At 46.5% G+C, this 121,896-nt stretch overlaps 5 protein-coding genes and 2 long non-coding RNA genes across 8 annotated transcripts; 3 read left to right on the top strand and 4 right to left on the bottom strand.

Moving 5' to 3' along the window:
- Positions 1-1,152: 1,152 nt before the first annotated feature.
- On the bottom strand, positions 1,153-9,389 carry LOC128334361 (uncharacterized). The gene is made up of 2 exons (XR_008311267.1): positions 2,623-9,389; positions 1,153-1,631 (listed from the first exon to the last, which is right to left on the bottom strand). It is a non-coding gene; the product is annotated as an uncharacterized LOC128334361 (long non-coding RNA).
- A 213-nt stretch (positions 9,390-9,602) lies between these two features.
- C9H16orf87 (chromosome 9 C16orf87 homolog) lies at positions 9,603-21,816 on the top strand. The gene is made up of 4 exons (XM_053271110.1): positions 9,603-9,888; positions 18,928-19,024; positions 19,777-19,953; positions 21,241-21,816. The coding sequence occupies exons 1-4, from the start codon at positions 9,823-9,825 to the stop codon at positions 21,357-21,359; spliced, it is 459 nt and encodes a 152-aa protein (XP_053127085.1). The 5' UTR covers positions 9,603-9,822; the 3' UTR covers positions 21,360-21,816.
- Positions 21,817-23,825: 2,009 nt separating this feature from the next.
- Positions 23,826-33,129, bottom strand: LOC128334362 (uncharacterized). Its single transcript, XR_008311268.1, has 3 exons — positions 33,013-33,129; positions 24,469-24,566; positions 23,826-24,087 (listed from the first exon to the last, which is right to left on the bottom strand). It is a non-coding gene; the product is annotated as an uncharacterized LOC128334362 (long non-coding RNA).
- A 203-nt stretch (positions 33,130-33,332) lies between these two features.
- MYLK3 (myosin light chain kinase 3) lies at positions 33,333-60,156 on the top strand. The gene is made up of 13 exons (XM_053271107.1): positions 33,333-33,485; positions 39,596-39,686; positions 41,501-41,912; positions 43,065-43,597; positions 44,305-44,410; positions 46,041-46,134; positions 48,955-49,064; positions 50,671-50,812; positions 52,150-52,220; positions 54,355-54,483; positions 55,749-55,901; positions 56,992-57,124; positions 59,504-60,156. Exons 1-13 carry the CDS (start codon positions 33,393-33,395, stop codon positions 59,573-59,575), a joined length of 2,139 nt encoding a protein of 712 aa, XP_053127082.1. The 5' UTR covers positions 33,333-33,392; the 3' UTR covers positions 59,576-60,156.
- On the bottom strand, positions 60,130-69,888 carry ORC6 (origin recognition complex subunit 6). Of its 2 annotated transcripts, none has more exons than XM_053271109.1 (7): positions 69,657-69,888; positions 68,395-68,524; positions 67,979-68,142; positions 65,995-66,084; positions 62,999-63,111; positions 62,070-62,144; positions 60,130-61,054 (listed from the first exon to the last, which is right to left on the bottom strand). In XM_053271109.1, exons 2-7 carry the CDS (start codon positions 68,464-68,466, stop codon positions 60,927-60,929), a joined length of 642 nt encoding a protein of 213 aa, XP_053127084.1. In that variant the 5' UTR covers positions 68,467-68,524; positions 69,657-69,888; the 3' UTR covers positions 60,130-60,926. The 2 variants fall into 2 exon arrangements, with proteins under 2 accessions (XP_053127084.1, XP_053127083.1); XM_053271108.1 differs by lacking the exon at positions 69,657-69,888 and adding an exon at positions 69,489-69,650.
- A 131-nt stretch (positions 69,889-70,019) lies between these two features.
- VPS35 (VPS35 retromer complex component) lies at positions 70,020-105,662 on the top strand. The gene is made up of 17 exons (XM_053271420.1): positions 70,020-70,137; positions 76,016-76,114; positions 78,316-78,412; positions 80,047-80,170; positions 81,424-81,606; positions 83,241-83,454; positions 86,606-86,689; positions 87,177-87,286; positions 89,344-89,440; positions 90,850-90,998; positions 93,619-93,826; positions 95,818-95,973; positions 98,824-98,946; positions 100,705-100,884; positions 102,413-102,652; positions 102,960-103,103; positions 104,612-105,662. The coding sequence occupies exons 1-17, from the start codon at positions 70,135-70,137 to the stop codon at positions 104,789-104,791; spliced, it is 2,391 nt and encodes a 796-aa protein (XP_053127395.1). The 5' UTR covers positions 70,020-70,134; the 3' UTR covers positions 104,792-105,662.
- Positions 105,663-106,581: 919 nt separating this feature from the next.
- On the bottom strand, positions 106,582-116,075 carry LOC128334481 (histamine H3 receptor-like). Its single transcript, XM_053271346.1, has 3 exons — positions 115,799-116,075; positions 112,418-112,584; positions 106,582-110,008 (listed from the first exon to the last, which is right to left on the bottom strand). Exons 1-3 carry the CDS (start codon positions 116,073-116,075, stop codon positions 109,121-109,123), a joined length of 1,332 nt encoding a protein of 443 aa, XP_053127321.1. The 3' UTR covers positions 106,582-109,120.
- Between the last annotated feature and the right edge of the window lie 5,821 nt (positions 116,076-121,896).

Below are 121,896 nucleotides of genomic sequence, written 5' to 3'. Positions count from 1 at the left end.
GATTTAAACAAGGAATTACAAAAGGAGCGGGGGGATATAAACAAACAAATAAACAAACTGTTCATATCTGCTGAGCATGGGGCACCATTTGTGTTTCGAGGCGGGCTTACTACCAATGATCCCAGAGCAGTGCTGAAGGGTTTGCACAATTATCTGGGCCTGTCAGTATTTTTCCACTGAACTTGCTCATCTTTTTTGCAGTGGAAAATAACTGTGCAGGTCTGTCTAATCAACTTAGGTACAGCTCGAGAGACTGTGTTTTGTGTGTGATCAAGAAAATCGTGACAGTTATTCTGTGTATACTGAACTATGGCACATGGTGTATATATACAAGGCATGATATGGAGAATCACCAAGGCTAGCACATGATTTCATATGACAGCCCTCGAGGATATTGTTAAGAGACATTTCATACATAATTCAGTGCATGTGCTTGAGATGCAGATGTAACGAATTTGGCTATGGTATATACATAGGGTAGCACCCACAGTATCTGGTTTCAGAGCTATCAGTGTTACTTGTTTGTATTTAAATACATTTACAAGGAAACTGATTGTTTTCTCAGTCACTGATTAAAACTGAGCCCAGTTCATTTTGTTACAAACCACAGTAGTAGCTACAGCTTGATCCACAAGCCATTTAAACTGGAGACACTGGATTTAAATGAATATCCAAATATTTCCATTCATAATTTTTGGTAGATTGCAGCCAGCCTTGGCACTGTTGTGGCATTGACTACAAACCTATCGCAGTCTTTAACACCATCTTATTAACACGCCACTGTCTGATTTTTATTTTCCTAGTGTACGTGGGTGATCTCCAGTGTTTCATCAGAACTATTTGCAGACCTGTGCTGTAACCTTTGCAAAATGCTGATGTCAATCATTTGTCTTCCCCAGTTTTGAAACTTGCTTAATTGCTGAACATTGCACAGAGCCTGCTTGTCTCAAGTTGGCAAAGTAAAGGGACAAAAGGCAACTTTTAAATATCCTTGGCAGACTTGCAGCAGTCAATAAGGCGATTCCAACTGGTCCCCCTTATGTCCACATTCAGTGTGTAGTGCAAAATGCCATTCTGGCCATGGAAGGAAACATTAGAAGGGAAGCCAGCCTGTTTGGCAAGGCTGGAGATAGCTCCAACCAAACCAGTAAGTAAAGAGAGTGTATTTCTTTTAATGAACTATAACATAAGAGCTTATCTCTTAAAAAAAAAAATCTTTGTTGATATAGCCGCAGACCAGCAAACAATCAATACAAGTCGGAAAAAACAAAGTAACTAAGCAAAACACAGTAGCACAATTGATACTGCATCCGACGATGTCCACCTATGCAGAGTAAATTCGAGCCTCTTTAATTGTGCGGAGCTAATGTTTGTTGTCGGATATTGCTAGCAGTCCAACAAAACTTGGCGACATAAGAGCTTGCCCTGATGGATCAGGTGTGGCCGGGTGCAGCCTTTTATGGGAAGCGAAGTTCTAGTCATCTTGCTTATTCTGAACCTGCATCTTATCTCTTGCCCTCACTGGTTCCATGATTCTAGATTGGAGCAGAAGGTAAGAAGTCCTTAGCGAGGAGAGAGCAATCGACAGTCTGGATGCTTCATTGTAGAAACGAGATCCTTCACGGATGGATCTACAGTTACAAAAAACATTACTAAAAAAAAAAGCTTTCCTTGTTCGTAGCTGTAGAGCTTCATCAGAGACAACTGAATTATACCGACATCACATTAGAAAATGTTCTGCAAAATAGTCAATGTATTCACACTAGTCTGCAATTACATTTGCATCTCACCCTTTGGCCAAAAGCTCAGGGGGCAATGTACTGTCCATACATCTCTTCCGTTGTCCCCCACACCTTTTAGCCTCTCAGCAAACCTTGGCCCAAGACTCCCCTCGTGAGCTTCAAGCTGAGCGAGGATTTGAACCCAGGTCCTCACCTGATACTAACTCCTGCTATATTCGTTGGGCTGCTGTGAAAGGCACAGGAGCAAGGAAAGTAAGCACTGGCACCCCAAGGGAAGAGAAAGACCAGAAAGACCGTTGTACCCACTCAAATAGTACCGGAGTTCCAGCGTGGTGTAGTGGCTAGAGTGCTGGACTAGGACTGGGGAGACCCGAGTTCAAATCCCCCATTCAGCCATGATGCTAGCTGGGTGACTCTGGGCCAGTCACTCCTCTCTCAGCCTAGCCTACTTCACAGGGTTGTTGTGAAAGAGAAACTCAAGTATGTAGTACACCACCCTGGGCTCCTTGGAGGAAGAGCAGGATATAAATGCAACAACAACAACAACAAAAATAATAACCTACCTCAGTGGGTTGTTGCAAGGATAAACTTTACCATGTATACTGCTCTGAGCTTCTTGGAGGGAAAAGTGGGATATAAATGTCAACAACAACAAAACCCCCAAATTCTCCTCCTAAGTCTGTCCTGGGTGGCCTGCTGGCCATCATGATGGCCTGCGCTTTGCCAGGTGGTCAAGCATGACTGTGACCTGCACCAAGTGGCCGGGTGTGACCTCTGCTTTAGAGACAGAAGTGGGAGTGGGGAAAGAAATATGTGGGATGGGAATATGTTAAGTTGCATGTTGAAATGTTTCTGCCAGTGCATATTTGCATAAATATACCTGTTTTATAGTCTTGCATTCTTGTGGGTTCAGTTGCTGTTTGTGTCCTCAAGAACCCACGGGTTAAAAATACTGCGGGCGGGTGGGCAGATATTCAACAGGGTGAGCTGGGGACAGAAGCCAGCACTCTTAACAAGTAGTTCAAGCCAGGGCTTCGGAGTGCTGGGACAAAGAGGAAAGCTTTCTACTGTTCAACCTGCTGCTGCTACATGAAGGGAGAAAGGCCTTTGGTTATCCAGTCACAGAAGTTGGTCTTCACCTTGCCTGGTCCTAGTTCAAAAGCACACTTTCCCCTTGCGTTAAAACTGCCAGTTCAAAACATCCCTTCATATTTGCTGTGTGTATGTCTATGGAACAGCTGGCCAGATGCTCTATGAGGTCTTAGTGTTCATGTGCACATGTTTATTTGCATGTGTGTTAGAGACTAGAAGCATTCACCCACTCTCCAGTGATTTAACATCTAGAGAAACCCCGGGGAGGGATGCAAACCCTCAAGGAAGACAATTTTAGCAACTTACCCCCTTTACAAGACTTTAACAAGGCATCCCCTGAGGCACAGCTCCTCAAAGCTGACCCCACAGAAGGTGTTGGATTATAACACACATCATCCCCCAGCCCTTTAGCCCTTGTGACTGAAGAAGATGGGAGTTGTGGTTGAACAAGAGCGAGGCCCCCACCTATCAACCCCTTCCTTCAAGGTAAAAGCAAGGACCAGCATATCAACTGGAAGTACCAGAAAACAGGGACTGCAGCTAGTCGGTCGAAGTCTCTGTCCCTGTGCAGAGATGTAGCTGCAAATGAAGGAAAGTTGTGCTGTCGTGTCCAGTGGCATAGCTGGGGGGGAGGGGGCCGTGTTCATCCCTCTCTCTGGCGGTCCCCAGAGTGAGGGAGATAATGAAGACAATTAGGAGGGAGGGAACTGGAGGGCCCTCAGGAGCTGGGGGCCCATGTTCTTGGAACCTTTTTGCTCAATTGCAGCTATGCCCCTGGTCATGTCGAATCTTGGCGGCCACAGAGTCATGTGATTCTCTTTGGTAGAATACAGGAGGGGTTTACCATTGCCATCTCCTGCGCACTATGAGATGATGCTTTTCAGCATCTTCCTATACTGCCGCTGCCCAATATAGGTGTTTCCCTAATCTGGGAGAATACCAGCAGTGATTTGATGGAGGCACAATAATCTCTAGGATAAACATGCATACACAGGTAGCATCTCCTGTACAGTTTGGTTCTACATTTTGCAAGACAAGACTCCCTTCCTGCCCCCCAAATAATGCTTCCAGTTGCAGTCATTCTATCGCTGTTGCAGATTTGCACCTTCCAAAGGCTGCAGGGCAGATTTATAGTCCTACTTGGAGATGTTTCTGAAATCTGAACATCCCAGAACAGAAATAACCATCACAACTAGGTATTCCTGTTTAGCATTTATTAAAATTAACAGTGTGCTACACAGTGTACCGATCACAGAACTAATACTGTCCCTGTCTAGGAGTCATACAGTCTGAGGCAGAAAGGCAGACGGGAGACAGCAGGATAAAAGTAGGAGAAAGTTATCTGATAGCAGACAAGATGTAGTAATACTTTAACAACATGCTAAAAAAAATACGCTCTACATTCGATGAAGCTACAGTTATCTAGAAGGGCTTGTGGTCAAAGTGGGTTTTGAAAAGGGGTGTGCAATGCAAGCCTATGCATATTTACTCAGAGGTAAGGTCCTCTGAATCTAATGGCTGGTACATCTACGTTGGCATGGACTACAAACACACAGCATGATCCTAGGTTTGCTTTGTCAGAATGGCTTCAGTCAGTGGGACTTACTCCCTAATAATTGTGGTTAGGATTGTGCCTTTAATAAATAGTTGACTTGGATAGAGAAGGAATAGGGGAGCAACATGGCTAAAAGAAGGAAGGCTAGAGTGCAAGTGGTGTGGGAATAAAAGGAGAAGCACTGTTGTGTTTGAATGCCAGATTAGTTCCAGTCACTACTGCTGAAATATGAGCACAGTATTTACACATCTGAATATCAACCCCCACTTTCTTATACAGAATCTATATACACAAATGTTTCCTTTTGAATGTTAAGGAAATTGGGAGGGGAAACTGAAGGACAGGATTATGAGCAGGAAAAACAATTAGCGACACATTAGTGATGTATTTGCGTTGTTTAGTAGGCCTTAAGAAATAATAATTTAGCTAAAACTGTTTGTTTTCATATATGTTGCAAAACACTTCTTGTACAATGGAAAGCCATTTTAAAGCTGACATTTAACTTCACAAGCCAAATGTTGTTACTTGCTGAAACAAAGTTTGTTAACAATTCAACTATTATTCTTAAGGGGCAAACTCCAATGTACTCTGATCACGGAGTAAGCCATGCAGAACTTGCTGTGACTTGCTTCCGAGCAAATATGCATAGGATCAGGCTGAATGCTTCATTTTTATTCCTGTATTTGTTCTTGGGAGGATATTATGTTGCAGTGTGGAGAATGCACTGCAGTATTCTCTATTAGAAGTCTAGTTCAGTAAAACAGCACTTCAGCGATGGGTGGCTCCCTTCACTGAAAAAACAAATTCCTGGTTCATGAAACTAATGAAAGCCAAAGGGTTTCTCTCCCACTCAGTCTAATTTTAATTCAGGATCCAACTCCTACTTTTCATGTCTGCACAGTTCAGTTCAATGTCTTTGGACACAATCCCAGTTTAGAACAAAGATGTGTTTTTTCTCTTTTAGTTTTTTTTTTTTTTTTTGAAACATTCAATCAGGAAGAATGTTTAAATAACATGCTACTGCCTGCATCCAGCATGCAGAAAGGATTAAAAGTTAATATGGAAGACAATATACCTTAAAAACAAACAAACCCTACAAAGGTGAATTATGTCCGTAACTGCAGTGTACTTATTATATTAAAATCTTTTTTGGAAATTTCTTGCTTGCTTCAGATGTCAGCTCTGCCAGGAACTCTCTATGTGGCCTTAGGCAAGCTGTATCTCTCATTCTGTCTACACTCTTATATGAGGATCGTAATATATCAGCCTACTTTAAAGGAGTGTTCTAAAGATTATTCATGGTGCTTTTGCATTTATGGTCTCCATAACAGCAGTAATTTACTCCAGTGGCCTCACAAAGCTCTTTGTGCACTTATTAATTGCATTGTGCCAATATTAAGCATTATTGTGCTGCAGATGAACACTGTCCTTGGTGGTTTTTCCTTTCCCATCCAAGAGAGGAAGAATTTTCTGCCGAGAACTATACAATAAGACTGTATACAAATTGATTGATTGTTTAAGTGCTAAATACAAATACAAACACCAAAACTGATGAATATTCAGAGACTGCCTATGACTTTGCTAGGTATAGCAGACGGACTTGGATGCACAGTGTTCGAAACAGAGCTGTTGGGATTATATACAATACTTTGCTCTTGTAACAATTTGTGACAAGTTACTATGTTTAGAAAGGAGGAAAAGAAAAGAGCTGCGGATGAGTGCTGGTAGGATTTGATAGACAGAATATAGGAAATGACAGGCTTGTGAGAAAGGAAGTCACCATGAGATTCTGGGATGGAAAAGCCTTGGCCAAGACAGAAAGCCAAAATTTACCTTTATGGTAAATATATAACCACAAACTAAAATGACGACTGTTTACAGTATGCTGCCCCCTAATGGCGCTCAAAATCTGCCATTTGAGGCAGCGACTTCACTCTAATGAAGCCATCTTATTTATTTATTTGTTATTTCTCTGTGTAAACAGCCCTGAGCCATTTTTGGAAGGGTGGTATAGAAATCAAATAAATGATGATGATGATGATGATGATGATGATGATGATGGTAGAGCTGCCTCAGTATGTTACTCTCTGAAACTGGCAAGATTTGACTGATGGATTCAGAGTTAACCGCCCCCCCCAAGGGAAAAAAAAACCATATTAAGCCACTGAACAGAGGTAACTCTTCTCTGGTGGGGGGGGGCAATAAGGAATTCATGCAATTCATAGGACTCATGTAAAAATGCAATTCATAGGACTCATGTAAGTTGGTTAACAAATAACTCAGGCTAATTGGTACAGTGGGTAAAATGCAGGAACTAAACATGACTTAGGTTTATAATTCTCACATAGGAGAGCTTTGCCAATTCAGCACTTCTTCCTCTCCTCCTCTTTTAGGTTTTGGATGAAGGGAGGAGATTCTGAATTATTTGCAGGGAGGTCTTCTTGTTTATGAAAACTCCGATTCTCAGATTTCTGTCAAAAGGAGTCCTTGCTATTCTCCATCATCCTAACACTTCACGTCTGTCAACTTCCTTCATTTTGTGCTCTCACTACTTCTGTTTTTATAGAGCAGTCAGCTGTTAAAAGAGTTAACGTGCACAAGTCATTGTCCTCGAATAACACCCATTCTTGTTTTCACGGAGAGGAATCAGGAAGACAGCCCTGTTGAAAGGACTCCTGAAGAAATCTTCTTCACAAGGCCCTTCAGCAACAAGAGTACCTGACTGCTTGAAGAAGCAATGTGGGAGTTGCACAGAGCAGACAAGATGAAACTTGCTTTAATTTGATAGCTGTTTTATCTGGGCAGGCTTCCCCACCCACCCCAATTTAAGCAAAAGAATTCACATCTCTTGGTGCCACTGATCTGTATACTTTCAGAGCTGATTTCAAATGCTGTGCATTGAAGGAGTGGCAAAGTATGACTGCTATACTTAAGAGTATAGAAGAGTGCCTTTGTGTTTACGTGCATTCATACACAAGAAGATCTGTGCCTGTGGGAAATTTGTTAACATTGACCTATACTTTGGGTTTTGAGCTCAAAGTCTCTTTTTATGCCTTTGTTTGGACAATGTCTGTGCCCTTAGGGACTGTCTTATGTGGAGTGATTATGACATGATTGTGATTGACATGTTAGTGATTATGAGAGCCAGCGTGGTGTAGTGGTTAGAGTGCTGGACTAGGACCAGGGAGACCCGAGTTCAAATCCCCATTCAGCCATAATACTCTGGGCCGGTCACTTCTCTCTCAGCCTAGCCTACTTGACAGGGTTGTTGTGAAAGAGAAACTCAAGTATGTAGTACACCGCTCTGGGCTCCTTGGAGGAAGAGCGGGATATAAATGTAATAATAATAATAATAATAATATTGTGGATACTGTTTTGTAGCAAGGGGATTAATCAGTAAGAAGAGATACCATCCAAGGCTTCTGCATTGAGTGAAACCCTATTTATATATATATAATTTTTACATTTATATCCCGCTCTTCCTCTGAGGAGCTCAGAGCAGTATATATGCTTATTTTTATCCTCACAACAACCCTGTGAGGTAGGTTAGGCTGAGAGATACATGACTGGCCCAGAGTCACCCAGTGAGTTTCATGATTTGAACTTCGGTCTTCCCGGTCCTAGTCCAACACTCTAATCACTACACTGTGGTGGCTTATAATTTATTATTATTTATAATTCCTCACTTGCATTGAGAGTGTGTGTATGCACGCACACACACACACACACACACACACACACACACACACTTCTACCACCCTTATCACACAGCTATTTTTGAACACATAAGCACTATAGGTAGATGTGTTATGCAATTGCTCAGTCATGCTTTTTAAAAAAAGGAATATTTCAATTAGGGCTGTCACTCAATTAAAAAATCTTAATAATGGCAGCTTTAATTAAATCCGCATAGAAATGCGAAAGAAAAAGCCATGATTTGGTTTTAGATGGGGTGCATGTCACAGGAGATACTTCCTTTGCATGAGAGGAAATGATCTTCTAAGTTGCTGTGTCTCACTCCTTAATTTGTACCTATATTAAATATAATTACTAGGTTTTTAAAAAAAAAGTCTACCTCTTCAATGTGTCAACAGATGTTTTATAACTTGATCTAATCTGTTAATCAACTAAATATTGCAGTCCTAGTTTTACATAATTCATTTGTTAATGCAGTGGCTAATTTAGCATGTACACATGGTATTTGGTTATATCCTGGCATATATCACAAGAAATCTGGTTTAAGAGGACTTTTACTATGGTCACATTTATTAAAAATTTGTCAATTACTGTTGTCAATTGCAATGTTCTACAGTGTCAGTTGGCCTTTTCTTCCTCATATGTTTTGCTATGCAAACCACTTTGAAAACAATTTTTTGTTAAAGGGCTATATAAATATTTTGGAGAGCAACAAGTGTTTTGGCTTTTAAAGTATTAGCTTGACATGTTTGGGAAACAAATGAATAACCATTCGTGTAGTGTTTGGGTGTAATAATCTCTCAAAAATGTCTACATTTCTAACAAGGATTATTTCCTGGTTAAATTTTTTTTTTTTAAAGATAAGTCTAAGATAATATTACGAATATAAGGTGTTGCAGGAAGATGACTCTTGAGGAAAATATTGCCTTAGTTGAAGTGGTAAATTAGAAGAACACAAGGGAAGATGATAGGCTTAGGCAAACCTGCCAGGGTGAAGAGTGAGGGATTAAAATAATCTTTTGCTTCTTTGCGATTAAAATACTTTTTTATATATTATGGGCTTTCTTTGCAAACGTGGCTCCTTGTAAATTTGCCTTTTGTGCTGCTGTGCCCTTCAGAAGTGTGAATGATTGTCTGCATTTACCACATATTGAATAAATGTGTTTTTGAATGACAATACTGAGTACAAATGTTAGTGAGAGGGAGAAAGAAAACAGTCCTGGTTCTCCTCCGCTCTTTTCCTTGACCTTTTCCCGCCTTTTCCCTCGGTCGTCTCCCTCCCCCGCTCCCCTTTCAACCGTCAAAGGCACACAACTCCTCCCTCCCCTGCCTTCTCGCCGCCCCCAAATGCGTCCAGCCAATCCCAGGCTTGAAAAGGCGGCCGTCGCTTTAAGCTCCGCCCTAGGCGAGAAACGGGTCCCAGCCCTGTTTCCATTCCGGCTTCGAAGGGCGGTGTGCGCGTGCTCGGGCACGCGCACACGGCCTTCCACGGCGAGCGGTCGGGCAGGCAGGCAGGCTTGCGCGAGCCGCCGGCCGACTCCGGGGGTGGCGCACGCGCACAGGGTTTTGAGAGAGGGCGCGCGGGGCGGCTACTAGTGGCTGTTGGTGGCGCGAGGGCTTCGTTCCATCCGGGTGGGAGGGGCGGCTCGCGGTCTGCTTTTTGCAAGCTGCCAAAAATTAAAAAAAAAAAAAATTAGAGGCAAGCAACCGCCCGCCGCGCGAGCAGCTGAAAGGAGCATGTCTGCAGGCAGGGCCAAGAAAGTGAAGATGGCCACCAAGTCCTGCCCAGAGTGCGACCAGCAGGTGAGACGGGCAGTGCATGCAATGCAAGGGGAGATGGCACAGCACAGATGTACCTGGAGCCCTCCCTGGCTCAGGCTGCCGTGGGTGGCAAGGCGAAGGGGAGGCACCCAGCTGTTCTGCCTCGCCATATCCAGGCTGAGCCGGGAGCTTGCCTCGCGCTTCAGAGAAGTAGCAGCCGGGGGCAGTGGCATTATATGCATGCTGCTCACCTAGGAATGGCACAGCAGAGGGCAGGATGCAACTCTACCGCCCCCCCCTCCCCCAATGCAGATTCTCTGCATGGCTTCCTTGTTGCAGGAAAGGGTAGTCTGAATAGTTCTCAAACCATGGCTTGGTGGGATGCAAAGGTGGCTTGCTGACAGTGCCACTGTTTGAGACTGAATGGCATGAGAACCTGAGGGGTTTGGGGTTGGTGGCTAAAGGTCTGGTGCTTTTGATGTGCATTCTGTAAAGGGTTTTTTTTGGGGGGGGGTATTTTTGCACAGAACTGGGCCACATCCTGATTAAAGGCATTCAGTATATTCCCTTGAAGTGTTTATCTGAAAGAAGGGAGGGATCTAAGATAAAGGGACCACCCAGGTTTGAATGTTAACGTTTCTTGAAGGGTGCAGCCTGCAGCTGAACATGAGAAGCCATGCAACCGTTGGATTGGCTTATTATGGTTTGTTCATTTTAGATGTGACTCCTTTGAACAATCTGCTGTAGTGGCTGCTGCACTCTTACATTATTTTTTTTAAAATGCATGCCTCTGTTTCATGAGCATGATATTGGGCAGCTCAAAATCTGACTGCATCCCTTGCATCAACAAATGTGGCAGGAGTTATTGAGGCATTGAATCTCTGTATTGTAGACCATTGCTGGTCAATTTATCAGGATATAGGATCAGAGTGGAGCATATAATAGAGTTACTATGTTGTAGTCAACAGGTCATAAAGTTGCCTGCATTATTTCAATGAGGTGTGAAATACACATTCACTTTTACTAAGCCACATCTCATTGAAATAATGCAGGCAACTTTATTTGATTATGTTCACTGGTTTTTACTTGCTGCTGTTCATTTTGCCCAGTTTTGCTTGAGAGTTCTTACTAAAAAACAGAAATTTGTATTAAGATGTTGTTATTTGCCCTGGGGGAGGCCAACATAAGTAGAATTTTAAAAACTTGTATGGACATGTAGGGTTGGTGTTATAACCCTGACTTATATTCTGTCATTTTTAATTGGATAAATCACAATGCGTCCTCCTGACTTCAGCGGCTGTGATATAGACAATGATATGCAGATTCAGCAGTACTACTCAGGAGTTACTTTAAAGGATTAGTTAATTTCAGTAGGACTATTCAGGAGTCTTTTAGCCTGGATGCCAGCCAGTATGTTTCAGAGGGTTAGTTACACTGAGGTCAGTTTGGGCCCCCAAAGCCCTCAAGTTGAGATTTGTTAATAGTTCCATGTATTGTGCTGAATGGACATCCGTTGGGTTTGACACCTGAGGATGCTTCCTTACCTGTCTTCAGTGCTTCTGTCTCCACACGTCGGTTACAAGCTTGTGTTCATTTGGTATTTCCTGCAGCAGATGCATAATGTGTGGATGAGACACATGGATTGAAGGACATCTTTGAACACCTGTGTAAACATGTTTCGGGAAACTGGCTTGGTCAGATTTCCCAGATGAATGTAAGATGTGTCATCCATATTTGCTGCATTTATGGCAAGAAATGCACAGAGGACATGTTTGCCATGTAACCTTATCTATCCTAACTCTCTGTTGCTATGTTCCTTCTCACATGAAGGGACTCCATTTTTCCTCCAACTCAAAGAAGTGTGTTTAATCAAACATGGAAAAATTGCTTGGAAGGCAAAGTATTACATGGCTGTGTAGTGTTCTGTGACCCTATAATAGGGCTTGACAAATCATAAAGATTTTGACTCCTGGTGACCACAGAGCCCTGTAGTTTTCTTTGGTAGAATACAGGGGGGGTTTACCATTGCCTTTAAGCATCTTCCTATATCCCTGCTGCCCGATATAGGTGTTTCCCATAGTCTGGGAAACATACCAGCGGGGATTTGAACCAGCAACCTTCTGCTTGTTAGTCAAACATTTCCTTGCTGTGCCACTAAAGCTGGCTGACAAACCGTAGACGTTTAGAAATGTAACTGTGGCACCTAGACTGATTAGATTTCTTTATATGTTTATGTACCTCCCTACAATCATAATGCTCAGGTGATTCATGTAAATAGCATACAGTATTAAAATCAAGGGGAAAGGTGCGATAAAATAATTGCAGTGAAAAACCAGCAGAATAAAAACCCCAGCAGAATAGTACATTAGGTGATTAAAAGACCTTCTTCTGGTACTCAGAAGACATTAACATAGGTGCCAGGTGCCCCTCTCTGAGTGGATAATTCTGCAAATGGGGACTCCCTCTTTCCAAGGACAATCCTCTCAGAATTAGTTCCCCTCAGTACTCCCTCTCACAGTCAATGTGGAAGTTGTCTTGTTTCCCTGTTTTGATTCTTCAACTTCTCAGACCAAGTTGGGTCATTTCCTTTCCCCCTTCAGAGCTGATCTGGAAAGGAGTTGCTCTGTGTAATTTTCTCTTGCACAAGACAAGCCTGATCTGTCTATCTAATTCTCTAAGGCATACCCGTGGCTAATCCCGTGTGTGGCAGCTCTCGCAAGAGTTCGCAAACAGAAGCACCTGATTGGGCAGTGGGGATTCCATATGCAGATAGGGAGAAGGAGCCTGTGAGAGGAGAAGCACCATGGTGATTGGACAGTGGGGATTCCATATGTCCCTGTCTAGGAGGACATATAGAGGAGCAGGAGTGGGGCTCGGGTGGGGAGGTGTCTGGGCATAGGGGACTGCAGCTTTGCCAATAGGCCCCAGCAACGCTTCAGCCACGACCAAGAGGGGTGGGGAGGGTAGAGTGAAGGGATGGAGGAGTGACCAAGTGGGGTGAGGAGGGTGGAAGCAACAGGATGGAGCAGGAGTTCAGCTCAGGTGAGGGTGAGGAGATCTCTGAGGTGAGGAGGGCTGTGGCAGGGGGTGAGGGGAGCAATCAAGGACTAGCATGCAGATCGGTTAAGCTAGTATATGTCATGAATTGACATGCTCTTTGTCATTTTAGATAGGCTGGATTAGCTCTACTACATCAATAAACTTGCCCAGGTGAGTTTCACGTTTTGAGGGTTTGAATGAGCACTCGGGATAGCAGCCACTGCTGGATAGATATGATTGCCTCGGAGAGCTGCCCTGGGAAATCCTCTTTCTCATAAGGCAGCACCGAAGAGTTTGAAACAAAAATAAAAGTTTTTACTTAACAGCTGCTTCTGATCTTCAGTCCTTGAGAGCACCACCCTGACAGCTTCCCATTTAGTGTTTCTCACATGGGCAACTTTGGCTATTGTCTTCTCTGTCCTTTTGTGAGTGGCGTAATAAATGGCCAGAGGCAGGACTTTGGTTTCGAGATGTTGACTATGACCTCATTCAAAATAAAAGTCAAAATAATGGTTGGGAAACATGCCTAATGGTGAAACTCTTGCTTTGACATGTGTGTGGCAGGCAGAGAGCGAAAGGTTTGGTTTTCTTACAGATAATGTTTATGTATCTTTTTGTAAAGATTTCATAGTCATTTGCAAAGCTAAAATAGATGAACCCAAGAAAAATAATACAGTACAAACAAACAACCCAACAATAACAAGAATGGAGACGCACAGCAGAACAACCTAAACATGATTTAAGGTGGGACATGGCAGTAGTTAGTTCTCAACGGCCAACTGAAACAAATAAGTTCTAACCGGCCTTTTAAAAAGCTGCTGGGAGGCAGCAGTACAAACTTGGAAGTGAGTCCTGCAGCATTGGGGCTGCTATCGAAAAGACTCGGGTAGAGGTTAATCTAGGCCCCCCACCCCTGAGATGAAATCTCCGGCAGTTCAGTAGGGATCAGATGGGCATCCCAGTGTGAATCAAACCATGTATCTATCGGCTATGCATGTGAAAGACTACTTTACATACAGAGATCTGTTTTGTTAGGTTGGAACATAGGTATGCCGTCCTCTATATATTGGGGTGGAGAGCCAGTCCTGTGGTAGCGAGTTTGGATTGCCCCCTTTGCTAAGCAGGGTTTGCCTTGGTTTGCATTTGGATGGGTGATGACACGTGAGCACTATCTGTTGTAAGATATTCCCGCTTAGGGGATGGGGGCATAGCTCAGCGGTAGAGCATCTGCCTTGCATGCAGAAGGTCCCGGGTTCGATCTCTGGCAGCATCTCCAGGTAGGGCTGGGAAGGATTCCTGCCTGAAACCCTGGAGAGCTCCTTCCAGTCAGAGTTGACAACACTGAGCTAGATGGATCAGTGGTCTGACTCTGTATAAGGCAGCTTCCTTTGTCACAAATTAAACATGATATATTTGATTTGTTTATACATTTATGTACCTCCTGTTAATCAAAATGCTCAGGTGGTTCATGTAAATAGCATACATTATTAAAATCAAGGGGAAAGGTGCAATACAATAATTACAGTGAAAAACCAGCAGAATCAAAATCCCAGCAGATTAGTACATTAGGTGACGAAAAGATCTTTTTCTGATATCCAGAAGACATTAACAAAGGTGCCAGGTGACCCTCCCCGAGCAGATAATTCTGCAAGTGAGGAGCAACCACTGAAAAGACTCCCTCTTTCTAATTACTGTGAGAGATTGTCCCTATTCTCATAGTCACTCTAGCAAACCAATGCCAGGAATTGAAATAGTGAGCTGCAACGTAATGTGTTCCTGGAAATGGCAGCACACCATATTTACCTGAATAGAAGATGACTCTGAATTGAAGATGACCACTTTTAAAAATACAGGTTAAATATAGTTGTACCTGTATTTACGCAGAAGGAATAAGACTCTGAATTTAAGATGACACCCCCCCCCCCCACCCCCGGCCATTTCTAACATTAAAGAGCTTTGAAAGAAAATCTGGCCTTGGATCCAGCTAAATACGGTAAATGGTGAGAATCAGCATTTCCAATAGAGTGCGCTTTCTTAGATGTAAGCATGAATCTGCACATCATTCTTTTCTGAATAGAAGCTTTGTGTTGCATCAGAAGCTGCTTTTGAAAACATGTTGGTGGGGAGAGGAAACCTCTCTTCCAGCATGTGGAAACTACACAGTATTTGATTCCTAGCTTTTTGCAGCCACATGAAGGTGTGCAGGAAAAGCAGTAATAAATATGGCAGGTCATGCATTCATAAGATGCAGCCCAGAATAATGGATTGCATATGCGCAGTGTTTCAGCCTTTCTAAAACTGGTTTCTTTAAAAAAGAAAAAGTGAATGGGGTTCTCAGTGCGAGCTACTGTAGGCTATCAGCCCTGTCAGTCACCTCCCAGTCCACAGTGAATGGGCTCCATTGTTAATAGCATGTCTTGGCAGATACGCGCTGCATACTTGAAGAGTAATAATCTGCTCTTCAAAGCCAAGCTGCTCATAAACGTGCATCTGTGTGAAGTGTGGCACAGGAAATGGAGCCCTGCCTCTGGCAGGAATAATAACGCAGTGTGGCTCACACAGCTGAATTTTGCTTGTTCAATTTGTCAGATGTGTACACCGCCCCAAACTTTCGTCTCTGGGCGGTTTATAGCAACATATGTATATCAGTTACATCGGATCACAGCAACATTTTGCATTTTGTGTTGGCCTTCTAAAATGGATCAAATGGACGAGCTGTAATTAAGACAGTAGAAATTGTTGCAGCCCACAGTATAAGTTTGTAACATGCTCTTCATCTGGAACATGTAATCCAGGGCTTGGCAAATCCCTGGCGCCAGGGAGCCTTGGTACCTAGAGATCTTTCTTTTTAATCTGTATTGTAAACCGCCCAGAGACCTGAGTTTTTGGGCGGTATACAAATATGCTAATAAATAAAGGTGGCACTTAAAGCAGGACAGGGGTTCCCAACAGGAGGTACTAATATCCCTAGGGGTACCTGAAAGGGCTTCCCGGGGGTACTCGTAGCCCTCCTTCCTCCCCACGCTGCCTGCCTGGTATCTCCAAGATAGGACAAAGAGACTGATGGCTGCTTGTAACCTTGGAGAAGCTGCTGCCAGTCTGTGTAGACAATGCTGAGCAAGATGGACCAATTTTCTGACTCAGTAGAAGGCAGCTTCCTATGTTCTTAAACTTGTGTATGTAGCACATAGACTAAGTCTCGGCTGGATACCTGAGCTGGACTAGGAGCTATTCAGAGGTAGTTATTTAATACTCTTTATTTGCCCCAGGCAGCCCTGGTTCTGTTCAAAGGATGTTACTTATAAAGAGAAGCCCATTTCCCCCAGTGTTCCTTCTAATTGTTTTCATCTGTGTGCGGAGTGAGATTTGTTCTGGGCGGGAGTATCAAGGTAGTCTGTGCGCACATGCATTCAGAATGGGGCTGGAATGGAGTCAACCTGAGCGGGATCTAAAATTAACTGAGCGGACATAAAAAAAAACTTGTGAGCACAGGAACGTGCACACACCTTAGACGGGACACTGATTTACCCTCTCCATCACTAAGTCCACTAATTCTGTCAATTCTCCATTATCTGACTCCTAAATTCTTGGGCTGGCTCCTAGATTTGTCAGGGCCTGGGTTGTAATCAGTAGCTGGGCTATAGAAGTAATGGGCATAATGATCGGGCAGCTAGTACTTCTGCAGTGATCTTGGTGGTTAATGTTGAAAATAACATGGCTTCCTTATTGCTTTATTGATTTCTCAGTAATGTGATGTTATAAATTATGCAAACTGACTGTTTAATCTCCAACGCTCCATATCAGCAAAAGGTAGTCTGGGCAAACCAGCAGATAACACGATAAATTGTTCCTGGACTGAGTCACTGCAGGTGGGTGGCTGAATATTGGCGTGCTTACCCAGACTTCAACAAAACAAAATAACTTGCATTGATAGAAGGAAAATTTCCATCGACAGGGATATAGAAAGCCCATGGGTGCAGGGAGGACTTCTGACTAGTCTTTATTTATTTAACTTTATTTATTTATATTTTACATTTTATGTCCCGCTCTTCCTCTAAGGAGCCCAGAACGGTGCACTACATACTTGAGTTTCTCTTTCACAACAACCCTGTGAAGTAGGTTAGGCTGAGAGAGAAGTGACTGGCCCAGAGTCACCCAGCTAGTTTCATGGTTGAATGGGGATTTGAACTCAGGTCTCCCCGGTCCTAGTCCAGCACTCTAACCACTACACCACTCTGGCATATACATATCTGTATACCGCCCAAAACACGCGTCTCTGGGAGGTTTACAGTGAAAACCGCCAATCTTCTCTTTGACATACTAGTTTTTCTGTGGAGGAATTTTTGTTTTGACCTTGAGAGAACAGATGAAGCTGTCTTATCCCAAATCAGACCATTGGTGCACCTACCTCAGGATTGTCTGCAGTGACTGGAGGCAGCTCTCCAAGGTTTTAGGCAGGGATCTTTCTGAGCCCTCTCTGGAGCAGCCAGGGATTGAACCTGGGACCCTTAGCACACAAAGCAAATGCTGTACCACTGACTGAGCTAAGGCCCATTCCTATAGCGCACATTCAGTGATGTGTTTCTCACAAAGGTGCCTTACTGGAATAGAAAGGGTGCAGGGATGTGATTTTCAGCACCCGCCTCCTTCCTGCTGTGTCCCCGGGACATTAAGGTAGTTCTAGTCAGTGTTCCCTGTAAGAGAGATCCCCAGATGTTGGCTACAACTCCCCTCACCTCCAGCCAAAGACCACTGCAGCCGGGGATGGAGGGCAGGGCTGCAGAAATTTACTAGTCTGTGATGAGTGAAAAAATGATGCCCGACGAGTGGAAAAAGTCTTGATAAGCAATGTACCAATATAGCTTGATGAGTAACATATTTTGTCTGGCTGATAAACCGAGCCAATGTTTCTTCACCGCTGATGATGGAAGTTGTAGGGATCCCTCTTACAGGGAACACGGATCCCAGTGCCAGGATCCACCTGGAAGAGGATGAGCATACCCCAGCCAAGTGCCCGCCCCCCCAGCCCTAAGGAAAGTCCCATAATTCTGACAGGTCCTGAGCAGCCAGAGCCTGTTGCTACTCCTGCCAGACACTCCCTTGGCGTTGCCCTAGACCAGGGATTCTCAAACTTGGGTCCTCAGGTGTTATTGGACTTCAACCCCCATAATCCCCAGCCTCAGTGGCCTTTGGTTGGGGATTATGGGAGTTGAAGTCCAATAACACCTGAGGACCCAAGTTTGAGAATCACTGCCCTAGACCCAGTGCACCCCAGCCTGTCCTGTTTCAGAACCTCCCAAAAGCCCAGTAGTAGAGGGGGCCCTGCCAGAGCTGAACTCCAGCACTGGTGGTGCTTGGAGCCCCTGTCTCAGTGGGCCTAATCGGGAGGAGGGAGGAGCAGGGCTACTGACTCCAACATAACCGTCCATTGGCTGCCAGCATTTGATGGTTGAAGAGCTGCTCCTTGGAGCTCTCTCTCCAGCTGCTACTGTACTGTGCTAGACCCAGATATGGACACCCAGGAGGAAGGGAGCAGAGGATGCTCCATCAAAGCACTAACCTACGAAGCTTTCTGCAGAGCCAGGAGGTTTGTCCATCTCGCTCAGTTTGTCTACATCAGGGATTCTCAAACTTGGGTCCTCAGGTGTTATTGGACTTCAACTTCCATAATCCCCAGCCTCAGTGGCCTTTGGTTGGGGATTATGGGAGTTGAAGTCGAATAACACCTGAGGACCCAAGTTTGAGAATCACTGGTATTGATGGGCTTAAATTGAAGGCTTTAATCGGGGGCGCTCTGCATGTAGATTGTGTGCTTACCACTGAGCAATTCATGCCCCCCCCCCACACACACACTTGCCCTCTGGAGTGCTACAGTCCACAAGTCACTTTATCACATGATCCGATGTTCATATAGACCAGACCAGGCCTAAATTTCTCATTGGGACTTCATTCCAGTCTTGTTTTCTGACCAGAATGCTGTTTTGTTTGTTTACAAACATTGAAATGTCCTTCAAAGCGCTTTTTTGTGTGTTTCTCTTTCAGGTTCCCGTTGCATGCAAATCCTGTCCGTGTGGTTATATATTTATTAGTCGAAAACTCTTGCATGCGAAACGTTCGGAAAGGCTGCCCTCCTCTTCAGGTATTCTGCTTTGTGTGTGTGTGTGTGTGAGTGAGTGTGTTTTATGTTTTGTTTAACTCCCACATTGTTCCTCCAAATGTTCCTGTAAACTGGAGCCTGTCAAACAGCGTTGGAAAGAGCTGCCCTCGGACTTTTGTGCTCGCTGTGGCAACACACCCACTAAAACTGGAACTGTGCAGAGCAGATGAGCGTGGTCCCATGACCTTTGCAAAGCGTTCCATCTTTTTTTGTAACTGGAACAGCTTAATGAAATGTTAATTAAAAAATAAATTAGATAGCCTATTTAAGTCCCTTCACAGTGCTTGGGAGAGCAGGAGAGCAGGTCTTGTGGTAGCAAGCACGAAATTGTCCCCTTTGTTAAGCAGACCTCCCCCTGGTTCCCATTTGGATGGGTGCTGTAAGATATTCCCCTTAGGGCTGAAGTTCTCAAACTTGAGTCACCGGATGATGCTAGATTACAATTCCCATCAGTCCTGGCCACAGTGGTTGGCCGTTGTGGCTGCAGGTGGTGAGGGCTGAAGTCCCAACAATGTCTGGGAAGCCAAGTTGGGGAACCCCTGGTTTAAAAGCATCGACAGCAAAGTGTGTATCATCTCTTCCTAAATTAGGCTGTTGGAATCCTAATATAACTCACATGTCGACTTCTGCTTGTCTGTACAGGTTGCCCCGTTGTGATGGGAGGGGCTAGTAGGCACTTGGTACCTATCAAGCGAAGGTACCTTGATATGTACCTTTTCCAAATCTCAATACAGATAGCAGAAGCGAAGCCAAGAGAAGACGAACAGAGAGAGTCAGAAGAGAGAGGATTAACTCTGTGGTAAATAAAGACTTAGAAAACAGAAGACGGTCCAGATCCAACAGCCAATCAGACCACAGTAGGAGAGGAAGAGGGCGGCCAAAGACTGCCAAAAAGCATGAAGAAGAAAGAGGTATGGCAAGTGGAAGTGTTTTGTGTGATCTTGTTACGCTATGAAAGCTTGTGATGCTTGTGATGTGGCATCAGGCTAGGAATGAGTAGAACTTCCAGTTTAGGGACTATTTTCATGCCCTGAGCAAACCGACTGGGGTTTGCTGTGGGTGGGAAGGCAATCTTGTTTCCTCTGAGAAAACCCGAGTTGTTATGACTGTGCTTTGGGAAAATACCGCGGTATGCAGCTAAGCTGAACTTTGCTGCTTGTGAGCACAACCGCAACATTATTCTTTGTATTTTTGTATTTTCAGTTTGTTTGCTTCCATGACAAAAGTGTTAGACAACTGACATTCATTGGTATCCTTTTAAATAACAATGCGAGCTAGGCAAGCAGGCACCTTTCAAAGTGATGGTTCTCTTAGAAAAGCAATGGGCCCTATTCAGCCTCAGCCCAGCATCTCTCCAGTGGCTGTTGCTGGTGTCTAGGTTGTGTTTCTTTTTAGACTGTAAGCCCTTTGGGGACTGGGGACCATCTCCTCCTCCTGTGGAAGTTGCTTTGAGAACTTTTTAGTTTAAAAACACTATATAAATCATAGTAGTAGTTTTAGTAGTAGAGAAAAGCAAGTGTGTGCCATTGCCAGAAGAAATCTGTCCTTGGTTGCATTGTAAAATATGCTACTTCTATAACTGATCATCCTTTGTTCCTGAATAGAGATCTTAAGAAATTCTTAAAGGAAAGCCGTGTACAGTTCAAAATGCAATAGCAGGCACACTACACACATGGTATCCTCTACTCACTATCCCATTTGCTGTGGGCCAGTAAAAAACAACAACCCTGAGACATGTGGATGCATGGGGCTGCATGTACTCCTCAGCTGGGGACATAAGGGAGAAGGTTTTTGGTGTCCTCTTGTAAGTTCCCAGGGCTATCTGGCTCTCCATTATTCGAAACAGTTGGACTACATGGACCCTTGTTTGATCAAGGAGGGCTACTCTTGTGTTCTTAGGTGTGAGTAATCCAATGGGTTCTCAACCTTTGGTCTCTAGATGTCACTGAACTAGAACTCCCATCATAGGAGTTATATTCCAGCATCTGGGGAACCAAGGTTGTGAACTTGTGCTCAACTTCGGCCCTCCTGCAGCTGTTGGCCTACAACTTGCATAATCCCTAGCTATTGGCCACTGTGGCTGGGGATCATGGGAGTTGTAGTCCAAAAACAGCTGTGGAGGCCCAAGTTGAGCAGGCCTGATTTAAAAGAAGGAGCTGAAATAGTTGTTTAATGCAGTGCCTTTTCTTCTTCCGCAGAGAAACAGGAGAAAGAAGTTGATATGTACGCAAACCTATCTGACGAAAAGGCTTTCGTATTTTCAGTGGCCTTGGCAGAAATAAACAGAAAAATTATCAACCAGAGACTTATTCTTTGATTATCTGGTGAGCACAAATGCATGCAGTGATGTTCAGTCCGAGTAGTGGATCTCGAACATTCGATGGCCTCTTAAGCTGCGCATGCCAACATCTGCATCAGTGAAGGCTGTAGCTTTTTCCTGGCTGAAACTCTGCTACTGCTGCTCTTTGGGGAGCCTACAGACTGTGTTGTTCCAGCTAATTGTCAAGAAGTAAAAAGATCAGTACTCTGCCGGGGTGGGGGTGGGGGGAGAATCAAAAGCAAAGACCCTTTAATTCTACAAAGGCAGCTTCTAGAAGAATGTACAAAGTTCGCTCTTCTGAACATTTGCTCTAAATTTGCTGCCTAAAATGCAATATTTTAATTAACTTAAACTTCCTCTACTACATAGATTCCAGATTTTCAACTGTATTGAAGCTTACATGTATATAGTTATGCTAACCTTTTAATAAATTGGTATTCTGGTATTTTATTGACCTGCTGACTGCACTTTGTAATGGTCTTTATTGCAGGAGGGGAAAAAACTTCTTTAAAACTTGAATCAAGGTTTGGTATATAAGCCAAACCTTGTATACCAAAACTGGTGTATATACGTCTATCTGCAGATGATCAATACGCAAAATACAAGTGTGATAAAGTGAAAATTAAGTAAGCACTAATGCATTCTTGCTGGTTAAAAACAGATCATAACTTTAAAAAGGATTTTGTAACATTACTGGCACACTTAAAAATATCCAGCCCTGCCAGATTGACTATTCCTTTAAAGCTGAGCAGCTCTTTACTTTAACAGTTGTTGAGAATACACCAGCATTACATTGATGTTTTCTAAAATTCAGAGTAAAGCTCCTGAGTTTGTAAAAAACAAGCTGATCCTCCCAAATCTTGCTTCATCCACCAAAATACGGACAACTTATTCTTACAGTCGGAACTACAGAAATCTCACCAGGAAGCCTGCTGAAAATGGATGAGGAAGTCCTGGTTTTGTTTTGAGCACTGTAATTAACCACTGTTTCTCAGAGTGCCTCCTTTACTGCAAGAATTTAGTGGTTTGTTTGGCCTGGAATTCTTATTGAAGGAAATGGTGCCGGGTCTATCTTGAAACATCAAGAAACCCACTGAACCTTTAAAGAAAACATCCTAACTAAACTCTTATGAGTGGTCAGGGTCCATCATAAAGCTTGTACTGTCTAACATGAAGGACTTCATAGTTACGGAGCTCAGGCATAGCATTATTTATTTATATTTATAAAGTGCTCCTCATCCTAAGACCCCAGTGTGGTTCATAACACAATAAAAATAACTGGATAAAAACAGGACAAATGCAGCTAAAAACTTAAAAAGAGCAAGGGGCAGTTCATTGGCCAAAAGCCTGAATAAAAAGGGCAGTTATATGCAAATAATGAATATGTTGAATTAAACTTTCTGGCAGGTGTGAAATCTAACATGTCCAAGTCTGGTTCCTGCCCTTCTCCTGGAATTCTACCAACTTCTGTCACCAACATTTGAAGTTGAGCAGAAGTATGTAGAATCTTGGTAATGCAGTGATCACATATCACAAATGATGGGAGTGTGCACTCTCACCTCCCAATATGGTCCTTCCTTATAGATTGGATGGTGGTTGTATGAACCTGCCCAGTGTGTGGGATCTGTTGGTTCCTTACAGCTGGGAAAACATGTTTCTTTTTCCTGTAAAGAATACTGGGGAAACCATGTACCATATCTTGACTAAAATAAATCCCATATGAACCTGTCCACAACTTAAGATCTGTGTTGAAAGTATTCAGATGCCATCAACCTTGGAGGGTATTAACTAGGGGTAAGACCTTCTTGGTGGTGACACCCTGCCTATGAAATGCCTTCTCCAGGCAGGTTCTGCCAGCACAGTTATCTTGATGACAGTTCAAGAAAGACCTTTTTATTCCACCAGGTATTTAATGAATGATCGGTGAGTGCTTTTTAAAATTGCCTTTCTCTGGTTTTGTATAGTGTTCACTTGTTCTTGCTACAGCACACTTTCCTCCCAAACTGACATTGTATTTACATTGCATTTTGTTGTAAACCACCTTGGATATTTTGATAGCAAAGTAGTAAAGATAATTTATTAGATGAATAAAATATATTTTATGGGGCAGCACAGGCTGAATGCAATTTCTTTGGGGACTGGATTTGGCCCTCAACCACCAGCTGGACATCCCTGGTATAGGCAGTCCATTGAGCTGAAATGCTTTCATGATGGTGTGCCAACACCAAGAACTTGGTCACCTTTTGTGCGTGAAGTGTGTGTTTGTGGGGATGGAGTGTGGAGGAATGGGTCCTTGAAATAGTGTGCACAAAATTAGTGCCTCGAGTTACTTTGAAATAAGGATAAACAAAACTGTCTACCAAAGCAACAGCCGAATGGAAAACATTTTCCAACGTCTTGCAGCATAGAACTGTTTTTTTAAAAACACTATTTTTATTTTCCAAATAAACAAGGAAACGGAGTAGGAAAACAGCAAAATGGGATATATTGCTTACTCTCATAGCAAGATGAGAGTAAACTGTTCCCTCTTTAATGCTGAAAGGGATTAAAAAAACTCTTTGGCTTCACTGGAAAAATATTGAGTTTGCAGTAATCAAAGCCTATAGTTTATAAAGTTGTGGGAAGCTGGGTGTGTGTTCTTTGTGGTTTCTCATTTTCCTTCTAGTTTTCTACCTCTTCAGGCTGGCAGCTATATTCTGTGCTTTTTGAGAGACTGAGAGATTCCCTGAGTAGCGATGATGATGAAGAAAAGAAACAAGTTTATTTGTTAGCTGCCCCATAACAAATTGTTCTCTGGGAGGCTTACAACACAACATTACAGATAAAAACGCACAACACATAATCATAATAGACCAAAAAAGGGAGGGGGGAGAAAATACAAAATACAACATAAAACAACTATACACACACACACACACACACACACACATAAAAATCAGATCAAATTTAAAAGGTTTGAGTGAACAAAAAGGTCTTTGCCAGCTGTCTAAAAGAACAAAGTGATGAAGCCAAACCTCATTGGGGAGGCTATCCCATAAATGGGGTGCAGCCACTGAAATTTTATAACACTTATACAGACGTTATAAATAAATAGACAATACAATACCTTTCTTCTTGCTCTGACCATCTGAAACCACACAGTTGGTGCAGGTTAGGCTTGCCCCGTGCTAGTTTCTGTGAGAGAGATTCTGCCGCTGACACTCCCTTGACAGGGAAAAACAATCACAGCTTGGAAATCTCAATAGGTCTCTGCGGCTTCCACCATGGATTTTCCAAACGCAGCATGGTTGGCAATCGCATTGCTCTTTAAACACTCAACTCACCAAGTTTGCTATTGCCACTTTCTGTGGCTAGATGGCATTGTATTCCTAGGAAAAACTCTCTTCTATCCTGACTTGCTATTAGGGGCAAACTACATAGATGGTACAACGGAGATGTCCAAATGGTCTCTTCTCCGTTTGCAAAGCACATCCATGGGAGTGGGTAGTTGGCACTGGAGAAGGAACCAGGGTGGGGAGTGCTTAACCCTTTCCCTGCCAGTCGCTTCTCCCCCTTGATCTTTCCCTTGGCTGCTTTTATTTTTGGCAGCATTCCAGGGTCATGGGAATAATAATTTATGACACGGCCTAATTTAAGTGTGGGGGCATCTTAGTTGATCAAAATATATTTTTTTAATTAGACTGAACACTGCAGTCCTAGTAAAGACATCTGGAACACCAGCTAGGAAATGCAGAACCGACTGAGACCGGGAGGTCATTCACACAATCCAAAACTGTGTTCTACCTGGGTTGGGGAGCTGTGTGTGCTCCCAATTTTTGGTTGTGTGGAAGCAAGGTAGGAGGAAAACTTGGGCAGAAGTGATTGAGGCTATTCACACGCGCGGAGGAAACCGGGCTAATGAAGCTTAGCCTGGTTTCCTCTGTATGTGTGAACCCCTGGGAGCCATGTGGCTAGCACGCCTAATTGTCCCCCTGTTAAGCAAGGTTAGCGGAGCGAGCACTCCGCTAACCCCGTTTTGGTGATCGTGTGCCACAGCAGCAACACATGAGTAGACCTCCGGCGGGGAGGCTACAAGAAGTCTCCTGGTGTCAGGGGGTCCTCCCAGAATCCTCGGTGCATTCGTGCAGAGCATGCTTGGACTTCCGGGGGCCAGGCGGAAGTCCTTCGGGAGAGAGTGTGTGTGTGTTCACCCCGAGGTCCCTTTGAGATCCTTGGACCCACTATTTCTGGGTTTTTAAAATGCTGCGTTTAAGCTACTTTTTCTGAAAACACTGGCACAAACAGGGAGAGGCGCTGACGTAGAATCATTAGCATGATAAGAAGGATACTTTCTTTACAAATGCAAATATAGCTCTTTAGCAATCTCTCCTTGCCCCATTGGCTAGACGGAAAACACGGACGCCTGCCATGTGAACTTGCATCACAAGCAAACCTGAGAGCAGAGGGGAGGGGCTGCTTCCCTCAATGCCGTGAGGGTAGTTCGAAGTGGCTTTGGTCAACATTTACCCCGCAGCATGAAGCCCATGTTTGAATAACTCCCTGGAAATGCCAGGGACTGAAGCTGAGACTGCTTGCATGTCAAACAGAGGCTCTGCTAGGCCCTCATCCCAATTCAGGAAGCAAAGCTATGACTCCTTCCACTGAGTTGCATCGCCCTCACCGAAAATCTCACAGCATTATGTGTAGGCAGACTTGAGGTTGGTGGGACCGACTTAATTTCCTCCCTAGAACTCCAAAACCCACCAGGTGCAAAATAAGTCCTCAGTCTGAGTGGCATGTGCTGATTTTTTGCAGGCCGACCCCAAGGCCCAATATCCGGTTAGCAAACATCACTCCTCTCTCTCCCGCTCTACCCAGCCACTCCATAATATACCTTTCCTTCTACTGTGCACAGAGAAAAACCTGTTTAAACAGCTCTCTGTGCCTGCAGAGCTGTGGAAATGAACTGCTGTTCTCTCTGCAGTGACATCTAGCGAAGGAAAGTGGACCCCCCCCCAACCTATGAGCCCCCTGGAGAAAGGAAGTAATTGCGTTCTTGTGCTTTTGCCAGAGGCAGCTGTAATGTGATATGGATGCCGGTGGACTTTTCCCATTTGTGTCCCTTGAACTCTTTCGAAAACCTGTTTTCTTATTACCTGGTACTTGGAGGTGCGTCTGTGTCTCCAAATCCCACTTTGAGCTAAAAATGGAGCAGGGCTGGAATAATCGAGCGTTTTCTTTAATACAGCTACAAGTTCGCAAGCTAGAAAACATGCTTACATCCTCATTGCTATATATAGAATGTACGCAGTTCACTGGAGGTCTGACGGGCCGTGGATTGACTCCAGCTCACTGGGCCAAAAGTCACCTTTTAAAAGTGATACTTCTCTTACATGAGGAATATAGGAAGCTGCCTTATACCGAGTCAGACCATCAGTCCAGCTAGCACAGTATTGTCCACACTGACTGGCAGCAGCTCTTCAAGGTTTCAGGCAGGAGTCTCTCCCAGCCCTACCTGGAAGCTTTTCACACGGGGCTTTTGAAGCCCTTTAATTCGCATCTCCTCCGGAATGGAGGGGGTGTGTTCACATATCGGCTAGATTTCCCCCAAAGCCCCTGTGAGTTATCCGGGAGCAGTTCACACACAATTTGGATTTTTCACTACGTGTTAGAGTGTAGCTCGATTTATATCGGGGTTAAAAAAAATTACAATAATTGTGTTGGTTTTTTGGGCCAACTTTGAGTTCACAGTAAAGCATCTTCGTAAACCTGCATTAAAACCTGCTGGGCGTAAAGGTCCTAGGAGATTTCAGGGAGTGAACCTGGGACCTTCTGCATGCAAAAGCAGATGCTCTACTACTGAGATGCCCCCATCCCCTAAGGGGGATATCTTACGGCATTCACATGTTGACTGATTGATTAAGTGCCATGGTCAAGTTAGTGTCAACTCCTAGCGACCACATAGACAGATTCTCTCCAGGATGATCTGTCTTCAACTTGGCCTTTAAGGTCTCTCTGTGGTGCCTTCATTGCTGTTGGAATCGAGTCCATCAAACTTGCTGCTGATCATCCCCTTCTTCTCTTTCCTTCAACTTTCCCCAGCATTATGGACTTCTCAAAGGAGCTGGGTCTTCACATAATGTGTCCAGAGTATGATAGTTTGAGCCTGGTCATTTGTGCCTCGAGTGAAAATTCTGGATTTCTCTCCTGCTCTGGCCGTGCTTGCAAATGCAGTGCTGGCTGGGGTTTTTGCCAACCAATGGGGTTGCCTGGCCCCGTTTGCAAGCAAAGCTAGGGCGTGCAGGGCGTGGCTGGTGGACCAGGTGCAGCCCCTGACTGACAGTGGCTCAAGTTCTTCGAACCCGATCACTCAGTAGTGGCTCTTCCCTGAGTCTGTGGCGTCTTTCTTGACTGCTGGATCCTTTACTGTTGATGGTTGATCCTAAAAGGCAGAAGCTATGCACAACTTCAGTGTCTTCATTATCTATTCTGAGGCTGGTTGCTGTACCCATTGTCATTAGTTTAGTTTTCACATGTAGTCAAATGCAAACCTAAAAGAAATATCTTACAGTGTGCATTGATTGAGGAATGGAAAAGGATAATGCTTGATAAAGGATTTGTTCAGGTTTGTGTATCTGTCTGTGAGGTGTTTTTTTTTTTTTTTAAACTATGTTAGCTGCCACTAGTTAATTGACTTATGGATATTTAAACTCCCAATGGAAAAAAGAGGCATATAACATGTTGGGAACTGATTCTATGTTAATTTTGACTTTTAAATTGTGTGCATTATAAAGAACTTTTAAAAAAGGGAAATGGTTATATCTAAGAATTGGTTCCCAACTTGCTACACAGAATTATTCTTAAAATATTCAATTGCAGGACAAAATGCTCAGGTATTTTGAAAAACAAAATAATTGGGCCAGGTAGTACAAGATGAAATGGAGCAACTGTGGATGATTATCACTGCCTTAGAAGTTTATGTACCCAGTCCAGTTCTGGTGCAAACCCTGCTTCTGCATTCTGTGCCAGAGAAATCTGGCCTGCTTTTTGTTCTCCTCTGCCCTTTCTCATCCTCTCTCTCAAACTAAAACAGCCTGGAATACATGCCAATGTCGCCAATGTCGTCACTGCAGAGTGAAAGAAGTGAGGTGGGTGTTTAAATATGGAACTCTTTTGGCCCTGGGAGATTTCCTCCCTCTGAGTAAGAGATGCAAGAGACTGACAAAATAAATATTAATTAGTGTTGGGGAGGCTTGTGGAACCCTGACCTTTCCCTCTAATCCACTTGGAGTGGAGCACCTCTTGAAATATGTTTGTGTTGAGACCAGGAGATCAGAGAAATACAGGCTGCTCAAGGATGCCTCTTCGGCCGGAGAACCTCACAGATCCCTAAGTATTTGTGCCTTCTTTCTTTTCTCCAATTAGAGCTTTATCATCTGCTCATTGTCTTTTTTATTCAGGACTCCATCCACCCCTCTTTCTTCCCAGGCTTGTGTGGGCTGTTGAATCACCTATATGCTGGTATCCAGTTCTTCTTTGGTGCATGGATGGAAGGCGAATGAAAAGGTAGGTCCCTGTGGAATGAGATTTTTGCTTGCATTTGCGTCATTTTTCAGGTGTATCTTTGGGGGTTATGTGTGAATTGTCCCCTTTGCTAAGCAGGGTCCACCCTGGTTTGCATTTGAATGGGGGACTACATGTTTGAGCACTGTGAGACACTCCCCTCAGAGGATGGGGTCTCTCTGCGAAGAGTATCCGAGGTTCCAAGTTCCCTCCCTGGCAGCATCTCCAAGACAGGGCTGAAAGAGACTCCTGCCTGTAACCTTGAAGAAGCCGCTGCCAGTAGACAATACTAAGCTACATAGACCAATGGTTTGAATCAATATATGGCAGCTTCCTGTGTTCCGGACAGAAATGGTATCTGGGAAATGTCACCCTCTGGTCACTGGGAAATGCAGTGATGGGGCCCTAATGGGAGGTGTAACTAATCCCATATTCCTTGGGCATTGCTTGTGGCGGAAAGCTATTCCAAACTGAATTGGATAAATAGAAAACCTAACATGTCATAAGTAGGAGGTATCGGGTGCTGTGGGCAAATTTTCACTGGTGGCTTCTTGGTTCCATCTCGGGTTCCTCCCTTAGAACATAACCGCCGCACCATCTCCTAATGGAAAAAGTGCTTTCCCCCTTGTGATGTGTCTTGGTATTACTTACTGAAGCCTGTGTGTAATATTGGAACTTTGTTAATGATAGAAGTTTGGCTGACAATACTTTTGGGCTCAGGGTGGATGTAATGCCAAACTGTGACTTGGTGTTACATACAGTAAATACAAGGCCATAGCTCAGTGGAAGAGCATCTGCTTTGCATGCAGAAGGTCCCAGGTTCAATCCCTGGCAGCATCTCCAGGTAGGGCTGGGAGAGACTCCTGCCTGGAACCTTGGAGAAGCCGCTGCCAATCTGTGAAGACAATACTGAGCTAGATGGATCTATGGTTTGATCTGGTATAAGGCAGCTATTCTTATGCACACCTAAAGTAGCTCTTTGGGGTATGGCCCTGTGACATTGTGTGTTAAACAACAAGAGCAACAAAATATAAACAATCATTTACAGTTTTTATCATTCTTAATTTTTAGCTTTTTTAAAAAAACTTTTAATTTGAAACTTAATTCTTATTGTGGTTTTAGCCTGGATTTTTAGCTTGTTTACTTCATTTGATTAATTTAATTCATTTTATTTTACATGGTATCTATTTTATTGTTGTGAGCCGCCCTGAGCAGTAGTGTACTGGAGAGGCGGGCTATAATATTTCTAATAATAGTAATAATTAATAATAACACTTCTTTGCAAATGCAGAAAAGAAAGAATGACTAGTACAACTGTGAGAATGTTGCTTAATTAAATAAAAAGAATGTAAAGAAACTTAATTTACACAGTTAAATTAACTTTAGCTTATTGTTGCTATGCATGGACTGTTATAAAGAATAAGAGGAGAGATCCCTCCCCCAAGAGGCTTGCAATTAGCTGTCTTGAAGACTGAATGGTGGGAAAGCAAGGTAGAAATATGTTTACGTAAATAAAAATCTGGTTGATTTCAGAGATATCTTGATGGCCGTGAATCTTCCCCCTGCCCTCTCTCTCCGACTGGGTTGCCACATGTCCAGGATTAGCTTGGACAGTTCAGGAATTGGGCATCCTTTCCAGGATGTAGGAGAAGTGTTGATGTCCAGGAGTTTGAACGGAAAGATAGCTTTAACCAATTCTACCCATTTTTCTGATGGTTCTCTCCAGGTGTTATAGCTACCTGGTGTCCATTTTTAAAAGCCCCATATTTTTGCCCTTTCTTTGGCATTGGTGCTGCTCACTGGCTAGGTTGGCTCTCTCTCTCGCTCTCTCTAGCTTAGTGAGCCTCCCCTCCTTTCTGGATCCTTTCTAGAATTGGTGAGAGGTGGGGGCCTCTTGGTTTAGCAGAGAAGTTGATGGAGAGCAAGCGAGCGGACCCTGTTTCTTCTAGTGGTCCTGTTGGGATCCTGCCTCTCTCTCTAGGATGCTCCTTGCCTGATGCAGCACCTGCAGTCTTGCGAGGACCCCTCTTCACCAGTGAGAGATCACCTTGTATGTGGAGGACCAGGGAGAAAGGCAAGGAGTAACAGGCCTCAATGCACAACTGTCCTTTATGGTTGCAACATGAAAGATGAAGCTCTGCAGAAGCTCGACCCCCAGCAACCGCTCCCCAAACTCTATGAACTTCTAACTCTCCTGAACAAAATAATTGTATAGGGCAGGGATTCTCAGACGTGGGTCGAGTCCATTGTGGCTGGGGATGATGGGAGTTGTAGTCCCACAACATCTGGGGACCCAAGTCTGACAACCCCTGCTGTAGGGAAAAAGGCACACAACAGCCGCCAAGCTCTGCTGTCCAGCATTCTTTCCAATCCCGGTCAAAAAGGTAGGGCTTTAAAATAATAGGAAGCTGCCATATACCGAGTCAGACCATTGGTTCAACTAGCTCAGTATTGTTTGCACCAACTGGCAGCGGCTTCTCCAAGGCGGAAGATGGGAGTCTCTCTCAGTCCTATCTTGGAGATGCCAAGCAGGGAACATGGAACCTTCTGCATGCCAGCATGCATTGCAGATGCTCTTCCCAGAGCAGCCCCATCCCCTAAGGAGAATATCTTAGTGCTCACACATGTAGTCTCCCATTCAAATGTGAACGAGGGCAGACCCTGCTCAGCAAAGGGGACCATTCATGCTTGCGACCACAACGCCAGCTCTCCTTTGATGGTTGTGTCCAGGAATTCTCTCTAATACATGGGGCATTGATTTCCTTAGAGCGCCAAATGTAACAGCCTTCTCCCCCTCTGATGCGCTCTGCGAAATATCACAAGGAGCCCAAGATTTTTGCTAGCAAATGCCGAAAGGCCTGGGAAGGTGGTTGATCACAGCATGATCGGCATGAATGATGTTTCGGACAATGCTGTGGCAGCAGAGTGTCTCTCCGCTTACACTCCCCTTCTGTATTTAGAGTTGCTAACGGAGGGCGGCGGGCTGAGCATCGATTGTTCCATTTGGGCTGCCAATTTCCGAACGGGGACCCTTGCTGCCGTGCAAGCTTGTCCTTTCCATGTTGGCATTCCCAGACCCTACGTGCATTTGCCGTGGTCTTAATGCCATCCTTTTGCAAAGCACACAATAGCAGTGGCACTCGAAAACAAATGATTGGCTTGTTTCAGGTTACCTCCACTGGAATGTGGGTATGTATCCACCACATTTGTATCCCACCCCTTCCTTCCCAGGATCTCAGGCCGGATTATCTCTGTCCTGGTGTAATGCAACAGCCAAGAGACAGAGCTACAAATTAGAAAGGCCCCAGTTTGAATCTTTCCTCTGCCATGAGCTCACTAGAAGAGGAAAGAACTTCATGTCACTTCTGTGGTGCAGGACTGGCTGCAAAGTTAATGTTCATAGAATTTGGATTGTTGCCCAATTAATTGGCTAAAGTTTCTTTTATCAAATGTTTTAATTGGATTAATTCATTAATATATCAATTTTGCATAAGAGGCACTATTTCCCCCTTCCCTCAGGAGGGAATGCCTTTTCTAGGGTGCCAAGCAGGCACTGCCTTCAAAGAGGCATTCCTCCTTCACTCTCACATTGGGAAATGCCTTTTTTAAGATGGCAAGGAGGGACTGTCTTGGAAGAGATATCCCCCCTTCACATCTGCACAGGAGGAAATGCCTCTTCCAAGATGGCAAGCAAGCATTATCTTGGAAGAGGCATTCCCCTCTTCATACTGGCACAGGAGGGAATGCCTCTTCGAAGATGTCACCTTCTGTGACGTATGAATGCGCCATCTGAAAACTAAGGAATGCACTTTAATCATTCAAAACTCAAGCAATCATTTAATTTAAAGATAATTTCTTGATTTGCATATATATGCTACAGCAGACACCATCTTAGAAGAGGCATTCCTTCCTGCATGGGTGTGAAGGGGGGAATGCATCTCCCAAGATGATGCCTGCCTGCCATCAGCAGTTTTTATTCGTCCTTGTGTTAAAAGCACTGAACTTTTTTTAAAAAAAGAAATGTGTTTCCCAATTAATCAGGGCTGTGTTTTTAGCTGAGATGTTTAATGGTTTGATCAATTAAAAATCAAAGGGGAGAGTGACTTACCCGGAGTCTACCTTTTCTCTGAAACGGTACTGAATCCACCAGGTCAGGTCAACTCCCTTGTCATAGAAACAATGCTCCCACGGCAACTTCTTTTGTCCGTCCAATAACGAAGTTACCAAAAGGAGTCGTACCAGGGGGTGGGAGGGGTGTCTTTTTAGGGACTCCAGTGTGCACTGTGGCTCTTATCAGCCATTCAGGAAGTGAGCTGTAGGAAAGCAGATAGAAGCCGGGACTTGCAGATAAGCAAGTGGCTGAGATGCCTGGGCTAGTGGCAGATAAGGCAGGATTCTGGCAGAAGCAACCAAGACTCTGCTTCTGAATTCAGTCAAAGGCTGCAGGCAGCCCTGGTGGGTTTGACCCCGCAGGCCAAAGGCGGGGATATGGGAACACTCTATCAGGGATCTGCGTTGCATAAGTCGCTTCGGCTGGATATGGGAGGATCCTGTGTCTCTGATTACATAAAGACGTTTGTGGTAAGGGGACTTCTTTTTATTTTATTTTATTTTAAAAAACCCCTACATTTGTGCTATTTCTCATTTACCAGATTGCATCTTGTTTTGAGCACCAAAGACGCAATTTTTAACATGACACAGACAGTATGTGTCTGTAGGTGTGCCAGCAGCCAAAATATGTCTCATTTCAATAGTTCTTGGGCTTAATTTTGTTCTAGTCCTCTTGGAATCCAAAAGGGCCATGTTCCTTCCAGACGTCTCTGTTTAGGCTCAGAAAGCATCACCTTTGGAAAAGGGGGACCAAAATGCTTAGAGGTGGTTGGAGCAACTTCCATGCCAGAAAAAACTGAAGTTTCTGGGATTTTTTTAGTTGGCAAAAAAAAAGTATTTGGGACTTCTTAGTTTGCCCAAAAAAGGCTACTAAAGGGGTGCAGGAGATTCTAGTGGCTTATAAAATTAGGCATGGTATGGTGATAGTGAACAGCAAGAGGTTTTATAACACCTTCGAAATTTTAGAACCGGGGTGGGGAGACCATCCAGTGAAACTAGATTCAGGATTGACAAAATGAAGTTGTTTTTGATACAACACATGACTAATTTATGGCATGAGCTGCCACAAGATGATATTGCCATTTCTTGGTTGTCCCCCTTCTCTGAGCAGTGAAAAGCTGCAGGAGTTTCCAGCATGTATTTTGGTTTCCTTTGGAAAGAAAGTCACTGCAGACTTGAAGGTGTCTTTGTAATGTTTGGTTTATTTACACACACACACGTACGTTGAGCATTGGAAGTTGGAAGGACAACAGCTCATTCCTGGAGATCAGCAGCAGATTATGTTAGAGACAGTGTTGTAGTTATAATAGAACAAGGTGGGAGAAATGGCCCTGAGGTTGGGGCCTGCTGCCCAGGCAACAGCTCACTTTTTGCTCTCCCCTTCCACCTCCCCAGCTCACGGCTACACTAATGACTCCTGATCTAACAGCTGATGTTGGCTTCAAGCTAGATGAGTCCTCGCCAGGAGGGGAAGGGGACAGGGGTGTCAGGCAGCATCCGTCCCTCCTCCTTGCCTTGTGATTGGCTGGCTAGTGCTCAGGTTTGGCTTACTCCTCCCGCACCCTGATTGACAGGCTCAACAGTGAGAGAAGTGTAACTGAGCATCAGCCAGCCAATCATGAAGCGAGGAAGAGGAATGGATGCTGCCTGACACTCCTTCCCTTCTCCCTTCCCTCCTGAAGCTGGAACAGAGCTGAAAAGATCTTTAATTAAAGGAGCTGGGGGGCCCTTTTAGAATCCTGCCCTCATTGAAAATAACAGGGTAAAACCACAAGACTCCTTTTTTTCCACCATGTCCTCACCTGCTGTCTGCAGCAAGGATATGAGGGAGGGGTAAGAGAAGTAGGTAGTGAAGGGAGAGGGCCCGTCTTCATCTTTTGCCCCAGGGCCCACTCCAGCCTTGCTACAAACCTGAGCAGAGAGACCAAATCCTGTGCCCTGAGATGCTATAGCTCTCTTCCTCGGCTGGCCCATTCCAGCCTCTCTCTGACATCCTGCCTTTAGACTGCCCCTAGCGGCTTGCCTGCTCTTTCCACACTGGCGTAAAACACCTTGTAAGGGATGGGGAAAGGGGAAGGAACATAGTGATGCCACCTTCAGCCCCTCTTTTCAGGTAGGCCTCCATGGCTTTTGCCTGACCCGTCATGGTACCACGCCTTTGGAACTGTCAACTAGCCAGATTAACCAACAACAGAACTTCCAGCCAGCTTGACTAACCCTAAATCATGACCAGATTTTGTACAGCAGGGTTTCTCACGCTTTTTGTAGAGCTGGGCAGGGATCCAGTTCCAGTACTCCCTGCCCCCCACCGCCGCCCCCCAGGGTCTCAGTAGGGATGCAAACTCTAAGATCATCAAGTATTACTCATCGACTCCCACCGCATTTATAAATATCATCTTATTTATCTTCATTCATTCATTCATTATTTATACCACCCTTCCTAGAGTGGCTCGGGGGGGGGGGGGTTAACATTAAAAGCAAAAACACACCAAACAATTAAAACGAAGACGAAAAAAAACCCATTTACACCGGATTAAAATTAAAACTAGATACCATTAAATGACAGGCTAAAAAGATGGTCTTTAAGGCTCTTCTGAAAGCCTCCAAGGAAGATGATCCTTATACCCCCAGGGAGCTCATTCGACAACCCAGAGGCGACAACTGAGAAGGCCCGATCCCAGGTTGCCACCAGGTGAACCAGTGGCACCCAAAGACGGGATCTTGTAGACAAAGGCGTTCTCTCCGGTAACCTGGACCTAAGCCAATAAGGGCTTTAAAGGCTTTGCCTGGAAAAATATTGGCCGCCAGTGCCACTGTTTAAGAACAGGCATAATGTGGTCTGTCTGGGATACCCCAGAGACCAATCTGGCTGCTGCATTTTGGACTAACTGAAGTTTTGGAACTACGTACAAAGGCAGCCCTACATAGAGCGCATTGCAGCAGTCCAACCTGAGAGTCACCAGCTGAGGGTACCGCTGTTTTAGGTCATTCTCCTCAAGGAACGGGTGGAGTTCTTGAATCAGTCACAGCTGGTAAAAAACACTCCTGGCCACAGCCTCAACCTTTTTTCATAAGGCTCCAGTAAAAAATAGAGGGGGGGGGGAAATATTGAGGGTAATTTTCAAGGGCCTGATTCTGGCTCAGCAGGAAGCCAACTAAATTCAGGGCAGGCAGTGAAGGTTTTCCATGGACCTATCCCATTGCTTTGGATCCCAGGTTAAGAATCTCTGTTGTAAAGGAAAACACTACATTGAGGATTCTACAGAAATAAATAGTTTGAAGCTAGCTGCACAATTTAATTGGACTGTTGGTTCCTATAGGAACACAAGAAGCTGCTGTCTACTGAGACAGACCCTTCATCCTTCTAGCTCAGTATTGCCTACACTGACTGGCAGCGGCTTCTCCAAGGTTTCAGGCAGGAGTTTCTCTCAGCCCTATCTTGGAGATGCTGCCAGGGAGGGAACGTGGGACCTTCTGCATGCCATGCAGATGCTCTGCTCTCCATTCCCTAAGGGGAATATTCAATCTCTGGCCCTTAGGAACGTGGGAAGCTGCCTTATTCAGAGTTAGACCACTGGTCCATCTAGCTCACTACTATCCACATTGACTGACAGAGGATCTCCAATGTTTCAGGCGGGAGTCTCCCCCAGTCCTGCTTGGAGATGCCGCCAGGAAGTGAACCTGGGACCGTCCCCTCTGCCACTGAGCTTCAATCCCATCCTTTTCGGTGAATATCTTACAGCGCGCGCATGTAGTCTCCCATTCAAATGCAAACCAAGGCAGACCCTGCTTAGCAAAGGGGGCAATTCATGCTTGCTGCCATAAGACCAGCTCTCCTCCCCAGTCTGAATGAGACTTCAGCACAGCTAATTTTTTCAGAATGGGAACCTCGGAGTTTTCTTGGGAAAAGCTCTCTCAGTGGAAGGACACACCTTACACATTTGCTGAGCAGCTTCTGCCAAAAGTGGCTTGGTGGGGGCAAAATGGTTCTCCCGCCCTCTGTAACATTTGAAAGCACTTACTGGATTCCAGGAGGGTGGAATTGTGTGGAAATCCACAGCTCAGAGGCCCTCATTGCACATGACAAGTGCTGCTTAACCTTGCTGTGGAAAGGGAGATCCGCTGGCCATTTTGGGGTGACCAAAATGGGGGCCATTTGGGTGGCATCTTCATGGCCAATGTAATGCAGTGTCAACTGCAATATTTATACACTGCTTTCCCACAGCAACAAAAAGTTCTCAGAGTGGGAGGAGAGCTGGTCTGGTGGTAGCAAGCATGACTTGTCCCCTTAGCTAAGCAGGTTCTGCCCTGGTTACATGTGAAAGGGTGACTAGAAATGTGAGCACTGTAAGATATTCCCCTCAGGAGATGAAGCCGCTCTGGGAAGAGCAGAAGGTTCCAAGTTCCCTCCCTGGCTTCTCCAAGATAGGGCTGAGAGAGATTCCTGCCTGCAACCTTGAAGAAGCCGCTACCAGTCTTGGTAGACAATACTGAGCTAGATAGACCAAAGGTCTGACTCGATAGATGGCAGCTTCCTATGTTCCTATGGTTTACCAAGCAGACTTATATAAGGATATTTGCACAGTACAGAAAGAAAGCAGGTTCTTCTGCAGGTGGTCATGAATTGTTCCCTTTGCTAAACAGGGTCCACCTGGGAAGAACATCTGCATTTGTACTCAGAATGTTCCAGGTTCCCTCCCTGGCATCTCCAAACTGAGCTAGATGGACCAAAGGTCTGACTCGCTAGAAACCAGCTCCCTATGTACAATCCCTACCACTTGTTGCCTCCGCAGACAAAACGGATAAATGCTTCAGTTTCACAGCTAATATGATTAACGCTCGTTGTCTACAGAAAATAATTGCTTGGAAAACCAAAGCGTCTGAACAGCAAATTCTCTTTTTTGAGGTTTAATTATTTTGCTGTTAACTGTGGAAACAATGTTGACATGCCATTGTGTGGGTTTTCTTCTGGTTTGTTTTTTCACACTGGGGGCTTTCTTGGCACCGAAGAAGGAATTTCGTTTGCGTTGTTTCAGTTGACAAAGGCATGTTGGCACCAGATATGTGCTCCGTATCATTACATTCTATTTTTAAATCCCAACTGCCAGCCAACCTCAAGCACACCAGGCATGTCTCGGCCATTGTGGACGCATTTATTTGACAACACCGACTTCTTCTAGGTCTCAATACCCAACTCTATTTTTATACTTATGACAAAAAGAAGCATTTTGTGTGAGGTGTTTTGCACCATCTGCTGAGGAGAATCTCCAGTACCAAATTTCTGTTCTTCTCTTCCCTGCGCTGATGTCCATCTGCTAGACGACCATGGCCAATTGTTGAGATGCTTGGTTATCAACAGCCTCTCAAGAAAAGAATTTTAAATGGTTCTGTGACGTCAAGGAGGCCAATAGGGAGGGAGGAAAAATCCCACTGCCAAGTGGCCACCTCAGTTATAAGCATGACTAAGAAAACAGATAATGGGGGGTGATGGGGAAGTCTCACATAGCAGTTAATCAATGATGTGCGCCTGGAATGTTCTAGAACTTTCCCTTCATTCCTAAGTAACTACAAGAGGTGGTCTTTCAAAAAGAGCTACTCACTGATTTAAACACAAAACTGGGAGTCTACCTAATCTTTGGCCAGAATGTTTGAAAGTAATTTAGAGCCTGAAGAAGGGTTTGTTGATAGGTTGAGGGTTACCTTTCTTATGAGGCAAGGCTACAACACCTGGGGCTTTTTAGTTTAGAAAAAAGACGACATGAGTTCTGAAGCAAGAATCAGGATGGGGCCGTCGCTCAGGGGTTGGGCATCTGCTTTGCATGCAGAAGGACCCAGTTTCAATCCCTGCTAGCATCTCCAGGTAGGGCTGGGAAATATCCCTGCCCGAAACCTTGGAGAGCCATTGCCAGTGAGTGTAGACCAGGGGTTCCCAACCTGTGGTATTCCAGAAGATGTTGGACTACAACTCCCATCATCCTTAGCTATAATTGAATGTGGCTGGGGATGATGGGAGTTGTAGTTCAGCAACATCTGTGGAGTACCATAGTTTGGGAAGTTGAAACACAGTTGAAAAGCAGCATATAAAGGCACCTTCACAGCTTTTCAACTTTCACAGTTGAACACAGTTTGGGAATTTCTGGTGTACACAATACTGAGCTAGATGGACCAATGGTCTGACTTTCTACCTAGGTATAAGGCCACTTCCTATGTTCCTCCCCCGCCCAGTGTTTTCTACTCCAAAGGAAACCATAAACTGATTCACACTGTCTCTGGAACTTCTCATTGCTCAGGGAAGTCAGAACTGTGTGTAACAAGATCATCCTATGAAAGACATATACACAGCACTGTACAGAAAAATGTAAGAATTGCCACTCTAGGTCAAAGAAGAATTTTATTTCGTTGCCAAGTCTGTTTGGCTCAGTGATGTATAGGGTGCAGAATGCTCCAGTAGAAAACTGGAGGTCCCATCAGCAATTTTGTCAATTTCACTTTGCCCTCCTTGGAAAGAAATGGGAAAAGGGAACCTTCAGTCCTTGTAAGTGTAATGATTGCTTTGGATGTTTTTTAAAAATCTTTTTTAGACTAAAGATAAACAAGATGAAAAAGGTGCCAAAGGAAAGCATTCACCTACCCATAAAGGAATCCAGACGGAAGGCAAGAATTTCTTGGAAGGTACATGCAAATGTGTCCCACTGAATGAACAGGCTGGTCCCTGTGTGATGCCAAATCATAGTTTGTGCTAACCATGGTTTAGACTTGAAAGCACGATTTGCTGTTCAGAAAAACTGACAGACCATGGTTTGTGTGGTTCCCTTCTCCCCCTGCCTTCATCGAGAATCTTGGATGCTGTCCCAAACAGTGGCCTCTGGGGACAACTTGGTATCTCAAACAACAGCTTGCTGGTTCAAAGGCAACATCAAATTTGTTCAAACTGTAGGACTGCTCACATGACTGAAAGTGGGTAGGACAAGCATCCTACCCAGCTTCCAGAGTTGTGCACACTCTCAGCGTTTGTGTGTGTGTGAGCAAAAATCTAGGTAGGAGGCAGGGAGCATGATTGTCTGTGAAGTATCAGCTGGGTAGGACAAGCCCACCCTGCCCAGATTCCGTCCCCAGCATTTGAATGAGGTAGGAGGAAACAGTCCTACCCAGCTGTCAATTACCTGCCTCTTACATAGGTTTTTGTGCTCTCTCACTCACACTCACACCCCCCAAAATCAGGACCATGAACAGTTCCCGAAGCATCCTATCCAACTTTCGATGGTGTGAACAGTCCTTGAAGTTCTTCCATGATCACTAGAAAGTGGGCTAAGGGAACCTAGCCCACTTTCTACTGATCGTCGGAACCACTGGGCTCACTAGCCCGCCTAATTCCCCCTCCCCTTAAATGAGGTTAACGGAGCGAGCACTCTGTTAACCTCATTTTTTTTGCTTCGGGGCTGCTGTGGCGCATGGCAACACACGAGTAGACCCCCAATTTGGAGGCTGCAGCCAGCCTCAGGGGTCTCTCCAGAATGCCCCCCGCTCTCGTGCGGGGCATCCTGGAACTTCCAGGGGGCGGGCGGCCCCCAATTCCTGCAGCCTCCACCATGATGGATCTGGCAGTCGTGTGGGCGGCAGATCCGACCGCCAGGGCTTGGTGGCTGCTTGTCTGCGGGGAGAGCGGGCTAAGCCCACTCTCCCCACAGACCCGCCAGAAGCTCTTCTCACTGATCATGAGAACAGTCTCCTTGTGCTTGCAAACCAGGTTCAAACCATGGTTTAGTGATCACCTGGAAACCATGGTTTGTCAAGCTATGTTGGTTCAGACAGTTTGACAAACCATGGTTTGTCTTTGTAGATGCCTATGTAAGTCCAGCATTGTGCTTCTCCCAGTGACCATCCAGATGCCTCTGAGAAACTCACAAGCACAAAGTAAAGGCAAACAGCCCTCTTTTCTTGTTCCTCCCCACCAGCCTGAGTTTCAGAGGCAGAGAGATCTACCAGTAGTTTGTGATCTATTTTCTGCCCACTTCTGTGATTGTCATTGCACTTTGTGTATATCTCAGAGCTTTTGAATCTTGCTGAGAATCCTCTCCCCATGCCTACATGAAATCTGAAATCTCTGGTCCCTGAAAACAATTACGATGATGACAAAGATGTATATGCCACTTTCCAACAAAGCAGTTCTCAAAACAGTTTACATAGAGAAATAAAAATGAATAAAGATAGATCCCTGTCCCCAAAAGACTCACAATCTAAAAAGAAACATAAGGCAGATACCAGCAACAGCCACTGGAGGGATGCTGTGCTGGGGATGGATAGGGCCAGTTGCTCTCCCCCTGCTCAATAAAGAGAATCACCACATTTAAAAGGTGCCTCTTTGCTCAGTTAGCAAGGGGAAAACATGAAGGAATAATACAAGGGAGATAGGTTTACATCCCCACCTTTCTATAACTGATGCTTCCCTCTCACTAATATTTTTCTTATTATCATTTCTGCCTTAGAAAGCAAACGGGAGAAGAAATTGGATGAACGTGAAGGAACATGTGAAAAGGTGAATTTGGCTGGTACAGTCCTTTCCGAAGCTGACTCCGTTCCACATGTGAAAGAGGGGATGCCGCAGCTTGAAACCACAGATGTTTTAGGACAGGCAAATAGCCCCAAGGGATGCCGACAGCAGAAGGATGCTGGCATTGGCAATGTGATACAGAACAATGGCGTCTCCTTCATAAGTAGCGGCAATCCAGTGGGAAGGCAGAATATGGACAACAAAAGCCCAGACTTAGACGAACCTTTAAAAAAGCTTGTCAATCAAAAACCAAAGGAAAGTGAAAGCAAAGCTTCCCGGTTCAGTCCTCCTGGCAAGGAAGTGGTGCCTTCCACCTCTAAGTCTGGTGGTGACGTTATACGGACAAGGTAATGGCCTAACTCAGGGGCCCTAAACTTGGGGTCCCAGGTGATGTCAGACTACAACTCCCACCACTCAATTGGCCTAAAAGTATCTGAAACTAAGAATACACATCCAGGGGTAATTTCTGGGGGGTCCGGGGTGATTTTTGTGGGTTTGAGGGTGATTTTGGGGGGTGGGGGGTCCCTTCTGGCGGTCAAGGGCAATTCTTTCAATTTATTACCTTGTTTTTGGTTATTTTGTGACCACGATTCCCCTAACCGCCCCCTTTCCATTGACTGTAATGCCTCGCCAATCACGAATTTGCCAACCACAAGGTTTTTGTGGAAAGGAACCCTCGCAGTTGGTGTGGGACGACTGTGAGTCAGACCACTGGTCAATCTGAATATTCTCCACTCTGATGGGCAGCAGCTCAAGGTTTCAGCAGGAGTCACCAGGCACTTTCCCAGACAGTGGGCTTTACCGCGAGTTTGAAGTTGCCCCAGAAATCAGATGCAAAAAGTGGATCCCCCCCCCGGATATAAATAGGGCTACATTCTAAAATGCGATAAAAACCCAAATTGTGTGTGAAGTGCTGTTCCCTGATCGCTTGCAGGGACTTTGGGGTAAATTTGGCCGATAAGTGAATGTACATTCGGGAGGAGCTGTGAGCTGAAAGCTGGGTGTGAAAAACTTGCAGGGATTGAACTTGGGAGCTTCTGCATGTCCAACAGATACTCTCCCACTGAACTATACCCCATCCCCAAGAAAGGGCTCTGTGCTCCCAGACAAAGGGTACGTAGGAAGCTGCTGCCTAACTGAGTCAGAACATTGACCCATCTAGCTTGGTCTCCTCTACACTGACTGGCAGCGACTTCTCCAAGGTTTCAGGCAGGAAGCTTTCCCAGATCTACTTGGAGATGCTGCCAGGGATTGAACCTGGGACCTTCTGCATGCTAAGCAGATGTTCTATCACAGAGCGATAGTGCTCCCCCTGGATTTTAGAACCTTGGGTTCTAGGATCCTCCTCCTGGACAAATTATGTACACAGTACAATTGCAGAAGTAGAGAAAGACTGCAGGGGGGGGGGGGAAATTCAAGGATAGGAGTAGGATGATCCCTTCCTTAGGACCGTGTAAGAGGCCATGAAGAAGTATCTAAGATGAAATTTTGCTTTGTAGGATCTCAATCAACTTTCAGATGAGCGATGCCCAGGATCAGACTCTGAAGAGCAGAGGAGGGAATTCTGGAGGCCACGGAGACCAAAGCCCTGGAGGATCAGCTCCTCTCTCTCCTTCCCGGCTAGGCGAAGGAGCAAAATGTTGGCCGGACTCTTGCAAAGCGAAGCAGCCCTCTAAGAGCAGTAGGACTGATCAAGGGAAAAAGGGGGGGACTGTGTCCCATAAGCAAGGTGAGCCGGTGCCTAAGCTCCTCCTTGAAAAGGCTGAAGAGAAAGGAGAGAGAAAATGCAAAGTGGTATTGGGCTTGGGCTCAGGTGCAAAAGACTCTGGGAAGGAACTGGCCGGCCCAGTGAAAAGCCCCAAGGAAACAGCAAAGGTAATGAAAGACTCTATGAAAGATAGCAAAGTGGGGCCTGTGGAACTGGGCAGCACACCTGCAGGGAGGCAAGGGAACGGATCCAGTCCATGTGCAGGAAAACCATCAGAAGATGCTCTGCCGGTAGAAGCTGGTAAAGTGGAGGAGGTGATTGTTGGTAAGTGTCTGTCGTCATTCATGTACAGGGTGCATTAGAAAGGCTGAAAGGACAGGTCCCTGCCCCAAGGGGCTTACAATAGCCTGGTTCACACAATGGTTCAAACCCAGGTTTAATCTGGGTAACTGACATTAGCGTGACTGTGCGAATCCACACCAAATTGGGAATCTCAGATTCATCTTGGGTCATAAACTAACTTGGTTTGGGTCCTTTTGCAATCGTGCTGTCAAATTCCCCGTTCTGAGGATTTCCTTTTATTCCATGTAGGTTTCTAAATGTCATGGAATGTGACTCTAGGCAACAAAGTCAACACAGGTGTGTAGAAAGTGCATCGGAAACGCTACATGCACAAATTAAACTCACATATTATTCCGTTCTGTGTTTTTGTTTGAAAAAAGCCCTGGGAACCATTGTCCCCTTTAAGAGAGATCCCCACCTGTTGTTGACTGGAACTCCCAGAATCCCTAGTTGCGATGGCTTTGGCTTGGGGATTATGGGAGTTGTAGTCAACAACAAGTGGGAATCCCTGTTAGAGAGAACACTGCTGGGAACCGCGGAGAAGCCCATCCCCTGTAGATGTATGTTTGTGTCCCGTGGAAACCTCTCGACAAAGTGACAATGCAGGCGAAATAAACTGTATGATGAAACTGCATCACTCTTTGTTGCAGGGGCAAATCCATGCAATGTTTTTTTCCCCCCTGCTCCAGATGATAGCCCTCCTCCTCCTGCTCCATTTGAACATCGCATTGTGAGCATTAAACAAACCGAGTTAACCGCATGCTACTCAGTATGTCATCACGAGGTCTTGGGAGGGTAAGTCTGGCTATAACTTGCTCATTTGAGCCACTGTACCTTGTTTAAAGACCACCTTAAGTGGCACAGTGGGGAAATGCTTGACTAACAAGCAGAAGGTTGCTGGTACGAATCCCCACTGCTACTGTATCGGGCAGCAGTGATATAGGAAGATGCTGAAAGGCATCATCTCATACTGCGTGGGAGTAAGGCAATGGTAAACCCCTCCTGTATTCTACCAAAGGAAACCACAGGGCTCTGTGGGTGCCAGGAGTTAAAATCGACTTGACTGCACACTTTACCTTGTGTGTGTGTGTGTTGTGTGTTGTGTGTGTGTGTTTAATCTCCTGGATCCAGAAAGAGCACTATTTTTGTATTTGCCTTTCTAATTTTTTTGCAGTGGCTGTTAACATCAGACAAAAGAGGATTAAAACTATGTGCTATGTTATCTTTTTATATACTTAGGTTATTTTAGGTTGTTATTAGAACTGGATCTTATTTGGCTTATTGTGTTATGGGGATATTGACACCTCTGTTGGTGGTGGTGGTTGTGTATTTAAAATGTTATTCGTTATACGACAAATATTTATATACTGCTTTTCAGTAAAAAGTACCCATAAGGTTAGGGTTATACATCATCGATATAAATGAAATGAAATGACTCCCTGTCCCCAAAGGGCTCACAATCTAAAAAAGAAACATCAGATAGACACCAGCAACAGCCACTGAAGGGATGCTGTGCTGGGGATGGATGGGGCCAGCTGCTCCCCGCCGGCTAAATAAATCACCACTTTAAAAAGGTACCTCTTTGCTCAGTTAGAAGGGGTGTTATGAGAGGCAAGAGGACCAGCTGTTCTGCCCAGTGCAAGCTTTGCACACAAGCCCTCGCCTCACCTTCTACCTGAGTTGCTGCTGACCAGTGACAAAAAATCAAGAGCGTGCACAGTTCCCAAACCTGGGTAGGAAGCGTGTCCTACCCCATTAGGGATCGTGCCCACAAGCCTAGCGGTTCTCAGATTTTAGGTTCACTTCCCCCTTGGAGGCTGCAGGTCACTTGCTGGGATGTTTGGGGAAGAGGATCCTGAAACAGATGGGGTCGTCTCCTCACACCAGCTGGCCAGGACTGGGAGAGGTTGAATTCCCCCTTGGCAAAGGATCTTCACTGGTCCATATAGCGGACTGGTCCATATGGCTGCCTCCCTACAAAGCAGGGATTTATCGGGATCTCATTCCTCCAGGCCATCGTTCTTGCAGAAAGGGATGCCTTCTGCCCCCAAATGCCCACGCTAAGACCCACTTTGGGAATGCATCCCTGAAGGACAGCAGTCAAGGAGTGTACAGACAGAGCCAAAGAAAACCCAACCGGTCGCCATGCCATTGTGAAACGGAGGCATACAAATAGGGTGTGTAAATATTTTAACGTAAGCATCGGACAACTGGCTGGAAAGATCACCCTTAATCCTCCCTAAGCTGGGGAAAGAGGAGCTCCCGAGCTCCTGACCTCCCGATTCCGTTCGCTTTGTACTAGGTTATTTTTAATTGACGATAAGAATAGTTGCTTTCCGGAGGCGGCGGGGGCGAGAGGGGCGAGCCGTGCCCTAAGCTGTTTCCCCCGCGGGCTTCATTAGTGGTCTTCTCCATCCATCAACAGGGGGCGTTTCGGTCAAGTGCACAAGTGCACCGAAAAGTCATCTGGACTCTGCCTGGCAGCCAAGATCATCAAAGTGAAAGTTGCAAAAGAACGGGTAATTAGATCTTCTTAAAATAAAGGAAGAGGTCAATTGCGCTTACTATCAGGTTCTCCAAACGCTGGGGTTAATGGAAACTAATCGGGGGAGAAGGAAACGGTAATGGCTTACCAACTTCCCTGAAAGATTATCCATCAAAACGTAGGAAATTTTGCTCGTGGGTCATGCTGGGTAATTATGAGACCCATCAGCAGGGTCCATGGGAACTGGCTGTGCATGCTGGAACTGGTCAGCTTGATGGGTGGTGGGCTCATTTGAGTCTTGCATGGTCTACTTACATAGGGACATAGGAAGCTGCCTTCTACCGAGTCAGACCATTGGTTCACTTAGCTCAGTATTGTCTACACAGATCGGTGGCGGCTTCTTCAAGGTTGCAGGCAGGAGTCTCTCTCAGCCCTGTCTTGGAGATGCCAGAGAGGGAACTTGGAACCTTCTGCATGCAGGTGTTCTTCCTAGAGCGGCCCGATCCCCTGAGGGGAATATCTTACAGGGCTTGCAAGTAGTCTCCCTTTCAAATGCAACCAGGGCGGACCCTGCTTATCAAAGGGAAAAAGTCATGCTTGCTACCACTGGACCAGCTCTCTCTCTTAGGGCTGGCCCAAGGCAGAGGCACTCTCACTCCTGGATTTTGGGGCCGAAGTTCAGGGCCTCCACAGCCTCTGGGCCCCCCAAATCCTCTTTAGTTTGACCTGGGTGGTGTGGTGATGCGGCCAAGCATGTTGATGCTTAATTTGCAGGGGAGGGGGGCCTCCAAAGGCCTTTAGGTCCAGGCTCCAAAATTACCTCGGTGGCCCTCTGGCCCCAAGGTATGCAGCACCGGAGGCAAGGTACTGGAGAGGAGAGCTGGTCTGGTGGTAGCAAGCATGACTGGTCCCCTCAGCTAAGCAGGGTCCGCCCTGGTTGCATATGAATGAGAGACAAGAAGTGTGAGCACTATAAGATATTCCTCTTAGGGGATGGAGCCACTCTGGGAAGAGCAGAAGGCCCCAAGTTCCCTCCCTGGCAGCATCTCCAGGAAAGGGCTGAGAGAGAGATCCCTGCTTGCAACCTTGGAGAAGCTGTTGTCAGTAGACAAGACTGAGCTAGATGGACCAAGAGTCTGACTCAGTATATGGCAGCTTCCTATGTTCCAGTCAGGAGTTGTTCAGTGAGAAGAGAATGACCATGGCTGACAGCCCTGCTGGATCAGGCCCAAGGCCTTTCTAGTCCAGCATCCTTTTTCAGACAATGGGCCACCAGATGCCTCTGAGGAGCCCACAGGCATAAGGTGAAGGCATGCCCTCTCTCCTGCCCTTTCTCCCCTGCACCTGGTATTTGGAGGCATCTTGCCTCTGAGGCTGGAGGTGGCCTATAGCCACCAGACTATTAATGCCATTAATAGACTTGTCCTCCATCAGTTTGTCTAAGCCCCTTTTAAAGCCATCCAAGCTGGTGGCCATCAGCACATCCCATGGCAGAGAATTCCATAGGTTAAATTATGCAAACTCCATAGATTAATTATCCCTGAAAGACCATCCCCTAAAATGCAGGTAGCTGTTGGGTGCACTCTTGGTTCATCCTGGGTAAATATGAAGCCAATAAGCAGCGTTCAGGGAAACTGTGCATCTTAGAATTGGTTGGCCTCACCCGTGCTGTGCTTACTTGAGTTTTGCCTCTTTAAAATAATAATAATAATAATAATAATAATAATAATAATAATAATAATAAACAACTTAGAAGCTCTGTAGCCCTCAAATGTATGTTGATCCATCAGATCATAGAAAACAATGAGGTCATGCACACAACCATCTGAGGGAGGTTTTGGGGAAGGAAGAGACCACACCTGCTTCCCAAAACATAAGCAGAGGCTCTGTGTCTAACTCACACAGAGGTGAACTCATCCTGCAGACGACTAAGGATTCTGGCTCTCTGGGAAGGGAAAACAAAGCAGAGTCTGCCAAGAATATCCCAGTATGCATTGAATTCACAGCCCTCAGTACAGCAGCAGACCTCCTCTGCTTGGCCCCTCTAGTCTTGGGACTCTATGATCAAGATGGCAGCTGTGAGGGGTTTTAAATGGCAAATGCATCCACATGACCAGACTCGGAGGTATGAGGGCTTCTCTTTCCCTCAAACCTTGGTTAAGATCGAGGTATATAGAAGTTGGGCTTTGCAGATGTGGAAGATTTGGGTTGGTGGGCTTCCCATGGGTTCTCACAATCAGCAGTAGCTGGCTTCACTGCCTCCTCCTACCCTCTGACTTCTGATCGTGAGAATGGACTGAATGTATATGGGTAAATATTGTCACAGGGGCATAGGAAGCTGCCTTATACCAAGTCAGATGATTGGTCCATCTAGCTCAGTATCGCTTACATTGGCAGCGGCTCTCCAAGTTTGCAGGCAGGAGTCTCTCCCAGCCCTACCTGGAGATGCTGCCAGGGATTGATCCTGGGACCTTCGGCATGCGAGCAGATGCTCTTCTACTGAGCTACGTAGTCATCCTTCTAAATGCAGACTGGGGCAGACCCTGCTTAGCAAAGGAGGCCATTCATGCTTGCTACCAGAAGACCAGCTCTCCTCCCATCATCATGTTCTGTACGTTAGTATCCCAGCAGCGGATAAATAAAACCCATTTCTCCACAAACATATCTGTTCCCTGATCGCTCACATTTTTGTCATTCAGTTTAACCATAAAGAATATCTTCCATACGTGATTAAGCCAACCTAATCTGGCTAGAAGCTGAGATCAGTTTGTCTGCTGTTCTGAGCTTCCCTGAGGCAGAGAATAACGCAAGCGTCCTAGAGTTACTAATTCTAACCAGACGCCTAATATTTCAGGAGGAAGTGAAGAATGAAATAAACATCATGAACCAACTAAACCACGTCAATTTGATCCAGCTTTACGATGCTTTCGAATGCAAGAACAACCTCACCTTAATCATGGAATAGTAAGTTATTAAAAACCGCCTTTGGCCATGTTCAGATCTTTAGGAATGTCCGGGATAAAAGCAGCGAGAGAGAAGCAACGTTCCATGAGAGGAGATAAATTGGGTTATTGGCAACAATTCAAGTTGGAAAAAAATAAATTTTATTCAGTTCCGGGTCTGATCACAAGGGAGTCCAGATAATCCCTAGTATTAGAAGCTCTTTCTCTGGGCTCTGCTGAATATCCTTACAAATGGTGAACCGGCTTGGTATAGTGGTTAGAGTGTTGGGCTAGGACTGGGAAGACCGAAGTGAATATCCCCACTCAGCCATGAAACTCACTGGTTGATTCTGGGCCAGTAAATTCTCTCTCAGTCTAGTCTACCTCCTCTGAGGAAGAGTGGGATAGAATTGTAAATAAATAAATATAGGGCAGGCTTTAGCAAATGTGCCTTGCTTAGATACTGTATTGGTCTAGGTGCTGTGTCTAGGTAGAGCACCCATGAGAGCAAATTGCTGCTCCTAAGCCACGCTCCTCTCTCCACACATTTAGAGTTTGTCTGCAGAGACAAACTTTGTATCTGGCGACAGATCCTGAGAATTCAGGGAGCTACTCGAATTCAAAGCCACCTAATGGCGCACAGTGGAGAAATGACTTGACTAGCAAGCCAGAGGTTGCTGGTTCGAATCTCTGCTGGTACTATATCGGGCAGCAGCGATAGTGGAAGATGCTGAAAGGCATCATCTCATACTGCACGGAGGAGGCAATGGTAAATGCCTCCTGTATTCTGCCAAAGACAACCACAGGGCTCTGTGGTCACCAAGAGTTGACACTGACTCAATGGCACACTTTCCTTTTACCCCAACTCAAAAGTGTGATGAAACAATTTTAATCGATCATCAGAAGGCTGATAAAGTTGGAGCCCAACAGGTGTCCTGAAGGAAGGAACTTCAAAAGCTGGGTGCTGCTACCCAAACAAAAAAACGCCATCCATAAAGCTCCCTTTCCCAGCTGCTGTTATAGCAACACTCCAAAGTTATTCACTGCTCACAATTTTCTCACACACCTCTCAAAACAAACAGGAAGGCCCTTGATTCCAGCACTGCCAATTAAATTTTCCAGTTGCTGCTTAAAACTGGCCTTTGCCTAATCAACTAAACCACAGTCCAGTGCATACTTATGCTGGGGAGCAAGTCCTGTTTAACTCCGCAAACTTATTTTTGAGTAAACGTACAACTTTGGCCTACAGATGTCAGACTACAACTCCCATCATCCTTGACTACCACTGGCCACTGCGACTGGGGATGATGGGAGTTGTAGTTCAACAACAACTGGAGGGCCCAAGTTGTGCAGCCCTGCTTTAGCCGGATGGTGAAGGGGCTCATGGCCTTGCATCCTCAGATGTTGTTGGCCAGATGTTGTTGGCCTTTGGCCATTGTGGTTGGGGATGATGGGGGTTGTAGTCCAGCAACATCTGGAGGCCCAAGGTTGGGATCCCTTGGCATGATCTGTTGATTTAAAAAAAAGATTTGATTATTTGCTGACTGTGCTCTGATGTACAGAAACCCGTTGTGCTAATAAGAAGGCATCTGTTTCCCCCTCTATTATGTGTCCTTTCACGGTGCCAGTGTCGATGGTGGCGAATTGTTTGACCGGATCACAGATGAAAACTACAGCCTTACTGAATTGGATGCCATCCTTTTTACCAAGCAAATATGTGAAGGAATCCACTATCTGCATCAACAGTACATCCTTCATCTGGATCTAAAGGTGATAGGATATTTCAGTGTATTACCTGTAGGTCATAATCTGGGCAAATGTTTAATGTCAGCGGTACTTCTTTGCACAACAGGGGACCGTAGCTCAGAGGCTTTGAAAGCAGAAGGTCCCGGGTTCAAGTGGCAGCATCTCCAGGTAGGGTGGGGAAAGACACTCTGGAGAACTGCTGCTGATCAGAGTAGACAACATTGGCTTAGATGGATCAATGGTCTGACATAGTATAAGGCATAGGAACATAGGAAGCTGCTGTATACTGCGTCAAACCATTGGTCTATCTAGCTCCGTATTGTCTTCACAGACTGGCAGCGGCTTCTCCCAGGTTGCAGCCAGGAATTTCTCTCAGCCCTATCTGGAGATACCAGGGAGGGGAGTTGGAACCTAGATGCTCTTCCCAGAGCAGCTGCATCCCCTAAGGGGAATCTCTTACAGTGCTCACACTTCTAGTCTCCCATTCATATGCAACCAGGGTGGACCCTGCTTAGCTAAGGGGACATGTCATGCTTGCTACTACAAGACCAGCTCTCCTCTCCGGCAGCTTCATCTGTTCATAATTCACTGGAAAAAGCAATGCCGTTTTTTTACTATAAAGAATAATTTAAAAATAACAGGAAAGTCTTTTAAAACCATATCTAATTGCTTTCCTTTGTCAAGGTGATGCATTTCTTTGAAGGCATATTTCAAGCCCTATTGGTTCTTAATCCTCATTCTGTTCGAGGATTTCACAGGCCAATATCCTGACTAACAAAGCAAGAATGCAGCAGGCTTCTCCACTAAGAGGTGTTGATCCTCCCTGCCTCCAGAAGTGCTCTGTGCCCTCCAGCAATACATTTCTGGGGGCCACGCAGCCCTCAGGGACATATTTCTGGAGGGCACAGAGCACTTCTGGAGGAAGGGGGGACCAGTGAAAATCACTCCTCCACTCCCCACGCGCACACGGCTCCATCTTTTGCCCACTTGGGATATAACAGCAAACTATGGTTTGCCACTAGATCAGAAGTGAGAGGGACAATCTGAGTTCGTAAGGGGTAGAAGAAGATGTGGCTGGACATGGGACTCACTTGAAGTATTAAACCAAGATTGGTAACTATATTTGGACCAACCCTGTTCCTTATTTTCATTTGTGTACATTCTCTGTCGACTGAATTTTACTCTGTGTCAGCTGCTTTGAGACACAGTTTTTACCTGAAGAGAGTCCGACCCTGATAATACTGGAATAAATCCAAAGTTGTGCCCAAAGTTGCTGGCTAGAACTGAAGATGGGATTTGGGACTGAAAAAAGTTGCAGGCGATGGCTCCAGGTGTCTTAATTGTGCCCTTTTCTTTTGCAGCCTGAGAATATACTGTGTGTGAATCACTCTGGAAACCAGATTAAAATAATTGATTTTGGATTAGCGAGGAGGTGAGAGGACCCTTTTTTGCTGCTGTTCTTTTCTGCAATTGGATGCATTTTGCAGCCCTGTTGGGAAGCGGACTTAAATGCACTTTGACCCAAAGACAGGACTGGATCTGCTTCAGTTCCTGCATCTTGCCAGGGTTCACTAAAGACAGGTCTACGTACACCAAGCACTTCTCCATGACGTAGTTGCTTCATGTGGCTGGTATCCTGTTCAGAAAGCCCTCACCATGTGGGTCAGCCTGTCCGATGCTTGTGATATTTTTCTCCTTATAGAAAGTGTATAACCAAACTTCTATACATCCCACCATAACAGAAATGGGTATTGTGTACATAATTCGGCTCCCCAATAACCTCAATGTTCTTCCTCTTCTTCCTCTTAAAGAATCATGTTTCCAGTCCTTAAGCCTAAGTGAATTGATTGGCAAAGTATGTGGGGGAATGGTTGGTTAAATCTCAGGAGGCAGAGCAGCAGATCTGAACAGATGCTCAGAGAAAGGGATTTGAGCATCCTGGGCAGAACAATACCCTTCCCCACAAAGGGCAGAGACAGTCTAAAGAAGCTGATAAATGAAACTATGCTTAAGTTGCTTGATCTATGCAGGTTGCAGAATGCAAATTTCTTAGTGCAGAACCCTTGAAATTTTTTTTTTTTTAAATGCATTCTAAGCAACTTGGGACCAGGGTATAAAACTGCCCATTCATCACAGTAATTATTGGAAGCTTTGCTACAGTTCTCCCTGCCTGTGGAGGTTAGGCAAGTAGCTGATGGGCAGGGCCTTCTCAGTGCTGACACCCCAATTTATTTAAATTTCTACCCTGCCTCTCAGATGAAGATGGCAGAGTGGCTAACAGACATGGTTTTGAATCAGTGAACATTTTAAAATCATGCTAAAAGATCTGAAACAGATAAAAAGAAGTAAGATCATGAAGGGAACTCAGACCCTAATCTTTTGGATGTTTACTCAAATGTAAGCCCTACTGATTTCAATAGGGTTTACTCTAATGGCTCAGTGGGGAAGTAACTTGCCTAGGGAGCAAGAGGTTGCTGGTTCGAATCCCCACTGTTATGTTTCCCAGACTATGGGAAAAACCTATATGGGGCAGCAGTGATATAGGAAGATGCTGAAAGGCATCATCTCATACTGCATGGGAGGAGGCAATGGTCAATCCCTCCTGTATTCTACCAAAGAAAACCACATAGCTCTGCGGTCGCCAGGAGTCAACACTGACTCGACAGCAAACATGAAAACTCAGAGGGATTAGAACATAATCAGATTAATCCAACTGCTTAGGTTTTGGGAAGACCAGGAAGGTATTGTTGCAATAAACATTTTTGCTAGAATTGGAATAAATGTATAAGGCATTTTAACCAAACTATTTCTCAAGAATGATTGATACTTCTAAAAGAATATTGTCTAAGCTGGAGGCTCTAATAAATAATAAATGCTCTCCGGGCTGGAATCCGCTCAGTCTCTTTGACAGTTTTTAGGAAAAAAGTAGACATGGCTCTTCACCCAGGCTTTTGAATGAAGGTATTGTTTTTACTGCTGCTGCTTTGTCTTTTATGTATTGTTATTATTATTATTATTTCTGTTTTTATGGGTTATTTAATTTTTAAACAGAGATATTTTTATATTTATATCATCTGTACTTTTGTATTTTAATTATGTATTGTTTTAATTTTTGAGATCATCTGTACCTTTGTATTTTAATTATGCATTGCTTTAATTATATTGTAAACCGCTTTGAGATTATTTTAGTGAAAAGCAGTGTATAAATTGAACAATAAATTTGAGTTTCAAACTCAGTTGAGCTGATTGAGTTTCAAACTACATTAATAATCTCATTTTATACAAGGGTATCAGATCAGGCACATTTAGTAACTATGAAGTATCTGGCTTTAATAGTATAAAATAAAATAGTAAAATAATAAAATAAAACAATAATAAATAGGCTTTGATAGTGGAATTGTAGACTATTATATTGAAACGATTTTGATATATCAAATAGGATAGTACGATTCTTGTAGAAGGAAGGTGGAGTCTAAATGTTTCAAATAAATAAATAAATAATCAATTCCTTTCGATGTGCTTTTTAGAGAATAATCCCATCTCTCTTCATCTCATTGCTGGTCAAGGTACAAGCCCCGAGAGAAACTGAAAGTGAACTTTGGCACGCCGGAATTCTTGGCTCCCGAAGTGGTGAACTATGACTTTGTCTCCTTCCCAACGGACATGTGGAGTGCAGGCGTCATCACATACATGCTGTGAGTAAAGCCCATTGGGAGTGAAGGCTCACAGCTGTGTCAACATACGCTCCATAGGAAAGGCCTGTGGTTGGCATTTCATAAGGCCAGAATGCTGCACAACGCCCTGGGAGCTGACTTGCTCTAGAATGGGGGTGATAGTTGGGGAAAGGGAGCAGGGAACATCCCCTGTGAGTGACCCACTGGATTTACATCTAGGAACATAGGCAGCTGCCTTATATCAAGTCAGAGCCTTGGTCCACTTAGCTTAGTGTTATCTACTCTGACTGGCAGGGGCTCTGCGGGGTTCTAGGAGGGAGTCTCTCCCAGCCTTACTTGGAGATGCTGCCAGGGATTAAACTTGGGACTTTCTGCATGCAAAGCAGATGCTCTGCCACTGAACTATTGCCCCATCCCTGATGTAGGACGCTGCCTTATACCAGAGCAGACCCTTGGACCATCTAGCTCAGTATCGTCTACACTGACTGGCAGCAGCTCTCCAAAGTTTCAGGCAGGAGTCTTTCCCAGCCCTACTTGGGGATGCTGCCAGGGATTGAACAGGGATTGTCCTGGTCTGGACCTTCTGCATCCAGACCAGATGCTCTACCACCAAACTACATGTCTCCAGGCTTTCAGGCAGGAGTTTTTCCCAACCCCACCTGGAGGCTTTACACACAGGGCTTCTGTCCCGAATCTCCTTCGGGAGAGAGTGTGTGCATCCACACACCAGCCAAACATACCCCGAAGTCCCTTCGAGATCCTTGGACCCCCTCCACACACAAAGCGGGCTTTGTGATGTGAATTCTAGCTTATCTCAATGTATTTCCGGATTTCTAAAATGCTGGTTTTAAGCTGCTTTTTCTGAAAATGCCAGAGCAAACAGGGAGAGGCACTGATGTAGAATCATTAGCATGATAAGAGGGATGGTCTCTTTAGAAATGCAGATATCACTCTTTAGGAAGGTCTCTCTCTCTCCACCCCCAGTTGGCTAGAAGGAAAACATGGACGCATGCCATGTGAACTTGTTTCAAAACAAAACCCGAGAGCAGAGGGGAGGGGCTGCTTCCCTCAATGCCGCGAGTGCAGTTCGAAGTAGTTTCACTCAACATTTACCCCGAAGCATGAAGCCATGTGTGAATAATTCCCTGGAGATGCCAGGGATTAAACCTGGGATCTTCTGCATAGAGAGCCAATATGGCCTCCTCCCCACCTCCAAATTGTAGCAAGAAAGTAGCACACAAAGGAGCACCAATCTTTCTGTACAGCATCTCCATGTCCTGTTTTAGGCTCAGCGGCTTATCACCCTTCCTTGGAGAAACGGATGCCGAAACCATGAATTATATTGTCAATTGCAGCTGGGATTTCAACGCAGAAGCATTTGAGCAAGTCTCTGAAGAGGCAAAAGACTTTGTTTCCAGACTTCTCATAAAAGAAAAGAGGTATCACAACCCTGGTTTGAAATCTTGCTCACCGCATTTTGCAAGCCCTCATATCAATTTCTTAATGCTCATTCTGGCTAGAAATTTCACAGTCCTTTAGTTCAGGGGTTCCCAACCTGTGGTCTTCCAGTCCAGAAGTTGGACTACAACTCCCATCATCCCCAGCCACATGGCTAGGGATGATGGGAGTTGCAGTCCAGCAATTTCTGGAGGACCACAGGGCTAGGAACCCCTGGTCTAGTTCATTCACCTTACCTGGTGGATAAGGCTCCAGCCAAACATCATGGCCACCTTCTTTGTCTTAGGATTTTAAAAGAAAGAAAACATAGGAAGCTGCCATATACCAAGTCAGACCATAGGTCCATCTAGCTCAGTATTGTCTTCACAGACTGGCAGCGGCTTCTCCAAGGTTGAAAGCAGGAATCTCTCTCAGCCCTATCTTGGAGATGCTGCCAGGGAGGGAACTTGGAACCTAGGTGCTGTTCCTAGAGCAGCTCCATCCCCTGAGGGGAATATCTTGCAGTGCTCACACTTCTAGTCTCCCATTCAAATGCAACCAAGGCGGGCCCTGCTTAGCTAAGGGGACAAGTCATGCTTGCTACCACCAGACCAGCTCTCCTCTCTACCCGAGCTATAGCTCCAATTCCCCTAAATAGAAGGTGAAAACCTATTAATGCTGTGCTGTGAATTCCTGCAGTAACACTGGCATTATGTCACTGTAATGTAGCACCACAATGCATCGCGGGGCTTGTATTACAGGCCTTGGGAAAGGATGCTATTAGTGGGTCCCTCCTATGTTGCAGTAGGTGTTCTTGCAGAAGTCTGAATCCCCCATTCAAGCTCACTAGGGAGCTCTGGGCTAGTCCCCTCTCTTCCAGCCTAACCTACTCCGCAGGGTTGTTGTGAGGATGAGCCTAACCATGTACACCACTCTGGGCTCTATGGAGGATGAGTGGGAAAACAATGTAGTACATTTTAAAAAAAATGACACCAAGCCAAGGTTGAGTGATGATCAACATGAATTTTTTTTTAAGCGGGGGGGGGGGGGGCTTATTTGATTCTGCCACTTATGTTTTTTCTCCCCCGCCAGTGGCAGATCAAGTGCGGCAAATTGCCTTAAGCACGAATGGCTGACTGACCTGCCCGCCAAGGCCATGAGGTCGAAGCGCCGCTTGAAGTCTCAGCTGCTGCTCCAGAAGTACATGGCGCATCGGAAATGGAAGGTAACCCTGGCACTGATTTCTTGAGCACACATTCAAGATGCCCCCCCCCCCAACAGCTTACGGTCCTCAAACCTGGGTCTCCGGATGTGGCAGGACTACAAGTCCCATCAGCTCTGGCCACGGCTAAAAACCCTGGTGGCAGGGGGTGATGGGAGTTGTAGTCCTGCCACATCTGGGGACCCAAACTTGTGAATCCCTGTATAGAAGGGATACGAAAGGAGAAATGGAAGGGAAAGATCAGATAGATCTTTGCCATGCTCCCTCCCTCAGTGGTTTTAAAAAAAAAAACTTAAAACCTATCTTTTCAAAGAGGCTTTTAAATGTTTCACCTGTTGCTTATCTCTGGCAGGTTCTTTAGTGTTTTACAATTCTTAGTGTTTAGTTTTTTAGAATAACTTTTAATTTGAAACTAAAATTCACCATGTATTGTGCTTTGGCCATGCCTCCAACATGGCCTCCGAACCGGTTCGTGCACATCCCTAGCCACAACCTTGCTACACCCCTGACTGGGGATGGATAGGGCCAGCTGCTTCCCCCTGCTAAACAAAGAGAACCACCACTTTGAAAAGGTGCCTCTTTGCCCAGTTAGCGGGGGCCGGAGTCTCCCATCCAACTGCAAACCAGCGTGGACCCTGCTTAGCTAAGGGGACAATTCGTGCTCGTTACCACAAGATCAGCTCTCCTTGGCTGTCCTTTGTGGCAGCCCTGTGGTCGCCACAGGGACAGCGTTGCGGGCAAAACAGGGCATTTGCTCCATGAAGAAATAGGGAATTGCCTGCCTCCCCCTGGGGAGGATTCAAGTATCCCTCTGCATGGCCCGGATGGCCAGAGACAGCTGCTCCCTCTTCTTTGATCATGTCAACACCATGAATCCCCAAAGGTGGCCTTGTAATTAACAGCAGGGCAGACTGAAAGAAGGGCTGGGCCTTTGGCTACTGGACAGAGAGCACAAGCGCGCCTGCCGAGGATGATAAATGAGGACAAAGTTGCTCCAGGGCCCTTGTGGGCTGAAAGGAAGGATGCGGATGGAAACACAAACAAAACAGATACCTTTCCTTTAAGGGCTCTCCAGGCTTTGAGCCTGCCGTAAATGGCAGAGGCCTTCTGGAGCAAAAATCTGATGGTAAATTAAAAAGCATACAGCAAACGGTATGTTGCTTTAGGAGCTTTACTTTGAAGACCCCAGCTAACTGAGCAGAGAGACACCTTTTAAAGTGGTGGTTTTTTTAATATTTACCAGGGGGAGAGCAACTGGCTCTATCCGACCCCAGCACAGCATCCCTGCAGTGGCTGTTGCTGGTATCTGCCTTCTGTTCCTTTTTAGATTGTGAGCCCTTTGGGGACGGGGGGGGGCAATCTTATTTATGTATTACTTATTTTTCTAGGTAAACCACTTTGAGAACTTTGATTGACGAGCAGTATATAAATATTCGTTGCAGTAGATAGAATCGAATCTTATGATAGGGACTGGTTTTTTTTTTTTTTAAATCAAAAGCAACTAGGCAGGCCCCTTTCAGTCTGGAATGCAGCCTTAGTGCAGGGAAGAGAATTTTTTTTAAAAATCCCAAACTGCTTCCCCCCAATGAGCCCAAAAATATATGGAAGTGAGAAATAGTAAGATACAATATTTTCAAAGGGCACACTTAAGAGTGCCATACTTGTACTGTGTGGACTTTGGGGCTACATGTGTTCTGATACTCATTTGTATAGCAATTTAGTGTTAATCAATCAAATCACTTTTATTCAGTCGTAGGCCAGCATAAAACCAATTAAATACATGAGGTATAAGCAGGGAATGGGAGATAAAATATAAAACTGTTATGAAAGTATGGAGTAGTAATGGGGTATAAAAATTTTAAATTTAAAATACTGTACAGCTAAGATAGTTTACAAGAGAAAAGTCTACATCCTAAAAAATGGTGGACCAGAAGGGTACTTAAGGGTGTTTATAGTTACATAGAAAAAAAATTGCAATTTAGAGTGTACATGATCATGGTGTATTATAACAATAATATAATACTGATCAAGAGCATATCTAAGAATCCTTACAGTCATGCTATAAGACAGGTCAGTATTAGCTCCATATTGAGATCTAATGTGATGAAGCTCAACTTTAGCTCAAACTGGGGATTTGTAGCTCAATCCTAACCACATCAAGTTGGGGCTGGTAGCTCAAGGGTAGAGCATCTGCTTCACGTGCAGAAGGCCCAGGCCCAATCTCTGGCATCTTCAGGCAGAGCTGGGAAATCTTTGCAAGATGCTGCCAGCTAGTGCAGACAATACTGAACTAGATGGGCCAATGGTCTGACTCAGTATGGCAGCTTCTTATGTAAGCACTCACAGCTTAACATTCCAATTTCTCCCTTTTTTTTTTAACAGAAGCATTTCTATGTGGTTGCTGCTGCTAACCGGTTGAAGAGGTTCACGAGCATATCCGAGAATCCTGCATAATCAACTGAACGATAGCCAAAAACAAAAAGGACTGGATTTTAACTGTCAGCCCACTCCTCCCCACGTGAAAATAAGTGTACTTTCCTCCTCTCCCTGTCACATAGCCACAAGTAGACTTAGGTTTCTGCCTGACAGTCTAATAGGATAGAATGAGACAGACTAAATCGATTCCGTTGCGTGAAAACTTATCACATGGAGGAAAAGAAAAGCTTGAATTATGCCTAATATAACTTCATTTCTCTAATTATTAGTTATTTTGTGAGTGGGACTGATTTCCTTTCAGAATTGAATCCTGTTTTAGGATCCTTGGGGTACAACTGGAAGGTCTACTTTGAGAGAGAAAACCATCTCACTGCATTTGTGCTCAATATTCTCCAATTTCATTATGTGCTTCAAACCTAGCTCAGTGGACACAGCCAGACAGTGTCAATACAACAAACCTTTACTAAACATGTACAGTATATGCTCTTTCACTGCTATGAGACACTATTTCTTCTTAATTTTGGGCACTGCTGTTTTCCCTTCAGCCTCACAGCTTTTATGTGACATTTGCAAAGAATTAAAAAATATTTATTGCTGTTTCTCCAGAAACGTTAAGTCTTGTACAGAAAGGAGTTAAGTCTTGTTTGAGAGCCGCACCTCAAACAAGACATCCGATTTAAGATGTTACTAAGAAGAATGAACATTAAAACACACAGCTAAAGAACACGGTTCTACAATATCCATCTCCCACTTAGGAAATATTTTGAAGAATAAACATGACTGAATGGACAGGTGTTTAGGATTTGTATTTGGATGTACATCTAACCATCTGATTCTAAGCTTCTTCCAGGGAAGCAAGTTCGGTTGAAAGTAATGGGATTTGTTTACCAACAAATGCAACTGGGATTGGGGAATAAGTGTGGTCCTGCAATCAGAGGAAGGAGACAGTTAATTTAATATTGTAGAATCCAGATTTAGATATGGTGCGTCTGGTCTGTGGCACAGGGATCATTTCAGTGGGGAAAGGGTCCCCCAGCTTGCTAAACCATGAGAGATTTAAGCAACTTCAAAATGTGTCCTCATGGGCCTCAACCATAAAGTAAGGTGAATACCCAGCTACTGAAGGCTTGCCCAGGGAATCTATGATTTGAGGGCTTGGAGTGCCATTTCAGCAGCCTAGTCCTCATGGATGAGGCTGACCAATCTTTAGAGTTGGCTTCTGCATTCACCTCTCCCCAAGGACAATTCTCACAACTGTGAGGTACAGCACAGGAAACGTGTGCTCCACAAGTCCCATGAACGCTGCTATCCTAAAACTACATTTAAAGTTAAAACTCAGAAGGATGGCTGGTATTTTAATACGCTCAGATCAAAGGTCTTCCTTTCGCGATTTAGCGGCGTTTTCCAGAATTCTCCTTTTCCATTCTTCGTACTCTTCTTGTGCTTCCATTTCACTTTTGGGACGCTTGCGAGGAAGCTCAGCTTGCGTTCCAGCAGCTAATAAGGAAAATAAAAACACTGAAAAGACGCTCTCACAAAAACACAGTAAAAAAACAAGCAAATGAACAAGACAAAACTATTATTTTTATGTATTCTGTTTTACATTTTATATCCTGCTCTTCCTCCAAGGAGCCCAGAGCAGTGTACTACATACTTAAGTTTCTCTTTCACAACAACCCTGTGAAGCAGGTTAGGCTGAGAGAGAAGCGACTGGCCCAGAGTCACCCAGCTAGTTTCATGGCTGAATGGGGATTTGAAGTCGGGTCTCCCCACTCCTAGTCCAGCACTCTAACCACTACACCACACTGACTCCTTAACCCTCAAGTCATATATGTCATGTTTATTTACGGTCATAGACCAAAATTTAAAGCATACATAATAATACACAAATGATATAATAGTAATATATACAAAGATCCGATATTATCTCATCCTAATCAGCAGTTTCCAGTTTGCATACTGGTTTACCATCTGTTGTCTAGCATTCTTAGCTGCCTAAAAAAACTTAGCAACTTTAATTGTTACTTCCTCCTTCTGATCTGCGAGCAGATAGTTGACGTAGAATACATCTGTATGTCCTGGGAAGTCAGCCAGTAATGAACTCTCAAGTCATATTTTGGACCCGTTTCTTGATGAAGTGGATTCAACCGAGCCATAGAGATGCTAAACAGGCTCAGTTCCATCATAAAGCAAGAGGAAGTTCGATGTTGGCCATCGAACACATGCTCGGAGGATGCATGATGTGGCCATCTTTTGTCCATGATGAGCCAGGCCCACAAATTTTGGCCATTGGTACCACTGCAGGGAATGAATGCTCATCGTGATTTTTGGCCACGTCTACCCCGCTAGAGATGGGAAATGGATAATAGCATCATTGCACTTACAACTTTTGCTGTGCTATCACTCCTCCTTTATCCCTACCCCCAAATGACTAGGGTAAAACTACACTAATCTAGATGCAGAGGACAATTCTGCAGAAGTGGCCAAGTGAATTAATCAGTTATACACCTACCTTCTTCCTTTTCAAGGTGTTCAAGGTAGGTCTTCTGGGGCTTGGTGGCCTCAGGAGTTAAGTTGGGGCTTTCTCCTTTGGAAGAAGAGCAAATAACATCCTTATTGTGGTTTATGATGCTTTGGACAAAGCTCAACAACAGAAAAGCCCTGCTGGGTCAGGAAAAACGGCCCATCCAGTCTAGCATCACCCAGGTAAAGGTAAAGTGTGCCGTTGACTTGGTTTCGACTCCTGGCAACCACAGAGCCCTGTGGTTCTCTTTGGTAGAATACAGGAGGAGTTTACCATTGCCTCCTCCTGCACAGTATGAGAAGATGCCTTTCCACATCTTCCTATATCGTTGCTGCCCGATATAGGTGGTTCCCATAGTCTGGGAAACATACCAGTGGGGATTCGAACCAGCAACCTCTGGCTTGATAATCAAATCATTTCTTCACTGTGCTATTAGGTGGCTCACCCAGGAGCCAACCAGATATACCTGGGAAGCCTACCAGTGGCGGGGGGGAGAAGGGGGCTACTGGTAGCCCTCGCATCTGGTGTTCAGGCATGCCCCGTTTGACCCTGATGGAAATATACAGCTATCCAGGCTAGTAACTTTTAATAGTCCTATTCACCATGAATTTCTCTAATCCCCTTTTAAAATGGACCAGACTGGTGACCATCACAACATTTGGTGACAGAAAATTCCATGCTTTAACTACACACTAGGGTAACCCACACAATCGGTACTTGGGTAAGAGACATGGACTAACATAGCCTACCTTATACTATGGCTTCAACCAGAGTTACAGCACAAAGCACGAATTGTAGTACAAATCAGGATTCCCCTGCCAAAGGGTTGCAAGAATCTCTGTTCTTCTTGGAAATTAAAAGTTTACTGCGGTGTACGCTGGAAACAGAATGGAGGCTGTAAAGGGTGAAATACATACGGTTGATCTGGCCGCTAATCTTCTGCAGTTGGCCACAAAGCCGGTCAAATATGGTCTTCTTTACCCCAGAGGTGGCCGCCATTTTGTTCTTATCCACTTGGAGTTTCAAACACCTGAAGCAAGAAACCAGGAGGCAGTAGGCTAGATTATCTACGGTAATGCGCCCAGCTCAGGAGTTGCATGCGCGCCCAGTTTCTGGTCACGTGCAAGTGGAAAACAAGGTCGGGGATGCCAGCAGCAACCATCTGTTAAGCGGCAGCTCAGTTGAATGGAAGCGTCCTACCCAGCTGCTGAATGAAAATCCCCCCTACAGCATGTGAATTACTGTATTTGCCTGAATCTAAGACTAGGTTTTCCCCAAGTTCTTTGATGTTAGAAATTGCAGGGTGGGCGGGCATCTTAAATTCAGAGCTCTCTTCATTTCAGGTAAGTACCTGTAAAACCAGGATTTAACCTGTGATTTTAAGCCGTTTTAAACTCGGGGCCATCTTCCATTCAGATAAATACGTAACCGAGTGTCTAAATATGCACACAAATAAAGGCACATCTACAGACCCAACCCTTCCATTGAATAAACGGAGAAGCTCTTTTAGGGAGTCGTATGTTCACACGCTGCTGTCCCTGCAAGAAAGCCCCTGCAGGAGAATTGCCATACGTATATGGAAGCTATTCAGCCAGCTCAGTATTGGCTCAAACAAAAATGCACCCCAAATACAAAAATTAGTGCCTAGCCTTTGACACGTGCAGTGTTCAAGTCTGGAAAAGGGCATCGGGGATGTGCACGGAACGGTTCAGCTCTCCATTCTAGGAGCGCCAAAGTGGTTCTGTCAACCAGCATTCAGGCCAGGGTGGGGGTTTTTTTTGGGGGGGGGTCTTTAAGGGGCAGGGGAAGTGCTGCCTATCTGCTAGCCCCCACTCCATGGCTTTCCCATGTGCATTGGCCATTCGCATGGTGGCGCTGACCAGGGCTGCAGGGAGGAAGGTTATTCCTTCTCTCTCTGGAAGACTTTGACTCCAAGTCAGTCAAAGGCGATGGAACTATGAGATGAAGCCAGCGTGGTGCAGTGGTTAGAGTGCTGGACTAGGACCGGGGAGACCCGAGTTCAAATCCTCATTCAGCCAAATACTTGCTGGGTGACTCTGGGCCAGCCACTTCCCTCTCAGCCTAGCCTACCTCACAGGGTTGTTGTGAAAGAGGAACTCAAGTATGTAGTACACCGCTCTGGGCTCCTTGGAGGAAGAGCGGGATATAAATGTAAAAAATAAATAAAACAAAGTTCATTATTATTTTTTAGAATAGATTTTGAGGGTTTTTTTAAAAAAGAAAAAGATAAAGATGTTTTTTATTTTTGTTCTGTGTTTGCAATTTGTTTGCCGTGTTTTCATCGGATGTTTTTTAATGTTGTTGGGAGCCGCCCAGGGAACAATCTATTATGGAACAGCTAACAAAGATGATTAATTATTATTATTAATAATAATTATTAAATGCAAAATAGTAGGCTCATTTACAAGATCATATCTGAAGGACAAGGAATGGTCACAGAAGGCAGCTTTTCCCCCACCCCGGTATTTCTGCAGAATGGTACTTTTGAGAAGGGCACCCCCATGTGGCAAGCTTGCAGTTCACCAACTCCTGAACAATTCTACAACAAAGGGGGCTTTCTGGCAGGGCAGGGGCTGCCCTTCGACTGTCTGCAAAGCCGTGGAGAACATCAACTTCAGTGCCCAGATGGGGAGGCAGTTGAGCCACACACAATTCCACATGCCTCGTCCTCTTTGGCTCCTACTATTGTTCGATTACCCTCCCAGCTTAGGGGTTCTCTGGCAGACCCTTTTCTTAGGACTGGGGCAGCCTTCCTTCTAATATTTTTCATCTGAGTGCAAAATGAGTTATGTTCTGGAAGGAAGAACCAAGGCAGTGTGTGCGCATGTGCATTCAGAATGGGGCCTTCGGGATTCAACTTAAGCAGGAACTAAAATTAACTGAGCGGACATTAAAAAACAAACAAACTGTGAGCATGTGCATGTGCACACACCTTAGAAGGAACACTGGACAGGGGTTCTTAACCTTGTAGTCCAAGATGTTCTTGGACTACAACTCCCATCATCCCCAGGGGCTTCTTGACTGCTGCCAATGTCCAATTACCCTCCCAGCTAAGAGGTTCACTAGCAAACTGTTTGCGTAGTACAGGGGTTCTCAACCTTGGGTCTCCCGGTTTAGTTGGACTACAACTCCCATCTTTCCCAGCCATTGTGGCTGGAGATGATGGGAGTTGTAGTCCAGCAACAGCTGGAGACCCAAGGTCAAGTACTCTTGAGGGCACACCAGTGTCTCCTCTAACAGGGATTCCCAGGTTTTGTTGACTACAACTCCCACCATCCCCAGCCAAAGGCCATTGCAGCTAGGGATGCTGGGGGTTGTAGTGAACAGCAGCTGGGAATCCCTCTTGGAGAGAACATTGGTACACACTGTGCCTGATGCTAGCTCAGGTGGCACCAGTCTTTCCCCTCCCCTATCCTGGAGGCCCCCAAACTTGGATAGGTGTTGTAGTCCAACAGGGGCCCCAGGTTTGAGACCCCTCTCCTGGGATAATCCTGAAAATGATCCCACAGCCCAATTCTCCCATCACCTAACTGTATTGCTTCCATGTTACTGGATGAAGGCAGATGTCTTTAACCATCTCCCCACCAGTGTTCTAATTTCCCCCCCATCTGTGTGCGGAATGAGTTTTGTTCTGGACGGGAGTATCAAGGCAGTGTGTGCGTACGTGCAGTCAAGAGTGGGGCCTTCCTGAGCGGGATCTAAAATTTATTGAGCGGACATCAAAAAAACTTGTGAGTGCACGCATGTGTGCACACCGCCTTAGAGGGAACACTGCTCCCCACTTCTTCCTCGTACAGACCCCAATTCCTTTGTCATAAAAATGACAGCAAGGAAACCCTCGGGACGGATCCCAGTTCAGCTTCAGCGCCGACAACTGACAAGGGTATCTTACCTGCAAGCTGTGAACAGGGCCGCCGTCGTGAACAAAGGCTTAGACAAGTCAAGATCTGTTTGCTGAGCTTCAGGAAGTGTGGATTCATACCTGCAAACGGCAAACTCGCTTCTTAATATGGGCATTCCCCTGGCTGAATGGACATGCACTTATGGTTGTGATCATATTGTCCATTACAGTACTTGCTGTTTTGCCCCTTCTATATGGAGCCCAGAAAGACATTTCTGGCCTTCAACCGTATTCTGACGGATCACCCCATGAACAGGGGTGGAGGAATTATTGTGTGGTGCATACCCATATGTAACATATTGAGTTGCTTAATTTGCACTGGCAGCTAGGAATCAATCAATCAATTTTTATTACGGTCAAAGACCAGCATCAATTACAAGGCAAAAGGCAGTTTCCATCCCAATACAGCAACGCAGCTAAATTGACCTGGTTATTATGAAGCTATTAAATTTTAAAAGCTATAAGAACCAAAGGGTTTTAGATTTAAAATTAAAAGGAAGAGTTACTTCGAGTTATGAAACTATGAACGTTTTACCATATAGTACATTTTATAGCATCTCTCTCTCTCTCTTTTAACATGGTAGATGTCTTTTATTCATTGAGAGTTGTATTTTATAATTGATTCATTTTATGTAGTAGACTTTAAAATCCTGACTATTATCCATTTTAGTTAGCTGCCTTACTATTTTAATTAGATGTTTCATGCTATCTTTTATAGCTTATTTTAGCTACTTCGCTTGCACTCCATAGTATATTTTAAATATCTTGTATTTTTTTTAGACCTTCCTTCTCTTAGTCTTATTAACTGTAATACCAATTTCAATCTTAGAGGTTACAAGTAGTAATACACATAACATTCATTTTCATAACAATCTGATTGCCTTATCTATTTTACTGTATTATAACCTGTGCTGGTCTTTGACTGTAACAAAGATGATTGATTGAATATAAAGTTTTAGGCTATTAAAACGGTAAAAACCCATAGGGTGGTAAAAATATGGAGCCTAAAAATGCAAGGCTGCCTTGCAGAACATTTGTAGCAAGGCACCAAGCTACATGCGGCCTGTCACTGTCTGATGAATTTTAGACGCAGCTGCACAGAACCCGGCCATACTGTAGGTGACATTGAGCCTACGGTCAGAGAGGAGTAAAAATGGCTTGTATGTCCTGGGTACTTATGCATCAACAACAGGACGAGGGCGGCATGAAAGTCCCTGTAGTATGGGCAATGGAGGAGGCTGTGTGCCTTTGTTTCATCTAACCCCGAGTCACAGGGGCAGAAACGTCCCCAGAGTGGGGTCTTTCTATAGCAGCCTTCAAGCACAGCTGAGGGGAGGGTGTGGCATTGGGCCAGCGTGAAAGCCCTCCTATGCAGGTATCTAAGACCTTCGCCAGTGAGGAATTTTGGAGACCTGCGTAGATCAGATTGTCCCTGGCAGCTAGGAAGCTACGAACCCATTTCAAGTAATTGTGAATGTTGATTTTATGGGATTTTATAACTTGCCTTTAAAAAGAAAAGAAAAGAGAGGTATCTGTTCTAGTTGTATTTATCTTGACACTACTATATTTTTAAAAATGCAATGGCCCATGGCTGATTATAATAAATATTGATTGGACTTCTTAGATCACAGCTGTTTGGACATGTCCCAAGAGAGGTTCAACACAGTTCTATGGATCACAATAGTTACATCTGAAACCAACCACGATATACTTCTCAAACTGCTTACTAACTATAGGTCAAATGTCCACGCTAATCAGTTCCCAATCTATTTAGGCCAGGGGCTCCCAAACTAAGCCCCCCACCCTGCTGCTGGACTACAACCCCCATCACCCCACCACAATTGTGGCAGGGGATGGTGGGATTTGTAGTCCAACACCTGGGCACCCAAGGCTGGGAACCCCTGCTTTTGGGGATCGGAGTGTTCCCCCGCAAGAAAATTCACAACACTGTAAGCCCTCCTTCAGAAGAGCTTACCTCTGCAATATTTTTGAAGCCATATTCACGGCCTCCAAGCAGCAGAATTGAATGGCCAGGTCCCGGAGGCCAAGGTTGGAAGGCATGCCCAGTAGACTTTCGAAGGACCTCAAGGTGCTCTGGTAAGCGCTCTTGTTCAAGCCCGAGAGTTTCACCAAATAACTCTTTAAAAGAAAGAAAAGCAAATAAAATAATAGCCCTGCATTTCCTCCAGGCCTGTAAACAGCAAACCTGCGTAGTCGCCTGTGGGGAATAATAATCCCTTTCAAGTAACCAGGATGATGGGAATTGTAGTCCACCAAGATCTGGGGACCCAAGGTGGGAACGCCTGTTGTGCACCAACAGAAAACTAAAACAGACATCACAACATACAAAATAAGAGCTTAGAAAGAGTAAAAAAATTTGTAAAGTCCTACTTTATCTACAGGTTGCTTCATGAAGCCAGCTGCCAAGTCCAGGCAAATAACGGCACTGCTTGTGGCAGACATCTGAACGAGCAAAGTGGCGCATTTCACTTGGGACAGTCGCAAGTATTCTTCCGCTTTTCTGGTGACCCACAAAGAGAAAAGGCAGGGGGTTAAAATTCTATTTGCATAGCTTTGCAAAGAGCAGCATAAGAATCACAATCCATCGGCCCACATGTACCAGTGCCTAGAGATCTGGGGACTAAAAGGGAAAACACAGAGTGGGTTGCAAATTGTGAAGGTTGGATCTAAGACTTCTGTTAATGTTCATCTGCTTCCCAGAAAGAAGAGAAGCTACATTAAAAAACAACAACACCCATCGTATAAGGCCATTTGACACATCAAGTTTACAGGCTCAGGGCAGAGGCGAATCTTATCTATGGGTAAATTGGGTGGCTCACTGAAAAGCCTTTCCCCGGGGAGTCAGTTCTCACATTCAGCTCTGTCAGCAAATGGGGAGAAATCCAACATTGTATTATTTATTTAACATATCTGTATCCTGCCCAAAACTTAAACCAAAACAATACAAATTACAACAAATAAGGTTAGAACCTTGCAATATATTACAATTCAAACAAAGTTAAAAACAGTATCTCATTAAAAGCCTGGGTGAACAAATGCGGCTGGACTGCCTCTTTAAAAGTGGTCAGAGAAAGGGAGACTCTTATCTCAACAGGGAGCGCATTCCCACGCCTCGGGGCAGCAGCGGGGAAGACCCGGCCCTGAGTAGCCCCCAGGCGACTCGAGCTGGTAGCAACCACAGACGATTCACACGTGTGTGCATTAGACAGACGGCAAAACCCGCCTGGTGAGCTGTTTGCGGGAAGCAAGATGCGGGTCTAGATCAGGGCTGCACAACTTCAGCCGGTGCGGGAGGGACTACAACTCCCATCATCCCCAGACGCAACACGTGATAGGGGCTGTAGTCCGGCAACTGCAGTTGGAGGACCGAAGTTGTGCAGCCCTCCCCGAGGTCTGACCGATCGGTAAGTCTCGCCCAGCGTTGCTAAGCCTGCCATTAAGGCCGCTTGCTTCGCTTCCCTTACCGGATAACTCCGGGCGCGCTGATTCCCAGCTTGGAAGCCAAGCGCTGGACCACCTCGTGCTCCATCCGGAACCTCCCGCCGGCGGACAAGCAAGTTGCAACCCGCTGCTGCCGCTCAGCAATCCCCACGCGCCATCGAACCCCGCGTAGAACGCTGCAACATTCTTACTGGCTACACACGGGCTCAAGCCACGCCCCTTCCGAACGTCTGCCGGCCACGCCCTTCCTCAGGCCACGCCCATCATCGTCTTTCCTTCGACGTTCGCCCCCGTGCGCTCTGGCCACGCCCACTCCCTTACGTCAGGCGAGCCGAGACTACCGCTTCTTCTTTTCTCACTTCCCCGTTTTTTCCCCTTTCCCGGTGGCTTTCTCTTCTATCCCGCTCGGGGCATTAAAAAAAATTAAGCGTCTTCATGGGAAGGAAGTATAGACCTGATTCCGATTGGGTCTGAGGAGCGTCCGTCGAGGATGCCGCGAGCCAATCGTTGTCGAGGGCAGGCGTTCCTTGCCGGCGGCCAATCAGGAAGGAGGAGGGGGCGGGCTCGCGGGAAGGACTTCCGGCCGGATCACATGACAGAGCTGGGGGTTGCGGAGGCGGCCGTCAAGGGAAAGGCGGAGGCTGCTGCGGGCTTCTCGGACGGGCCAGGATGGTGAGTGGAGGCCGGGCGTGGGCGGCCATAGCAGCTGGCCCGGCAGAGGGGAGCGGGGGCCCGCCGCCTGTCTCCGGCGCAGCTCATCGGAAGTGGCTAGGCTGTTGGCCTGGAGCAGGGCTGCCCAGTTTCAAACCCCCTTGCAGCCGTTGGACTACAGCTCCCATCACCCTAGGCTCTTGGGCATAATGGCCGGGTATGATGGGAGTTGTAGTCCAGTGGCAGCTGGAGGGCCGAAGTTGGGTAGCCGCGGACCTGGAATCGGTGGAGGCGGCGCTGCTGCTGCTGCTCCTCCTCTGGAAGAGGCAGGATGGAGGAAGGGAGGACGGCGACCAGGTGCGCTTCTTCCTCTCTGGTGGAGGCTGCAGCCCGGGTCGGGCGGCGGCAAGCTACAGTGCTTGCCTTACCTTGGGCACAGCTTGCCTTTTAGCCCCCCGTCCCACTCTTTGTGCCTCTGTAGCTGGTATTTAGAGGTAGACTGCTCCTGGACATGGTGGCTCCATGGGTAAAGAACCTCGGAAGAGGCCTTGGTGGGTCGGGCTATGTCTAGTCTACCGGCCTATTTCCCTCCGTGCCTCCCCCACAAAAAGCAAACATACCACAATGATCTGTCAGAGGCTTCTCGGAAACCCAGAAGCCGTGTATGAATGGAGTCCTCCTTTGCTGTTTTGTGTCTTGCTAGTCTGTGTTCAGAGGTGGACTGGTCCTGTTTGGCACTCTGGTGCTTACTTCTGAGTAGGTGTGCTTACGGGGCGCATGTGAGGATGCGTTCCTATGTAGGCTTGGTTGGGAGTCAGTCCCTGCAGATCGAGGCAGGGCTTAGTTTTGACTAACTGTGCTCAGGCTCACCTAGGAGGTTGTATTCCTATGTAGGCTTACCCAGGAGTAAGCTCTGTTGAGCACGGAGGGGCTTGCTTTGGATGTAAACTGCCTGGAGATGTTTGATTGATTAAGTGCTGTCACATCGGTGTCGACTCTTAGCAACCACATAGATAGATTCTCTCTTCAGATGATCTGTCTTCAGATCTCTCTCGGTGGTGCCTTCATTGCTGTCGTGATCGAGTCCATCCACCTTGCTGCTGGTCATCCTCTTCTTCTCTTTCCTTCAGCTTTTCCCCGCATCATGGACTTTTCAAGGGAGCTGGGTCTTTGCATAATGTGTCCAAAGTATGATAGTTACAGATGTTCTATACTGGGCAGTTTATAAATAAATGAATGCATATACTGTAAGATGTTCTTGCTTGCCTATGAGTAAGCTCCATTGAGCACAGTGGGACCTGTTTCTGAGTAAGTATGCATATAATTGCCTTCAAACTTCCATTCCTACGTGGGGGCGGCTCTATAAGGCTGCAGGCAGCCCTGTGCATACTTAGCCTCTTAAAAAGTCTGCATGGGACTGCAGCCTTAAAGAGCCCCATTGAACAGACTGAGACTTACTTCTGAGTAAAAACTTCTATGACTGGAACATAGGAGGCTGCCTTCTACTGGGTCAGACCATTTAGCTCTGTATTATCTACAGTGGCTTCACTAAGGTTGCAGGCAGGAGACTCTCTCAGCCCTGTCTGGAGATGCCGCGGAGGAAACATGGAGCTGTCTGCATGCAAGCATCTTCCCAGAGCGGCCCCATTTTCTGAGGGGAATATCATACAGGGCTCACACATGTGGTCTCCCATTCAAATGCAAACCAGGATAGACCCTGCTTAGCAAAGGGGATAATTCATGCTTGCTAACACCAGACCAGCTTTTCTCCCAGTTTTTAAAATTATTAATAATAATAATAATAATAATAATAATAATAATTTGACTTCTATACCGCCCTTGCAAAAATGGCTCAGGGTGGTTTACACAGACAAACAATAAACAAATAAGATGGATCCCTGTCCCCAAAGGGCTCACAGTCTAAAAAGAAACATAAGATAGACACCAGCAACCGTCACTATTTTCTTAATAGGCAAGAAAAAGACTGCACTGGATGCTCAATGGAATCTATGCTGAAATTGATGGGATTTCTTTTTTAGCCTTGTTTTATTTATTCAATTTATAAATTCTGAAATGGCTCAGGGTGGTTTGCAACAGAATTAAAAAAAAAATTAAAACCAGTTAATAATTAACATCAAAACTATAAAAACAGAATAAAACGAATTAAACATTCAAAAACCCTGGAAAACCAGGGCAAACATTTAAAACAGTTTACAACAGTTTAAAAACCCTGGAAGGCCAGGCCAAACAGATGGGTTTCAAGGGCTCTCCTGAAAGACAGTAATGAACTCAAATTATGGATTTCTGCTGGGAGTGTAGCAGCTGTAGAGAAGGTCCGCCTCTGAGTCGCCACCGAATGAACTGGTGGTAACTGGAGACGGACCTCCTCAGATGACCTTAACGTGCGGTGGGGATCATGCAGAAGTTTTCCTTTCCAGTCAGTTATCGAGTACACTATTGCTTCTTAGTTGTTACTAAAAGGGCCTTTTGTGCAGCGGTCTCCCTAGAGGGGAGAGCATGGACTATGCCACGAACCAGCAGAGCCTGTAAGAGACTGCTGTGTGTCCCTGTTAACTTGTTGAGTGAGTGAATGAGTGTGTGTGAGTGAGTGAGATGGTTTTAAATTATCAAAAGCTACTTTGGGAGCCAATCAGTTGAAAAATCAGTGTATAAATAAAACAGTTCAGTGTGCTCTGAATCCATTCTATTGCAGAAAGTAATCTGGCCTCAGTTATCTCTCTATGATAACTACATACATCGAACAAGCAGTTTCTTAGCATTCTGTCAGACTTGGGGGTCACATAGGAACGTAGGAAGCTGCCTTATACTGATGATTGGTCTATCTAGCTCAGTATCCTCTACAGACTGGCAGTGGTTTTTCCAAGGTTGCAGGCAGGAGTCTCTCTCATCTCTATCTGGATTGAACCTAGGACCAGGGATTGAAACTAGGACTTTTTGCACGCAAGCATGCAGGTGCTTTTCCCAGGGTAGCCCTATTTCTTAAGAGGAGTATCTTACAGTGCTCACCCATGTGAGAATCCTAGATACCGCTGTGCTGATTGTGTGGCAGGGAGGACCTGATTCTCAGTGGCTGGGGCAGAGAATGGGGTGGTGTCCCCCACAGACTCGTGTCCTTGAGTTGCACTCCTTGGCTTTCTCCCATACAAGTGGTGGTATGGCATGTACCATCTACCCCTGCTAACTTGGCAAAGAGGCATTTTTTAACCTGGTGATTCTCTTTATTGAGCAGGGGGAGAGTAACTGGCCCTATCCACCCCCAGCACGGTACCTCCAGTGACTCTTGCTGGTGTCTATCTTATGTTTCTTTTTAGATTGTGAGCCCTTTGGGGACAGGGAGCCACCTTATTTATTTATTTCTCTGTGTAAAGTGCCCTGAGCCATTTTTGGAAGGGCAGTATAGAAATCAATTAAATAATAATAATAATAAAAAAGTAAATAATGTACATTTATGGGGAAGGGACATTGTACATGGGGACACTGGTGGAGATGGCAAACTCTGTCATCCACTCATAACACTGGGAGGCCTGCCCCTTACGGACGGGGATCCTTCTGTGTGTCAAGTTGCAATGGCTGGGTTACCTATGTTCTTTCTTCCCATGCACGTGTTTGCACACATCCCATCTATTAGAATGACAAGAATTTTGTTAGTGTGTGGTATTATGAATGCGTGGCTGACATTTAAATGGAAATACACAGAATCCATGAATTATGTTTTGGGAAGGGTCAAAAATTCTTCCGTGGTTCAGATCAAAGATGCATTGAGCCCAGTCGTCTGTTTTCAGTGGAGGCCAGACCGATGGCCCCAGAAAAGGAAAGGCTTGAAGACAGGAGAACCTGTTTGTCTTCAGCATCTGGTACTAAGAGTTATGCTGCCTCTGAACAGGAGTTCTAAAGGTTATTTCCTGACATTTCTGTGCTGGGACTGATGGTTAGTTAGACCAGCTTCCCAAAGAAGTCTATCCAGATCAGTTTGTTACAGATGTGCTGCAGTTGGTATAGAAAGTACCCTGTTGAAACACAGTGGAAGGTTATGTATCGTGCTGGTCTCTGCTGCATTTTTTTGCAAGAGAGTCTGGAGGTGGTATATAGTCCTCCAGCTAGTAGCCGTTGATAGACCTCTCCTCCATGAAGTTATCCAAACCCCTCTTAAAGCCTTCCAGGTTGTTGGCTGTCACCACATCTTGTGGCAGAGAATTCCACAATTGTTGACTGGAGGGATATAAATATTTTAACTAAATAAAAAGCCAAGTGTTGGACCTGTATACGAGAAATAGGGTAAAATGGCCTTTGTTGCAGTCTTAAAAATGTTTACTCAACTAAATCTCATTGAGCAAAGCAGTGTAAATGCATGGAAGAAAGCAGAGTGAGGATAATTAGCAGCATGGCTTCATGTTAGCTAAGCTAATCTTAGGCCAGGGATAGGCAACCTTGGCTCTCCAGCTGTTGAACTACAACTCCCATCATCCCCAGCCACAATACAATGTTTTGTTTTTGATTATTGATACAGTGGAGGGGGATAGGAGGCTGCTGATCTTCTCCCAGTGCAGAGATGCTATTAATAAAGCACAAGATCAGGAAATTGTGCAAGATGAACGGGTTGCCTTGGTGCTGGAATTAAAGCAGTGCAATATGCAGAGTCATCAATTGGAGGCAGACAAAAATCATTTTCCCCCTTATTAGCAGTGGGCTTTTTAATGGCCAGTCAGAGGAGGAAAGAACTTGGGGCACTGATTGCTCACAAGGTGACTAGGAGCTGCAGATAGAATGCAGTTGTGTGGGAGGGAAGCAGAGACGATTCTTGCGTGTGTTCGGAGTGTAACCAGTGGTCCCTCTAATTTTTTCCATCTCTGTGCAGAATGAGTTTTGTTCTGGGCAGGAGTATCAAAGCAGTGTGTGTACATGCATTCAGAGTGGGGCCTTCCTGATTCAACCTGAGCTGGATCTAAAATTAACTGAGCGGACATCAAAAAGCTTGTGAGCTTATGCACCCCTTAAAGGGAACACTGAATGTAACGCTTGCAACACTGCAATGGGAATATTAGGTTCTCATCTTGTAACCCGGTGTCGGGCGATGTATTCATCCTGGAATCAGTGCAGGAAAGCTACAAGAATAACATTTCATTCATTCATTCATTCATTCAATTTATATACTGCTTTTCAGTAAAATCTCAAAGCGGTTTACAGTGTAATAAAAACCCTGCATAATTAAAATCAAGAGGTACAGCTCTCAAAAATTAAAATAGCAATATTAAAAAAAAATCTATATAAAAATTCTCTTTTGGAGCAGAGCAAGGTCCAGCATTGTGGTGACGTGGGAAGAAAACGGTGGAAACTCCACCTTGTCTGCTACAGTTTTGGCAGCGGTGCCATTCTGGAATGAAACAGTGTATGAAGGGCCTTGACCCTTGCACCTGGGTGACTTCCTTCTGCTGCAGAATTCCTCTCTTGGGATGGCTACATGTCCCCTCCTCTGTGGTAGACCAATCTTAGCATTAACTCAGCCCAGCATAGCATCTCTGCAATGACTGTAGTTGGTGTCTCCTGTTGCTGTTGTGTTGACTATTGGGGGAAGTAGGAGGCTGCTGATCTTCTCCCAGTGAGGAGATGCTATTAATACAGTGAAAGATGAGGCAGCTGTGCAAGATGAACAGGTTGACATGGTGCTGGGATAAAAGCTTTTATTTCATTTATTTAAAAAATGCTGATAAATAATTATTTTATTTTTATTTATAAAATCAGTGGCACCTTTTTGCGGCTAGGAGCCATCTTCTGTTGTCTTTTACTGCTTCAAGAATTCTGTTGAAAAGCAGTATCGGAATATTTTTAAAAGTGGTATATGGGCATTTTGATAACCCCCACCTTCCTGTGTGTCTTCTAGCCGACCACACAGCAGTCTCCTCAAGATGAGCAAGAGAAGCTCCTGGATGAAGCCATTCAGGCTGTCAAGGTCCAGTCTTTCCAGATGAAGCGTTGTTTGGTAAGAACCGGGGCGCTGGGTTCCTCCGTCTTTATTCTTTCGCAGATAGTGTATTTACTGGAACAGACGACCATGCTGAATTTAAGACCACCCTCTTTAAAACACCCCCCCCTTTAAATATAGGTTATATCTGTATTCATCCAAAAGGAAGAAGACTCTGAATTTAGGATGAAACCCGCCTCACCGCACCCTAGTTTCTGACATCAAAGAGCTTGCAAGGTGGGAGGTGGGGGCAAAGAACTTGGTCTTGGATTCAGGAAAATATGGTACTTGTCGAGAGAGTTGTTAAAAGTGGGTCTTTATTTTGGCGAAATCCAGCGCATCCGGCTGGCTCGCATATATCCACACACACATCACTTTAGCCCGGATCAGGCAGATCTGTTTCTGGACCCTCCAGTGACAGGGTCTCCAGGCAGGCTCCCTCCTAGCATCTTCCGTGTGCCACCTTGCATGCTGAATGCGCTCATGCACCTGCACCCACAGTTGTTTTCGAAGCGGCAGCTGTCAGAGAATACCACTGCTTCCTTTTCGGCTGGAGCAGGCGGGGCATGGGATCAGTGGAGCGAGGGGGGATGAGCTTCCTTTGTCCGCCATGGTCTCGGGGGGCCCCACCAAGGCACCCCCTTGCCTCCTCCTGCACCCAGCCGGCGAACGAAGCACTTGCCCGCTGGGAGCATGTTGTGTGCCCCTCTCCTCTCCAGCTGGTGTGTTAATGAAATGGTAACTGGGGAGGGTCTGAATGGACTCTCCCGGGCAGTGGCCACGCCCCTGGATCTCATATCAGAAGCAGGGGGCGTGGCCAATATCGGGGGCGTGGCCAGTCAGCCCCTTCCGAGCGTCCCGAGTCGGTGGACTGTGGAATCACTGATTGGGAGCTCCTTTCCCCGCCTCCTCAGCTCCCAGTCAGTGATTCCACAGACCTCTGTCTAGGGAAGCCCGGCAAGGGCTGGCCAGTGTTCTCTCGAACAGAAAGTCCCAGATGTTCTTGACTACAGCTCCCCGAATCCCCAGCCGAAGCCCACTGCAGCTAGGGCTTCTGGGAGCTGTAGTCAGCAACATCTGGGATTCCTCTTTACAGGGAGCACTGGGGTTGACTCCGCCCCCCAGTATTGGCCACGCCCCTTGTGCCTGATATCAGAGGCAGGGGGCATGGCTCAGGGCACGCGTGCTTTGTGTGCATGATTAAGAATTATTAGGGGTGGGGGCAGAGAAGCCGGTAGGACTTCATTCTCCAGCTGCAGCTGAGCTCCTTATGCCCCTGGGAGTGGGTCTGCCAGTTTGCTTGCATTTGAGGTGCCAGTTATCACCTGCCACCCATGAATGATCTGGGCCAAGGCAAGGGTTGGGCTACAACTTCCATCCTCCCTGGCCACAGTGCCTCTTGGGGGTTGTAGCCCAGCAACATCTGGGGGTCCCGGTTTGGGAACATCTCTTAAGTGAATCTCCTGCTCGTCAAGATCTTCCGAGGTGGTCTTGCTCTGGGTCTCATTCCCAAGAGAACATTTAGAACTGTGAATTCGCGGGCTAGGACTTCTCCTGTGCTGAAGCCGAAGCTCTGAGATGGCCCCCTCCACCCACCCCTGGATGCCTGTGGGGCTACTTGGTGGCTAGTTTTAGGTGCCAAATTTGTACTCTGCCAGGCTTTCTGATTCATTAATTCTGGTGAGCGTTGTAGCTTTATGTCGGGCTTTTGTGTGACTGTGAAATGCTGCTCTCGCTCTTTTCCACCCACCCCCGTAAACATCCTTTGAGTGTGTGCCAAAAGGGCAACCTAGAGATTTATTTGTTTATTTTATAAATTGTTTTCATTTTGATTAATTCTTTTGTGTGTGTTGTGATGTCAGCCGTCCTGAGCCATTTCATATAATAATTATATAGCCTTGTTCAGCATCAAAAAGTGTACAGTATTGAGCAAGCCATTACAATGGAAAAGAACTGCTGAATCGTTCTATACAACCTCCTTAAAATACTGGGCAGCATCCAGACTAGTTGGTGCAGACTAAGCCCCTTTGAGATCAAGGAGACAAGATAGTCCTCCTTAAATCCTGTTAATTTCAAAGGAGCTCAGTCAAGACTAACTTAGACTGCAACCTGCCTGGCGAAAGCTAATGACTATTCTTAATGCAGCTCTTTGTGACTTCTGTGCTGGAGGACGGTTGAGAAGGAGACAATAGTAATCTTGTGTTTAATGTCAAATGTAGGACAAAAACAAACTAATGGACGCCCTGAAGCACGCCTCCAACATGCTAGGCGAGCTACGGACTTCAATGCTGTCTCCAAAGAGCTACTATGAACTCTGTATCCTCTTGCGGCTGGCGGGTGAACCATGGTAGTATTGACAGGAGGACGTCCTAGTACTGTTCCTGCTACCTCCTTTGAAAGCGGGATGGGGCTTCTACAATGGCACCTGGAAGGACTATTCATTTGCCTTTTGTGCAGGGAAGTGTCTGGGGCCAAGGGAAGCTGGAAGGCCTTTTGCCGAGGTCAGTCTTAAAACAGCACTTGACAAATCCCAGGCGCCAGGGAGCCATGGTGCCTAGAAAATTAACTGTGGCTAGTCAGATAGTTATTTATTGATTTATTGTTGCACTTCTATACCGCCTTGCATTAAAACAATCTCAAGGCGGTCCACACAGTTAAAACGAGACTATAAAAGTTACACAATTAAAATATTAAGATATGATATAAAAATTCCGATCGGATTAAAAAGCACAACAGAACCATAAAAAATACAAAGCAGCAGCAATAGAAGCAATATATATTTGGAGGTAGTTATTTAATAAAATGTTGATCTGTCCCAGGCAGGCAGCCAGGCAAGCCTTTTTCTGTTCCGATATGTTACTTGTCAAGGGGCTGAAGGAGAAACCCACGCACCCTCCCTCTGCAGAATGTCCGTCCTCAGGTTTAGTAATTTTATTAAGTGTCTGTTGCCTGCCTGCTAAATTTTTGGGCTGGCACCTAGATCCAAAGAAAGTTTGTCAAGGCCTCTCTGAAAGTCCACGCTCTGTCCACCCCCGCTTGTTGAATTGCACCAGGCTTGTTGAGAGCAATAACTTTGTACTAGCAGACCTGGCGCATCGCATCTGCACCGCAGTTTGTCACCGCGCTTGCCTTCCCCTGCCAGCGCCTGCCTCCTCTCCCCTTTCCCTCCCCACCCGCCGGGAGCGCTTTCCTTCCCTCCACCACTTTCTCCCCCGTCCTCCTGGCGGCCAGGCCAGGGCCGCCCTCCTCCTCAGCCCGACGGCAGCTTCGCCCATCGGCCATCCACTTCCTCCTAACCCTAACCCCCTCGCTACCCACCCTGCAACCTTGTGGGCCAGTTTGCTTCTCCCCCTGCCTCTCCGCGAGAGTTCCTTGTGAGAGTTCAGTAGCTCTTGCGAGTTTTCGCCGACACATTCCCCTTCATCCACGCATGGACTGTCTTAGTGAGCTAGCTAGCTAGCTAGATCTATAGATTAGCACTGGTGTTGACAGATTAGCAAGACTCTGAAATATTACATTAAAAACAATTATTCCATGCATGGTAGCTTTGGGTACCCTGACACTCAAATCTGCAAAGGGAATGATGGACAAATAAGGAACAGGCATGCATTTGCCCAAACAGGCCAGGAAACTTGGAAGCCCAGCTCACACACTTCCCCCTCTTTTCTCCTGAAGCTCCTGGCAATGAGCTTACTCTCTCCCCACTGTCAGGTTCCCTCAGCCCATGTCTCTCAGCAGGCCTGATCTCCAAGCCTTCCCGTCTCCTTATCTCTGCCTGCAGGCTTAATCTCTTGCCCTCTGAAATGTCAGCTCCTTCCTTTTGCCGCTCACACCATCTGCTTTAGATTCTGAGCTCTTCTGGGTATAGGTTTCCCGTTTATTGTTACTGGGTGATAACATGTGATGTGTGGCCATATGTTAAAATCTTAATCCTTAATCGCAAGGAAAAGATATGGCTATTTCTGATGAGCTGCATTACCTGGAGGTATATCTGACGGATGAATTTGCCAAGGGAAGGAAAGTGGCAGATCTCTATGAACTGGTGCAGTATGCCGGAAACATTATCCCACGGCTGTAAGTGAACAAGAATCTTAATTCTTTCCCCATTCTGGAATCCTTAATCTGCTTCCTGCCGTTGCTCTCAGGTTTGATAATCTTAAATTATCTGTTGTAGACAGTTGGAAGTATGCATCATTGAATTCAATGAGATTTACAAGCATGCATAGTGTTGATCAAGATGAAAATACATAGTACCTCCTAGGTTTTGGTAGAGAACAAAGGGCAGTCAGTCCTGTTTCTAAGATAGACTATATGAAGTTGCAAGGATCCCCAGAATTTATATTCTAGAGCTTGCCCAGCAAAGAACTTTGGTTACTTGCAGAACGTACTTCCAGAATGTTCTGAAACTTCATTTTTGCAATCGGTTTGGGACACGGCTTGTACCTTGAACATTCTGCTACTATGGATACTTATATACCACTCTTCAACCAAAGTTCACAAAGCGGTTTACATAGAATAAATAAATGGTCCCAAAGGGGGGCTGACAATCTAAAAAGAAACATAAGGCAGATACCAGCAACAGCCACTGGAAGGATGCTGTGCTGGGGTTGGAGAGGGCCGGTTGCTCTCCCCCTGCGTAATATAAGAGAATCACCACTTTGCTCAGTTAGCAGCATATTCTTTAATCCAAAACCTTTTACTGAGACGCAAGCAACCTTTTCAGTCAGAGCACTGAATTATGGAACAACTCAAGATATGTGCAGTTGTGTGGCTCTGAAAAGAGACACATCATTTGCGAGTGTTTTAGCTCTTGGTTGAGAGAGGATGTGTGGGCCGAAAAATGGGGAAGGGGAGGTTATAGCTACTTGTCTTCCGAGGCTTCAGAATGCTTTGCTGTCCGGATAAAAAGATTTTACCTTAAAAAGAAAGATGTGCTCTTTGATCTCAACAGTGTCTTGGTGACAAGCTAAGATCCTCTTGTGAATTTGTGTGGCAAGTCTACAACGCTGTCGTAGATTCAGAGATCAACTTTGGAAGCCCAGTTTTGGCAATGGGGATTGAGCAGGTCGAATTGTATTTGCTTCAATCCTCCTGTGGGTGTTGGACTGCAACTCCCATTATTCCTGACTATTGACCACTGTGGCTAAGAGTGATGGGAGTTGTAGTCCCAAAACAGCTGGAAGGGCTGAGATTGTACAGCTCTGCCTTAGAGAATCATGGGGCCTTCCCAAGGGCAATCCTATGGCTGGCCACTGTGCTGTACAGATGTCACCTCCTCCTTAATCGTCTATTCTCTCCAACATTTTCTCTCTCTGTTTTCTCCCCAGCTATTTACTCATAACAGTAGGGGTTGTCTATGTGAAGTCCTTCCCTCAGTCCAGGAAGGACATCTTGAAGGACTTGGTGGAAATGTGTCGTGGTGTCCAGCATCCTCTGAGGGGCTTGTTTCTTCGCAACTACCTTCTGCAGTGCACACGGAATATCTTGCCTGATGACGGAGAGCCGACAGAGTAAGTGAATGAGACCTTTCTGTCAGTCTGAAATTGGAGCAGAATTATTTGATCCAATAGCGCTGGATTACTCCTATTTTATTTTTAAAGTTCCTAGGCTCCTTTTTGGTCAGAACCAAATAGTGGGTTTGGTTCTACCTGCCCACCTACAAAACTAGCACCACAGCATACAACTGCATCCCTCCTGAGAGAACGTCTTCCGCTGCAGGATGCCCACTGCTCACTCAGATCATCAGGAGAGGTCCGTCTTTGGGTGCCACCAGCTCATCTGGTGGCAATCTGGGATTGGGTCTTCTCAATTGTCGCTCCTAGGTTGTGCAACGTGCTCCCCGTTGTGAAAACCTGTTAGAGCCGTGATCCCTGTGTAGAGTGAAATAATTTTGGAAAAGTCATATATGCATATTTGTGGCATCTTTTGTTTTCAATAGAACCTGAGGGCCACCAACCTGAGGCGCAGAATAGCAGTGGGGGGGCGGAGTCAGATCTAGAATGGCGGTTTGTGGGTGGAGCCAATTCCCAACGTTCCCTGTGCGCCCTATACTGGGATGACCTGTTACAATACTAGTACAAATTTGCATCCAGATGATGGATTCACGCACAAAACTCTACAGTTGGTCAACAGGGCAGCCCAAAGATAGGATCCAAGACTGGCAGTTAGTACTCTGATAGCTGAGTGAGGCTGCGAGGTGGGCAGTTAGCCCAAGACGGACTGTGGCATGCTTGAATGCTTCTTTCTTTAATTTGCAATGTTGCTTGCTATTAGGCTTTTGGAAGTCGGAGCCCCCCAACTATCTACTGCACTTCTCCCAGAGACCTAGCAGTAAATAGGGACGTGCCCGGAACCGCTTCTGGAGGTGGCGGGGCTGCTCCCTTAAGGGCGGGGGAAATTGCACTTACCCCTCCCACCTCATTTCCCCCACCGGCGCTCCGTTGTTTCAAAGCCCCCCGGGGCAGTAGCTCACCTCCCTGCCGCCCCGTTGCCGTCCTCGGCTGGAAGTACCAGGCGTGCATGCATCCGTCTGCCATGCATGCACGTGCATGCGTGCTCAGTACTTCCGGCCCCTTCTGGCAGAGGACGGCAACGGGGCAGCCGGGAGGTATGCTGCCTCCCCGAGGGGCTTTGAAACAATGGAGCGCCGGCGGGGGAAATGTGGAGGGAGGGGTAAGTGCACCCTCCTCCGCCCTTAAAGGAGCAGCCCCACAGCCTCCGAAAGCCGAAACGGCCCCGTTGGCCGAAATGTTTCGGAGGCTTCCATAATGGCCTCCAAAACGTTTCGGGTTCATCCTTAGCAGTAAACCCGAACACACCTTCTGCCTGCCTCCGTCATACAGGATCACTTCCATGAAAAGGAGAATTGCAACTTGTTTGGTTTGGAAGTGGTGCCAGGGGAAGTTTGTACTTCTGCAGCTTTCTCCCTAATCTGGCAGCCTCTGAAGTGGTCTAATTCCCAGCAGGCATTAAATCTGCCCAGGAGTCCTCTGAACCGCAAAGCTTTTTAAAAATACTCTTAATGAGCATCTCCCTTCATGCGCCAAAGCGCATATCTTTTACCTTGTTAAAATGGGCATAATCCACGTCCATCGAATAATCTCCTTATGTTCTTTGCATAAACCAGTGTTCCGTTAACTTGCAGTGAAGAAACCACTGGAGACATCAGCGACTCCATGGACTTTGTGCTGCTGAACTTTGCCGAGATGAATAAGCTCTGGGTGCGAATGCAGCACCAGGGCCACAGTCGGGACCGAGAGAAGCGGGAGCGGGAGCGGCAGGAGCTGCGAATCCTCGTGGGCACCAACCTGGTCCGTCTCAGTCAGCTGGAAGGCGTCAACGTAGAGCGATACAAACAGGTGAGGTGGCCCTTCAGGGCATACATGCCATGTGGATGAGTTTTGGCTTGTTACAGCAGAAGAAAATGCATAAAGGCAATAGCAGTGGCTGGCAGGATGAGGACCATTACTCAAAGTAGTCCCATTGGAAGTAAAAGTCTCATTGAAATTGCCGAACGTGCCTTTTAGTTTCTGTGCGACTGCTCTGAGTAGTTTTTTTTTCCCCATGTGAGCCATTGTTTGCAGAGTTGAAAAAGGTGGGGAAGGTCCTACATTACCAGCATTAAGGACCTTATCTTGATATGCGAGACAGGATTTCTTTGAGGCCTTTTTGTTCAACTTGGGGTAGAAAAGATCCATGTGGATTGGTATGCACCAAAAGGACTTCCAAATGGGCCCTGCGGCTCTCAGCATGTGTTTATCCTCCGTGCTTCCTTTGAATATCTAAACGGAGAACTTGTGCAACTTTCCTCCACTCCAACCCTGACCTTCTTTAAATTTAGTTTATTGTATACTGCCCCAAGCTCATGTCTCTGGGTGGTTCGCAACAAACAAAACGAATTCAAACTGAAATTGATATCACGATTTTAGTTTTAAAACTTGGGTGAATATAAATAAATGGATCTTAAGAGCCTTTTAAAAAGCCGTCAAGAGATGGGAGAGCTGGTCTTGTGGTAGCAAGCATGACTTGTCCCCATAGCTAAGCAGGGTCTGCCCTGGTTGCATCTGAATGGGAGACTTGATGTGTGGGCACTGGAAGATATTCCCCTCAGGAGATGAAGCTGCTCTGGGAAGAGCAGAAGGTTCCATTTTCTCTCCCTGGCAGCATCTCCAAGATAGGGCTGAGAGAAATTCCTGCCTGCAACCTTGGAGAAGCCGCTGCCAGTCGGTGCAGACAATACTGAGCTAGATAGACCAATGGTCTGACTCAGTATATGGCAGTTTCCTATGTTCATATGGGGAAGCTCTTATTTCAGTGCATTCCAAAGCCTCAGAGCAGCAGCAGAGAAGACCCACCCTTGAGTGACCTCCGGACAAATGGGTGGGGACTGCAGACGGACCTCTCTGGATGATCTCAGTGGGGGCGGCAGGGCTCATAATGAAGAAGTCTCTTAAATACCCCAGGCTTCAGCTGTTGAGGGCTTTCTACAACCAGCATTGTGTATTTTGCCTGGGAGCATATTGTTAGCCAGTATAGTTCTTTTTAATATACGAGTAATGTCATCTTTTTGAGACGACGCGGAGACTAACCTGGCTGCCGTGTTTTGCACCTGTTGCGGTTTCCGGACTTCATCCAAAGGCAGCCCCTCTTAGATCGCGGCCATGCAGGAAATGTGTTAGGAGGGTGGTTCATTCTAACTTCTTTCACGTGAGACTTCTGTGTTGCATCACAGAATCAGAATGAGGCTTTGGATCCCCAATTGCTAGTGTAATTGCCCTCATTCCCCCCCCCCCCCGCAACACTCTGTCTAAATTAACATTTATCTCTGTGTCGCCTTGACCACACAAAGCCCCTCCTTAAAACCCTACTCTGGCTTTCTGCCCACACCCAGATACTGAACAGACGTCTAGTCCTTGCCTTCAAAACCCTTCATGGCCTTGCTGCCTCCTTATCTCTCTGCTCTTATATCCCAGTACATCCCTTCCTGGGACCTTTGCTTATCCAGCTCCACCACCCTCTGACGTCCCAAGCAGTGTTCCCTCTAACTTTTTTCCATCTGTTTGCGGAATGAGTTTTGTTCTGGGGGGCAGTATCAAGGCAGTGTGCGTGCACGTGCGTTCCGAGTGGGGCCTTCCTGATTCAACCTGAGCGGGATCTAAAACGGACTAAGCAGACGGCAAGAAACCTGTGAGTGCGCGCACACCTGCATGCCTTAGAGCAGGCTTCCCCAAACTGCGGCCCTCCAGATGTTGCTGAACTACAACTCCCAGCATACCCAGCCACATAAAATTGTGTCGAGGGATGCTGGGAGTTGTAGTTCAGCGACATCTGGAGGGCCGCAGTTTGGGGAAGCCTGCCTAAGAGGGAACACTGACCCCAAGTTTTCCTGCTACCTCAAACAACTCTGCCCTTGCTGCCCTGTATGCTTGGAACTACCTCTCAAAATACTTCTGTGACTTCCCTCTCTCGTTTCTGTCAAACTTCACCTTCACCATGAAGTATTTGGTACCACCCCTGAATCCCCATACCTAACCGTATCTAAGCCTATGTCATGGCAATCATGGCATTTTATTCCCCTGCTTATCCAGCCTCCATTTCAGTCTCCTCCTCTCTTTTCTAGACCTGTTCATTATTGGTAGTGTGTCCTGGATGATGTTATATAAATAAGATCTGATGTTATTCTTCTTAAAGTTTGTCTTGGATTCTGGTAGGAAGGAGTGAAATGGAAGAGGGAAGCCAAATATTATAAGCCCAAGATAGAGAGGTGCTGTCACAACCGACCTTAGGAACATGAGCAGCTGCCATATACCGAGTCAGACCATTGGTCCATCTAGCTCAGTATTGTCTTCACAGACTGGCAGCGGCTTCTCCAAGGTTGCAGGCAGGAATCTTTCTCAGTCCTATCTTGGAGATGCCAGGGAGGGAACTGTGAACCTTCTGCATGCAAGCAAGCAAGCAGATGATGCTCTTTCCAGAGTGGCCCCATCCCCTAAATGGAATATCTTAAAAGTGCTCACACATGTAGTTCCCCATTCAAATGCAAACCAGGGCAGACCCTGCTTAGCAAAGGGGACAATTGTTCCCACAAGAGCAGCTCAGACCTTGTCATGTCTGTAGCTACACATGTGGACTACTGCATGATGATGTGTGTGCACATTTGACTACTGTGTTCCTCTGGATCCAAGATTAGGTTTTTTCCAAATTCTTTCATGCTAGAAATCAGGGAGTCATCATAAATCCAGAGTCCTCTTCCTTTTGGATAGATAAGGGTATAACCTGTATTTAACCTCTCTTCTTAAGGGGCTTGAATTAAAATCAGAGTACGATATTGTACTCGGGTGAATATGGTAGTCGATGGAGCTTTGCTTGCCCAAACGTCTTCTCAAATGGTTCCCTCTCATCTTTTTGCAAGGTTATAGCACTGCACCAGCCTTAGAAATCTATACGTGGGTGAGGCTGCAAGAGGCAGAAGAGGAGAAAATAATAACACGTAGCTCTTTCCCCCCTTAGATTGTCTTGCCTGGCATCCTGGAGCAGGTGGTAAACTGCAGGGATGCACTAGCTCAAGAATACCTCATGGAGTGTATCATACAGGTAAGCTGTGGGCGCGACCTGGTGAACCTGTGACAGCAAGCAGCAATCCCAGACTGTGTGCTTCCTTCAGACCTGCTCCCTGTGAAATGGTACCAGATGCTCTCGATTAGGGACGTCTAAGACAGTTGTGGTGGCTTCATAACTTTGTAGCTTACTGCAAACCACAGAAATGTGGGGTGGGTCAATAAACAGCTTTTTTTGTGTATATTTACGGGCAGAGTTGTGCTTTCTGGGTAGTTGTGGGTAAAGCACCATGTCTGCCCCACAGTTCCATATTCCTATAAAAATGGAAGTGATGCACATCTGGATAGGAAGAGGCAAGAGTGTGTGAGGTCAAATGATAAGGGTAGACTTGAGGATGAAGTTCTATTAGGTTGTCTGGGACTCCTGCTACAAGACACATGCAAATATTGTGTGCCGTGTGCGTTTGTGTAGCAGGGAAATGTAGAATGACTCTACTCCACTTAACAATCTCTCCCACATCTAGGTTTTCCCAGATGAATTCCACCTCCAGACCTTGAATCCTTTTTTGCGAGCTTGCGCCGAGTTGCATCAAAACGTGAATGTGAAAAATATCATTATTGCATTGATCGACAGGTAAGGAAGCATTCTGTGTTGAGGGTAGGGCATGTGGTGAGATCAGGATGCGGGAGAAACGTGTTGGTTCATCCAGCGAAGGCAGGGAGCTTGTCAAGGCGCCTCAATTTATTTTTTTTGTAAAACTCTCTTCAAAATTTCAATTTTTATTCCATGTGTCCTGTTGCCTGTGAATCTCTCAGCTGCTGGTTGCAGCGCAGGGATTTATATTTAGCTTTTAATTATTTATTTAGGATATTTATATATTGCCCAAAATTCATGTCTCTGGGCAGCTTACAGTAAAACACAGATTAAAAGAGTATCTGTATAGCAAAAGCGTTCCAAGTTCCCTCCCTGGCAGCATCTCCAAGATAGGGCTGGGAGGGGACGCCTGCCTGCAACCTGGGAGACGCCGCTGCCAGTCTGGGTAGACCAGGGCTGCTCAGTTTTGGCCCTCGTGCAGATGCTGGCGTCCAGTTCCCATAATTGGCCGCTGTGGCTGGGGATTATGGGAGCTGTAGTCCCAAAACAGCTGGTGGGGCTAAGTTGAGCAGGCCTGGTGTCGTCAGTACTGAGCTAGGCCGACCGATGGTCTGACTCAGTGTAGGGCAGCTTTCTCAGTATCATTCAAGAGTGATTCCGGCCCACAACATCATTTGAATCGTGCACCCCTGCCGTGTCTGGGTGTGCAGGGAAAATAGCTAAACGGGTAGCCTGAAGCAATATTTTTCTTGCTTGCGGGTGGCATTTAATGGGAGACTTCTCTGAACCACGCAGGTTTATATAGCCTTAGAGAGCATAATGGGGTGTAGCCCTGGGGGGCACTTTTGTGCTTTCCGCTTGATTCTCGTTTGCCTTGAGAACATCAAGTCCTCCTGCAGGTGGAAACAGGGCGGGCGGGCTGGGTGATCAATCCCTTCTTAAGCATGTCTCTTCAGTTGCGTGACAAGCCCGTGCTTCTGAGATGTCGTCGTTTTCGCCTTTCCACGTGTAGCAAGTATCTCTGATGCAGAGAACAGGAATTGTTCCTACTTGGCTCAACTTGCTGGCTTGCGATAGGTTTGTCGTTAGCCACGGGGCATGGGCTGAAGGCACACGATGCCACAGGCTGGCTGCAGCTAAGCAGGGCTGGGTGTGGTTTGGGCCTGGATGGGAGACCATGGAAACCTGTTGCCTTGAGTTCCGTGACTGAAGAAAGGCAAGATACTTTATTTTCACATTTATATCCTGCTCTTCCTCTGAGGAAGCCAGAGTAGCTTACGTCGTGATGTTTATCCTCACAACAACCCTGTGAGGTAGGTTAGGCTGAAAGATATATGATTGGCCCAGAGTCACCCAGGGAGTTTTCATAGCTGAATGGGGATTTAAACTGGTCTCCCCAGTTCTAGCCCAACCCTCTAACCACTACACCGCACTGGCTCTCATAAATACAAATGTATAAATGTAAATGGAGATAAATTTCTTTAATATTTCAGAAAGGATTAACAATTTTAACAAACATACACTATTCTTTCTTTGTACTGTTTGTTTGGTCTAAGACTGTAATAAAACCAAAAATCAAACTTACACTAAGACAAAGAAATAAATACTGATAACATCAATAATAAATTTCCCCTTTTTGAACTTTATATAGTATATAAACTCTCCCCCCTACATAAACATAAAACAAGCAAAGAATAAAACAGTCTAGTCACAGAATCGCTCTGTCTACTATTTTCTACCAAAAAATAGCTTCCACAAGTCGTACAGTTCCAAGAATGGTTTCCAAATCACCTGAGATGCGTTGTGAGCTTCCTGCATGAAAAAGCGATTTTAGAGCGTAGACGTCATGAATAAATATAGCCAAGGCTGGGGGTCATGCAGCAAGAGTTTAAATTTTCCTTCGAAAGGCATGAGGCTGCAGTTTAAAGGTACTTACCTGGAAGAAAGCCTCAGTGGGGGTTGTTGCACAGTATGCCATGCCATCGAGAACCGACGGTGATCTGGAGTAGCAAATGGATATGTGTGTGTGTTTGCACTTTTATTCGTGCAGCACAAAAGGATCCCTTGTGTGAAATGTCTTTCTCTCCTGGCTTCAGGCTTGCTCTCTTTGCTCACCGAGAGGATGGGCCAGGAATCCCTGCTGATATTAAGCTCTTTGACATCTTCTCCCAGCAGGTGGCTACTGTCATACAGGTGAGTTGTGGGTGGCGTCTAAGATGCAAAGAACACAGATTTATCCCGGGCTTCAGGAGTGTATTTGCCGACAGCTGCGTGTTCCGCGAGTCTGGAGACCACCTGGGTCCAAGACCAAAATGACAGGTTCCCGGGGTGCTCACTTCTGACCTTCTATAGAAAGCTGCCTTGTACCGAGTCAGACCCTTGGTCTGTCCGGTTCAGGATTGTCAGCACTGACTGGCAGCGGCTCCTCTTCCTCAGCGCTTCCTCTTGCAGCGGGTGCGTCCGTGTGCATCCACCTTCTGCACCTGCGCTGGGTTTTCAGTGCCAGGCGAAGGCTCTCCAGCTGTGGAACTACAACCCACACTATCCCAGCCACAATGTCTGAAAACGTAGAAGACAAGAGCAGCCCTGCTGGATCAGGCTCAAGGCCCATCTAGTCCAGCATCCTGTTTCATACAGTGGCCCACCGGTTCATTTTCTGGAAGCATTTTGGACTCTGAGAAGATCATTCCTTAACTTCTTTTTCTGGTTTTTGCTTGCTTGCTTGGTGGTTCATTGGGAGAGAAGCTGCAGGTGTGCCTCAATAGCTGTGGAGCTTCCTTCCCGCAGTTTGCTTTGGATAATGAGCTATTGAGTCAGTAGGACTTGGGGAGGGGTTCCTGAAGGTGTGGGAAGTGATCAAAAAGCGCAATAAAGGCACATGGAAATTGAGAAATAAGTGCCCTGCTAGGCTGGTCTCTGGGCTAGTCTCCACCATTCCCGTCCCAAATGGGGGGGAAATCACATTTTAAAAAATACAAACAAGCCACAAAATGGCCCCTCCTCCTAAAAGGGTGTGCAGAACTACTACTACTATGGCTATTTATATACTGCTCTTCAACCAAAGTTCTCAAAGTGGTTTACATTGAAAAAATAAATAATACGTAAACAAGATGGGCCCCTGTCCCCAAACGGCTCACAGTCTGAAAAAGAAACACAAGATTGGCACCAGCAACGGCCACTGGAGGGATGCTGTGCTGGGGTTGGATAGGGACAGAATCGCCACTTTTAGAAGATGTCTTCGTGCTTAGTTAGCAGGGGCTGCCCCTCAGTAGGGTTTGTCCCTCTGAGGTCATTTCTGGCCGTCCGGAACCTATGTATATGAAGGCTTTGGCCCCCTTTTTCTCCTGCGTATGCCAAATTTGGGTGTCAATTACCCGGCCACAGTTATGCGAAGCTGTGGGAATTGGAGCCGTGGATAATGAGGTTTGCGTGTATTATGTTTGGTGGTTCTAGTATGTATTTAGAGGTTTTGAAAAGGAGTTTCTTGTTCTTTAGGCAGAGCACTTCTCCTTGTTCTAGCGTCAAGTGAGTGGGAGTGTGTGTGTGTGTGTGTGTGTGTGTTGTGGCTCCCGCTGATGCACTCTGTGTTCTTCACTCTCTAGTCCAGGCAAGACATGCCTTCGGAGGACGTGGTGTCACTGCAGGTCTCCCTCATTAACCTGGCCATGAAGTGCTATCCAGATCGCGTGGACTATGTTGACAAAGTATTGGAGACGACGGTGGAAATCTTTAACAAGCTGAACCTTGAGCAGTAAGTGAAAAGGAACAGAGGCAGCTGCTTTGATACCGCATCAGAAACTTGGTCTGTTGAGTTCAGTATCGTCTACATCAGCCCTTCTGCAGATGTTGGACTACAACGGCCATCATCCTCATTAGCTGCTGGGGCTAATCGGGATGAATGGGAGTTGTAGTCAACGCAGGCGGGCTGAAGTTGTGCAGTCCTGGTCTACACTGACTGGCAGTGGCTCTCCAAGGTTTGGGGCAGAAACCTTTCCCAGCCCTACCTGGAGATGCTGCCAGGGATTGAACCTGGGACCTTCTGTGTGCAGAGTGCCAGCCCACCCACAAGAAAGAGAATACGAACTGAACTGGGGGATCTGAACTGAACTTACTGGATCCAGAGTCCAGAGTACTAACCTTTACACCATGGAACCGCCCAAATAAATATGAGCAGAGTGGTAGATTAGAGGATGCAGTGGAGCCAACATGCACAATTGGATGCCTCTTTAGGAGTATAGGGAGCTGCCGTATATGGAGTTGGCCCATTGGATCCAGCCCAAGGCCCATCTAGTCCAGCATCCTGTTTCACACAGTGGCCCACCAGATGCCTCTGAGAAGCCCACAGGCCATTAGAAAGTGGTATATAATGTGCACATACATTGACTGAAAACATGAAAAGATTTAAAATATTTTGCATGAAAGGCACAGCATGGAAAGGCACAAAATACTTTGCATGAAAGGTTTACAGCAATAAAGCAAACAGAGCAGTTTAAAACAGTTAAAACATAATTGAAATAATACCCAAAAAACTACCAAATAGCTAACAAGCTTGGCTGAAAATGTGTCTTTAATTGTTTCTTAAAAGCCAACAGGGATGGATATAAAATATAACACATAAGAATAAAACAAAGTATTGCAGGGGATGGGGAGGGGAGTTAAAATGGGGACTGTGTGGGTTCTCCACTTATGCTAATATTCAACTAATGTCAGCTTTCAAACATATATATTTACATATTTCTGTGTGGGGTAAAAAATGGAAAATTCCCTTTCATATGCACGACTGAGAGAACCAGGAGAACAAAAGGAAGAGGATCTGGAAAATCCGTTCATTCATATTCACTAGGCAATCTCAATTACATGAGGAACAAGGGTGGGAGTAGCTATAGCAGAAGAGAAATAATTCCTTAAATAAGCCTCATTTTCCTTTTGGGCTAAGTAGAATGCAGGACTGAGAGAACCAGGAGAACAACAAAAGGAAGAGCATCTGGAAAATCCATTAGATTCAGATTCACTAGGCAATTGTTTCAATAATTACTTGAGGAGCAAGGGTGAGAATAGCTATAGCAGAAGAGAAATAATTAAATATAAGCCTCTTCCATACCAGTGACTGCTCGTGGGGCCCTCGTTCTGAGAGGAGAGCTAGTCTTGTAGCAAGCATGACTTGTCCCCTTAGCTAAGCAGGGTCCACCCTGGTTGCATATGAAAGGGAGACTAGAAGTGTGAGCACTGGAAGAGATTCCCCTCAGGGGATGGAGCCGCTCTGGGAAGAGCATCTAGGTTCCAAGTTCCCTCCCTGGCAGCATCTCCAAGATCGGGCTGAGAGAGCTTCCTGCCTGCAACCTTGGAGAAGCCGCTGCCAGTCTGGGTAGACAATACTGAGCTAGTTAGACCAATGGTCTGACTCAGTATATTATTTTTGGGAGAGGAGAGCTGGCCTTGTGGTAGCAAGTATGACTTGTCCCCTTAGCTAAGCAAGGTCTGCCCTGGTGGCATATGAAAGGGAGACTAGAAGTGTGAGCACTGTAAGATATTCCCCTTAGGGGATGGAGCCGCTCTGGGAAGAGCAGAAGGTTCCAAGTTCCCTCCCTGGCATCATGTCCAAGACAAGGCTGAGAGAAACTCCTGCCTGAAGCCTTGGAGAAGCCTCTGCCAGTCTGTGAAGACAATCCTGAGCTAGAGGGACCAAGGGTCTGACTCAGTATATGGCAGCTTCCTGTGTTCCTATGTTGGTCCTCTTGTGTGCCAAGGAGACAACAGTCACTCCTGGAGGAGGGGGTGGGCTGGGTGGGTGAAGTAACGGGGAGCCAAGGACCACTGACCGGAGGAGTCTGAGGCAATGGGCAAAGGCGGCAGGGAGGAGCAGCCGCCGCAGAGGAAGCGGCACCTTCTGGGAGGGCCAGGAGAGCAGCAGCCAGCAGTGGTGAGTGTGCGGGTCTGAAGGATCACTGTGCGGGGAACTTGGGGGCAGTGTGTGTGCAGCCGCGCACCTTAGAGGGAACGGTGACCCCAACGCTTCCTCTTCTACTATAGAAGTACTGCTAATTGCAGTGGAGAGAAAGAAACGGCGACAAAGCTAAGGCATTCTGTCCATGCGTGTGTGTGTAGGTGTTCATACACACCCACAACCAGCGCCTTTGTGTAGTACATTCACAAAAATATATGAAATGCTTTTAAACCGATGCTGTCCGATTAAACCTTGACAGAGAGCTGCTGAAACATTTGCATTCTGTGCCAAATCACTTGGCTTCTGCATTGCTTCCTGCCACTTGTTTTCAGTTTCCCAACAGGCCGCCTTTTATCACGACGGCCCTGAGCATAAGAAGCGTGACAATAACTTGTCGATCCATTTTATCTCCCACTTATGTCTTTAGCATCGCTACGAGCAGCGCCGTTTCAAAGGAGTTGACGCGGCTCTTGAAGATCCCCGTTGATACCTACAACAATGTCCTCACCGTCTTGAAGCTGAAACATTTCCACCCGCTCTTTGAGTACTTCGACTACGAGTCCCGGAAGAGCATGAGCTGTTACGTGCTGAGTAATGTGCTGGATTATAACACAGAAATTGTCTCCCAGGACCAGGTAAGGGAATGGCACAGTCAAGTACCCAGCTGTTTACGGAAATATAATTTATCTTAACACTTCTGTCCCTTTCTCCAAGGAATCCAGGGCAGGGTTCAAGGTAATATTTATCCCCACAACCACCCTGTGAGGTAGGTTAGGCTGAGAGAGAAGTGGTTGGTCCAGAGTCGCCCAGCAAGTATCATGGCTGAATGGGGATTTGAACTCTGGCCTCCGCAGTCCTAGTCCAGCACTCTGACCACTAAACAACGCTGCCTCTGTTGGAAAGGCTGAAACAACGTTCTTCTAGTTGTGCTTCTTGGAAGGATATTTGCAATGCTTCCTTGATCTGCTATCTCTCGATGGCAGGCTGGGTGTCTCTTCCCAGTTTGGTTCATGCTCCATGGAGGGGAACAAGGAGCTCCAGCTTTCTGTCCTGCCTTCGACATCTCTGGACCTCTGCCCCAGGGCGTGATGCTTGGCTGCATCCTACATCTGGAGGCCCAGTTTGCTTAGTTGGTCTTCCTAGGTAAAATCCAGCAGCTGACCACACAACTCGGGACAGGCCATATTTGAACGTTTACCCAGGAAGCTGCTATATACGGAGTCGGACCCTTGGTCTGCTTAGCTCAGTATTGGCTCCACTGACTGGCAGCGGCTTCTCCCAGGTTCCAGGCAGGAGTCTCTCCCAGCCCTACCTGGAGATGCTGCCAGGGAGTGAACCTGGGACCTCCGGCAGGCAAAGCAGATGCTCTTCCACAGAGCTATGGCCCCATCCATGTTTCTCTGCAGTGTGGATGCCGGAAGTTATGGTGGAGATGGTGATGGTGCTTCCCTTCATGCATATATACTGGGTTAGGAAGGGGCCTTGTCTCCGGCTGTTTTACAGTAGACTGTATCGGGGGTTATGTTGTGAATGGATCCATACAACCTACTCCGCGCCCCGTCGGTGATGCTTTTCCAAATAGGTAGAGTCACACTGACTCGGGTTGCCCAGAAGGCTCCAGTCTTTCTCTTGAAGGACCAGCTCTGGAAATGTGCTCATGAGACCCACCGACCCCGTCCCCCCCCTTGGGAAATTTCCTGTTGATTGTTTACCGTTTAGTGGTTGGGAAATACCAGCTCTTTGCTTGAGCCGTGCTGCTTGAAACAGGAAGACAGCTGGAGGGGGGGTTCTTCCTTCGATGGGGAGTGTAGCTGCGTGTCGGTCAGGCTGTTCCTGCTCACTTTCAGTGACAATCCCGTGCTTGCATTGGCGAGGGCAAGGGCTGTGTTTTAAATTGCTTACTCAGATCTAGGGATGTGCCAAAACGTCGTCCAGCTTCCAAATCGCGACACAGTCGCTTTGAAATCTAACGCAGAGGAGAGCAAGTACATTCCTGCTCCTCCTCCACTGGCCCCCACTTTTGGTTGCCACTTCAGCAACCAAGTTGACCATGCAAATGGCTGCCGCACATGCGTTGAGGCCATGTGTGTGCTGGTGTTGCGTTTGGTTCGAAGGTTTGCGGTCGAGCCAAACCCACCCCCAGTTCGGTTCGACCTTGAACTGAACACGCCTCCCCCCCCGGGTTTGGGGGTTCAACAAACATTTTTTTAAAAAAATTATCACCCTTTTAAAACTTACCCTCTCCCGGGGGGGCCTTCTAAAAAGATGGGGGTGTCCATGGAGGTCCCCCCTCCCCTCACCGGCCTTCCTTCTATAAGAAATTGCCCGGTTTGGGAGTCTTTGGCCATTTCTGGACCTATGGCCAGAGATGCCCAAACCGGGCAATTTCTAATAGGAAGAAGGCTGGCATGGGGAGGGGGAACCTCCGCAGACACCCCCCCCCCCGTCACTGGGGAGGGGGGTTTGAAGGGGGCCAAAACCAAACTGGCCCGGTGCAGTTGGAGTTTGGTTCGAACCGAACCGTGCCAGATGGTTTTGTGCACATCCTTAGTGTGTTCCTCAAAGGTTCCGATTCAGAACTGTGGATAACTCTGGCTGAACTTGATACACGCACGGTCTTCGGCAGGTGGATGCCATCATGAATCTGGTGTCAACGCTGATCCAGGACCAGCCCGATCAGCCGGCTGAGGACCCAGACCCTGAGGATTTTGCTGACGAGCAGGGTCTTGTGGGAAGGTTTATTCATCTCCTCTGTTCCGATGATCCCGATCAACAGTACCTGGTATGAGCGTTGTTGTTGTTGTTGTTGTTTTACACAGTCAGACAGGTGTTATTGACTGGTTTGTTTTATCCAGACATCAAGTCCTTCCCAAGGACCTGGGATGATGATGATGATGATGATGACATTTATATCCTGCTTTTCCTCCAAGGAGCCCAGGGCGGTGTACTACATACTTGAGTTTCTTTTTCACAACAACTCTGTGAAGTAGGTTAGGCTGAGAGAGAAGTGACTGGCCCAGAGTCACCCAGTATCAGGGCTGAATGGGGATTTGAACTCGGGTCTCCCCGGTCCTAGTCCAGCACTCTAACCACTACACCATGCTGGCTCTCTTTAAGTGTGGTGTGTGTGTGTGGAGAATCCTTCTAGAGCAGGAGTTGGGCCCCCCCAGATGGGTTGATGGAAGTTGTCCAGCAACACCTGGAGACCTAAGTTCAAAGAATCCCTGCAGTAAGCCAAACGATTTCCTAGTCATGCTATTAAATAATGAATGCTGTAAATGACCCAGGTTCCTCCTTCCTCCTGCTCCTTGTTGAATAGAGGAAATGAAGGGGTGGAGAAACATAATAGTCGGCTGAGTAACATCGAGGACAGTGAGTCATTAGCATTTTCTTAAATTGCAGGAGCAGTTGAAAAATAAAATGTGACTTAATTTCTTCCTTGCAAAATACTGGCTTAAAAAAAACACACACACACAGAGAAAAACCAACCACCTTCCAAGTGGAGGCTTCAGAATAATTTCTGCAGGCAGCATTAAGACCAAGAAGTGAAAATTGAGCAACACTTAGAATACATTAGCCAAAGTGGCAAGTGCTGCTTCCAGAAGGAATTAGAGGGGGGCGCACCAAGGCCTTGCCAGCCAGCCAGCCAAGACCTTCTCTTAGCTATTCCACTCCAGCGTCACCAGGGAAGCCCCGACTGTTGGCAATGAGAGCTAAATTGAGCCTCCATGTTCCGAGGCAGTGTACCTCGGAATGGCAGATTCAGAAGGTCTGGGGAGGCCTTTCTGTCCACTAGGGATGTGCATGAACCTGTATGGAGGCCCTTTCCCAGGTCTCTGAATAGGTTCGAACGACCGGCAGTTCAGCTGGTTTGAAGGCAATGGGGGGGCGGGGCGGGGAGACATTTAAGGATGGGCGAGGGTGCCCTTAATCCTCCGGCCACGCTTCCCACCCACCAGCGCTGCACTTTAAAAGGGTCCGGTGGGGCGGCAGTGTCCCTCCCTGCTGCTCTGTTGCCTCGTCGAACCGGAAGCACACGTATCGGGTATTTCCAGTCCAAGACAACGGGGCGTTGCTGCCCCACCAGACGCTTTTAAAGTGCAGCATCGGTGAGGGAAATGTGGCGGGAGGGGTAAGAGCTCCCTTCTGCCTTCGGACACCCCCCCCTCCCCCCGTTCAGTGCACATCCCTATTGTCTACATAGGAAGCTGTGTTATATTGAGTCAGACCATTTATCCATCTAACTCGGTATTGTCTTCACAGACTGGCAGCGGCCTCTCCAAAGTTTCAGGCAGGAGTCTCTCTCAGCCCTATCTTGGAGATGCTGCCGGGGAGGGAACCTGGGACCTTCTGTATATAAGGAGATGCTCTACTGAGCTATGGCTTCAAAAGGGGCTTAGACAGCTTCATGGAGGGCAGGCCTATCAATGGCTACTAGTCGTGTGGCTATAGGCCGCCTCCAGCCTCAGAGGCACGATGCCTCCAAATACCAGCTGCAGGGGAGCAACAGCAAGAGAAAGGGCCTGCCTTTATCCCATGCCTATGGGCTGCTCAGAGGCATCTGGTGGGCCACTGTGTGAAGTAGGATGCTGGACTAGATGGGCTTCCTTGGGCCTGATCCAGCAGGGCTGCTCTTGTGTTCTTAAATAGCAGTCTCCACCTGGCACCTAAAAGGCATCAGAGGTAGGCAGCAGGTGAAACACACACACACACACAAACACACACACACACACACACACACACACACACACACACACACACCAAGGAGAGTCTTCCATAATCGGAGCACCACAACGGAGAAGGTTGTCTTAGTCACCACTCCGCTTGCTTCCAACAGCAAGAATATTTTAATGGTGCCTTTGCCTCTGACTCTGCTCCGCGCATGTCATATTTAAGAACATAAGAACAGCCCTGCTGGATCAGGCTCGAGGCCCATCGGGGCCAGCACCCTGTTTCCCCCACTGGCCCACCAGATGCCTCTGGGAAGCCCAGGCTGCCCCCTCCAGCTGTTGCTACCCTGCAGCTGGTATTCGGAGGTGTCCTGCCGCTGAACCTGGAGGTAGCTATAGCCATCCAGACTAGTAGCCACTGATATACCAGCCTTCCACCAATTTGTCTAAGCCAGGCTTGCTCAACTTTGGCCCTCTAGCTGTTTTCGGGCTACCATAGTCCCCAGCCACAGTGGCCAACAGCCAGGGAATGTGGGAGTTGTAGGCCAATCTCTGCAGGAGGGCCAAAGTTGAGCAGTCCTGGTCTAAGCCCTGCTTTAAAGCCATCCAGTTTCTTGTACTTGCATTTTTGTGATGGCTTCATGTCAGCTGTGCTGCTGTCTCCTAAAGCAAAGGCTCTTGGCACCCATCCTTCAGTGGTAAAGCAGGTTTTATTTATTTTTTGTTTTATTTTATATTACACTTTTATGGATTGATTGTTAAATTTATATACTACCTTTCATTAAAACAATCCCAAGGCCGTTCACGCAAAAATTAAAACGAGACTATAAAAATCACACAATTAAGATGCAAGCTAAAAATATAAAAACACCGATCTGACTATGTTTTTGTGCATTTTTTGGTATGATCCTCTTTCTCCACGGGGCGTAGGTACCAACCTTCTGACTCTTCTCTTCTTTTAGATTTTGAACACGGCCCGGAAACACTTTGGTGCGGGCGGAAACCAGCGCATCCGTTTCACGTTGCCCCCGCTGGTCTTCGCGGCGTACCAGCTTGCCTTCCGCTATAAGGAGAACGCCAAAGTGGTGAGTGGGCGAGCCGTGAGAGAGATCTGGTTGCATTTGCGTGCTCTCTGCGTCTTGAAAGATATAGCTTTGGCTAGGAATTGCGGAGTAGAAGGACCAAACGACAAGTTACAAGAGACGAAGCATTAAACGAGCAAGCGACGCGTGCATTGAGAATAATAGAAGGTCCTTGTGGCGGTCACCATCCCACAGTGAACGTAAGAACGGCTCTGCTGGGTCAGGCCCAAGGCCCATCAGCATCCTGCTTCACACAGTGGCCCCCACCAGATGATTCTGGCAAGAGCTGAGGGCATGCCCTCTCTCCTACTGCTACTCCCCTGCAACTGGTATTTAGAAGCAGGTCTCTGACAACTCGCCGCAGGGAACAACACACACAACACACACAACACACACAACACACACAACACACACAACACACACAACACACACAACACACACAACACACACAACACACACAACACACACAACACACACAACACACACGCAAGCCCGTCCTGTCACTTTGGCTTTCGATCCGGAGGGGACAAGCAAGAGGAAGGCGAGAGGAAGCTAAATTCCCACCCACCACCCACCCAAGCGTGTCTTGCGCATTCTGCAGTGGAAGGAAGCATCTCTCTGCATTCCTGCCTGTGGGGTTGTGCCTCGTGAGAAGTGACATGTCAGGTGCGAAGCCTGCAGCAGAACTTTAGAGCAGGCGAGCTGCCATTTTTCTCCTCAGATTTGTCCCTTTGCGGGTCTCCCCAAAGCAGCAGCAGACCGTGCTGCTGAGTTCTCTAATTAAAGCAGACCGCCTCACGTGCATCCCAGGGCTATTAACAGAACACTTGGGGGATCTGGTGTGTAGTTAAATTTTGAAATGTTTAGCAAAACTCTTAGGAGGAGATTGGCCCATTCCCTTTAGAGGCATCACTGTTGGTATATATGATGAATGTGCTGTGCTGACCCGCCCCATAATACCCCTGGAAGGTCATAAGAAAGTGAGCAGACACCCAAAGGGGGGCATTTGGACCTGGCTTGCCCCATAATGCACTGGGAAGGACATGTCCCTCCTTATGGGGTGCGCTGGCTCCAAAGGTTGCTTGTTCACATGCCCATGAATGAATGTCCTGCTGCGCAAGTGTGTGTGTGATGTGGGACTAGTGTGCCCTGTTTTAGTTCAGTGTGCCTCCAGATGAAAAAGTTTGGGAACATAAGAAGCTGCCTTACACCAAGTCAGACCACAGAGCCATCTAACTCAGTATTGTCTAGGCACTGACTGGCAGCAGCTCTCCAAGGTTTCAGGCAGGAGTCATTCCCAGCCCGACCTGGAGATGTTGCCAGGGAGTGAACTTGGAGACCTTCTGCATGCTGGCCGGTGCTCTTCCGCTGAGCTCCATCCCCTAAGGAGAAATACTTTGCAGCACTCGTATGTAGTTGCCCATCCAAATGCAAACCAGGGCAGGCCCTGCTTAGCAAAGGGGACAATTCATGCCTGCTGCCACAAGACCAGCTCTCCTCCCTGCTTGTACACAACATACGACACTACCACTCAACGTCAAGAGTTTGGGATCTGGTGTAACATGTTGCTATGATCTTGGGTAGTTCTGTGAACACAAGCCCCTAACTCCCTCCAATGACAAAATTCGGGACCTTAACTGCACCCTGCAGGAATTGTAAGCACTTCACTGCAAACAGCCTTCCCGGCCAAGCTTTGCTCCTCCTGTCACCACGGTTTGGCCCCGCCTTACCTCTTCAACCTGTCTCTCTCTTTCTTTCTAGGATGACAAATGGGAAAAGAAATGCCAGAAGATCTTCTCATTCGCTCACCAGACAATCAGTGCTCTAATCAAAGCTGAGCTGGCTGAGCTTCCCCTGCGGCTGTTCCTCCAAGGAGCTCTGGCCGCTGGGGAGATTGGTTTTGAAAACCACGAAACGGTGGCCTACGAATTCATGTCCCAGGTAGGGCCCGTGCATGTTCTCTTTCTAGAAGACACTGAGCCAAACTTGTGGACCACAGATCAGCACCACGGTTGGGCTCACTTAAGCCTCTTGATTTCAGCTCTGGGTTGGAATGAGGCTTTAATACTGGACTTTGAAATACTGCCTGCCGTTACTGGATGATGAGGATGATGATGATGATTTACATTTTATATACCACTCTTCCTCCAAGGAGCCCAGAGCGGTGTACTACATGCTTAAGTTTCTCCTCACAACAACCCTGTGAAGTAGGTTAGGCTGAGAGAGAAGTGACTGGCCCAGAGTCACCCAGCAAGTATCATGGCTGAATGGGGATTTGAACTCGGGTCTCCCTGGTCCTAGTGACTTTGGGCCAGTCACTTCTCTCTCAGCCTAACCTACTTCACAGGGTTGCTGTGAGGAGAAACTTAAGCATGTAGTACACCGCTCTGGGCTCCTTGGAGGAAGAGCGGGATATAAAATGTAAAAAATAAAATATACCATGCTGGCTCCTGTCTGTCTCACCATATTTATTTGGTTCTTTCTGTAGAGCACTTTTAATTTTGAATAGAACTGTTTTCAGCCCAAACACACACTTGTGGTGCTCCCTGTGCTTTAGCTACCTGTTACATCTTTGGGCCCAATTCAAAGTATTAGTTACTACCTTTAAAGCTTTGAATAGTCAGTGGCCAAGATACTTAAGGACCATCTTGGCCCATGTGTTTGGATCAGCCTCGAAAGCCAAGCTTATAAATAAATATTTTAGTCTATATTTTAAATTGTTCTAACTGTGTTAATGTTTTAATTATTGTTGTGTGCTTAGATTGTGAACTGCCCAGAGACTGGCATATGGGGCGGTATAGAAATGTGTTCCATAAATATTGTTCCTCTGTGTCAGAGATACAGCAGGGCGGGCACGTGCAGCAGGGCCTTCTTGGTTGTGGCACCTACACTTTGGAATGCTTCCCTGCAGCAGTTTAGAAGCTCTTCTTCTGGCCTTTTAGCTTTCTAGCTCAGCTTAGCAGCCAGATATCTGGATTTCAAAGTGTCTGCCAGAACCATCGATTTGCATGTCAAAGCATCAAGTGCAAAGCTCAAAATTAGAAAAAGGTGTTTGGGGGTCAGATTTGGCTTATTCTCATCCAAATTTTGGGTTACGGCCCATTTGACCCACGCGTATAAACCTTAGGTTCTGGCAATGGGGAGTGGAGGAGGCACAAGAAATTTAAAAAAAAAAATTGAGGGTGGGCGGGCAGGAGTTGGTCTCTGTGGGTCCAGGCCCTGGATCTTTTAAATACCTTTCACCCACACACCCAAATCTTTCTTCTATCTGCTCCACCTAGGAGTTGCGGTGGCAACTGTCTTGATCCATAACTTGTTTGGGGATCATAAGCTTAATTTTTGCAAAAAGAAGAAAATGTTGCCTTAAAAAATGGTGGGGGTGGGGGAGGTGGGCCGTGCAATCAGAACGACTGGCCACTTTGCTCTTCCCCTGACCATTCTCTCCCCCTCTCCTCCTTGCTGGGATTAGGCATTCTCTCTGTATGAAGACGAAATCAGCGATTCAAAAGCACAGCTGGCTGCCATCACCTTGATAATTGGGACGTTTGAGAGGATGAAATGCTTCGGGGAGGAGAACCACGAACCCTTGAGGACGCAGTGTGCGTTGGCGGCTTCCAAATTGCTGAAGAAGCCGGACCAGTGCCGTGCCGTGAGCACCTGTGCCCATCTCTTCTGGTCTGGCCGGAACACGGACAAGAACGGAGAGGAGGTAAGGGAGCTTCAGGCCCTGTGGGTGTCAGGGAGAGGGGTCCTACTGCTCATCTCCCTAAGCTGGTCGAGCTGCAGGAGCTGTGCCTCCTTCCAGCTTGGCAGATGCAAACTGGTCCCTCTTCTCTAGTCGGAACGTCTGCTCTGTTACAGGCAGCAGCTTGCAGGCGAAAGACTGGGCTGTGTCAGCCTTGTTCTCAGATGGCCACTGGGAACGCAGCTAGGGACCGACTTGGGGTTCATGAAGCGGTATCGGGGGAGTGTGTGGGGACAGGGCTAGTGACCAGCCTTCTTGCCTTGCTGCTTAGCTTCACGGAGGCAAGAGAGTCATGGAGTGCTTGAAGAAGGCGCTGAAGATCGCCAACCAGTGCATGGACCCCTCTCTCCAAGTGCAGCTCTTCACCGAAATCCTGAACCGATACATCTACTTCTACGAAAAGGAGAACGAGGCGGTAAGTGAAAGGGCACTGGGACGGCGCAAAATCAGCCTATGGAATTCTCTGCCACAAGATGTGGTGACAGCCAGCAGCCTGGGTGTCTTGAACAGGGGTTTCGATAAGTTCATGGAGGACAGGTCTATCGGTGGCTACTAGTCTGAGGGCTATAGGCCACCTCCAGCCTCCGAGGCAAGGTGCCTCTAAATACCAGTTGCAGGGGAGCAGTGGCAGGAGAGAGGGCATGCCTTCACCTTCTACCTGTGGTCTTCTCAGAGGCATCTGGTGGGCCATTGTCTGAAAAAGGATGCTGGACTAGATAGGCCTTGGGCCTGATCCAGCAGGGCTGTTGTGTTATGTTCTTAACTGCAGCAGCATCTTGGGTTTCTCATGGTTTATCTAAATACTGCACACGTATGTATGTAAGAAAAGCCAGACAGCCGCCTACTTCTCTGCAAAGCAGTGTGGGAGGGGGATGAATTGGAGTGGGTTGGGGGACACACGGATGTTTGTCTGCTCCTTCCTGCATTGCTTCTCCCATCTTCTGGGTTCTGGTTTTACAGACGCTTACCTGGAACCCTGCCTAGGGAAAGCTGCTGAGATTGCAAGGTGGGGGATGTTTTCATGTGGGTGGTGGGCAAGAGATCAAGCACCCCTTCCTCCTGCTGCTTCTCGGTCCCAATTGTCCCCTTCCTGGAAGTACTGTGCAGTAAAGATGCTGGCCTCAACCGTTATATTATGTACTTGCCCATGAAAGGCATTTCACCCAATCATTAACTGATTACAAGTGTCCTACTTGCTTTTAGGATGAATATAGGAAGCTGCCACCCAGCAAAGCAGGCAGATGCTCTTCCCAGAGCAGCCCCATCCCCCAAGGGGAATATTTTACAGTGCTGCTCAGTCAACATGAGGTCTCCCATTCCATTGCAAACCAGGGTGGACCCTGCTTAGCAAAGGTGGACAATTCATGCCTGCTACCCCAAGACCAGCTCTATGTGCTCCTGAGTCTTGATAGTCTGTTTGGGGGGGAAACAAGGTTGGAGGTGCTGACAGTGATTGTCTCTTAAATGGTAGCTGGGCCAATGGGCTCTATCCTGCCTAGCAGCTGCATCCAGCTCTTTAATGAAGCAGGAGAAGAAGCCCTCTGAGCCCTAATGCCGCTCCAGAGGCAATCACTGCTGGCGACTCCAAGCTTGTTTCCCCCTGGCAGACTACCAAAAATCGAGGGCGCGCACAGCTCCTGATGCTGGGTAGGCCAGCTAATCTACCATTACTGATCCTTTTTATTGGGGGGAGATCTAGTGTTTTCCGGAAAACCGTCGGAAACCACGGATTGACCGTCTGTCAGTCAGTTTAAGTGACTACGCTCAAGTGCCTTAATTGTGCTGCTGTTCTGCTCACATTTCTTGTGCAAGAGAACTCTGGAGGGTAGGACAAGACCAAACTTCCCCCAGAACGCGCCCCGAAGGCTCTCCTGCCCAACCTCCCGCCTAAGTGTGGCTGTCCTCCCTGTGCTTCCTACGTAGGTGACAATTCAGGTCTTGAACCAACTCATACAGAAGATCCGGGAAGACCTCCCGAACCTCGAATCGACGGAGGAAACGGAACAGATTAACAAACACTTTCACAACACACTGGAGCACCTGCGCCTGAGGAGAGAATCGCCAGAGTCCGAGGGGCCGATCTACGAAGGGCTGGTCATCTAAGAGGACGCCCGTGTGCACATTCTACTACTTGCTCATCTTTCCTTTTTTTTTTTTTTTTTTTAAAATACCCTGCTAGAGTTCATAGATTGTGCCTTTCGGAAGTGCCAAGGTAGGCTCCCTGTCCACTCTCTCTTCTGTGTGCGTGCGTGACGCGTTGGCTGCTGCACTTCTGAACACTTGCGTCGACTGCTTCTACCAAATTTTCCAACTCTTTGGACCGGCAGCCCGATAGATACCATCAGAAAATTAGCATGACTGAAGACGTCGTTGTTTTTTTTAAAAACCCACATGTGTAAGGGTGTTCTTTCCTGCCTCCCCTTCTGCATTCATATCTCTCTTCCTGTTACTCTGTTATCCCATCCCTGCCTCTCCATTTGCACCCTCTAATGTCTAGCCTGGCTTTCCATCTGCAAGTGTTTATAGACGTATGCGTGGTTTATTTTTACAGAAAATCCTCATTTTCTTGTATGTTGGATCCTCCTTTTACTCCCCCCCCTTTTTTTAAATGCCGCTCAAGTTTCTGTCAGATTTCTCTTCCCCTTCTCCCCCCACCCCGCCCTTAAATCTAGAATACATTAATGCATGTTCTTGGAATCTGAAAGCACCATGCTAAAAAAAGTCCAGAAGCTATATTTTGCATATGGGGGCTCTGTGACACCCGGTGAGGGCAAACAATGTGCACAGGGCCTATTTATCGAGAACTCGTGTTTCCACATAGTATTAAAAACAAAGGTAATAGCTAAATTGTGGTCTGATATAGTATATGTATAATCTTGGTTACTGTAAAATTAGGGGGAAATGCATTGCACCATTCTGCTCCATTATCATGAATTTGCACCAATGAAACAATAAAGGTTGCTATTAACAAGTATGACTTCTCACGTTGCATTTAATGGCTGGTGGTTATAAGGTTTCTTTCGAGGTTGAACAAGGTGCAAAGGAATAACATGCTCGCCAAGATGGAGAACAGGCCCCTGGCCAAGTCTTCATTGAGGATATGTGGTGAACAGACAGTCTCTCTCCCTGGCCTCGCGTCCATGCAAGTTCTTCTCCAGTCTCAGCATAGGAAGCTGCCTTAAAAAAAATATATATATATAATAATTTATATATCGCCTGACTCCAAAAGCTGTAGGTGGCTCACAAAAACAAACTCAACAAAAACAAAAACTATTAAAAACAGCAATTAAAAAACTTAAAACATTCAGATACTACTAAAAGCCTGGCTGAAAAAAAATGTGTCATGAGGGTCCCTTTGACGGCTTGCAAAGATGCTAAATGACAAATCTCTATAGGAAGTGCCTTCCATAGCCCCAAAGCGACTACGGAGAAGGCCTGCCCCCGAGTCGGCGGCATATGGAGACGGATCTCTTTTGATGATCTCAATGTGCAGTGGGGATCATGCAGAAGGCAGCGCTCTCCTAGGTGACTCACCAAGCCGAGTACTGTCTGTTCCAAGAGATAATCACTATTATGCCCTGATTTGAAGAGACAGAAATGTAGATGGACGGCTCCAGTCCTAAGAGTAAGGTAAACGTAAAGTGTGCCGTCAAGTTGATTTCGATTCCTGGCGCCCACAGAGCCCTGTGGTTTTCTTTGGTAGAATACAGGAGGGGTTTCCCATTGCCTCCTCCCACGCAGTATGAGATGATGCCTTTCAGCATCTTCCTATATTGCAACTGCCCAATATAGTACCAGTGGGGATTTGAACCGGCAACCTTGTGCTTGTTAGTCGAGCATTTCCCTGCTGAGTAAATGACTACAAAATGGTTCAATAAGAAATGCAACAAATATTCCTCTTGAAACGACATTATTTTAATCCGTGAAAATGACACTAAGCCCACTGCCGGCAAGATGAGATGTAATGCCAGTAAAACAAAGAGACCACTTACAATGTGGTCTTTCTACGAATGAGCACTTCTGAAAAGTTACATAGCAGACTGATGCTTGGCGATTACTCTTAATGGGAGTACAGCTTCATCTTGCTGCCCGCCCCACCCCCCGTAACTTTGGCCATGAATCCCATTTTGACAAGCACAGAAGCAGTTTCTGGTGAAGAGGCAATGACGATGGATTCTGCCTGCTCATGACTGAATGTAGCAACCTTATACAGAGTTGGACTGTCGGTATTATTCAGGCATGCTCAACCTTGGGTCCCCTTGAACTTGGATTCCTTTCATCCTCAACCCCAATGCCCAAATAGTCCACTCTTGACTAAAAGAGCAGCTGTCTTAAGGTCTGGAGGTGGGGGTCTTCTTCAGTTCTCCTACCCAAGATCTCATTTCACTGGAGAGGATGGCAAGGATCATCTGATGCATGCCAAGTCTATGCTCTATCATTGAGTTTAGGCCAAGCACTCTGTTGATAGAAGAGGTGAGTGAATCCACATGTCACCAAGTAGAGTGCAGAAGCAGGTAGGGATGTGCAAACGGGTTTGGCGTTGATCTTGTTTGGTTTGACGGTTCGGGGTCGAACCAAACCATCCCCTGTTTGGTCCACCCCCTGTTCGGGCCTTCCTCCTCTGGCGTGATGGCCATTTTGGAGGCTGCCACCCCTGCACAACTGGCCTCTGTGTGGCCAAAGTGCTGGCTGGTATGGACATCAAGGGAGGCCAGAGGGGAGAGGAAGAACCTCCACGGGACCACCACCCCACCGCCTCCAATAACTCCCCTGGAGGGAGTATAATTTTGTTAAATTTAAACACAGAAAAAGTTTGCAATCCCCCCCTTCTCTGGGGGCAGGGTCCGAGAGGGTGCAAGACTAAACTGGCCCGGTCCCGTTCAGGTCCTGTCTTGACTCGAACTGAACCGGACCAGCCAGTTCTGTGCACACCCCTAGAAGCGGGTTATGAATTGGAGGCTTGTGTAAAAAGAATTGACAATTCAACCTCCATCCCACCGAGAGCCAGTGCAGTGGAAGAACTTTGCACGACCGCCTTTCGCCAGGAGTCCAAATCTCAGCTCAGTCATGAGTTCACCTAGGGCAGTGGTAAGCCCATCGGAACGAAGAAAACTGCCTTCTACAGAGTCAGAATTCCATCGCTGGGGATTGAATGCTGCATGCAAAGCAGATGATCCGTCTCTGAGCTATGGCAACACCCCCTAAGAAACTGCCTTCTACTGAGCCAGACCCTTGGTTCATCTCATTCGGTATTGTCTACACTGACTGACAATGGCGTTGCAAAGATACAGATCTTCAGTGTCTGCTGAACTAGAGGAGGAAACTGGGCACCTCTTTCATCTGCGCAAAGGTAATTACAGAAAATTATGGTCTGATGAACTAATCAGTACTTCAGATGAGGTGCAGCAGTCACGGGACTGGAATAATATACCCATTGTAGGTACAGATATGGTTAGGATCGGTGTGATTTATGCAAAAGCAGAAAACTCGCTTGTCTGGAACGGGGCAATTTGTGTGCCTAAATCGGCACCATAGGTTTTCCCCACAAGCAGTGTACTAAGTGGCCTTCCATCTGCTCCTTCCTCATCATGCTTTAAAAAAACAAGTTCCAGGTCACTTCTAGGACAGTGTGTATGTGTGCACACATGTGTGATTGTGCACACCCACACAGTGGAGAGGTTACCTCTCTGGGAAGAAATGCTTCCTGTGAACTGCTGCAAGTTTTGTAAGAGGGCAGGTATTTAAGGTGTGTGTGCGTGCATGTTTGTGTGTTTTTCCAGCTGAAAGTCCTGCAGGAGTCTCACTATGATACCCATGTGGAGCTCCTACTGGCTTTGATCTTGCTGGTAGTTCTGCCACAGAGAAGGACTTCCAATACAGGTGAAGAAGCCCTTGAACATGTGCAAGTTCCGTTTACACATCAGCTTCTACACATCTTCCCTCCCTATGTGGGATATCAGATAGACAGAAGGCAATAGTTTTGTAAGTCTTTGAAAGTAACCTTTAAAAGAAACATGCCCTTTTTTCTTTTGCCACTACTTAATACACACACACACACACACAGAGAGAGAGAGAGAGAGAGAGAGAGAGAGAGAGAGGGGTTCAGTAGCTACTGAATTTTAGCACTGTGAAAAGCATTAATTCTTGGGAACTGAGAATGCAGTTGGACAATATCTCATTGCATACCCGAGCATTGCAACGTTATGCTTGCAAAATATTGCATTGTCTCAAAACAGGTCTGAAGGTGTAAACTTCTGCAGGACTGCCCCAAACCTCCAGATCTTTCCCTCATAAATGTATTGAATGTTCAGGGGTAGATTGTTCAGAGATCATTTTTCTAACTGGGCTGCAGTTTTAGTTTTAGATGAGCATGTGGTCAGCAGCCTCCCAAGAAAATGTCTCTGTCCTAAAACTCTCCTGCTTTGTACATCCTCACAGGAAAAGATTTGGGTGAATCTTCGCTTTACCCGGGCACAACAGTTTGAAAAAAGCTTTCCGGAAACTCATGTGGCACAGAGGGTATAAAATGGGGTTGATGGCAGAATTCAGCCATAGGAGCCAAAAGGAGGCTTCGTAGAGCGCGTGTGGGATGCATTGCCCATGGCAAGCAGCTCGGATGATCATCAGGAGCGTATAGGGAGCCCAGCACAGACCAAAGATGCAGACGATGATGGCCAGTGATTTGGCCACTCGTTTATCTCGAGAGAGCCGAAATCGACTCGCCATGGTGTGGGCAATCTCCGTTCTTCGTGTGGTGTTGGAAAGACTCTCGAGAGCTTTGTAGAAACCGGCCCATGGCGACTTGGTCCTCTGAGTGTCCATTTGTAAAGGTGGAAGATCTTGACCGAGGTTGCATTCGACCACCTGGCTCTCCAGGTTCTGAATGCTGAGTGCACGTGGCTCCGGATTAGAAGGTGAAGAGTTGTGCATTCTCTGACTCCTGTTCCTGCTTGCTAGTTTCATTAAAAATAGGCCACGTCCTTGTGTCTTCCCGAGCGGGTGCATTTCGCAGTTGTCCTGGTCTGGTGGGAGATTCTCAGTTCTTACAGGTGTCCGCTTCCGAATGTTGAAATAAATGCTTAAGTTGAAGTAGGTGACACTGATGAAAGGTGTGAAGAACTCTAGGGTGGAGGCGGTCATGAGGAAGTACCAATTGTAGAAGAACTCGGCGTAACACTCTTTTTCTGGTAGGATGCTTCTCTGGGCAATGTACTCCCAGCTGATGATGGCTGGACCATAGAGGAGAAAAGCTGCAATCCATACCATCACCATTTTGATCACTGCATTCCTGGTCATCCCCTTCTGAGCTCTGTAACTCACCTAGAAGAGGAAGCATCCATTACAATCGTGATATTTATTTAAAAGATTTCTATCCCATGCCTCTACACCAGAGATTCTCAATGTTGGGTCCCCAGATGTTATTGGACTTCAACTTCCGTAATACCCAACCAAAGGCCACTGTGCCTGGGGATTATGGGAGTTGAAGTCCAATAACTTTTGGGGACCCAATGTTGAGAATCCCTGCCTACAGCAGGGCTGCTCAACTTTGGTGATCCTGCAGATGTTGGCCTACAACTCCCATAATCCTTGGGTATTTGCCACTATGGCTGGGGGTTATGGGAATTGTAGTCTAAAAACAGCTGCGGGGGCTGAGTTCAGCAGGCCTTCTATTCTACTGCATTGCTTGGGGTGGCTTACAATAATCCAGCAAATAAAACTATATCGAGGGAATACAGCTGAGTTCTAGATATTTTTTGTATTTTTACATTTTTATATCCCGCTTTTCCTCCAAGGAGCCCAGAGCAGTGTACTACATACTTGAGCTTCTCTTTCACAACAACCTTGTGAAGTAGGTTAGGCTGAGAGAGAAGTGACTGGCCCAGAGTCACCCAGCTAGTATCATGGTTGAATGGGGATTTGAACTTGGGTCTCCCTGGTCCTAGTCCAGCACTCTAACCACTAGACCACACTGGCTCGCTAGATAGACAGACAGGCAAAACTACAAATGTATAAATCCACTAGAACAGGCAAGGGTAAAAAGCCTCTCTCAAAAGAGGAGTCTTTCTGTGTTTCTTATCTAAACAGAGACAATTTGAGTTGTAATGAGTTAACTTTGACTATATCATTTATTTTGTTTCAACTACAGTTTTAAGTGTTTGTTTATTTGTAAACCACCCAGAGTTTTAGGCAGTATAAAAAGATGTTAGATGAATAAACTCCCATCATCCCCAGACTCTCTGGCCAATATGGAGGGTGATGGGAGTTGTAGTCCATCAACAACTGGAAGGCTGCCGTTGTGTGCAGTTCTGCTTTCGTATGGTTCTTAAATGTGTTGTAAACTACCTTGAGATTGCATCAATGAAAGGTGGTAGATCAATTTACAATAAAAATAATCCAGGTAGCTCCCAAACCTCAGGGTCCCAGATGTTTTTGGACTGCAACTCAGCATCCCTTTGACCCTTGGGGCTGGGGATGATGGGAGTTGTAGTCCAATAGCATCTGGGACATGGGTTGTGCCGTCTGGTCTGGAGGATCCTGTGATCAAAAGGCAGAGTATTCAACTTCAACGTGAATCAGCGAACTAGTCTTTGTTTTCAGATTCTAGCCCAGAGACATTCCAAGAGGCCCTTGAACTTCATGTTCGAGCAAATCTCCATGTATAAGTGACTTCTCATGGCTGTCTTTGCATCAAAACACTAATTACATAGAGATAAAAGTGAAGCACTTCAGGCAGCTTTGCTTTCCATAATAGTGTGTGCATGTGTTGGCGGGGGGGCATTGCCCACAGAAAAATCAAAGCCGCGCAGCAGGCTTCCTGTTATAATAAGCGGTGCATATTAGACGTTAATATTTAGAGGCAATTAGACTAGCACCACGAGCAAAAGGTTGGGAAAGGAAATGCAATAAAAGATCTCCTTTCATGGTATGGAGAAAGTGACAGTGATCTATACCATAAAAGATGCCCAGGGGAGCCTTGGTCTCAGTATATGCTTAATTCTCAGAGTTCATTAAAGGTTATCCAGAACACCCAGATGTCAGTGGAAAAGGATGGAAAGACCCTGAAGTCTCCTTTATGTGTCGGTTGGTGGCAGAATTGGGGGAAGCTCCAGAGGAGAGGAAGGAGAGAGGGCAAGTACCCTCCCGAAAAGTGGCTTGCCCTCCCCCCCCATTTCTGTTCCAGAAATCTAATATATGCGACACAGATTAAAGTGTGCTGTCGAGTCGGTGTCAACTCCTGGAGACCACAGAGCCGTGTGGTTGTCTTTTGGTAGAATACAGGAGGGGTTTACCATTGCCATCTCCCCCCACAGTATGAGATGATGCCTTTCAGAATCTTCCTATATAGCTACTGTCGGATATAGGTGTTTCCCATAGTCTGGGGAACATACCAGCGGGGATTCGAACTGACAACCTCTGGCTTGCTAAGCAAGTCATTTCCCTGCTGCACCGGCACATCTTGCCAGCCCATAAATTCGCTTTGCCCCTTCTGTGCTTTCTCCCCACTCTCCCCAACTTTTTTCTGGTGCCGTCACTGGCCCGGAGGCAGCATCTACTGCATTCCAAGCATGAGAGGGTTAGGTGATGAGAACAGAGGAAGCACCATCCTGGGTGTGCTGATGTTTCTGCCCCCCTTCATCAGTGCTGAGCCTCAGCATTCGAATTCCGGGAGGATGGAGGAGGTGCCCTGGGGTCAGAAGCATCATCCAGGTCGGTAGGGATGCTCCTTACCGCTTTCGTCACGGAGATGTATCGGTCGAAACTGATCAAGACGATGTTGAAGACCGAAGCGGTGCACACCAGGTAATCGGCCACCAACCAGAGCTTGCACAAGCCCCTCCCAAATTTCCATTCCCCTGTCAGGATGTAAGGGATGTAGAGAGGGATGCAAAATCCACCTGTGGACACGGATCAGAAAGAGATGACATCAGTGAGGCCATCACAGGAGCATCAGAATCCAATGGAGAGGCTGCCAGGGAGGGGACTTGAAACCTTCTGCAGTCCCCCCCCCCAAGGCAGGCCTGCTCAACTTAGGCTCCCCCCAGCTGTTTTTGGACTACAACTCCCATAAACTCCAGCCACAGTGGCCAATAGCCAGGGATTATGGGAACTGTAAGAGGGTTGAAGCTGAGCAGCCCTGCCCTAAGGAGAATATCTTATAGCAGGGTTTCCTAACCTTGGCCCCCCAGATGTTGTCGGACTACAACTCCCATCATCCCCAGACATGGCCTTTGTGGCTGAGGATGATGGGAATATCTTACAGCAGAGTTTCTTAACCTTGGGCTCCCAGATGTTGTCGGACTACAACTCCCATCATCCCCAGACATGGCCTTTGTGGCTGAAGATGATGGGAATATCTTACAGCAGAGTTTCCTAACCTCGGGCTCCCAGATGTTGTTGGACTACAACTCCCATAATCCCCAGACATGGCCTTTGTGGCTGAAGATGATGGGAATATCTTACAGCAGAGTTTCCTAACCTCGGGCTCCCAGATGGGGTTGGACTACAACTCCCATCCTCCCCAGACATGGCCTCTGTGGCAGAGGATGATGGGAATTGTTGTCCAACGTTAAGAAACCCTGTCTTACAGTGCTCACATGTAGTCTCCCATTCAAGTGCAAACCAAAGTGGACTCTCTGCTGCAGCTTTTCTTACACCAGAAAACACAGAAACACAGAATGTCTGTAACAGGGTGGAAATTGGTCCTGGATTTGTTATATCCCAAATGTCGTCTGCCACAAGTAGACAAATTTAGAAGTGTTGAGGCAGTTTCAAACAAGCAATCCTTTCCTCCACTCAGGCAACATGAACTGTGACGTGGTACAAGCATATACCAAGGCATGTTCAACGGGCTTTTAGTTTGGATAATTAAGGTATTCAGCAATACCTAATACATTGGCATGGCATCCCTAACTGAGCAAAGAGGCACCTTTTTCGTGGTGATTCTCTTTATTGAGCAGGGGGAGAGCAACTGGCCCTGTCCGTCCCCAGCACAGCATCCCTCCAGTGGCTGCTGCTGGTGTCTATCTTCTGTTTCTTTGTTTAGATGGTGAGCCCTTTGGGGACAGGGAGTCTTTTTTTTATTTTTTATTTTTTGCCATTTTATTTATTTACTCACTTTATTTCTGTGTAAACTGCTTTGGGAAACGTTTGTTGGAAAGCAGTACAGAAATATTTGTTGTATTTGTCTTATTGTTGTACAAGCAGACAGTGCAAGTAAAATATGCTATGCCCAAGGGTTCTGAAAAGATTACATAGAACATGCGCTTGTTGGGTCAAACATGGAAAAGGGATTTTATATGGAAGACAAAAGGTAAGAAATGAGCTAAACTGTTAATCAAAGCGGGACAAGTTTCTCCTGATCCCAGATATTGCACAATCCTTTAGATTGTGAATAAAAACAAGTCAGCTTTCAAAATTCCATGTAAGGAAAATGATCGTTGCATTTTATCATTAACCCACTGTCATTTCTGCTAATGCAGCTACAAGCTACGGATTTGTCGGTGTAATATTAGCTAAATCTTCAACTGTCAATCATTTATATAACATGTGGGGAAAAAATGCTTCCTAGTATTACTTATCCTCATAATATGCCTGTGAGTTAGGGACATGGGAACACAGGGAGCTGCCATATACTGAGTCAGACCCTTGGTCCATCTAGCTCAGTATTGTCTACACAGACTGGCAGCGGCTTCTCCAAGGTTGCTGGCAGGAGTCTCTCCCAGCCCTATCTGGAGATGCTAGGGAGGGAACTTGGGATCTTGTACAGCTCAACGGCCACTAGTCTGGTGGCTTTAAGACACCTCCAGCCTCAGAAGCAAGGTGCCTCTAAATACCAGTTGCAGGGGAGTAACAGTTGGAGAAAGGGCATGCTCTTGCTTGTGGGCTTCTCAGGCATCTGTGGACCACTGTGGGAAACAGGATGCTGGACTAGATAGGCCTTGGGACTCATCCAGCAGGGCTGTTCTTATGGCTGTATTCACTAAAGGGAATATCTCACAGCGCTAACACGTGGTCACCCATCCAAATGCAAGTCAAGGCAGATCCTGCTTAGCAAAGGGTCAGCCTAACCTACCTCACAGGGTTGTTGTGAGGATAAACTTAACCACACACACCGCTCTGGGCTCCATGCAGGAAGAGCGGGATATAAATGTAAAAATAAATAAGTAAAATAAACTTGAGCCAGTTCTCAATTCACCAGGTTAAGTCTTTGCTCCAGGATCTCCATTCCATTCCTCCGGGTGTACATGGTTATGTTTATCCTCACTACAACCCTGGGAGGGAGGCTAGGCTGAGAGAGAAGTGACTGGCCCAAGGTCACTCAGTGAATTTCATGGCTGAGTGGGGATTCGAACTTGGGTCTCCCTGAGCCTCAGCAACAGTCCAACTACCACACCACACTTTATATAAGTAGGAGTAATTTATAGAAATATAAAATATAGGTCCCATTTTGCCTTGTGTCCTCAAACCCCTGCTAACTTGGCAAAGAGGCACCTTTTAACGGGGCAATTCTCTTTCTTTAGTGGAGGAGAGTAACCGGACTCATCCAGTGACTGTTGCTGGTGTCTGCCTGATGTTTCTTTTAGTTGGTGAGCCCTTCGGGGACAGGGAGCCATCTTATTTATTTATTATTTCTCTGTGTAAACTGTCCTGAGCCGTTTTTGGAAGGGTGGGTCAGAAATCGAATAAATAAAGTGGTGAAGAACACAATTAAATAGCTGTGTATGCCGGTCTCTATAAATGAATCACATATACAAAAATGTGATAAATACAAGTCTACAGAGAGCTGGCCGCATGAATTGCCAGCGTTGCTAAGCAGGGTATGCCTTGGTTTGCATTTGGATGGGAGACTACGCTGTCAGACACGGGCTGGGACTGTAGCTCAGTGGCAGAGCTTCTAGCTCCCTGCTTCACTCTGGGGCTTCTCCAGGGAGGACTGGGAATGACTCCTGCCGGAAATCTTGGAAAGCTGCTGCCAGTCAGTGTAGATGATAACCCTGAGCTAGAGAGACCAAGAGTCCCACTCGGTAATAAGACACCTTCCGAAACAAAGCTCAGGATCAATAGAGAACTCCAGCTACTGAGTGCCCCGAGCAATCCCGCTTCACTCACCTACTAAAAGATCCGCAATGGCCAAGTTAAGGAAGAAGAAATTCCCTTGGGTCTGGAGGCTTCTGTCCACCACGAAAGCCAAGATGACCAGCGCGTTGCCCAAGACGGTGACGAGCACCACCAGCCCCATCAGCACCGCCAGGAGGATGGAGACCGGCGCCGGGAACTGTCCGTGGTGCTGAAAGTGCGGGAGCTCCCCAGCCGCGCTTCCATTGCCCGGCGGCGGCGGCGAGCCCGAGAGCCGGGAGACGTTGAGATCCGGCAGCCAGTCGGGCATCGCGGCGGGGCTGAGCGCGCTGCTGCTGCTGCTGAGCGGGAGAGCAAAGCGGCCGCGTGGGTTGGGCGGGCGGGTTTTGCATCACGGCTCCATCCTGGACCTGGGGCGCCCCGCACCCGGGTCCGGCTCTTGGGGAGGCGAGGTGCGCTCTGAAGCGCCCCTCCTAGCTCAGCCTGCTGGAGTGAGTCAGGCGGCCGTGAACCTCCCCCTCCCCTCCTGTAGAGAACGAGGACAGACATTTGGAGGAGGAGGGGGGGGGATTAGAAGGGGGCGAAAAGGGAAAGCGGTGGCATGAACAGCAGAGCGCGCACAGAGGTGGGAATATCCTCCCTCTACACGAGAGAGCTTCTGGTAGCCTCAAACAGCAACCTACTAGGGGACAGAGCTGGTAAGTGGCTGTAAAGGTAAAGTGTGCCGTCAACTCCATTTCGACTCCGGGCGGGCGACCACAGAGCCCTGTGGTTGTCGTTGGTAGAATACAGGAGGGGCTGACCATTGCCTCCTCCCGCGCAGTGTGAGAGATGATACCTTTCAGCATCTTCCTATATTGCTGCTGCCTTTGCTCGTCAATGACCGAATAAGCTTATAACTTGCTGCTGCCTGATAGAGGTGTTTCCCCTAGTCTGGGAAACATACCAGCGGGGATTCGAACCGGCAACCTCTGGCTTGCTAGTCAAGTCATTTCCCCGCTGCCCCATTCGGTGGTGATAGCAAGCATGAATTGTCCCTTTTGCTATGCAGGGTCTGCCTTGGTGTGCATTTGGATGGATGGCTACATGTGAGGGCTGTAATTATTATTATTATTATTTTACATTTTATATCCCGCTCTTCCTCCAAGGAGCCCAGAGCGGTGTACTATATACTTAGGTTTCTCCTCACAACAACCCTGTGTTGTGACAGACAAACTGCTGTTAGATAATGGGGCCACAGCTCAGCTTTGCGTGGAAGAACACAAGAAAAGCCCTGCTGGATCAGGCCCAAGGTGGCCCATCTAGTCCAGCATCCTGTTTCACACAGTGGCCCACCAGATGCCTCCGGGGAGCACACAGGCAAGAGGCATGTACATGCCCTCTCTCCTGCTGTTGCTCCCCTTCAATTGGTATTGAGAGGCATCGTGCCTCTGAGGCTGGAGGTGGTCCATAGCCACCAGACTAGTAGCCATCGATAGACCTGTTCTCCATGAATTTGTCTATTGAAACTCACTGGGTGACTCTGGGCCAGTCACTTGTCTCTTAGCCTAACCTACCTCACAGGATTGTTGTGAGGATAAACATAAGCCATGTACACCACTCTGGGTGCCTAGGACAAAGAGCGGAATATAAATGTAACAAACAAAGAAGCCCCTTTTAAAGCCAAGCCCCGTTTTTAAGGCCATCACCACATCCCAGGGCAAAGAATTCCATAAATTAATTCCATAGTGTGAAAAAATACTTCCTCTTGTCAGTCCTAAATTTCCCAACCTTCAGTTTCATGGGATGACCCTGATTCTAGTGTTGTGAGAGAAGGGGGCATTTTCTCTCTGTCCACCCTCTCCACTCCATGCATAATTTTATACACCTCGATCATGTCTCCCCTTAGTCGTCTCTTTTCCAAAGTAAAGAGCCCCAGATGCTGTAGCCTTGCCTCATAAGGAAGGTGCTCCAGGCCCCTGATCATTTTGGTTGCCCTCTTCTGCACCTTTTCCAGTTCTACAATGTCCTTCTTAAGAGATGGTGACCAGAACTGCATGCAATACTCCAAATGTGTCTGCACCATAGATTTGTATAAGGGCATTATAACTCTAGCATTTTTATTTTCAACCCCCTCCCTAATGATTCCTAACATGGCATTTGCCTTTTTCACAGCTGCCACACATTGAGTCGACACTTTCACTTCCGGCTTTCACCGTGACTCCAAGATCTCTCTCCTGGTCAGTCACTGACAGCTCAGACCTGATCAGTGTACTTGCGAAGCTGGTTTTTTTTGGCCCCAATATGCATCACTTTACGCTCACTTATACTGAACCGCATTTGCCATTTTGTCACCCACTCACCCAGTTTGGAGAGCTCCTTTTGGAGCTCCTCACAATCTGTGAGAGATGATGTAGAAGATCTCAGTTTCCCTCTTTGTTATCTCCAGGTAGGGCTGGCAAAGCGTCATGCCTGAAACCCTTGAGTGTCGCTGCCAGTCTGTGGCATAGGTCCGTCTAACTCAGGACTGAGCTAGATGGACCTATGGTCTGACTCAGTATATGGCAGCTTCCTGTGTTATTTGCTACTAGTATTTTTAAGCCCGTTATGATAACGGGCGCTAGCTTTCTATCCCGTCTTTTCTGTCTCTCTCTCTCTCTTTCTGTCTCTTTTTTTCCCCCTTGTCCCCTCTCTCTTTTTGTTTTTTTTGTTGTTGTTGTCTCTGTTTTTGTTCTTCCTTATTTTGCTTATACTTTTTTGGGGGTGTGTGTGTGTGGATGAATAACGGCCAAAATGGCCCATGAGAAGGTGGCCGCCCCGGCCTATCGCCCTCCCGCGCACCCAGCTGCCGGAGCCCACCTTACCCGCTCCAGCCCGAAGGAGAAGAGAGGAACTCGGGAACAAAGCTACTCTCTGTGTTAAGCTGCTGCTCATACTGTCGCAATGGACGCAATAGGCGTCCTTTGCGTCCATAGCGGCAGTTTGAGCAGTGACTTAGCACAGAGAGGAGCTCTGCTCGTGAGCTCCTCTCTTTTCCCTCGGGCTGGAGCGGGTAAGGTGGTCTTCGGCAGCTGGGTGGGCGGGAGGGCGATAGGCGGGGGCGGCGACCTTCTCATGGGCCATTTTGGCCCTTAATCTTTTTTGGGGGGGAGCGGGGAAGGTGATTTTGGGCAGCTGGGAGGGCGGGTGAGCAGGCGGGGGCGACGGCTGTGAGCGGGCGGGGGCCTCGTTGGCGGCTTTGCCGCCACCTTGCCCAGCTTCCCTGTCCCCCGTCTCGGTCTTCCCCCGCCGCCATTGCCCTCGCCTTTTTCAGGGCGGCCGCTTCTGGTTGCCTCGGCCTCCTCTTGCCGTGCCGCAGCTCATGGCTGAGGCGGCGGCTCTGCCGCCGCCTCGGCCACTTTCCCCCGCCGCCACACACCGGCTAATGGCCGCCCGTGGCTGTGGGACACTGGTGTCTGCAGTCCTGTGTCCCTTGGGCTCTTCTGGGCCTGCGCTTCGCGCAGGCCCAGAACAGCCCAGGGAGGCAGGGACGCAGATCCCCAACGTTCCAAAGCCACGGCCACTCACTTAGCCTTTTATTATATAGGATGCTTGTTCTTTAGCTCATCAGCAATCATTCTCAAGCAACTAAGTTTGATGTTGTCCTGTTGAACTCTACAGCAGCTGCTGTGTGTGTGGTGTGTGTGTTTCTTGTGTCTGTCTTCATCCAGCCGTTAAAAGCTGTTCTCTGCTAAACCAGGAAAGCCAGACTTGGGATTCTGTCTGAGAACTTGCAATCCTTTCTGTGTGTCTTTTCCAGAACTCAGCAGAAGCCACTTCTGGCAAAAAGACTTTGTAAAGTGCCAGCCACTTCCCAGTGACCAGTGGAGTTTGCCTCTGAATTGTAGGGGGCAGGGCCACTCTTTTTCTCCTATCAATTGGGGTGGAGGAACTCGGGTTGATGGTATGAAGTCCTTGGGAAACCGAAGCTGGTTAGTTGGAGTAGCTTTCTCTCTCAGGCATTGGGACCCAACTGGAGGAGTGCCAAGCATCTTGGAGGGAGACCCATATAGGAGGGAGATCCACATGGAACTCAACTGGAGGAGTGCCAAGCATCTTAAAAGGAGACCCATATAGGAGGGAGATCCATATGGAACTCAACTGGAGAAGTTCCAAGCATTTTGGAGGGAGACCCATCTAGGAGGGAGATCCATATGGAACTCAACTGGATGAGTGTCAAGCATCTCAAAGCGAGACCCATATCAGAACTGGAGGAGGGCCAAAAGGTTGGGAACCCCTTGGGTAGGGAAGGGGAGGAAAAAGCTTGATTCTACCCAAAGGCTGAGATTTTGATTCAGTCTTTTACTCAGACTGTCCCTCTCCTGCCCTTTCATAGGGCAGTTGGTCTTTAGCATCAGCTGTCTAGTTCCAGATTCACTCCCTCGTGCTGGAAGATCATTTTAAATCTACTTGGGGAAATTGCATACATGATATGCTAGACAAGTATGGTCTCTCAGTGCAGCTATTAAGGTCCTGATAATGCTAAGAGGTTTATTAAGCAGCGTATAGCAGATGTTGAAAAACAGAGTGATCTTGCACAAATCTCTGTAGGTAATTTCTTAGGTAGCTCCACAAATTATCCAAAACCTGCTCAATATTTATTTAATTTAGTTACCAAGTCTCAGAGAAGAGCCTTCTCCCTTGCACGATTTAATGCACTGCCATCAGCTGTAGTTGATGGCAGGTATAAGAAAACTCCCATTAACAATTGGAATTGTCCTTGTGGCCAAGGTGTAGAAACAGCGACTCATGTTTTACTATATTGTTCATTATATAAGGATATTTGTTCTGAACTGATTTCCCCTCTTTTATTGAATATCCCTGGTAGAACTGAGGATGGGCATGTTTCTTTTCTGTTAGCAGACTGTAGTGAATGTATAACGCTTAATGTGGCTAAATTGTGTGCAGCAGCAGTCAAGATTGGATCTAAATTGTTTGAGTAAATGGTATTAGAATGATTTGGTTAAAAATATTTTGTTTCCTTTCCTCCCCCTTTTTTGTATTCTGTCAAACGAGTTGTATTGTTCTGTTTCTGTTATGGGTCATTGACTGTAATAAAGATTCATTCATTAGTTCCAAATTCTGGTTGTTTTGTGTACTGCCAGATATGAAGAACTCCCCAGTGCAAATGGCAATAATCCATCTACTGTTAAATGGTAAATATCAGGTCTTCCCATGTTGTCTGACGGAGAACCCTTGCAAAATGAATTATGTTCAAAAGGAGGGCTGTCTGTGTATCTGGCAACACCATTTGTTGCACCATTATGGCTTCCTGAATTGTTCATCTTGCTCCCATAATACTGTAACTCTTTCCAAGCTCATTGGAATGAGATTTTCCCAACAATGACTCACACAGAAACATGGGGGGCGGGAGGAGGATGAGGATGGCTATAGGCTACCTCAAGCCTCAAAGGCAGGATGCTTCTGGGTACCAGTTGTGGGGGAGTAACAGCAGGAGGGAGGCCATGCCCTCAACTCCTGCCTGTAGGCTTCCAGAGGCATCTGGTGGGCCACTGTGTGAAACAGGATGCTGGACTAGATGGGCTTCCTTGGGCCTGATCCAGCAGGGCTGTTCTTATGTGGAGAAGGAGGAGGAGGAGGAGGAGGATTCTGAAGATAGGTAATAGGGAAAATAGGAAACATAGGAAGCTGCCATATACTGAGTCAGACCATTGGTCTATCTAGCTCAGTATCGTCTTCACAGACTGGCAGTGGCTTCTCCAAGGTTGCAGGCAGGAATCTCTCTCAGCCCTATCTTGGAGAAGCCAGGGAGGGAACTTGAAACCTTCTGCTCTTCCTAGAGTGGCTTCATCCTCTGAGGGGAATATCTTGCAGTGCTCACACATCAAGTCTCCCATTCAGATGCAACCAGGGCAGACCCTGCTTAGCTATGGGGACAAGTCATGCTTGCTACCACAAGACCAGCTCTCCTTTGTAATGCCCATTATTATATGCTTTAAACCAGAGGTTTTCAAAGTTGGGTCCCCAGATGTTGTTGGACTACAACTCCCATCATCCCTGGTCACAATGACCACCAGCCATTGTGGCTGGGGATGATGGGAGTTGTAGTCCAACAACCTCTGAGGATCTGAGTTTGAGAACTGCTGCTCTAA

This window comes from Hemicordylus capensis, chromosome 9, assembly GCF_027244095.1.
Source record: "Hemicordylus capensis ecotype Gifberg chromosome 9, rHemCap1.1.pri, whole genome shotgun sequence".
Classification (NCBI taxonomy): domain Eukaryota; kingdom Metazoa; phylum Chordata; class Lepidosauria; order Squamata; family Cordylidae; genus Hemicordylus; species Hemicordylus capensis.
The sequence above is the reverse complement of the archived record's forward strand: the minus strand, read 5'-3'. Positions and strand labels throughout refer to the sequence as shown.

What these genes read in the sequence shown, in the direction of transcription:
- ORC6 (XM_053271108.1), bottom strand. Translation starts at nt 69,553, where the DNA reads ATGGAGCACGAGGTGGTCCAGCGCTTGGCTTCCAAGCTGGGAATCAGC. An exon ending in TGAAGCAACCTGTAGATAAA is followed by an intron (nt 68,143 to 68,394) that starts GTAGGACTTTAC and finishes TTTCTTTTAAAG; the next exon opens with AGTTATTTGGTGAAACTCTC. An exon ending in GATTAGCGGCCAGATCAACC is followed by an intron (nt 62,145 to 62,998) that starts GTATGTATTTCA and finishes CTTCTTCCAAAG; the next exon opens with GAGAAAGCCCCAACTTAACT.
- VPS35 (XM_053271420.1), top strand. An exon ending in GGAAACATTATCCCACGGCT is followed by an intron (nt 80,171 to 81,423) that starts GTAAGTGAACAA and finishes TTTTCTCCCCAG; the next exon opens with CTATTTACTCATAACAGTAG. An exon ending in ATCCCGATCAACAGTACCTG is followed by an intron (nt 95,974 to 98,823) that starts GTATGAGCGTTG and finishes CTCTTCTTTTAG; the next exon opens with ATTTTGAACACGGCCCGGAA.
- LOC128334481 (XM_053271346.1), bottom strand. Translation starts at nt 116,075, where the DNA reads ATGCCCGACTGGCTGCCGGATCTCAACGTCTCCCGGCTCTCGGGCTCG. An exon ending in CATTGCGGATCTTTTAGTAG is followed by an intron (nt 112,585 to 115,798) that starts GTGAGTGAAGCG and finishes CCGTGTCCACAG; the next exon opens with GTGGATTTTGCATCCCTCTC. An exon ending in ACATCTCCGTGACGAAAGCG is followed by an intron (nt 110,009 to 112,417) that starts GTAAGGAGCATC and finishes TTCCTCTTCTAG; the next exon opens with GTGAGTTACAGAGCTCAGAA.
- MYLK3 (XM_053271107.1), top strand. Translation starts at nt 33,393, where the DNA reads ATGGGAACACTCTATCAGGGATCTGCGTTGCATAAGTCGCTTCGGCTG. An exon ending in AGGCAAGAATTTCTTGGAAG is followed by an intron (nt 39,687 to 41,500) that starts GTACATGCAAAT and finishes TTTCTGCCTTAG; the next exon opens with AAAGCAAACGGGAGAAGAAA. An exon ending in CTTCTCATAAAAGAAAAGAG is followed by an intron (nt 55,902 to 56,991) that starts GTATCACAACCC and finishes CTCCCCCGCCAG; the next exon opens with TGGCAGATCAAGTGCGGCAA.
- C9H16orf87 (XM_053271110.1), top strand. Translation starts at nt 9,823, where the DNA reads ATGTCTGCAGGCAGGGCCAAGAAAGTGAAGATGGCCACCAAGTCCTGC. An exon ending in GCCCAGAGTGCGACCAGCAG is followed by an intron (nt 9,889 to 18,927) that starts GTGAGACGGGCA and finishes TTTCTCTTTCAG; the next exon opens with GTTCCCGTTGCATGCAAATC. An exon ending in AAAGCATGAAGAAGAAAGAG is followed by an intron (nt 19,954 to 21,240) that starts GTATGGCAAGTG and finishes CTTCTTCCGCAG; the next exon opens with AGAAACAGGAGAAAGAAGTT.